The 144179-nt window shown below is 42.7% G+C and overlaps 1 protein-coding gene and 1 long non-coding RNA gene across 3 annotated transcripts; both read right to left on the bottom strand.

Moving 5' to 3' along the window:
• Positions 1-8263: 8263 nt before the first annotated feature.
• Positions 8264-72719, bottom strand: c1qtnf4 (C1q and TNF related 4). The gene is given in 6 exon segments (XM_047362380.1): positions 8264-10440; positions 10574-10611; positions 10614-10752; positions 13358-13718; positions 58739-58834; positions 72572-72719. Coding segments are annotated over 5 exon segments (1080 nt in total). The 5' UTR covers positions 58795-58834; positions 72572-72719; the 3' UTR covers positions 8264-9954.
• A 38725-nt stretch (positions 72720-111444) lies between these two features.
• On the bottom strand, positions 111445-137653 carry LOC124866679. Of its 2 annotated transcripts, XR_007037876.1 has the most exons (3): positions 136839-137653; positions 111588-112015; positions 111445-111513 (listed from the first exon to the last, which is right to left on the bottom strand). It is a non-coding gene; the product is annotated as an uncharacterized LOC124866679 (long non-coding RNA). The 2 variants fall into 2 exon arrangements; XR_007037877.1 differs by having other exon boundaries at positions 111445-112015.
• Between the last annotated feature and the right edge of the window lie 6526 nt (positions 137654-144179).

The raw sequence follows: 144179 nt of genomic DNA on the forward strand, positions 1-144179 counted from the left end.
TTGCACAAACCTGGCCTTGAGTGTGGTGAAGCAGAGAAATACTGAAGAACTGTAATGGTGGGAAAAGAATGTGAGAAGATTAACGGGCCAAGTACTCCCTTCTCATATCAGCAGAAAAGCAGAGTCCAGGTGCAGGACAATAGCTGTCCAAATATGGTAAGCCGGAAAAGTCTGTATGTAACTACATGTGTGAAAAATCTGTGAAACAGGGCGCTGCCGATTTTCATGTGTGTTTCAATAAAAGCAATGGCCCCAGTGAGAAGCTCTGAAGTCGTCTCGGTGTGTGGTCAGATCACATGACAGAGAGCTTCCCCTGGCCAGGTATTTGAATAACATACAGCTGTCTCCGTGTGATTTATTCTAATGTCTTGTGAATTCTTTCAGCTTACGGTGAATAAACGAACACGCAGAACACCCCTTGGAGGGGTGCTTCAACACCCCTTACATGAGGCATGAATACCAAGTTCAGGAATGGCAGGCAGTGGCAAGGATTCTTGTCATAGGTTGGACAACTGTCAGGTATTTTTCACTGCTCCTCCTTCTTCATTTTTTGGAAGTAGCTCTATATGGTACTAGTTACCGCAGTGTTACTGATACCTTCCTACATTATGTCTCAAGAGAAGAGAGAACGATTCTTAAGCTTAAGACACTGTAGACAAAGATGAGCTGATGGATGTCCTGGATGCAGATGACTGCCATCATCTTGCTTCTGGAGACACAACTGCTGAACTAGTATCAGAGTTGGCACACAAAACTTTTATCTAGGCTCCAATGTTTTTCATTAAATGCTGGAAGCCCATTTTGAAAACTCTGGCAGACACTCTGCATCCACAGGGGCTTGTTGAGATAATGAATGAACATGTACCAACACCAAAATGTGTTAAAGAGCTTCTGAAGTTTCCAGAACAAATGACTGCACTTGAGAACATTGTGGCAAGACATTTGAAGAGGTTTAAAGGGGAATCAGACAACACTACACTGAAATCATTTCTCGTATTCATTTCTCCAAAACTCTGACAACCCAGGGTTCAGACCAGGAAGCAGGGTCGTAGTTTAACACTTCTCTCTGCAGCTTCTGTACTGCTACCCACCCATTACCCTATTAAGACAGTGTCTCGCCCACGGCCAAAATTGAATAGATTAAAAAATAATCTAAAAGGAGGAAATCATGAAAATCTCATAAAAATAAACACAACTCAGACTAAAAAGAAAAATAAAACAATTAAATGTGGCTTACTGAACATAAGATCTCTCTCTTCAAAGACTTTGCTAGTTAGTGACCTGATTTGTGACAATCAGATTGATTTATTTTGCCTCACAGAAACCTGGCTGCAGCAAGAGGATTATGTTAATATAAATGAGTCAACTCCTACTAATTATTTAAATTTTCACATTCCTCGAAATACTGGGCGAGAAGGAGGAGTAGCAACCATCTTTCAGTCTGATTTATTGATTAGTCCCAGACCAATAAATAGCTACAACTCCTTTGAATATTTAATCCTAAGTTTTCCTCATCCAAATTGCAAAGCACTAAAACCTCTTCTGTTTGTTGTTTTGTACCGTCCACCAGGTCCTTACTCTAAATTTTTAGATCAGTTTTCAGACCTTTTATCTGATTTAGTGTTAAATACAGATAAAGTTATTATAGTGGGGGATTTTAACATTCATGTAGACGCTGAAAGTGATAGCCTAAATATAGCCTTTAATGCTATCTTAGACTCAATTGGCTTTGCTCAAAACATTAATAAACCTACCCACCTTTGTCTTCATTCTCTGGACCTTGTGCTGACATATGGCATTGAGTGTAAAGACATAACAATATTTTCTCATAACCCTGTCCTGTCTGACCATTTCTTAATAACCTTTGAGTTTAATTTAACCGAGTACTCCACACCTGAAAGAAAATTTCATTATAGTAGATCTTTATCAGACAATGCTGTAACAACCTTTAAAGAATCTGTTCCACTTTTAATTTCCTCATTATCACTGAAAAGCACAGTGGAGGGCAATAATTCTGTTTCTGCCCCTTCACAAATTAATTATCTTGTTCATAGTGTTTCTTCATCATTGCGTGGTGGATTAGACAATGCAGCCCCCTTGAAAAAGAAGGTAATCATTCATAGGAGGCTAGCTCCCTGGTTTAATTCAGAGCTGCGTACTTTAAAGCACAATGTTAGAAAATTGGAGAGAAAATGGCGCTCTACACACCTAGAGGATTCCTACTTAATCTGGAAACATAGCCTACTGTTGTATAAAAAGACACTTCACCAAGCTAGAACAGCTTATTTCTCATCATTAATAGAAGAGAACAAGAATAATCCTAGGTTTCTCTTTAGTACAGTTGCTAAACTTACACAGAGTCATAGCTCTGTTGAGCCATCCATTCCCTTAGCTCTCAGCAGTCATGACTTTATGGGATTCTTCTTAAATAAAATTGATTCTATTAAAAAGAAAATCTTTGACATACTCCCGAAGATGATTACTGTTGGAATAATTGAATATAGATGTATCTTATATTTTCTCCTATTCTTTAACTTGACTATTTGATTATATAACCTTTCATGATGTATGTGTGAGAAAGGATGTGATGAGTTTGTCTGCAGGATAATAAATGGAGCTGAACTAGCAGAGAAGGAAGCAGTCCAGTTGAGGAGCATAAAGATGAAGGAGGTCATAAAGATGAAGGCTGATTACACTCAACAACAAAAGTCACAGCTGACCCTACCAGTTGGAGGAGACTGTGGGAAATGTGTTGTTAATGTATAAAGCTGTTTATGACCTGTTTACGATGCAGCTGTTGTTTCCCCCCATCCTTTAGAGAACAATGTTTTTGTAAACTAGGGACCCCCGAAAGACAATAAAAAGAGGAGGCGGACAGATGCTGTTCAGAGCGGTGCGAGATCTGTAACTGAGCAAATCTTGACCGTTTCTCCTCGCAAAGCAAGTAAAAGGAACTAATACTTTGTCTCTCTTTTCTTTTTGTGTTGTTATAAATATTGTTAGGTTGGTTAAACCTGAGAATTACTTCATCCTCAGCAAGTGAGACAACATTGGAAATAACTGTAGAACCTGATTTGTGTTTGGACTGTTCTGATCCTGTGAAGCTTCCTGAGTTATCAGAAATATTAGCTTCATCTAAACCTTCAACTTGTATGTTAGACCCAATCCCAACCAAATTATTTAAGGAAGTGTTCCCTCTGATTACCAGCCCCATTTTAGATATGATTAATCTATCTTTAGTAAATGGATCAGAACCACAGGCTTTTAAGTTAGCTGTAATTAAACCTTTACTTAAGAAACCTTCGCTTGATCGAGATGACTTGAAAAATTACAGACCTATATCCAATCTTCCATTTTATCTAAAATTCTTGAGAAAATAGTTGCTAATCAAATGTGTGAACATTTATACAGCAATGACCTGTTTGAAGAGTTTCAGTCAGGTTTCAGAGCTCATCATAGCACTGAAACAGCTCTGCTGAAAGTCACTAATGATATTCTTGTCAGGTTTAACCAACCTAACAATACTTATAACAACACAAAAAGAAAAGAGACAAAGTATTAGTTCCTTTTACTTGCTTTGCGAGGAGAAACGGTCAAGATTTGCTCAGTTACAGATCTCGCACCGCTCTGAACAGCATCTGTCCGCCTCCTCTTTTTATTGTCTTTCGGGGGTCCCTAGTTTACAAAAACATTGTTCTCTAAAGGATGGGGGGAAACAACAGCTGCATCGTAAACAGGTCATAAACAGCTTTATCTTTTAACAACAAATTTCCCACAGTCTCCTCCAACTTGTAGGGTCAGTTGTGCCTTTTGTTGAGTGTAATCAGCCTTCATCTTTATGACCTCCTCAACTGGACTGCTTCCTTCTCTGCTAGTTCAGCTCCTATTTATGATCTTTGCCTGCAGACAAACTCACACATCCTTTACTCACACATACATTATGAAAGGTTATGAGATCAAATAGTCAAGTTAAAGAATAGGAGAAAATATAAGATAAATCTATATTCAATTATTCCAACAATTCTTATGGCCTCAGATAATGGACTTGTGTCTGTTCTGGTTCTGTTAGATCTCAGTGCTGCATTTGATCCAGTCGACCATAATATTCTCTTAGAAAGGTTGGAATATGCTGTAGGGATCAGGGGAACAGCACTAGGCTGGTTTAAATCTTATCTGTCTGACAGATTCCAGTTTGTTCATGTAAATGATAAATCATCTTTAAACTCCAGGGTTAATTGTGGAGTACCACAGGGTTCAGTACTTGGGCCAATTCTCTTTACTATATATATGCTTCCAATAGGTCAAATTATCAGGCAGCATAGGATAAATTTTCACTGTTACGCTGATGATACTCAGCTTTACTTATCCATAAATCCTGATGAGTCCAACCAGTTAGATAGACTACAAGCATGTCTTGAAGATATAAAAACTTGGATGACTTTAAATTTTTTGCTTCTAAATTCAGACAAGACAGAAGTTGTCGTCTTTAAAAAAGAAACTGCTTAGTCAATCACTTAACCTGGATGGCATTAAATTGACCTCTGATAATAAAGTAAAAAACCTTGGTGTTAACTTTGACTAGGACATGTCATTTAAATCCCATATTAAACAGGTTTCTAGGATTTCCTTCTTTCATCTCCGGAACATTGCCAAAATTAGAAATATCCTGTCCAGGAGTGACGCTGAAAAACTAGTCCATGCATTTGTTACTTCAAGGCTGGACTATTGTAATTCTTTACTATCAGGATGTCCACAAAATGCAGTTAAAAGCCTTCAGCTGATTCAAAATGCTGCAGCAAGAGTTCTGATGAAAATTAAAAAGAGAGATCATATTTCTCCTATTTTAGCTTCCCTTCATTGGCTCCCTGTTAAATCCAGAATAGAATTTAAAATTCTCCTCCTCACATATAAAGCTCTTAATGATCTAGCTCCATCATACATCAGAGATCTGATTGGTCCATATGTTCCTAACAGAGCACTTTGTTCTCAGACTGCAGGTTTACTGGTGGTTCCTAGAGTCTCTAGAAGTAGAATGGGAGGCAGATCCTTTAGTTATCAGGCTCCTCTCCTGTGGAACCAGCTCCCAGTTTTAGTCCGTGAGGCAGACACCCTGTCTACTTTTAAGGCTAGGCTTAAAACTTTCCTTTTTGATAAAGCTTATAGTTAGAGTGGCTTAGTTTATCCTGAGCTATCTCTGTAGTTATGCTGCTATAGGCTTAGGCTGCTGGAGGACTTAATGACCACTTTCACCCTCTTCGCTACATTCTCATACTACTCTCTAATTTTACATTATTCGCTGTTATTTCAGCTTTTAACTTTGTTCTCTCTCTTTTCTCTTCCTAGAAGCTACACCTGGCCTGGCTCTGTGTCTACCTGTGACACCTTTCTGGAGAGGGGCATCGTCCGAGCTTCTGCTGGCAACAACTTAATGCTCACCTTCTACAGATGATCCACATGACCCTGTCTTTCAGTGTTTAACCCTTTCTCTCTCCTAGACATGGCTACTGACTGAGCTTCTACTGTGACTAACTCTATGTTCTCTCTTTCAGACTCTAACCTTGAAAACTGGCTCAGAGTTTATCTGTTCTTTCTTTCTAGATGAAACGACTAAAGGAGCTACATCCATTAACATTAACATTTTCCTTCCCATAGAAAGTCCTCCTGGATCAGTGCTTCTTTGTTCTCTTTGTGTCTCTGCTCTGTTCTCTCTAACCTCCAGTTGGTCGTGGCAGATGGCCGCTCACACTGAGCCTGGTTCTGGTTCTGCTGGAGGTTTCTTCCTGTTAAAAGGGAGTTTTTCCTCTCCACTGTCGCTACATTCATGCTCAGTATGAGGGATTGCTGCAAAGTCAACACCAGTGACTGTCCACTGTCTCTACATGCTCATCCAGGAGGAGTGAATGCTGCAAGTCACTGACTGGATGCAATCTGCTGGGTTTCCTTAGATAGAAAAACTTTTTATCCAATTTGAATAAATAACTGAATCTGACTGAACTGTTCAATGGTTACGATTAATAGGAATGTATGAACCTGACTGTTGCGAAGAGCCTTGAGACGACATGTGTTGTAAATTGGCGCTATATAAATAAACTGAATTGAAATAAATGAGGTGTGTCCAAACTTTTGGTCTGTACTGTACTTCCCCGAGGTCAGTGTATTGTTTGCGTTGAAGCCCCTGCTTTTTGAGCAGCCAATTGAAGTGTCTGTTGTTTGGAATTACTCCATGCTGAACCGCAAGTGTCTGATGATTAAAATAAAACGAAATGAGGTCGGATTTGTCCTTGTTTGCAAATGGCTGTCACAACAACTGTCAGTCAATAAGATGCACTACTGAGTCGTCCTCACGAGTTATATTTTTTTCCTCTCACGCCACCTGACGGGCTCCGTACTAATCAGTATGAAAGTACTAAATATTAAGCTGCCCTTTGGTGGTGACGTCTAAAAACAAGTGGAAACAAAAGCAGAAATGTTTTTAATTTTAAATAAAAATACCTAAATAAAAAAGAAAGGAAACTGATTGCGTAAATGTTTATATTTAAAAAATTACATTTAAATGCAGACATTTTTTAATAACTATAATTATTTGATCCATTCTTCTGTATTTGTTGTTTACTTTCTGCTGCGTGCCATAAAACCTTTGTTCCTCATGTCTTATTTACTGTTTCCTCATGGATCTAACACTGCTTCAAAGGAGAAAACCCCCAGGTGGCGCTACCCTAGTGACAATAAAACCAGAATACTTTTGTTTCGCAAAAACAGCCCAGCATGTTTGTCATTTTTTATTTATTTCAACGAACAGTTTCCTTTTGTTGCATTCACTTTACATGTAAAAGTCAATTAAAACACATCAAATAGTTTGAGCCAGACTACAGTAAATAGCAAGAATCAAAATATCATCCAGGGTATTTTTTTCTGGCTTGGTTGAACAAATCTGTAGAAATTGGAAATGAAACACATTTTGACCCATATCTGAATATTACATATTTTTTGTTCTAGAGCATCAGAAACAGAAAAGCACATTTTTCAGGAACTGTACACATAATACACATAGAAATAAAAGAAATACATAACAGGCATCTACTGACGTTCCAAAGTTGCACAGCAAACGTGAGAAAGTATTTTTTCTTAAACTATTTTGTTTTCAGCTACATGCATGCATATCACAAATCTCCCTTAGCGCTGTACACACCAGGGGTTCTGGAGAGGTTCTGGCCAGAACAAACATGATTTTCTGAACGGCATCTGGCCGACTGAATCAAACACAGGTCTGTACATGTGGCCCGCTCAAACGCTGAGGCTGAGATGGAGAGAGGTTCGCACTGTGTCTGAATACATCATCTGCAATGAGACACACTCACACTATTTGCTCCTACTGGGAGAGAAAAATAACCAGGATTTAGTTTCTTTCTTAAAAGTCACTGCAGCCTAAAGCTTTGGAAATGAGAGATTAGTGAGACTTGAATTAAGGATTTATTGCCCCTGTAAATGCATCAAGAGGAAATTAGTTTTTATGGGTTTGCTGTGCTGAAGTGCACTTATCTTTGTGGTTTTTAACAGGAATCTAAATTCCCAGCATGCACTTTCTTCTAGCCTGATTTGGAAATGGTGTTTCATTTAAAACTGGGTGAGATTTGCATATCAAACATACGGGGGTTGGACAATGAAACTGAAACACCTGGTTTTAGACCACAATAATTTATTAGTATGGTGTAGGGCCTCCTTTTGCGGCCAATACAGCGTCCATTCGTCTTGGGAATGACATATACAAGTCCTGCACAGTGGTCTTTGGGGCTTCTCCACACCGTAACTCTCCCAGATGTGGGGAAAACAGTAAAGGTGGACTCATCAGAGAACAATACATGTTTCACATTGTCCACAGCCCAAGATTTGCGCTCCTTGCACCATTGAAACCGACGTTTGGCATTGGCATGAAATGACCAAAGGTTTGGCTATAGCAGCCCGGCCGTGTATATTGACCCTGTGGAGCTCCTGACGGACAGTTCTGGTGGAAACAGGAGAGTTGAGGTGCACATTTAATTCTGCCGTGATTTGGACAGCCGTGGTTTTATGTTTTTTGGATACAATCCGGGTTAGCACCCGGTCCAATTTAGCCATGAAATCTCCCACACTAAAATGACAGGTGTTTCACTGTCATTGTCCAACCCCTGTATGTCTAAGTTTCCTGCAGATCTGTGGACTGCTCTCCCAACATTCTTCCCTGTTGCTGATTCCTAACTCTAAATAATTTTTCTTTTGCCAAATAGTGGCTGATGGGATTATAGTCAGAGCTTTGTGTCTCCTAGATATTCCATCCTTTGCTTCTCATAAATTTTCAACAAATGTAATTAAAGCATCTAAATGTTCTTCAAAATTCAAGTTGAGCCTCCTGTAGTCCTCCAGAGGATAAGGTTGTTTGACAAAGGAAGGACTCACGACAGTTTGAACCGTATCATCTCATTCCCAGCACTGTGAAATTAGATATGCACATCACTGCTGCCTGGGAGAAGCAATTCAATTTTCCTCACAGTGGGCTGTGTCTGAAGACGTAAAATAAATATTGCTAGTATTAGAAATCAAATTAAGTCCCAGATCCCTGCAGGCTCGGAGGAGGCATGTGGTCAGCAGTTGTATGGATACGGAGTCCTACACATGTCCAAAACCTGTATCAGTTCAGTCGCAGTGGGAGACAAAGTCAAACTCCCAAATATTGGAAAAGAAGACTCATTTTGACACAAAAACCCCCCACACAGTTCACATTAATTTACATGCTGTTAATGACAACACAAATAAAGAGACGTCTTACTTACAAGCAGAAACATCAAGTCTTTAACAGGAAACCAACAGCACTTCAAGGAATTTTTCAGTGGAGAATGAAAACCCTGCTTATCTACCACCACGCAGATATTTTCACTGAATGCAGGTTAAACATGCACCGTCATCACCTCGAGTTAGAGCTGAAACTGTGCAGAAAACAACAGACCAAAGGGGCAGTTACTAATGCTTAACTCTTTGGTATATTTAACTTTACTTGCAGTGGTGTTTTTATTTCATACTATCCTTTATATTTGTTATATTTCAATCCAATCGTGGATAAAGTCTGATAAACTTTGATGCATACAGCAAAAATGAAGCTTATCAGATGGCTTTGTAGGGTAGTTATCAGTGATCAGTGTCCTAGTTACAGAAAACTGCAGCCAGACTGATTTGAGTTTGTATTGTATTATTATTGGAGTTGGACTGAATGTAATTGGATCTGAACCTGACTATATGACTGGATGTCACTGGAATTAACTGGGTTGATTTACAATGATTTTGAACCATACTGGATTCTAATTTCCCCTCGGGGATCAATAAAGTATCTTTGAATTGAATTGAATTCTGTACAACTGAAATGAATTGGACCTGTTTTTCTAGAAAGGTGCATTGAGATGATCTTTGTTGTAAAATGGAGCGATATAATTGGGTTGAACGGAGAATAAAGGAGGAATTCTCGTAGCAGATGTCAGCTGCCGTATCCTTGCTAACACTTTCCCCTGATCACATTGAAATTATGCTAGGAGGCCATTTTGTGTCAGGGCTCAATCTCATTGAATACCATCACAGCCTAAACACTAGTGGTGTGGACACTTCAGCCGTAACTCATTTTGGCTCTGACTGAAGTCTGAATTGACAAAGAGGTTTGTGGCTGATGGCGGATTTTTCATTTTAGAGTGAAATATTCACATTTAAGTGAGCTGGTGTCCTGACCTGGAATGCCGTTAGCTATAAAGTAAAGAGATTTGCTCTGAGGTGCTGCTCTGAGTCCAAAACTCCTGGGACATTGAGAAGAATTCATATGAAGCGAAAAGGAGCCAGGAAGTAGTAGTGACTCAAATACTTCCTGATACTCTGTAGACTTTGACACTTTATATAAATCCCTCCCAGAATGCTCAGTCATTTGCCACCCAGCTGTAGTTAGGGCCTCTTGGCAGCATATGACTGGCTGGTGGTGGCAGTGGTGGGGGAACTAGAGGTGATGTCTGAGTAAACCAGGAAACCAGTAAAGGTGATGTACTTGGCGTGATTGCTGTAGGCTCCAAATCCATCTCTCTGGTGGGAGTAGAGCCAGACTATGTCCCCTGGTTTCAGTGCCAGCATCAGGCTCTGACTTTGCAGGGCTTTCTCACCCTGGCTGTCATCATAGATCATTGCCTGCACCTCCAGATGGTTCTTCATCAGCTTCACGGACAGCGTCTTCTGGGGCAGCTTGCCCACATTAAAGGAGAAGTAGTACGCCCCCGGGACGCGGCAGGTGAACACACCCTCCGTCATGTTAAAGTCCTCTCCGATGTTGACAAAAGCTGTGTCAAAGCTAATTGCTTGGTGCTGCGGCATGCCCACCTGGTCGACTCCCAGAATGCTTTGGGTGCGGCCCACAGAGAAGGCGGATCTCCCATCGTCCTCTTCATCATCATAGTCCTGCCCTTCCTCCACCTCTTCTCCTCTGCGTGGCTCCTTCTTCTCTGTATCTCCAGCCCTGGACTTGACCGGCTGTGTGTCCTGCTGGCGAAGGTTATCCTGCTGAGGATTATACGTCGGATGGTGCTGGTGGTGGTGGGTCTGGTAGCTGTAGGTGTCAGGGTAGATGAGATAACCGTTAAAGGTGGTGTAGTGTCCAGTGTTGCTGTAGAGGGCGTAGCGAGGGTCGCCATGGAGACGCAGCCAGACGGTGTCATCAAACTCCAGCTGCAGCATGACGCTCTGACTCTGCACCTGAGGATTTAAGCAGATTGTATGATCCCTGCTGGGGAGGCAAATCCAGGCATGTTTTACATCAAGGATATTGACAACAAACATGATCCAATCACGGAGGGATAATCCCTTATGAATTATCAGTTCCCCCAAAAAACAGAAACACCCACAATAAAGCTTAATCTAAGCTTTGACATGAAAAAAGACCTTCAAAACCTTAATATAAAACCAGAGAGAAATATTCAAGAAACAAAATAGTGGTACATTTCAGGGATTCTGTAAATATCAATTCAATTCAGTTTATTTATATAGACTATATATCAACAAAATGGTAGACATGCTTAAGTGCAGGATTGTTATAGTTCTCTGTTTGTGCAACGTGTTCATCAGTTAAGTACGGCACTGTGAATAAGTATGTTCCCCCCCAAATATTTTTTCTGTGTTTGGTTTTTTTGTCTCACTTAAATGTTTCATATCATTAAACAGATTTTATTTCAATATCAATCTTCCCACCAACACACTCAAGTTCCTCATTGGGCATCCGAACGTTTTTCCAAACCAAAACTAATGAAGAGCGTATGATCTGGCTGGTAAAACTATCTCACACCCCTTGAACCTTTCACATTTTGTCAAGTTGCAACCATACATTTTAATGTTTTTAACTGGGAGTTGATACAACAAACCAACACAAGGTAGTACATAAGGCTACGCTCACACTGCAGCTCTTAATGCTCAAATCCGATTCTTTCAGAGATATTTTGTTGTGTGGTTGTTGCCGCATGCACATAAGAACAATACGAGCATCATCAAGCGCCGCACAAGAGTAAACATGGCGAAATAGGTGTTATGGTTTAAGTGTGCAACAGAAGCAATTTATTGTCAGCGGGGTCTGGGTGGGAAACGTGAATAAAAGGAGAGTGAAACTCCTTTTTAGGGAGATCTGACTGCCAATTAGCGCAGCAAACTGTTTGGGTGCAGAGACACAGCCAGCAATGGTGGGGCAGGGATGTTAACAACTTTACAGAGACCGCGTTTATTCAGAACTTTATCATGTCGAGGGCAACTTTTAATCATATTTGTCGGCACCTCTGCAGAAGCCTTGAAGCAATCCAGTGTCTCGGACTGCAGCAGGAGCAGATCATTACATGCTCGATAACCTCGATAGCATTTTAAAGTCCTCTGTTTGAACAGTTGTAAATCAATTTTACAATACAAATTACATCCCACATCCAGACGGTTCCTGTGAGCCTTGTAATTAGGCTTGAATTAAGTTTTATCTGTGAATATTAACGAGCTCTTACGTCTCGTTGTCTCTCCACTCTGCAGTCCTATTCTAGCCTCCCGTCTGATTTACTAACTGCTACCGTTTCCTGCTGGGCGGCGCAAAATTGTGATGAATGCAATGTAAAGTGACGTCAAAGTCACATCTAATGCACTTCGGTCGTTCCCACTGGAGTCACATTCCAAAAGATCAGAAATGAGTTGGATTCAGGACCACATATGAATGTGGCTCACATGTGACTTGAAAAGGTCAGATATGGGCCAAATCTGAGCGTTCACACCCGCTTTAAACAGCCTGACCTGATCACCTCAAAAAAAATCACATTTGGGCAACATTTGCCTGCAGTGTGAACGGGGCCTAACTGTGACGTAAAATAAATTTTTTTTCAACATGCAATCACAGCTGCAAGTCCTTTGGGAAATGTCTCTACAAGCTTCAAAGACTGAAATTTTTTTTTTTTCTTTTTCCTTTGCAAAATAGCTCAGGATCAGTCAGACTGTATGGAGAGTGTCTGTGAACATCAATTTTCACTTCTTGCCTCTGATTCTGAATTGGATTTACTTTGACTGGACCTTTCTAGGACATAATAATACTTCGATCAATTGTAACTCTGGCTGTGTGTTTAGGGTGGTTGTCCTGCTGGAAGATGAACTTCTGCTCCAGTCTCCGGTCTTCTGCATTCTTGAAAAGGTTTTCTTTTAGGATTGCAGTGTATTTAGCTCCATCCATCTCTGACCAGCTTCCCTGTCCCTGCTGCAGAGAAGCATCCCCACAGCATGATGATGCTATCAATATGTTTCATGGTTGGGTGTGGTGAGTGGAGGAAGACATGCAATGTTTGCTTTCTACCACAAGGGGGCCACAAACAACACCTTCTTCCCCATGTTGACTTAGGGGGGCAGAATATAAATGCACGTCACACTTCTCAGATTGGTGGTTGTGAAAAAATGCAATTATTCACCTCTTTGTGCTATTCTATAACATAAAATTCTAATAAAATACTTTAATGTTTGTGGTTGTGATGTGAGAAAATGTGAAAGGTTCAAGGGGTATAAATACTATTCCTATGCAGATCAGTGGGGCCACTCCCAGCTGTTGCCAGATGACGGAGCTCCTCACCATATCATTGATTTTATCTAACACTGATTTACAACTGCAATAAAAGCCAAGTGGGAAATATTATGTAAATGTTTCATTAACACATTTGATGACCAAACAATCCTGTCCTTTTTAAAAAGCCTTTCCTCTTCTCAACCCAGTCTCTTGCTCCCACATTTAACAGTTGCTACAATCAACACCTTGAAAGTGAATGCCTTAGCTGTGTTTTAAAGGTCTCCAACCTACCTTCCTCTCCTCTCCGGCATTCTCCTCATACACAATGGCCTGCACCTCGTTCCTGTTCTTCATCAGCATCACAGACAAGTCTTTGTGAGGAAACTTCCCCACTGTAAAGGAAAAGTAGTAGGCCCCAGGGATGCGGCAGCGAAACAACCCAGCCTTGGCATCAAAATCACCACCAATGTTGACGTAAACAGTGTCAAAGGTCACGATCATTTTCGGTCCACCTTCCATGCTGTTAGTGCGTGACACTGAGAAAGCTGAGCGGAGCTCTGCATCGTCCAGCAAACGGGCGACACCCCAGGCACCGCCGGCGTGGCCCAGGCACAACAGGCCAACCAGCACACCTGCATGCAGCAGCATTGTTCTGTAGAAATGCAGAACAGAGAAGAGTCGTTATTTACAGGGGAGACACATTTTAGTCCATTATGCCTATGGATTGTAAATACTGCTGATGTGACAGAAGTTTTTGTTTTAGCTTTTAGGGTCCCAGAAAGACCCCAATCTTGGGTCACCTGGTAAGTTGGAACAGGTAAACAGTTAGTGAAAAATAAGTTATTAGCAAAAATAATTCTTCTATTTTTTCTTCTCCACTTGGATCCACGATTTAACTGATAGAATATTTTACATCCTTTAATTCATCCATTAATTGCTCCTGAATTGCACAATATAAACAATGCTTTTTATCAGACAAAATAAGCTTAAACTTGGAGGATTACTGAACTCAAAAGCTACATAAAAACCTACAGATGTCATGAATTGTTGTGTTTCTGTCGGACCAGCGTGCAGAGCAACACTCGGGAGCAGCTTGGTGAGTAGTTGAGCTTCTTTTAATAATAATAATAATAATAATAATAATAATAATGACAGACTAGATAACGGACATGGAGCAGGTGTAGAGGTCAGGGTAGTGTACAGGAGGAACCAGTGGAGAACTTTGAGAGAATAGGTACTGAGGTAAGGTGGATAATGGACCAATGAACACTGGGAGCTAATCAGGAAGGAATCAGAAGCAGCTGGTGGAAAAGGGAACGTAGGCAACTGAAGGAGGATGGCTAATTAACACAGAAGAGCAGGGATCCAGGAAAACAACAAAACATCTAAGAGCACAGAATAGGTAAACAATGAAACTAACTATAAAGCATAAACAGGAAAGAAACAGATTTAACACAAGGATAAAATGATGAATCTGAACAAAATCAAATTACAGCAACTGAAGACCGTAGAAAAAACAGGAACTAGGAACTCAAACTCAAAACCGAACAGGCAGAAAATGTCAACAGATGTTCAAAATGACCACAATAAGATAAAAGCCTGAAATCAGACAAAAAAAAAAAAAAGAATGAAATCAGACGAGGTGTTGAAAAATGAACTAATCAATTAAAGGAATCCATAACAGATTAAAAGGAAGGAGACTGAGTAAAACAGAAAGTCAATGCACAATTATGAACAGGCATAACTTTAGGGTCGAAACGATTATACAATATTAATATTTTCAAACTGAGATGATAAACCTCAAATAGTTACCTTTACTGAGGTTTTCAAATGTTACAATTTTAAAACCTTTTAAAGTTTTCTATCATAATGTTGCTGTGACTGAATTGCCTTGTATTACAATGCCAGAGAAAGTTCTGGAGTGACCCTGATTTTCGTCCAGTTGTATGGAGCATAAAGTTAGGCAGGGCCGCCCCTCGTCAACCTGTAGCTGCAAACCACTGGTCAGCTGGCTCAAAGGAGGCTTCTACACTTTTACCACTAATTAAGGTAACTCTGTTTTAAAACTACCGTTTATAAGCTATGCCTGCATCTCTGAGCAGATAGCCTAATTGAATAATATAATCTCAGCAATGCTCTATAGAGAGGAAATGAGTCCAATTTTCTGTGCAAAAAAGACTAAAACTACTACTACGTTTAGCAGCTGTTTGTTCTAATTTTCAAAAATATCAATAAATAAGTGGTACAGATAAAGTGACTACAACTATCTAACCAGAAAAAACTCACTTATTTTGCTCAACGGCAGGAGGAGTCAGCATGGGACCTAATTTCACAAGCATAAAAATCACATAAGCAGTCTATCCATAATGACACAAATGTAACTGTACATTACTGTAGGATCTCAGCTTCTCTCCTCCTGGTTGGTTCTGGCAGCTCGTTATCAGCTGGTACAGGCCTTTGCTGGTACATAACCTCAGTTATGTGGACTGCCTATCTGCCTATCTGCCTACCTGCCTGCCTGCCTGCACCTGGTAACATTCCCTCCTAAGGACTGCACTTAAACATACTCACCATCAGCACTCTCTCCTTGGATTCCTGGATTCCGGCCTCCTCCCCTGGTTTCTGGACTACTCCAACTTAGTTTCCTAGGCAAGCCTACCCTAGAAATAAACCTCACTTACCGTCTATATCCTGTGTGTTGAGTCTGTTTTCATCCTCTGGTTTGTTCTACTTTGACTACCTAAGTGATTCATGATAATTACTAGACTTTAATATAAACAACGGAACAGGATGTGGAACACACCCGTACAAATCACTGAGCAGTATTTAACTCATTTAACCACGTTGCTCTCAGCTGAGGAGGAAATTATTCATCTTTATCAGTGAAGACAAACTCTCTCACCATTCTGCTCCTGTGATGAACCAACAGAAAACACACACAGACAGGCGGAGGTGTCACTGTTCTCAAAACACCCAAAACACAGAACCAGTGACCTAACTTATGTGCTTTGTGAAGCTCCAGCAGATTTCAGGATCAGTATTAATTAGCAGGTTGTGTCTTTTTGAAATCCCAGTATGACGTTTGAGCAGAGTGAGCTGCTTGTTAATCGACTCAATTAAAAGACAATAACATGTCAAAGAGCCATCCAACTGAGCATGTGGTTGAAAAATGCATCTACATGACATGAGGTTGTGCTTACATGTCAGTGTTGGCACTGACTGGGCTAAATCTGGTCCACAAATGACAGTGGAGATCTAAATAGGATTTGAGACATGTTTTGTATCAACTGTAGAGTCATAATGCTCAGTAATTTGAACGTTTGCATACATGTATCTTCACAGATGCACTCCTATCAACCACTGACCAAGACTTGGGGAACAGGCATTCATAACAACGTTTGATTCACCTAAAATAATCTGGAACACCACAGAGATTGTCCCAATGTAATGTTTACGATCACTTTTTATTTAGATTCTTGTCAATACATGACGCTCCTTTAAATGAATGATCTTATTGTGCTATTTTAGAACTCGGTAACCTTTTATAATGAACGCCCGCTTGCCCTAAAACATTTCCAATCAGGTGGGAAACCATGAATTGGACTTCTGCATCCAGCCAGTGATATCTTTTCTAGGTTTATTTTGAAACTCGGTCTGTCTGGAAGCATAAACAACAGGTAAAAATGTGTCTAGCCAATAGATAACACCTGTTTAATCAATGTGTGCAATCTTTTCAAATTTCCACTGGGGTCACACTTCTGTGGGCTCTAGTGCTGACTCAGAAGAAGAGAAAATGATGGTTGATAGAAGCAGGCCCAGAACTAGAACCTTCAAAGAAGAGACCCATTTGGACTTATTAAACCTGGATCAACAGGCCTTTTATTCTAACCTTTTGATTTTTGTTCTAATCTTTAAAGTTCCAACAAGCTTTTTTTTGTGTTTTTTTTTTTGGCTTTGTGCACCTGTTGCAGAAATGAGACACTTTGTCCATCATGATTGTTTCTTTTATTTTGTTTTACAATTTGGTTCCAAATGTTATGATTCTGGACTGTTTGTCTGCATGCATTTTCACCTGCTCCTTCTCAGCCAGCTCCCTAATAACACCTCACCTGCTCTCCCTGTACACCTGTCTTTATAGGCAGCATGCTAACAGACAAACTGCACCAGATTATCGAAAGCCTTTGTTTGAGTAAATGTCCAGTGTTTCTTCCTCGACTGCCTGATCCTGATACCTTTTTTGCCCCCGGATTTCTCTGCTCTGCCTTGCCCACATTGGATATCTCACTGGCTTCTGAATTCTGGACATCGACCTTGCTTCTGCCTCCTGACTACCACTCTCTGCCTAACCCTCGGATCCGCCTGCCCGAATCTGCCTTCCCTTTCATGACCTTGTTTCTGTGCCCCGTCCAACGATTCAAGCCTCTCCCTCGGATCCTGTTGCCTGATTCTGCTTCCCCGGCTCTGACCCAGTTTCTGTCCCCTGACTGCTGCAATCTGCCTAGTCACTGGGATTGCAAACCGGAGATCCCATGTGAAGTTGTCCTGCTGTCTGCAGTCCATCACTCTGAGGAGCCAAAATTCAGTGTCCTGATTTTCCCACAGATTCTGAAAAGAGGTTCCTGAGCCTACCGCTGGTGGTTGTCTGCCGAACGTCACTCAGAGCTTTCAATAAATCTTTTTAATCTGTTGTGTCAGGCTGAAATTTCGGGTCCTCTGTACAACCTGTTACAGTCTAAGAGAAGAATCCACCAAGTCATTTTCAGATCATCTCTAGGAAAGGAACCCCAAGCTGGTCTAAGGGTGACCCTGGTGGTTTAGCAAAAGGTGTGTGTCAACATATTCTCCATCAGCAGCGTCAGAGTTAGGGAACTGCACCTCCCACCTCTCTCTGATTCACAGAGAAAAGTGACTCCATAGTCTGATATTAGACCACAAGAGGAAGAGTGTTCAAATATCCTGCCAGGATTATGACTGAAGCTTGCTGGAGGCTTCACAAATGTGTAGCCACCAGCTGCTTGCTAACAGACAAATGTTGGTGGGGTTGTATGTATATATTTGAACCTGTATGTGTTCAAATTCATATTAAAACGTGTGCACCCATGCAGGTCTTGTGTTTAAAAATCACTGAAGTTTGATGTACAATCAAAATGAACAGTTAAAGTAAATCCCTAGAAGCCCAAACTTGAGATAAATGCTCAGGAGTGAATGGAAACCTCTTCCTGTAAATTCTACTTTATTCCCAATAATGTGTTGGAGAGTTTTGTCCCTGTAATGCAACCACGGAGCCCGCAAGTGTCAGCAGATAAGAAAAAATAAAGCCGGTGGAAATCCGTGCTCACGCTTTATTAAACGTTGCTGTCAATTTCTGCAATCCGTGTGCACAGATTACTCAGTGGCATCTGTCGAGAGTTTGGACGCATGGCACACACCTACAAAGTAAGTTCAGTGGATTTGTTGTCATAAATAAACTTAAAGCACTGTCATATTTTAATCAGCACACTTCACAGCTTGTAATATGACTTTATTATTGTTACACTAAGGCATTCGAACACGTTTAAACTTCCGACAGATGTCACCGAGCAATCTACGTGCACGGATTGCAGAAACCGAAAGCACAGTTTAGTAAAGCGTGAGCTTTGTTTTTTTTTTTTACCCGCTGACACCTGCCGGGCTCTGTACTTTTCCCACTTCAGATGAGTTAATTACAAAATACATCTGGAGCGAATATATTTCTAAGCCATTAGTGACAATGATATTTTTAATGCTCCACTGCAGAAGACAGTGGAATGATGCATTCCTCTAACAGATCCACACAAAGATAAAAAGCATTGCTTGAAGAGTGTGGGAGATTTGGAGATTATTATATTAGACTCCTATATGTTAATGTCTGTGAACCTTCCACGACTGGATTCATAAGATTTGTATTCTGAATAAAAACAGGAACATGTTTTTACTCATGTTTTTACCAATTTAGTCATGGATAATTCATGAAAAAATCAATATATCACACACTGAAAGGATGAATTATTCCTTCTGTTATGTCCAAACCCTCTATTTGTAAACCCAAAAAGGTGCTTTGTTCCCTCTTTCTTCTGAGAACACAGTAAATATTTTTACGCAATCTTTGTATCACAAATAACGCTGGCTGAAAAACGTGTCAGACAAAACCATCCAGTGAAAAGCTTTAGTGGTTATTATTTATTATAAATCAATTTCTGATTAACACTCTGGATGTCTAGCATTCTGGCACGTTCAAGTTAGGTAATATTTATTAATACTGTCTTTTTTTCCCTCTAATGTCTTTAATTCATTCATTCATTCATCTTCTATACCGCTTCTTTTTTTCATACCGTGGGTTATTTGCACCTAAAACTTGTTTGCTCAAAATAAATGTCTTTAAATTGAAGCTAATTATAGTGGTTAATTGTTCTTAAGGCACTGAGCCTCAGCTGATTGTTTTTGTCTGATAGCCTGTCTCACTGCAGCGGAGGGAGAAATACTGCAAGAGAAAGAAACGCTGCCTGTGTGTGAATGAGCCTGTTGCAGATTTTAAAACCCTCCACTGCCGATATAAAAGTTGCACTGATGAGAATGCAGCTTCTTTGCATAATGGCAGCTCACTCCAAGAAATGGTGTTTGTTTGTCTGTGTAATAGCAGCAGCTTTAAGTGGTCATGTTGATAGAGCACTCCCCAGAGAGCAGGGTGCTTCAGGTTCAAACTGAAATGAAAGAATAGATCAAACATATCTCTTGTATGAGCACCCAGGGGATGGAGGCACGGAGAACAGAGGAGAACAGAGGAGAACAGAGGAAAGCACAACTTCATGCAAAAAATAAAAAATATACTGCAGTGGATCTGTCCTGCCCAGTTCCATAGTCACCATCCATATGGCTGCAAATTGAGCAGCTTATAATGTTTAATGATTATATATTTTTAGAATATGTTGGATTTAAATGTGTATCTGGCAGTGAAGGGTGGCTCAGTTGGTGGAGCAGAGGCTCTAGGTGCGGAGGCTATAGTCCTCAACTTGTTCTGGGTTCAGTCCCCGGTCTTGGGCCATTTGCTATATGCCTTCCCCTTCTCTCTTGTTGGGGTCATCCATTTTGGTCGCACATTTTGACACACGCAGCTCTGACGTCACTGGGAACATAAACCGGCTGAGATGCAGAGTTTCGTTGCCATTTCCCGCCTGTCTCACAGGACAGCTCATAAGAGGCGCATATCTGGAGAGACAAAAGCTCTCAGGCGAACTTTTGCTCCACAACACCATTCCTGGAAGAGCTTGAAAGCTGTAAATCTGTCTGATCTGAGAAGATCAGAGGATTTATTCCCTGATTGAAGACCACGCCGACACTCGGCGCAGGTGGAAACCCACAGAGGTTCTATGTCCAAGGAGAAGAGTTTCCTCCTTGTGTAATGCAGTCGACTAAAGGTTAATCTTTTCCCCTCCTGGATGGATGAGAAATTACCGTTTAATTCGGTCACGGACGTGTGATCACCCCTCCATTTTTCTTCAGACTTGATCCATCCTCAATTGGTGGAGAGAAGAAATCAACGTCAAAGTAATTTCGTTCCTTTCATAGTAAATCAGATAGGTGCATTGAGAGGTCTGGGCAGGATGAGGCAGTTAAGGTGATGTAGGATCACCTGTAGTTAATCCAAGGTAGCAACTTGTTGCAATACTGATGGAAGTATTTTATGCTGAGCTGTGTTTTGATTTGCTGCTGCGTGGTTCATGTTTGTCCAGCAGATCTCAAATCAGCCAGAAGTTAGAAGTTGGACTTTTAAAAGTTTTTTATTCAAAGCAACTGCGGTCTGGGCCTCACCGACCACCCTTTGTTCCAGTTTTATTCCCGCCTCAGAGTTTATGACCCTTTGTTCAAGATTTGGAGCGATCAGCTGATAGTGGCTAAAGGGGCGTGGCCCCACTGTTTTATCAGCTGATCGCTGATCGAGACATCAGAACACCAGGAGGACTTTTCTTCCCATTTAACCCAAATTACACATTTTGTCCATAAAACTACTGGTTTGATCTTCATAGACACTAAATGCGCATATATTATTATTTTATTATTATTGTTAGGTAGTCATTTTTATTCCCTTTGTGTAGAACAGTGCTTGTTAGTTAGGTGAAGGTTTTTGGACCAGAATAATGGTATATCAGGATTATTTGGCTTCAATAAATCTTCATATATATAATTAAGAGAAACGTTTGTGTTTATTTCGTGCAAGAGTGATTTATCTGTCAAAACAAGGTTGAAGTTCCTCCACCTTCGGTGAAGAGGTTGAATAAACAGAGACAGTTGGTGGTTTTGGTTAATAATTTGTAATTATTAAAGAGCTTTGAGCCCATAATCACAACACCAGAGGATCTCTCTGATTTCTATTCGTAAGTCATGATTTTTGGTTAAGAAATTTATTATTTTTTTCTCAAATTAGGATTTTAATTTATAATTCTGGATAAATATTAATTAATCAATAATCATAATCCTTACACTCTCCACGCTCTTTCCTGTCAAATCACTGTTCAATAAAGGCCACTAGTGCCAAAAAATGTGTATCTGTTGGTTAAAATGATTTTATTACCTATTAGGACGATGACACCAGCTGGATCACAAGCACATGAAAACTGTTTGACATTTCACTTTTTATTAGCAGATGGAGTTAATCTGGAAATACATAATAAAAACAGTCGAGCAAAACTAATTTGTTTTTCTATTCAGTCATTTATTACACTTTAATTTCTTTGTGAATGAGTACAGCAGAAGCAGCTGCAGCAGAAAGCTTTGTTAAGACACAAACCAGTGCTGTTCCCGATGAAGCAGGATCCCAGGTGTGATACCTCCAGCATTTCATTTACAGTTGGTGAAATTGTTTTGTCTTAGGAGTGAAAATGATTATATTTGAGTTGGTGCACAAGCTTGTCTGAGGTCGGCCAGCTTTCCAAGTTAAAAATAGCTGTGTCCGCGCAACATGTGTAGAAATCCACAGCAGTGTTTAAACGTTAGTCCGGAGGTGTCAAACCTTAATGCTAGGGAATTGCAAAGCTGGTACTGCTGAAATTCTTGGAAAAACAAAAAAACTATGTTTAGATTTTTTTTTCAAGTGTTAATTGTTCCTAGACATGCATGATCTCTGCTTTTTATCATTTAAAATTAGAACAAACACAGAACACTGGTTCAACAGTAGATAAGAGCGCTTCCTTAAAACATTTATTGCACTTCCTTAAGATCAATTGGATTAATTTTAAATAATTTGGACTAAGTAGGATTCTAGATTTTATATACCTGAACATTAACATGGACCATTTTGTCTTTAAGATGTAAAATAAAAAAATGACAAAATCCCTTTATACTGGAAAAAAACCCAAATAACTTTGTATAGATAAGATCCATGATTACCCAAATAAATCTTTTCCATTTAATTACACCACTCAGTCCAAGATACATGCCTGCATAAAGCACACAATTAGCAACACTAACCCTAACCCCATGAAGGCTGATATTAATTTACCCCATCTACAATGCAAAAAGCAACGTATAAGCTAAAATTAGCTAAAAAGCTAATGCTTACTACAGCCTATATTCAAAAGTCTATGAAATTGCCATTTAAAATTATTCACTCTTCAGCATTTACACAATAATAATAATAAGCAAAAAACTTCTGAAGAAATTTAGACGGGTCCTGCCTCTTGGCGCTTGCTTCTCGGACCACAGCCAATGGTTGGGGGCTGAGGTACAGAACCAAAGCAAAAGAACGGTGTGCATCATGATTGAGGGAAGAAGGTTAAGATGTCTATCTAGACCTGTTCTTGTTTCACCAGTAATCATGTGTCCTTGCATTGCTTTGGCAGTCGCAAAATAAAAATAATAAATAATAAATAAAAAGTCCAATTTAGAGATGTGTAGTAACAGGTGCCACAAGGCAATGGCATGGGAGTCAGGCCACTCACTGTTCTCCCTTCATTGCTATGGTAGGCCCCAACTAAGGAATGTTGAGGCTTTTATTTTGTAATTATCAGTGAGTTTATTTTGAAAGGATAAAATAGATCAATTTCCATCACAGAGTCCCAGCAATAGTGTTAAGACCAATGCTGCAATTATCGCTGTGTGAAATATGAAGACGTTTATTTTGTAGGGTATATCTAGGTGTTGTTTTGAAACACCAGTATAGTTGTCCTTTTAGATTTGGTGTACTTCCACTAGATATAAAGAACCTGCTTGCTATTCTAATATCATTAAGTATGCTATTATCAGCTGAAATAACCCCTAGTAACTATTAAAGATTGAGGCTTTAATTTTGAAAGTTTCAGTAAGCTTTATTTTAAAAGGCCAACATGGTCCTATTTCCAACACTGAGTGAGCTCCAACAGTAGTGTGAAGCCCAGTCCTCCAATTATCTATAGTTTAAAATGTAAAAGCTTTTATTTTGTTAACCATGATTTGTCTTATTTTGAAAATCCTGCATGGTTCCATTAGCTATATAGAACCTGCTTGCTATTCTAAAATCATTGTGTATGCTATTATCAGCTTAAAAAATCAATACAAACCATGGAACCCTGAGGCTTTTATTTTGAAAGTTTCAGTAAGCCTTTTTTCAAAGGACCGGCATAGTCCCATTTCCAACACTGGGTGAACTCCAACAGTAGTGTAATGCCCAGTCCTGCAATGATATATAGTTTAAAATGTGAAGGCTTTTATTTTGTAGAGCATGTTTTGTCTTATTTTGAAAATCTAGCAGGGTTGTCCTTTCAAGTCTGGGTTATTTCCATTGGTCATATAGAACCTGCTTGCTTGGCTGAAATCATTGTTTATGCTATTAGCTTTAAAAAAAATCATTTGTACATATGGAAGGTTGATGTTCAGTGTGAAAAAAATGGCTTTTATTTTGTAGAGTATGTGTAAGTCTTATTTTGAAAGTGTGGTTGTCAGCTATGACAACTCATGGAAGTTTCTGGCCTGAGCTGAGCATGGTGGCACGTACTCCCGAACTACCGCCCATAACTCGGAAACCATAAGGGCTATCAATGTCATTCTTGGACCGGTTTTATCAGAACGGACAGAAAACGATAACATCAATTATTTTTTGTTGAAAATATAATATTAAAGGCACAACACTAGGTGAAAAGAAAGGGAAAAATGGAGAAAAACAAAAATGCCTGAACATGCTCTCGAACAACGTCTAATAACTCGGAAACTATAAGGGCTATCGATTTGATTCATGCACCGTATGAATCAGCAGGCCTTGCTGAACAATCATGGAGCTTCTCAAGTTTCTACAAAAATCTGTCTGGGAGGTGTGACCCTTGAAAAAATGGATCATTTTGACCTTTTTTAACCTGACTAAAGATGGATCTTTCACTCTCAAACAAATGTATTTCAGGAGAAAATGGTGAAAAGTATCCAAAAGATCTTTGGACCGTCAGTATCAGCAGGCATCGGTGAACAATCCTGGAGAATTTCATGTGTCAACAATAATCCGTGTAGGAGATGTGACAGTGTAAAAAAAGTGATGATTTGGAAATGTTTTAATTTTAAGCTTTCTTAGGAAGGGCAGATTTAGTACTCTGAAACAAACCTATTTCATGACACAATGGTAAAAGATGTCAAAATAATTCCTTCACTGTGAGCACCAGCAAGGTCTGGAGATTAATTGGTGCATCGCTCATGTCTCTACCTCGAACAGTTTACGAGAGGCGGCGATTCGAAAACATGTGAGTTTAAGAATTTTTTGCTCAGATTTTTTCTGAAATTCCTATAGGTTTTCAATTCAGGGTGTGTTGACTTTGCGTTGCTTTGGGGCGTGTTGCTGGAAAACTGTTTGTCCCACAAAAACGAGGGTGACATTTTCTTAATCACGAAAGAGCATCCTATGTTTTGATGTATAATTTGTATAGGTAGAATGAAAATTAAGCGAGTGAGGAGAGTTTGTTCATTCTTTGTCAGGTTAATCCAAAACCTAGAGTGTACACTCTAGAGACACGAACATCACTGGATTACATTATAAACTGTAAAAGATATCAAAAAGTTGAATTAAACAATAATAGCAGAAGGCTGTGAAAGCATTTTAAAAGTTGAATGGTGTTTCTAGCTGAAAATATGCAGAAGTAGTTAAATGGCAAAAACAGTGAAGTTTTAGTGGAATTTGTGTCGTTTTCCATTCATTTCAATGGGAATAAAAAAACCATAAAAAGCTGAATATTTTAAAAAGTATAAAAGGTATAACTACCAAAAGTCATAGCCGGAATGTCCTGAAATGGCTGAATATTGTGAAATTTGAACGGTTAAAATAGCACAAAGTATGCAGAAGGAGAAGCGAATAAAAAGTGTACAGAAGCAACCAGAATAAGAATAATAAGAAGAAGACTAATAATATTATACGAATAATAATAATAAAGAGAAACAGGATCTCAATAGTATGAATGCCTTCAGCATTCACACAATTATCTTCTAAACGGGTGCTGACTTGCCTACTACTTATTGGGTTTGCCGTAATTAGAACAATGCAATACTTCAGTCAGTCAGTTATTGTCCATACCGCTTTTTCCATAGTGGGTCGTGGGGGAGCTGGTGCCTATCTCCTGCAGTCTAAGGGCGGAAGGCGCGGTACAACCTGGACAGGTCGCCGGTCCATCATAGACCAACACACAAACAACCATGCACACACACATTCACACATCTAAGGGCAATTTAGAGAGACCAATTAACCTAACAGGCATGTCTTTGGACTGTGGGAGGAAGCCGTAGTACCCGGAGAAAACCCACACATGCAAGGGGAGAACATGCAGACTCCATGCAGGAAGAACCCAGGAACTCTATGTGTTTGTTGTGTATTGGAGTTTGGTCGCTAGGAATGCTCCAGGAGATCCACTGTGTCCATAAGGACTTTCTTTTATCTCAACCAGGTCCATTTCAAAATGACAGATATGTGCACTTATCTGGAGGAACTTTAATGAAGAAGAATCTGAAAATATGAACACAGCCTCTCTTTATAGGTGTCCAGATAGAACGGACACACAGTTTCCCATATTTGGCTTCGTTACCTTTTGTGGTCCTTCCTAGAATAAGGCCTTGGCTTAGAAATGTGCTCCAAGTCCAACCTAGGGCTTCCTGATTTAATGTATCAGACACTACATTTCTAAAATGGTATGGAGTATTTTCTTAGTATTGGTATATAGTCTATAAAACTGTAACATCTTTTTAAATACCTATTCTAATCCAAAATTGTGGGTATTTGCTCATTTCCTATGTTCTTATTCATCTACGTTTGTTTTGTGTTGAGAAAATATAGGACACCTTTGAGGAGTTTAGCTGAAACAGCGCCACCTACAGTCATTGCATATGGTTGTCCTATTAAATGTCTCTCCAGAAGTAACAGGTAAGGGGGGTCTTTTTCTGGGCCTATTTTAAACATGTAAAGAAAATGAAACCAAATATTAGTTTTTGCTCCTCTGTTTTTGACCACTAAATAGAAAAAAGTTGGTTTGGATTTTAAAATGAAAATCAAATATTCAACAAATCAAATGAAGTCAGCGCGTCTTATGTCAATGTTGACAGCTGCATATTTCAGTGGTAAGTGGATCATTTCACAACCCGTACTCGTATTCGTCTTCCTCTTTATCCGGGACCGTGTTGCGGGGACAGCAGACTCAGCAGAGACACCCGGACGTCCCTCTCCCCAGACTCCTCCTCCAGCACCTCCGGGGGAACCCCAAGGCGTTCCCAGGCCAGCCGAGAGACATAGTCCCTCCAGCGTGTCCTGTGCCATCCCCAGGGCCTCTTCCTAGTGGGACGTGCCTGGAACATCTCCAGAGGAAGGCGTCCAGGAGGCATCCGGTATAGATGCCCGAGCCACCTCAACTGGCTCCTCTCGATGTGGAGGAGCAGCAGCTCTACTCCGAGCCCCTCCCGGATGGTCGAGCTCCTCACCCTATCTCTAAGGGAGTGCCCAGCCACCCTACGGAGGAAGCTCATTTCAGCCGCTTGTATCCAAGATCTCGTTCTTTCAGTCATGACCCAAAGTTCATGGCCATAGGTGAGGGTAGGAACGTAGACCGAACGGTAAATCGAGAGCTTCGCTTTTCGGCTCAGCTCTCTCTTCACTACAACAGACCGACACAGTGCCCCCATTACTGTGGCAGCCGCACCGATCCGTCTGTCGATCTCCCGCTCCATTCTTCCCTCACTCGTGAACAAGACCCCGAGATACTTGAACTCCTCCGCTTGAGGCAGGAACTCCCCTCCAACCTGAAGAGGACAAGCCACCCTTTTTCGGTCGAGTACCATGGCCTCGGACTTGGAGGAGCTGATCTTCATCCCAGCCGCTTCACACTCGGCTGCGAACCGCCCCAGTGCATGCTGTAGGTCTTGGCTAGAGGGGGCCTGCAGGACCAAGTCATCTGCAAAAAGAAGAGATGAAATATTCTGGTCCCCAAACCAGATCCCCTCCAGCCCTTTGCTGCGCCTAGAAATCCTGTCCATAAAAGTTATAAACAGGACCGGTGACAAAGGGCAGCCCTGCCGGATGCACCGGGAACAGGTCTGACTTAGTGCCGGCAATGCGAACCAAACTCCTGCTCCGCTTCTACAGAGACCAGATGGCCCCTAATAAAGGGCCCCCGATTCCATACTCCTGGAGCACCCCCCACAGGGCATCACGAGGGACACAGTCGAATGCTTTCTCCAGGTCCACAAAACACGTGTGAACCGGTTGGACAAACTCCCATGTGCCCTCGAGTACCCTGTAGAGGGTATAGAGCTGGTCCAGTGTTCCACGGCCGGGACGAAAACCACACTGCTCCTCCTGAAGCCGAGGTTTGACTATCGGCCGGACTCTCCTCTCCAATACCCTGGCGTAGGCCTTACCAGGGAGGCTGAGGAGTGTGATCCCCCTGTAGTTGGAACACACCCTCCGGTCACCCTTCTTATGAAGGGGGACCACCACCCCAGTCTGCCAATCCAGAGGCACTGTCCCTGACCGCCATTTCACAACATTTCCTGTTTAACAGCCTTCTCTTATATTCACCTTCATTTTTACCAGATCATAAATAGGCAGAGCAGCTATAAGCATGATCATAGCCCACACACCATATTAAAGCATCCCAAATCAGCAAGACATCAAAGATTCTTATTTTTCTCCCTGAGATCTGTCCTGTATCTATAAATAAAGGGAAGGGAACGGTAGAGATGTCCTCCCTGTGGACAGATCAATAACTGAAGATTGAGACAATGTCAAAAAGAGAACAGCAGAAGGAAAGGAAACAAAAGACAGAGGACTGTTGATGAGACTTTCCTGTGGGAAGGGATTTAATACAAACCATGAAGCTGTGCTGATATCTGTGTATGGATGCATGCTTGGCCTATATACCTTTGTTGTGTGGATGGAAATGTGCGTTTTTGTTGATTTCTAACTGCGTAGGTTGCCTTTGGTATGTGTGTGTAAGGAAATGCATGTGTGTGTTTTGTACAAATACGTGTTTATATTTATCAGTTGCTCACCCTGAAATTTGAACATTACGTATAAATTATTTTATAGGTTTAGGGAAATGTACTTTTTAAACTACATATGCATGCAGCAAGTTTTCACATATCTGCAAATTACACAGCAAGAAATATTAGAACATTGAGTTTTAGATTGATTTTATTGTTTGAATGAATTAAACCACACTGAGACAACTGCTTTGTCAGCTATGATTGTCAAGAAACATGTTTGCAGCACAAGACTGCACCAGCCTGCCTTACTGCCTGTCGGATCTCCAAGAAAAATAGATCTGAAATAAAGTTAGGTTTTTTTTTTAACAACTTTTCTTTTTTATATAATTTTATAATTCTGTTTTTTATCAAACAAAACAAATAGAATTATATCCTGATGGCAGCCTCGGAGCTTTGCTCTCTCGTTTTTTGTGTGTTTTTGTGGTCTCTTTCCACAGAGGAACTTCTTTTTTTACCGTGTCCTGTCCGGCAGAGTATCGCTCAGAATTGTTGTCTGAGTGCCAAGAAGAAGCCCAACAGATTTACTTTCACAAGTAGAGCATCACAGCTAATGCTTTAAAGCTCTGCTTGATATTTAGCAAATAAACTTTATTATAAACTTCTTTGGGAATATTTCAATTGTTAAGGACACGGAGACTGAAATGAAAAGGAAAAATGAAGCTCAAAAAAGAGAGAGATGGGGAAAAAGGGGAGAAAAGGAGGAAAGAGTGGAGGAGAGAAAGAAGGATAAAGATAATACAAGATTACACCCTGCTTGTTTATACACCTACAGCTTTTTTTTTTTCTTTTTAACAAAATAGTACACGGTAATTCTGAATGTAAAATGTACTTAGTTAGAGGTGCAGCCCAAAATAGAACATCTGTGTATCTGTCAACACCTGAAGCTTAACACCTGTGAGTATGAGTGTGGACGTTCTTTTGTATACAAGGTTTCTCCACAAAAATATGCAATAGCGAGTGTGAGGACCCACAGACCTGCCCCATGGTCCCTGGACGGACACTGAGGAGAACTGAGTCACAGACATCTAAAGGCCCCCCAAAGCACAAGAACCCCAGGAGAACCACTGCCGGGACTACCACAACCCCCCCAGAGAAGAGCAGTGGAGAGTCCCAGGGGAACCACCCAGCAGCGACAGTGCAGAAGCCCCAGGGAGCCGCAGCAATGAGTCCACAGGCCCCGCCGGCAGCCGTCCACGCCCGAGCAGATCCAGCCATGGACCCAAAGGCCCAAGACCCGGGGACACACCTCCCCCCAAGCAGAGGCCTGACAGAGCCCAGGAGGCCAGGCCCTGGCAAGCAGCCACCGGGAGTGAGCCAGCCCACACCAAAGCACCCGGCCGCGGACACCGAGAACCACAAGTACACCAGTGGGCAGAAACTCCAACCACCAGCAGGCGGTGTGGCGGAGAGGAAGCTGATCCAGAAGAGGGAGCAGTTCAAGACCCAACCTGTCGCAAAAAAAAAAAACAGGCACACACATTCACAATCACCCACTCCCACCCTCATGCATTACACATAAAATCACTCACACCCAACATAAGGATAACAACAATGGATGTCATACACTCACTCACACTCCCCATGCATACTCTATGCTCCCAGGTCCAGGCGCCTGTACCCCCTCAGGGCAACCAGCCCCCAGACCCTGGGGCAGAGGCAGGCAGACAGCGCCGGTACTGCCCAGACCTGGGTGACCCCGGCCCGGGTCCTGCCCCCCTGCCCCGAACCCAGTCTCCAACAACCCCCATCCACCTCCGGAGAGGGGGCTATGTACAAAAGAGGCGTCCACATGGCCCAAAGCAACCCGCCAACTGAAGCCGCCCCAGGACGGAACAGTCCCGAACCCCCAACGAGCCCTGATCTCAACCCCATGAGTCTCCCAACCCCAACAAGAACAAGAACCTCCCCACAGGGCCACCCCCAACAAGACACCGATATCGAACACATCCCCCCGAACCCAAACGGCACGAATCCCCACGCCCACAGGGGCACACCCCCACAGGTGAACTTCGTGGCCGAGAAGCCAATGAAGCCACACCCACACAGCGCAAGCTCCACACACAGCCCCGCTCTAAGAACCCCCGCCGCACCCCGCTCCCCCACCACACAGCGTGCTGCAACGGCAAGGCAAGGGCCCTGCGCAGCGCCACCCCCGCCCACCGGCACAGGGGTTAGGGATTTAGGTTTGTGATGGAGCTGCCAGATGGAGGTGTCTGGGAATGTGGAGGGAAAGACTGGGGAGCAAACCGCTCTCCCAGGGAGCCAGCACCCCGGCTGACCCCAATAGGCACCCCCGTTTGCTGAGTCCCAACAAAGGAGGGAGGCATAGGCACATCTGCCGGGCAAAAAACTAGGGACTGGAAACAGGCCCCGAGAACCAACTGAAAAATGGGGACCAACGTCCCCAGCACCCCCCCCCCCCCCGGAACCACCCAGCCCCTCAGATCCCGAACCCCAGCCCCGTTACCCAGTCCGCCACCCGAAGTAGCCACCAACCCCCAACAAAAAGGACCCAGCCACAAGTGCCCAAGCGGCCAAGAATGCGGCCCCACTCCAAACAAAGGAGCAAATCAGCCAGCCCAGCACAACCAAAATACGCCACACAAAGGAGGGCACATGACCAGCACGCCCAGCCACCCCCGAACCCACGGGGCAGAACCAACAGAGCGCCCAGCCCCCGAAGCCCGGCACCAGGAGCAGCACGGGCACCAGGCCAGTGACCTATGTCTGTCGCTGCAGGCCCCCCAAAAGCATCGCATGCAGCTACCAGATGTCCCCCCCAAGAGCCACCAAAGCCCCACCCCGGCCGGGACCGCAGCCCCCAGCGCCAGACCCCCCAGCAATCCCAGCCCAGGGACACCCCAAATGCCCTATCCCAGACACCCCCCCGAATCTGCCACAACGCCCCACAGGATGAAGCCAAGGGCGCCCCACCCCCACTAGGTGATGTAGCCGATTAAAGGAGCCCAGAGAGATTGATCTGACGTGGAGGCAGAGGCTGTCTCAAGGCTTATATAATCCAACAGAAAATTTCTATACTGATTAATATTAAGAAGGTTTTTATTTTTCCAGTTCATGAGGGTAGTTTTCTTAGTGATGCATAAGGCAGTGAAAACCACGTTAACTGAATTTGTCTCTATGATGACATCATCAAAGTTGCCCAACAAGCAAAGTGAAGGGGAAGGTGAAATATTACACTTTGATAAGTCTTCACATATCAGGCACCAGAACCTCTGAACAGGTGTACATAACCATAGTGCATGGACATAATTATCTGGTATATTGCTTGTGCAGTGTAAGCAAATATTGGAAGGTACCAAGCCCATCCTGAACATCCGTTGACCTGTATAGTATACTCTATGAAGGATTTTATATTGTATTAATTGCAAACTGGGGTTAGAGAAGTGTTGACGTTGAAGCTTTTGAAGCATACATGCCGTTTTATATATGAGCAAATAAATGGTAAATCTGAAATCTTAATATTATTGCATAGTGTCTGTTCTACATCTAGCCAGGGTTCATCTAGAGGACTGTGTTTAAACCATTTTGAGATGTAATGTAGCCTGTTAGCTAAGAAGTAAAGATGAAAGTTAGGCAGATCTAGTCCTCCTTTATCTTTGGTCTTTTGTAGTGTTTTTAAGCTAATACTTTGCTGGCTTATCTTTCCAAAGAAATTTAGTGATGGAGGAGTCCAGAGATCTAAACCAGTCAGATGATGGTTTATTCGGAATCATTGAGAATAAGTAATTGATTTTTGGCAAGACCATCATTTTTATTGAAGCAACCCTGCCCATGAGTGATATGGGTAGAGATTTTCATCTAGCAAGATCATCTTGCACTTTTTTTAAGAGCGGGATGTGGTTTAGTTTTGTTAAATCTGCCAATCTAGGAGACACATTAATGCCCAAGTATGTAATATTCCCTGACTGTAGTTGTATATTAGAAAAATTGTTGAAAGAACAATTAATTGGAAGAACTGTCGATTCTAACCAATTTATAGAATAGTCTGAAATTCTTGAGAAAGAATTAATCAATCCAATCACCTGAGCGACAGAGGTTTGCGAATGCTGGAGAAAGAGTAATACGTCATCTGCATAAAGACATATTTTATGTTCAATATTCCTGCATTTTATGCCTTTAATATCTTTAGTTTGTCTGATTGCTGCTGCTAGTGGTTCAATAAAAATAGCAAATAATGAGGGTGAAAGTGGGCATCCCTGCCTGGTGCCCCTCTGAAGACAGAAGCGGGAAGATGTTTGGTTATTTGTTCTGATACATGCCGCTGGGGAACTGTATAATATTTTTATCCAGTTTATGAAAGAGCTTCCAAAACCAAATTTAGTCATGGTTGCAAACAAGAATTTCCAGTTAACAGAGGAACGTCTAAACATCAGACAGTCTTCTCTTGGCAATTTTTCACCATCATTCATTGAGGAAAGCTTTACGGAGATCTTGACCAGCGGAGAAGCGGCTCTCTATGGGCCATACTGCCAGAGAAGGCGGAGAGGGAAGAGAGTCATGAAGCTCCGACACCGGGGACTCCGCTCACCATTGCCTTTAATCCACCTGGCAAATGTGTGTTCCCTGACCAACAAGATGGATAAACTGCTACTTCTCACCTGTAAAAACTTGGACCTCCGCGGATCTGCCCCCCTCTGCTTCATGAAACATGGTTGAGTGAGACCACTCCGGACTGCACACTTCTGATACCGGACTTTCAGCTGTTCAGAGCGGACCGCAAATGCAGACTTATTGGGGGAAAAGCAAGGTGGCAGAATTTGCTTTTATATAAACGAAGGTTGGTACAGAGACGTCAAAGTGTTGAAGAAGACATGTAGTCCTGACCTGGAGTCATTTCTCCGTAACTGTAAACCATTTTATTCACCGAGGGAGTTCTCCTTGTCTGTAGCTACTGGTTGGTTCTTACATACCACCTCAAGGCTCCACTTCAGATGTTGAAAAACAATTGGGTGAGCTGATAACAGATGTGGAGAAAAAACATCCAGACTCTCCCATCATTGTTCCTGGGGATTTCAACAGTGAAATCTTTTCCAATGAACTTCCCAAAAATAAACAGCAAATTAAGTGACCCACCAGGGATAAAAACACTCTGTACCACTGCTACACAACCTTAAAGGATACATATCATACTGTCACCATGGCTGCTTTGGGACTTTCTGACCTCTCTCTGCTCCATCTTATACCAACCTACAGACAGAAATGAAAAGCTTCCAAACCTGTGGTTCAAACTGTTAAGAAGTGGACTGATGAGTCAGAGCAGGTGTTACAGACCTGCTTTGACCAGCACACATTGGACTGTTTTTGAAACTTCAGCCACTGATTTAAACCAACTTACTGAGGTGGTGACATCATACATCAGTTTCTGTGAGGACACGTGCAGACCACGACCTTCTGCACATACAGTAAAAATAAACCTTGGTTCACTTCTCATCTGAGGCAGCTGTGCAGGCCAGGAACAAACTGACCAAGGAGATCAAAGCAGCAAAGAGAAGCTACAGTGTTGATTATGAATATATTATTTAATATAATACTTTAATATTTTATTGAATAATATTTTGGTCTGTTAAGGGTCTGTTAAGGGTCTTCTTCCTCTACACTAAAGGCTGGACCTCAGTGGAGCTGTCTGTGAAACTCCTTAAGTTTGCAGATGAAAACACCATTATTGGACTGATTCAGGACAGTGATGAGAATGCATAAAGACAGGAGGTAGATCGGCTGGTACACTGGTGTGGTCAGAACCACCTGGAACTCAACCCACTCAAGACTGTGGAGATGATGGTGGACTTTCGGAGAACACCACTACCACATCCCTCCCTCACCATCCTCAACAACACTGTGTCTGCTGTGGACCACCATTTCTCTTTTTTCTGAGATGATCCTCACACATGGACAATGTTTGGAAGAAGCAACTCAAGAAGTCCAACCTTCCCCAGGAGCTGCTAGTCATCTTCTCCACTGTCATTTTTCAGTCTGTCCTGTCTTCTTCCATCTCAGTGTGGTTTGGTTCATCCACTAAACAGAACTGGTCCAGACTGCAACCAACACTCAGGTCTGCAGAGAGAAGCATCAGGGCTGACCTTCCCTCCGTCCAGGACTTATACAGGTTAAGGGTCAGGAGTAGGGCATCTAACCTCTCTGCAGACCCCACACACCCTGCACACAAACTGTTTATGCTTTTACCTTCAGGTGGCGCTACAGAGCGTTGTCTGTTTAAACCAGCTGCCACAGAGACAGTTTCTTCCGCCAAGATGTTTCTCTGATGAACATTTGACAGTCAGAGCTCCAGAACAACACCATGCATACTCGGACTGATCTCACATTATATTCTATTGTAAAGTCAATTGTGTATATATGTACATTTAAAAAGATATTCTTTATTATTGAGATTACCGGAGTCAAATTCCAGGTTTGTCTGTAAAACTTGCCAATAAAGCTGATTTTGATTTTTGCAATATGACTAGAATTACATCTTGATGTGGTGCAGCGTTTTAGGTATTTTTAAGTTTCTGGATAAACTTGTGTATTATTTTCAGTAATCTTAGGAACAGGACATATATCGACTAAAAACAATTGATGACCAGTCCAGGCTGTGAGCCCCACCTCTCACCCAATAACAGCTGGAGAAAGACACCATCACCCCAACTCTACTTCAAAGCTATAACAAATGCAGCTGTGAATGCAAACGAGGTTCCAAAACAACACAGACATTATCTCCCAAAAATATTTATTTTTCTTTTCTAATTTGGTTAAGCTACCTTTGCCTTTTCACACACATCCAACATGCGCATCTCCTTTTATTTTGAGTAACAAATCCCACAGATGAACAGATTTACTGTGCTCTGTTGTTTTTTTAAGTTTACAGTTGTGTCAGTGTACACATGTGGTATTTGTATGTGTGATCTTTTGTGATTATGTATGTAGAAATGTGTGTTTGTTCCTCTGTGTGTGTTTGTTGTAAAGTGAGGACATTTTCATGGTCCTCACTTAGGACTATGGTGTGAATTTTGGGGTAGGGTCAGGGTTAGGCCATAGAAAGGGTTAAAATGAATGGAAATCAATGGAAGTCAATCAGGCAATGCAAGGTCCTCACAACATATAGTAAGACAAGAGTGTGTGTGTGTGTCCTACATGCTGAGCCATCTGCTGCAGGTGATAAACACATTAGCTCTCAACCTGAAGCACAACAACCACTCTAAAGCTCTAACCTGCTCGGTAAGGATTCAGTTTATACTAACTTTAATTCTTTTCTTACAAATTATGCTGATTTTACATTTCCTTCTGCTGCAGTGCCCAAGCGGACGTTTCATCATTTAAATGTCAAAGGATTTCATTTACCTGCTGCTCAATTCAATTCAATTCAGTTTATTTATATAGTGCCAATTCACAACACATGTCGTCTCAAGGTTCTTCACAACAGTCAGGTTCATACATTCCAATTAATCGTAATCATTGAACAGTTCAGTCAAATTCAGTTATTTATTCAAATTGGATAAAACGTTTTTCTATCTAAGGAAACCCAGCAGATTGCATCCAGTCAGTGACTTGCAGCATTCACTCCTCCTGGATGAGCATGTAGAGACAGTGGACAGTCACTGGTGTTGACTTTGCAGCAATCCCTCATACTGAGCATGCATGTAGCGACAGTGGAGAGGAAAAACTCCCTTTTAACAGGAAGAAACCTCCAGCAGAACCAGAACCAGGCTCAGTGTGAGCGGCCATCTGCCACGACCGACTGGGGTTTGAGAGAACAGAGCAGAGACACAAAGAGAACAAAGAAGCACTGATCCAGGAGTACTTTCTATGGGAAGGAAAAGTAAATGTTAATGGATGTAGCTCCTTTAGTCGTTTCACCTAGAAAGAAAGAACAGATAAACTCTGAGCCAGTTTTCAAGGTTAGAGTCTGAAAGAGAGCACATAGAGTTAGTTACAGTAGAAGTTCAGTCAGTAGCCATGTCTAGGAGAGAGAAAGGGTTAAACACTGAAAGACAGGGCCATGTGGATCATCTGTAGAAGGTGGGCATTAAGTTGTTGCCAGCAGAAGCTCGGACGATTCCCCTCTCCAGAAAGGTGTCACAGATAGACACAGAGCCAGGCCAGGTGTAGCTTCTATGAAGAGAAAAGAGAGAACATAAAGTTAAAAACTGAAATAACAGCAAATAATGCAAAATTGGAGAGTAGTGTGAGAATGTAGCGAAGAGGGTGAAAGTGGTCATTATGTCCTCCAGCAGCCTAAGCCTATAGCTGTTAAGGTTTACTTGAGATATAGGAATCCCGATTGCAGAGGAGCAGGCAGAGTGATGGTAAGTGAAAAAAGGTTTAATAACAAAAACTCACTCACTACAGGAGGCAGGAACAAAACAAACGGGCAGGCGAGATTGGCATGGCATGATCAAAAAGACAAGACTTTGTTTGCGAACAAGACATGAGAAATGTTTCTGCGACATCTAACTGAACAGGTGTGTATAAATGTAGCATGGTACAGGTGGAAAACAAAACTGATTAACATGGTGCAGGTGAACCGAATAAACTTAATTGACAGTGCTCTGTTAGGAACATATGGACCAATCAGATCTCTGATGTATGATGGAGCTAGATCATTAAGGGCTTTATATGTGAGGAGGAGAATTTTAAATTCTATTCTGGATTTAACAGGGAGCCAATGAACGGAAGCTAAAATAGGAGAAATATGATCTCTCTTTTTAATTTTCATCAGAACTCTTGCTGCAGCATTTTGAATCAGCTGAAGGCTTTTAACTGCATTTTGTGGACATCCTGATAGTAAAGAATTACAATAGTCCAGCCTTGAAGTAACAAATGCATGGACTAGTTTTTCAGCATCACTCCTGGACAGGATATTTCTAATGTTCCGGAGATGAAAGAAGGAAATCCTAGAAATCTGTTAAATATGGGATTTAAATGACATGTCCTAGTCAAAAATAACACCAAGGTTTTTACTTTATTATCAGAGGTCAATTTAATGCCATCCAGGTTAAGTGATTGACTAAGCAGTTTCTTTTTTAAAGACTCTGGTCCAAAGACAACAACTTCTGTCTTGTCTGAATCTAGAAGCAAAAAAATTAAAGTCATCCAAGTTTTTGTCTTCAAGACATGCTTGTAGTCTAACTAACTGGTTGGGTTCATCAGGATTTATGGATAAGTAAAGCTGAGTATCATCAGTAAGTAAAGCTGAGTATCATCAGCGTAACAGTGAACATTTATCCTATGCTGCCTGATAATTTGACCTATTGGAAGCATATACACTGCTCTAAAAATTAAAGGGAACACTTAAACAACACAATATAACTCCAAATAAATCAAACTTCTGTGAAATCAAACTGTCAACTTAGGATGCAATACTGATTGAAAATCAATTTCACAGCAAGTATGTCAGTGCAAGTAAAGCAGGAGTCCAAGCTGAGCGTTAATGTAACGCATATAGTTACAGGTGTCCTGTCAGCAAAAAAAAGGGGGGGGGGGCAGATGGGAAAAAAACTGTTCTTGTGGCGTGAGGTTTTGGTCCGGATGGACCGCAGCCTCCTGCCAGAGGGAAGAGTCTCAAAGAGTCTGTGACCGGGGTGGGAGGGATCAGCTAGAATCTTCCCTGCCCGCTTCAGGGTCCTGGAGGTGTACAGTTCCTGGAGCGACAGTAGACTGCAGCCAATCACCTTCTCAGCAGACCGAATGACACGCTGCAGCCTGCCCTTATCCTTGGCTGTAGCAGCGGCGTACCAGATGGTGATGGAGGAGGTGAGGATGGACTCAATGATGGCTGTGTAGAAGTGCACCATCAGTCTTTGGCAGGTTGAATTTCTTCAGCTGCCGCAGGAAGAACATCCTCTGCTGGGCTTTCTTGATGAGGGAGCTGATGTTTGGCTCCCACTTGAGATCCTGGGAGATGATGGTTCCCAGGAAGCGGAAAGATTCCACAGTGTCAATTGTGGAGTCACAGAGGGTGATGGGGGCAGGTGGGGCTGGGTTCTGCCTGAAGTCCACAACCATCTCCACTGTCTTTAGAGCGTTGAGCTCAAGGTTGTTCTGGCTGCACCAGTCCAACAGATGGTCCAACCTCCCATCTGTACGCGGACTCGTCACCATCAGAGATGAGTCCGATCAGGGTGGTGTCATCCGCAAACTTCAGAAGCTTGACAGACTGGTGACTGGAGGTGCAGCTGTTGGTGTACAGGGAGAAGAGCAGAGGAGAGAGAACACAGCCTTGGGGGGAACCGGTGCTGATGGTCAGGGAGTCAGAGACGTGCTTCCCCAGCCTCACGCGCTGCTTCCTGTCAGACATGAAGTCAGTGATCCACCTGCAGGTGGAGTCGGGCACACTCAGCTGGGAGAGCTTCTCCTGTAGCAGAGCTGGGACGATGGTGTTGAAGGCAGAGCTGAAATCCACAAACAGGATCCTGGCATAGGTTCCTGTGGAGTCCAGGTGCCGGAGGATGAAGTGAAGGGCTAGGTTGACTGCATCGTCTACAGACTTGTTAGCTCTGTAGGCAAACTGCAGGGTGTCCAGGAGGGGGTCGGTGATGTCTTTTAGGTGTGAGAGCACAAGGCGCTCAAAGGACTTCATCACCACAGAGGTCAGGACGACGGGTCTGAAGTCATTAAGCCCTGTGGTCCTTGGCTTCTTGGGGACAGGGACGATGGTGGAGGACTTGAAGCAGGCTGGCACATGACATGTCTCCAGTGAGGTGTTAAAAATGTCTGTGAAGCCTGGAGACAGCTGATCAGCGCAGTGCTTCAGGCTGGCTGGTGAGACAGAATCCGGACCAGCAGCTTTCCAGGGGTTCTGTCTCCTGAAGAGTTTGTTGACGTCCCTCTCCTGGATGGAAAGAGCCGTCCTCGGCGTGGGTAGGGGGCTGGTGGGGGGGAACTTCAGGGTGGGGGTTGGAGGTGCCAAGGCCCCTCTTGAGGTTGGAGAGATGGGGGTGGTGGATTGTGGCTGCAGCTGTTGGGGGGTGTCGTGGGGGATGGTTGCAGGACTGTCCCTTTGTCTTTCAAAGCTGCAGTAGAACTCGTTCAGGTCGTTGGCGAGGCGTCGGTCGTTGATGGAGTGGGGGGCTTTCGGCTTGTAGTTGGTGATTTGCTTGAGCCCTTTCCAGACAGACGCAGAGTTGTTGGCTGAGAACTGGTTTTGGAGCTTCTCAGAGTACAGTCGTTTGGCCTCTTTCACTGCCTTGCCAAACTTGTACTTTGCCTCTCTGTAGGGCAACAACCCAGCAGTAGGACCGCTACCTCCACCTTTGTGCAAGGAGGAAAAGGAGGAGCACTGCCAGAGACCTGCAAAATGACCTCCAGCAGGCCACAAATGTGCATGTGTCTGCACAAACGGTTAGAAACTGACTCCATGAGGATGGTATGAGGGCCCGACGTCCACAAATGGGGGTTGTGTTCACAGCCCAACACCGTGCAGGACGCTTGGCATTTGCCAGAGAACACCAGGATTGACAAATTCACCACTGGTGCCCTGTGGTCTTCACAGATGAAAGCAGGTTCACACTGAGCGCATGTGACAGATGTGACAGAGTCTGGAGACACCGTGGAGAGCGATCTGCTGCCTGCAACATCCTTCAGCATGACCGGTTTGGCAATGGGTCAGTAATGGTGTGGGGTGGCATTTCTTTGGAGGGTCACACGGCCCTCCATGTGCTCACCAAAGGTAGCCTGACTGCCATTAGGTACCGAGATGAGACCCCTTGTGAGACCATATGCTGGTGCGGTTGGCCCTGGGTTCCTCCTAATGCAGGACAATGCTAGACCTCATGTGGCTGGAGTGTGTCAGCAGTTCCTGGAAGATGAAGACATTGAAGCTATGGACTGGCCCGCCCGTTCCCCAGGCCTGAATCCAATTGAGCACATCTGGGACATCATGTCTCGCTCCATCCACCAACATCACGTTGCACCACAGACTGTCCAGGACTTGGCGGATGCTTTAGTCCAGGTCTGGGAGGAGATCCCTCTGAAGACCATCCACCATCTCATCAGGAGCATGTCCAGGCGTTGTAGGGAGGTCATACAGGCACGTGGAGGTCACACACAATACTGAGCCTCATTTTGACTTGTTTTAAGGACATTACATCAAAGTTGGATCTGCCTGTAGTGTGTTTTTCCACTTTAATTTTGTGTGTGACTCCAAATCCAGGCCTCCATTGGTTAATAAATTTGATTTCCATTGATGATTTTTGTATGATTTTGTTGTCAGCACCTTCAGCTTTGTACAGAACAAAGTATTCAGTGAGAATATTTCATTCATTCAGATCTAGGATGTTATTTGAGTGTTCCCTTTATTTTTGTGAGCAGTGTGTATAGTAAAGAGAATTGGCCCAAGTACTGAACCCTGTGGTACTCCGCAATTAACCCTGGAGTTTAAAGATGATTTATCATTTACATGAACAAACTGGAATCTGTCAGACAGATAAGATTTAAACCAGCCTAGCGCTGTTCCCCTGATCCCTACAGCATATTCCAGCCTTTCTAAGAGAATATTATGGTCGACTGGATCAAATGCAGCACTGAGATCTAACAGAACCAGAACAGACACAAGTCCATTATCTGAGGCCATAAGAATATCATTAGTGACTTTCAGCAGAGCTGTTTCAGTGCTATGATGAGCTCTGAAACCTGACTGAAACTCTTCAAACAGGTCATTGCTGTATAAATGTTCACACATTTGATTAGCAACTATTTTCTCAAGAATTTTAGATAAGAATGGAAGATTGGATATAGGTCTGTAATTTTTCAAGTCATCTCGATCAAGCGAAGGTTTCTTAAGTAAAGGTTTAATTACAGCTAACTTAAAAGCCTGTGGTTCTGATCCATTTACTAAAGATAGATTAATCATATCTAAAATGGGGCTGGTAATCAGAGGGAACACTTCCTTAAATAATTTGGTTGGGATTGGGTCTAACATACAAGTTGAAGGTTTAGATGAAGCTAATATTTCTGATAACTCAGGAAGCTTCACAGGATCAGAACAGTCCAAACACAAATCAGGTTCTGCAGTTGCATCCAATGTTGTCTCACTTGCTGAAGATGAAGTAATCATCTTCGGGAGTATGTCAAAGATTTTCTTTTTAAGAGAATCGATTTTATTTAAGAAGAATCCCATAAAGTCATGGCTGCTGAGAGCTAAGGGAATGGATGGCTCAACAGAGCTATGACTCTGTGTAAGTTTAGCAACTGTACTAAAGAGAAACCTAGGATTATTCTTGTTCTCTTCTATTAATGATGAGAAATAAGCTGTTCTAGCTTGGTGAAGTGTCTTTTTATACAACAGTAGGCTATTTTTCCAGATTAAGTAGGAATCCTCTAGGTGTGTAGAGCGCCATTTTCTCTCCAATTTTCTAACATTGTGCTTTAAAGTATGCAGCTCTGAATTAAACCATGGAGGCAGCCTCCTATGAATAATTACCTTCTTTTTCAAGGGGGCTGCATTGTCTAATGCATCACGCAATGATGAAGAAACACTATGAACAAGATAATTAATTTGTGAAGGGGAAGAAACAAAATTATTGCCCTCCACTGGGCTTTTCAGTGATAATGAGGAAATTAAAAGTGGGATAGATTCTTTAAAGGTTGTTACAGCATTGTCTGATAATGATCTACTATAATGAAATTTTCTTTCAGGTGTGGAGTACTCGGTTAAATTAAACTCAAAGGTTATTAAGAAATGGTCAGACAGGACAGGGTTATGAGAGAATATTGTTATGTCTTTACACTCAATGCCATATGTCAGCACAAGGTCCAGAGAATGAAGACAAAGGTGGGTAGGTTTGTTAATGTTTTGAGCAAAGCCAATTGAGTCTAAGATAGCATTAAAGGCTATATTTAGGCTATCACTTTCAGTGTCAACATGAATGTTAAAATCCCCCACTATAATAACTTTATCTGTATTTAACACTAAATCAGATAAAAGGTCTGAAAACTGATCTAAACATTGAGAGTAAGGACCTGGTGGTCGGTACAAAACAACAAACAGAAGTGGTTTTAGTGCTTTGCAATTTGGATGAGGAAAACTTAGGATTAAATATTCAAAAGAGTTGTAGCTATTGATTGGTCTGGGACTAGTCAATAAATCAGACTGAAAGATGGTTGCTACTCCTCCTCCTCGCCCAGTATTTCGAGGAATGTAAAAATTTAAATAATTAGTAGGAGTTGACTCATTTATAGTAACATAATCCTCTTGCGGCAGCCGGGTTTCTGTGAGGCAAAATAAATCAATGATTCTCTGCTTAATTTATTCCATAGCTATGATTGAAAATTTTGTCTCTTGATTGAAACTTTAGTGAAATTTGTTGCGAACCATAGATGGAATTATAGCATTTAAGTGGTCTGGGAGACTGTGTCCTCAAAATAATATTTGACACCTGCATTACTGTAGTGAAGGTAAATCCTCATGAATAAAGGCCTGTAGGAACTCTACAAGAACCGAGAATGTTGTTCTCTTTCTGATTTGGAGGTTCTTGTGTGTATTTCTTGACTCATCATTTGTGTAGAAGATTTTTTAACATGTTCTCTCTGACATTATGTAACTGGTCAAAATCCACTCTCCAATCCCCCCCCCCCCCCCCCCGAAAAATTACCATCAAACAGAACGTATAAAACTCTCTATTCTACATGTGTGTGCACTTCATCTTTGTCCTGGACCACATCATGCTGCTATAGGCTGAGGCTGCTGGAGGAGATAATGACCACTTTCATTCTTTCTGCAAAATTCTCATACTACTCTCCAGTTGTGCGTTATTTGCTGTTATTTCAGCTTTTAACTTTATGTTCTCTATGTTTTTTCTCTTCCTAGAAGCTACACCTGGGCTGGCTCTGTGTTTAGCTTTGGCACCTTCCTGGAGGGGGCATCAGCTGAGCTGCTGCTGTCAACAACTTAATGCCCACCCTCTACTGATGATCCACATGGCCCTGTCTTTCAGTGTTTAACCCTTTCTCTCTCCTAGACATAACTACTGACTGAGCTTCTACTGTGACTAACTCTATGTGCACTCTTTCAGACTCTAACCGTGAAAACTGGCTCAGAGTTTATCTGTTCTTTCTTTCTAGGTGAAACGACTAAAGGAGCTACATCCATAAACATTTACTTTTCCTTCCCATAGAAAGTACTCCTGTTTACTTTGTGTCTCTGCTCTGTTCTCTCCGCCCTCCAGTCGGTCGTGGCAGATGGCCTGTCACACTGAGCCTGGTTCTGGTTCTGCTGGAGGTTTCTTCCTGTTAAAAGGGAGTTTTTCCTCTCCACTGTCGCTACATGCATGCTCAGTATGAGGGATTGCTGCAAAGTCAACGCCAGTGACTGTCCACTGTCTCTACAGGCTCATCCAGGAGGAGTGAATGCTGCAAGTCACTGACTGGATGCAATCTACTTTCCTTAGATAGAAAAACCTTTTAACCAATTTGAATAATAAACTGAATCTGACTGTTTGATAGTTAGGTTTAACTGGAATGTCTGTAACTGACTGAATCGACTTTGTCAAGTGCCTTGAGACAACATGTGTTGCTGTATTGAATTAAACTGAATCATACTGAGATTAAGTGACTTTACTTCCAAATCCAGAATGCACGGTGAGTTGAATTTAACCAACTCAAGGTTAAAGGGAAGTGGGACTCAAATCCTTTTTAATATTTATTTTTCCCTTGCTTGTTCTAAATATTAGAATGAGAATTAACAGAGACCTTATGAATATGTCTGACAGCATGGAGAGATCAGATTTTTTTGGGGTCTCAAAAAACAGGGATGCAAAATTGCATGTTTGCTTTTAAAAATTGTTTAAATTGAGCAATTGCTCCACTGGCTCTGTTCTCCAGTGTCCAATGTTGCCATTCCCACTGTGAGGACTTCCCAGAATGCAAACTCCAGAAGACCAAAGAAATGTGTTCTGTCTCCCAGGCCCGCAAGAACAAACTGACATCATGTTTTTCTTGCAGCCCTGATTTGGGAGTTCTTGCAGCTGGTTTATTACACACATTCTGGCCAGAACTCTTTTCTTGAGTGGCATCCAAGAACCAATGCATCAGTCAGAAAGTAAAAGTGGGCGTGTTAACTACAGTGACAAATGCTGATGTGGGAGGGACTGCCTAGGAAGGTTGTCATAAAGTATGAAATGTCGCGGCCAGAAGGAACATCGTTCTTGTTCTTGCCATCTCAAGAAAAAGAAAATTTCTTTCTGTTCTTGTGGAGATTTTCAGCTCCTTCCATTCACTGCTGTTATGTTTCACACAACCACTGCACAGCTTGTTAATATAAAGCACTGGTTACGAATTAGTTTAAGGAAAACATTGCTTTTCTGTACTTTTTGGCTGCCTTTTGCTTGATTTCTTTCATTTGCTCCATTTTACATCTTTCTCAAACACAGACAAATAAATAAATACCCCTATCATGCGCTACAAAGCCAGATAAAATCGAAAAAGATATGTAAAATTTATTAAAATATTAAGAATGTTTTATTTCTAACACAATTCTTCTAAGTAATAGAAGTTCTGGCAAAGTTGTTTTATTCAACAAAAAAGAGCGTTTAAATCTCTCTACATTGAGCTAAAATCAAATCTGCGCTTGGATGAGCTGTTTAAATTTTTTTTGTGCAGTTCTATCTCATTTTTTCTCCCTGAACAATCCCCCACTCTGCTCTGTCACCCCTTTCTCTCTCATTAGATCAAAGCGTCACACAGATCTATTGTTGCATTGTACAGGCAAGGACACCAGCCTGCACAGAATAACAAAGAGATATTCATCACACATACAGTATGCTCTGGTGCACACACACATACAAAGAAGGGAGTTATTGTTTTCCATGCACCCTCATTTACATGTATTATAAAATTCCAGCTGTTTGCATCCTGGATTCATTAGTAGATGGTACCTTACCTCCCAAAGAAGATTACAACTCTTTCAAAATCTCCTTCATTCAACTTTTACCTGTATAACAGGCAGCCTGTGGATGTCACTATAGCTAAGGATCTTACTCATGAAAATATCCTTGTTTTTAGGTCAGATTTAGTGGTTTTCCATAGCTGCACATTAAATAAAAATTGCTTTCAGTGCTTTGTTTGGATAACAATCCTACAGAGTGACTTGCTAATATCTTATTAGGACAGGTTCATACCTAGAAAAGGCCTAAAACCCTCTTTGTATACATGTGTACACTTTCACAATGTATAAAACACTGTTTTATTTATGAGTTCAGACAATTTTCTATTGTGAAGCTCCAGCTCAAGGATGACCATTGCCATTGGGATAAAGATCGTCTTTAAAAATGACTTGCAACGGAGCGACAGCATCCAGCCTTGAAAACAATGCAGGCTGAAAAGCAACAACAGCAAGTTGACATCATCTGAGAGCTGCTGAGAGGAGAGAGATTTGATGAAGATGAATTATCATCACAGTTTTTGAGACTTTGTTAAAGGTGGTGTGGATTGTCTTTGAATCATTTCAATGAACAGCTACAGTTATTCAATAAATTAGAATATGTGAACCAATGAGCCTTGTTGGTCAGATTAAACTTTCCTTATAAAAACAACTATTAAACAGGCATTAAACATACTTTTCATTAAACCCACATTTTATGTATTAAAATGTTATTTTCCTGGTCTGGTGTAATATTATAATTATTTCTAATAATTATAAATGTTTTCATTTACTGTAAGCAGAAAATCATCATAATTATGATAAATAAAGGCTTGAAAACATTGGTCGGTGTGCAATTAATCTATATAATGTGTTTCATTCAGAAACTGAGTTACTAAAATGAATTCACTTTTCAAAAACATTTTAAATTATTGAATATGACTGGGCTGGAGCCTATACAGAAACATAAATGATGAAGGATGAAATAAAGTCTGGGATTATTTATTTTACTATTGTTTGTTTTTAGTGCCTGTTTAAAATGTACAGTTGAAGTGTTTTGGTACAAATGTGGTAGGTTTACAACTGCTGCAGGCCTGATTATGTCCTGAACGACATCATTCTAGGAAAATATTTATACAACTTTTACTAAAACAGGTTGAAAGAATTCCTTCTTTCACCTTACAATTCAAAAAAGTCATTTGAAAACCGTAAAGTATATTACTTTATTATGCAGAAAGTTTGGGCTGGAAGAGAAATGATGAGATCGTAACAATGTGAAAATGGAGACCTTGTGAGCAAGTAGCTGATGGAGTGAGCTGGAACTGATGAGGTGTGGCAAAAAGACAGGAATGTGGCTGGGATTAAAAGTCATTTCAATGACTTTAAACTACTGGTTAAAAAGAAAAAGCCAGTAACAATGCCTGGCATTCTTCTCTGAAAAAACTAACTTCAATGTGATCTGTTTGGGATTTTATGTGACAGGCCAACTCATTGTAGTGTATAATTGGGCAATGTTTAATTCTTTTACAGATACAAAACTAAAAAGTGTGCCGTGTATTGCACTCTGATACACCTGAATTAAAATTGGGTGCAACCATCTAGTAGATCTAGTAAATAGTGTCGTCATGTGTGTAATTTAATCTCAGTATAAATCCAACTGTTTTGTGAAGGCCTCAGTGGTTTGTTAGAGAACAAACAGCATCATGGAGACCAAGGAACACAGTAGACAGGTAAGAAAAAAAATCTTCAAGAGAAGGTTAAAGCAGAGTTAGATTCTAAAACAGCATCTCAAGCTTTGAACATCTCCAAGAGCTCTGTTCAACAGCTACATCCAGGACAACTCTGGAAGAAAACCTGTTAGAGCCTTCAGAAGACTTGAGGCTGGGATAGAGCTTCACCTTCCAGCAGCAAAACAACCCTAAACATACAGCCAGAAATACAATGGACTGGTTTAGATCACAGCATATTCATATTTTAGCATGGCCGAGTCAAAGTCCAGACTGAACTCAAATTCAGAATTTATTTCAGAATTGCTCTTCACTGACACTTTCCATCTAATCTGGCTGATATTTTAAACAGACAAATGGACAAAAATGTCAGTCTCTACATGTTTCTATGTCCTTACACTTCACAATTGTGCATTACTTTGTGTTGGCCTGTCACATAAAAATCCCAGTAAAAACCGTTGAGGTCTGTGGTTCTTTTGCAACAAAATGTGAAAACATTACAGGACTACTTTGGCAATGGACTGTATCTGCATCTTCCAAAGAATATCCTAGAATAAACCTCAAGCAAAGTTCTTAATTGATTCAGATGCATTTTAATTCAAACTGCAAAGCAGCTCACTCTTATGCATACTGGAGATGCGGCTACTGTCTGTTTTATATTTTCTTCTACTGTTAGGAAAAATGAGTTTGTACAACATGCATCAGGATGCTGTTTTGATATTAACAGTTAAATAAATGCACAGTTGAAATCAATGTTTCTTTAGGTTCAAGACAGTTCTCAAAAACCTTTAGCCTTATATTTTCTTACATTACTTAATGTTGAACAGTTATAGTTTCACTGAAAAAAAGTTTCATAACAGTCCATCATCTGACAGCTCCCTGGAAAATGGGATGGCATGAAGCTGAGGAGCTCGTTCATTTGTTGACATTTTGTACGGTAAGATAAAATCTGCTCAGGTCTGCAGTTATTTTCAGTGTTCAGAGTGTAACACAGACAACAAAAGACAGCACACTGCGTTCCTGCAGCTTTGCTCCTCTCTGCCTCAGTGTGCGTTTTATGTGTTTTTTTTCCCAGGATGTATTTCAGCAATTTTTCATCTGACCCTGATTCTTTTTATACACTTACCGGATAGCAACAGAAACTAGAGAAAACAGTTAATGTAACTGTAGATAAAACTGGGTGATGCTGAGGATTTATCCTGGTATAGTAAATAGATTTACAGATTAATGTTGCTAATGTTTTTGTTTTGAACAATAGATATTAACATGCAGAGGTCCAACGTCAGCCTTGGGGAACCTGAACAATCAAAGCTCACAAGTTTCTGTTTTTACTTTACACAAGTTGTAAGAATTTAATGTTCTGCTGAGGAGGCTTTGGTTCCAGCTGTCTTGTATGCGTCTAACATTTTCAGACGAGCTCAGGAAAGACATTTTTGACTGACCACAGCCATTGCTCTGTTTTATGGCCCTGTTCCGGCTTTAGGTTTGAGTGTCTGGCAGATTGGAGCAAAGTATATGTCAGACAGGTTGTACACAAACCTTTAACGAGAAAAATCCAAAGAGAATAAGATCAGAGCATTATTAAGTGTTTGCTGCAAACAAAAATGTTAATAAATTCATGTTCTCAGTAGATAATTGGAGGTCTTGAGCCTCAGGAGAGTCTGTTGTTCTTTGACTGAGTTATGAAAGCACCTCAACACCTTTAGAAGACAATTTACGGCTTGTATTTTTCATGATCCAGTCCTTGTCATGCCATGGAGCAGAGCTCAGGTTTGTGTTGTTGTATGTGTGTGGTAGAATTTTTGCACGCTTGATTAGGTGAAGATTATTGAAGCAGAATAGCAAAGTGTGTCAGGGCTGTTGATTTAATAAATGTTCACGTAGATAAAGCGTTTGTGTTTATTTTTATTTTTTTTACCGTGTCCTGTCCGGCAGAGTAGCTCAGAATTGTTGTCTGAGGGCCAAGAAGAAGCCCAACAGATTTACTTTCACAAGTGGAGTATTACAGCTAATGCTTTAAAGCTCTGCTTAATATTTATAAAAGAAACTTTATTATAAACTTCTTTGGGAATATTTAAATTGTTACGGACAGACTGAAATGAAAAGGAAAAAGAAGTTCGAAAAAGAAAGGCAAAAGGGAAATAGGGGAGAAAAGGAGGAAAGAGTGGAGGAGAGAAAGAAGGATGAAGAGAATACAAGATTACGCCCTGCTTGCTTATACACCTGCAGCTGGTTTCTTTTGTTTAACAAAATAGTACACGGTACTTATGAATGTAAAATGTACTTAGTGAGAGGTGCAGCCCAATATACAACGTCTGTGTATCTGTCAACACCTGAAGCTTAACACCTGTGAGTATGAGTGTGGACGCGCTTTTGTATACAAGGTTTCTCCACAAAAATATGCAATAGCGAGTGTGAGGACCCACAGACCTGCCCCATGGTCCCTGGACGGACACAGAGGAGATCCGAGCCACAGACATCCAAAGGCCCCCCAAAGCACAGGAACCCTAGGAGAACCACCGCCGGGACTACCGCAACCCCCCCAGAGAAGAGCAGTGGAGAGTCCCAGGGGAACCACCCAGCAGTAATAATGCAGAAGCCCCAGGGAGCCGCATCGACAAGACCACAGGCCCCGCTGGCAGCCATCCACGCCCAAGCAGATCCAGTCATGGACCCAGAGACCCAAGACCCCGGGACACACCACCCCCCAAGCAGAGGCCCGACAGAGCCCAGGGGGGCCAGGCCCCAGCAAGCAGCCACCAGGAGTGAGCCAGCACACACCAAAGCACCCGGCCCCGGACACAGAGAACCCCAAGTACACCAGCGGGCAGAGACTCCAACCACCGGCAGGTAGTGTGGCGGGGAGGAAATAGGCCCCCCATAAGATGGAGGGCCCTAAGCTGATCCAGGAGAGGGAGCAGTCCAAGACCTGTCACAAAAAAAACAGGCACACACAATCACAATCACCCACTCCCACCCTCATGCATACACATAAAATCACTCACACCCAACGTAAAGACAAACAACAAAGTTTGTGTTTATTTTGAGCAAGAGTGATTTATCTGTCAAAATAAGGTCAAAGTTCCCCCACCTTCGGTGAAGCGGTTGATTAAACAGTGACATTTACTGTGGTTTTGGTTAATAATTATCAGTTATTACTGAAAAATTACTAATTGTAATTATTAAAGAGCTTTGAGCCCATAATCACAACACCAGAGGACATCTCTGATTTCCGTTTGTAAGCAATGATTTTTGGTTAAGAAATTATTTTCTGAATTATGATGTTTAATTACAATTTTTGATAAATATTAATTAATCAATAATCATAATCCTTACATGCTGATATTCTCATCTTCTCCTAGGACCCCAGAACCCACAAGAAACATGTCCGGATGGTCCTGCAACATCTCCTGGAAAACCAACTTTACTTCAAAGCGAAGAAGTGTGAGTTTCATGTCCCCTCCATAACATTTCTAGCTTTCATTGTGGAGGGTGGGCAGATGAAGGCAGACACCCAGCAAGATCCAGGTTGTGGTGGAGTGGCCCACACCAAACACCCGAAAACCACTCCAACGTTATCTGGATTTGCCAACTTCTACCACAGGTTCATACGTGATTTCAGCATTATTGTCTGACCCCTCACAGCTCTCACTTTGACAAAAATAATCTATTACTGGACTCCTGAGCTGGAAAAGGCTTTTCAGACCCCGAAGGAAAGATTCTCATCCGCACCCATATTAATTCACCTAGACCTGAAGACCCAATTCGTTCTAGAAATGGATGCATCTGATACTGGAGTAGGACCTGTACTGTCCCAGAAGTCGACCACTGATGATAAACTCAATCTCTGTGCCTTTTTCTCCAGACATTTCTCTCCTCCGGAGAAGAATTACAATGTCGGTGACCGTGAACTCGCTACAAAGATGGCTCTGGAAGAATGGTGTCACTGGCTTGAAGGCACCATCTCACCCATCATCATTTGGACTGACCACAAGAACCTAGCCTAACTTCAGTCAGCCAAACGCCTCAACCCATGTCAATCCCGCTGGTCACTATTCTGTTCCGGTTTCAACTTCTCAATCACCTATCGTCCTGGTTCTAAGAACACCAAACCTGACGCACTCTCCAGTCAGTTCTCCCCAGAAAACTGAAAAACCACATAACCTGAAACCATCATCTCGCAATCCTGCATCCTTGAGGCCCTTACCTGGGACCTGGAAGATTGTATTCGTCCAACCCAGCAACAGGAACCCGACCCAGGAGGGGGACCTCTGGGAGTATGGATATCATCAAGAAATGTTCCAATCATAGCCTACTCCTGTCATAGAATGGTTTCGGGTCGGACCAGCTTGCAGGGAGATACTCAGAAGTCGCGAGGTAAGATTGTGAGTCATATTTATTATGAGATTGAGCATTGCAGGAATCTAGACCAGGTGTACTGGAAACAGCGTAACAATACGCATTAAACTTACAGTAGCAGAACAGGAACTAGGTTGACAGGGACTCAGGAGAAAAGCAGGAGCTAGACAGGTGCATCACAGGAATCTGACAGGTAACTGGCAGGACGAGGCAATGGGGAACAAATGACACCGGTGAGCTTATATGCAGGGAAGGTGAATGGTGAAACAATGGGAACGAGAGGAGTAGGTAATCTGAAGTATGCTTACAGGTGTGCTGTAAGGGAATTGAGGTCATGGAGGTTTCTATGGTAACTGGAGCTAGGAAACACAGAGACAGGAGTGGAAACTAAACACTAAACTAAACTGGGAGGAACAGGGAAAACAAACCTAAACATAAGTTAACGTAAATAGTAAGTCGAGGAAGAACTAAATCTAAGGATGTGGAAGAAACTACGTAAATGAACAGAATTACAGAATAACAGAATATAACTGACTGACAGGAACTAAAACATGAGGGATTAATGAAGAGAACTATGACTATAAAAACTGACTGAGAGGGAACTATACTGTAAAGCAAGGCTGGGGAAAGAACAACTAATATTAAGGGGAACAACCAACTGGGTAAATCATAACAAAAAGAGGTCTAAGGCCAGGAGGAAGAAACTAACAAAACTAAGCACAACCCAGGAGTAAATAAACCTAAATAAACTGCTCAATCAAAACAAACACAAAACCAATACAAAGTCCAAAATGGCAGATCCTGACAACTCCAAGAAACTGGCTCCCAGATTCCTCGGTCTGTTCAAAATTGATACCATCATTACCTCCGTGTACATACCACAGTCCATGTTTCTCAAATTAAGCCTGTCCAAACCAGCTCTTTGTGCCTTTCAGCCAGACCCCCTCCACCTGCCCGGGATGTAGATGGCCATCCACCATTTGATGTTCATCGCATTGTCGACTCCCGTCGTAGGAGACGAGGTTTCCAATACCTGGTGGATTGGGAGGGGTACGGCCCTGTAGAGCGTTCCTAGGTCACATGCAACTTCATCCTTGACCCATCACTCATCTCCGACTATGAGACTTCCATTCCGTCTACCTCTGGACGGCTACCAGGAGGCCTACGTTACGGGTCTGTGTGGGGGTGATGTCATGTCATGGAGCAGAGCTCAGGTTTGTGTTGTGTGTGGGTGGTTGTCTCTTACTTCCACCAACAGGGTGCGACAGTCTTCTTAAGCTGCTGGAACCCTGAAGGAGGTGTCAGATTGTTAACTCCCATGAATGATAATCAGACCCGCAGACCTGTTCTGTGTGCTTACTTTCCATGACCTTGCATTGTACTTACCTTTCTCTCTTCTCCATAGAGTGGAAATGAACTCTGAGAACCCGGACCTGGTTCCCTTGCTGTCCATGTTCCTAGCTCGAGTTCTCCTGGGGCTGAAACATTTCACTGTGCCTCACCCGTCCTAAGTCTCCTTCCATTTTCCGGAGCCCACTCATGTACAGAAGGTACTCACCTCTTCCCCTTAGATCCTCACCACACAAAGACTCCTGCTTGTCCACCCTCCAACATCACACCAACCATCTGGAAGGATAACCAGAGAAACCATCACCGCCTCCCGGCAAGTCCACTTCCTCCTCTCAAGTAAGAGCTATCATCAGACATTCTAAGTTAAACACCATAGCCAGCCATTCGTACTCAACTACCTCTCTTCCATAGTGTTCCAACCAGCTGTGCCCAGATGTCCTGATGACTTCAGTATTTTTCCTTGTTTATCAATAAACCTGGTTAGCTCTGACCTTGCCTCCGTAATTGTTGCTTGCCCTACAGTCACGTGGTTCTCCATTACTATGAAAGGTCCGAACTGGAAGAATGTTTATATTTGATGTAAACTTTCCACCAAAAGTAAGGAAAGTTGTGTTTGGTTGATTATTTCTTTGTTGTAACAATCCTATTTGTCACATTTGTAAGGAAATTGGATTTGTGGGTTGAGCAGCTGACCATGATAAACTTGTGAAATCCTCTTTTCCAACTTAGCTTATTCTGCTATTGTCTCCTGTTTGGTGTGGTTAAATGGACTAGATGGACCCTCTCCACTCACAAATTCTTGGGGGAGTCTAAAATTAGTCCCCTCTAACCAAGCGCAGTCATTTTGGAGGATAGAGTTTGGTTTTAAAGAATAGAGATATGTGATTGCCACTGGTTGCAAAATCTCAGCATCTTTCTGCATTGAAATTGCCTCCCGTGATCAAAAGCTTTGTTTTCCCCATGAGGAAGATGTTTCCCCAAACCATGAAACTGCCTCCCCCAAAAACTGTTTTTCAGAGAAGATTTGACTAAAGTACTTATATTGACCAGTTTTATCTTGGCTGTTCAAAGTGGTGAAAACAGAATAGTAAATATTTGTTAAAATATTCACTGATTTACAATGGCAGGATTTGATTGAAGGAATATGGCTCACCACCCAGTGTAGCAAAGCTTGATGGTGAGTGCTAGAAAAAAACAAGAGGAAGAAGTATGTTAAAGCAGAGAGACATCTAAACCCGTAATACTGTCCCAGAGACTGGGGTTGCCCAATCTCTGTTAGATCTTCTAAAATGTAAAAAACACAACAGTGACTGTGAAGTTGTGGTTTCAAACGAGTTGATTAGTTCACTTATTCACAGCACCAAGTTTTGACATAGGGGCCCCCCAGGTCGTGCTCAATGGCCAGGTGACACAGCACTCAATAATATAATATCTCATCAGTCAGTTGCATCATGAACTAACTTCCTGTTGCTTATTTGTATGTCCATTCGAGTAAGTAGAGTGTGATTGCTTTATTATGTTATTTGATGTACACCACTTTGATTTAACTCTTGTATCCTTAGAAAACAGACACTGGCATTTAGAGCACTTTTCAGGTTCTGGCTCAAAAACTGAAAAAGAACCTGACTATAACTGCTTTGAAATAATCAAACCATTGAAATAAGCATGTTACACATTAAACATGTGTAACAATGAAAATGTCAGTTTAGGTTTGTTACTTCTTTTTTTTAAACTTATATTATTTAACAATGGGGAAAATGTGAAACTAACTAACTTTTTTAACTTCATATTAACTTTTTTTAATTTGCTCAAGACCTCACAGCTGGAGATAGACATTGGCAGACTGCAGCTCCCACCAGGATGAAGCTAAATGAATGCATGATGGGTGGATGAGGTCCTAAGCAGCAATTCTAGGATCATTGACACAGTTTACAAAGTTTTCAATTCCAGTTTGAACTTTACCCATCTTAGAAATGATTTATGGGATCTGATTGCCTTATTAGTCATGTTTTACTCGGATCATCCATTCTAGTGATTGGACTCACCTTTAAAATAAAGCAAATATCTTCAAAACACCATGGCTGCACACTGAATCCATTTTCATCTATCGTAGTCTGAATACTGAAGTCAGTCTTGTTCTGTCCTCTGCAGGATGTACATATAGAGAGCCTTGCCTCCCAGTGGACTTCAGTGACCTTTCAGATTTATCAAATACAACCTCTTTGCAAAAGAATGGAAAAAATCAATATGTTTTTTGAAGATCATTTAAAAGTGTTTACTGACTGATTCCACGAAAAAGAAATTCCCTCTAGGCTGACGAGAAAGAGTTAAATAAGGATGAGCTTTAAACTTTATTTATTTAATTTGTATTGCTCTCACATGCTTGGGCTTACATAGAAAAATCCCTGATAAAAATCTGAGTGCAGTGATCTGAAGGAGGGAGCATCTCTTTGCTGGTACTTTCTCTGAATTTGGTTTATCTAAACACTTTGAGGTCACCCCACTCTGGACTGAAAGTCAATATCAGAACGTGAACTTGGACTGAGGCTGATCATCAAAGGTTGCAGTGGAGGGTGAAACGTCATTATCAGGATGTGGAGCCTTAAAGACGATACAGAGATGTGAAGCTGGGGAATTGCAGGTTGAACAATTACACTCTATGTTGCTTATGGAATAAAGATTTCCATTACAAAGAATAATCCCCACTGACAGCCGGTTAGCATAAGCAGATCCCAACAAGAGCAGAAATCGCTTGTAGTCTGTTCTGAAATAAATGGTGCTCAAAGCAAATGTCCTGAAAAATAAGACAATACTAAGGCTTTAAAAAACCATGAAGTTTAGACTCCACGAACCAAACAATATGTGCATTGAATATTTTACACGTTGGTAGCATTGTTGCCTTATAGCAAGAAGGTCCCGGGTTTGACTCCCTGCCATGGGTCTTTCTGCATGGAGTGTGCATGTTCTTCCTGTGCATGCGTGGGTTCTCAGCAGGTACTCCAGCTGCCTCCCACAATCCAAAAACATGCCTGTTAGGTTAATTTGTCTCTCTAAATTGCCCTTAGATGTGTGAATGTGTGTGCGCATGGTTGTTTGTGTGTTGGTCTGTGGGTTCTCACCCGTTACTCTGGCTTCCTCCCACAGTCCAAAAAGGTCAACTAGTCTCTCTACATTGCCCTTAGGTGTGAATGAGTGTGTGCATAGTTGTTTGTCCTGTATGTCTCTGTGTTGCCCTGCGATGGACTGGTGACCTATCCACCTCTCGCCCATAGGGTGCTGGAGATACACACCAGCTCCCCCGTGACCCACTATGGAAGAAGCGGTATAGAAGATGGATGGATGAATGAATGAATGAATATTTTATGGGGAGTCCTAATTTTTTCATCTGACTGTATATTTTTTGTTTAACATTTTTCAATAAATAGAAACTGTGATATTTTTTCAGGGTTTTCAAGGTCTTACCCATCCCTACTTTTGTAAGGTAAGGTAAGGTAAGGGAAGTTTATTTATATAGCGCTTTTCAGTAACGAGACACTCAAAGCGCTGTACATACAATTACTATACAATCACAAAAAACACAGAAAAACAAATCAAATGCTGAGAAATCTAAAAATCTCTGGTCAATATTACAATGATACACATAACATTATTAATCCTTTGGGTTTTACTGGTAAGAGCTGGTTCTAAACCAATCTTTCTAAAGAGGTAATTATTGTTATGATTCTGGCACGTCTGCTCTACCCTGTCTCCCCGGCTGCAATCGGCAGATGAGATGCACCTGGTGGCTTCTGCAGTGTAGTGCAATCTATGACATGCCAAGCACCTGTGTCTTCCCTGATATATACTGACTCTGACAAGCAGACGGTGCCAGATTTTTGAAAGCCATCGTGTGAGTAGATATCCAGCGTTCCTTCCTGTCTGATCATTGTTTCTTGACCTTGTCTTGCCTCTTGGATTTTTGCCTCTCTGCCTGCTCCCTGTCGGACTGTTTGGATTTTGGTTGTCGACCCTGTTTCCTGCATCTGGTTTATGCCTCTGCCTGCCCCTTGCATGACGCCTCTTATTCTGATCATTGACCCTGTTTCTGTCCTCGGATTATTGAGCCAGCCTTGCCCTTGGATTATTCAGCCTGAAGTCACCTCTTACCTGCGCTGTGGAGATCACCGCCTGCCGCCCACTGAGATATCCCCTCTGGGTTTTGTTGGAAAATATTCATGCTATGCTTATAGGATTGTTATGGCTATGCTTAAGTATGTTTAATAATGTGTGAAATAAAATGTATTGTGTAACTTAGAAGCCTCCAAACAGGCTTATATTTGTGTGTGTTGGACTTAGATATCATCTGCCCAGTAACTGAAGATATTTTTGGATGTGTCTCTGTAAATCTTCTGCCTAACGACAAGAACATATTTTTATATGTAAGACTTACTTTTGCCCAGTGACAACAGATACTTTTATATTTCTACATATGTAAATAAAGGTCAAAAGTGTCGAAAAGTCAGCTGAATGGGTGTCAGACAGCTCCGGATATGAAATCAGACAGTCGATTAAAATGTATGTTTTTTCATGTACAAGTATACGCCTGGCTTTTGAATAAAGACTGCTGTTCTTGGGGAAGTAATCAGAAGTTTTGGAAGTTTCAGAAGGATTCGGACGATCTTCTCCCTGTACAGGCATCTAAAGACTGCAGTCTCCATGTTTCTTTTATTACTTTGTTTTTTATTAATAACAGTATAGGTGGTCTTAGCTTTACCAAACAAACGAGCATGCAGGAGTTTAGGGATAACTCCAACAGTTTCAAGTGCTACTCAAGACAAAAGCAGGTTAGTGACTTTTCTGATCCCTGCAATATCTGGAGAAACTACAAGTCACTAATCCTTCTTTCTGCCCCAGTGATTCCCGGAAGCTGTGTGGAGTTTTACCTGAGTGACGTTTTCCTGTGGCTGAATAAACCTTTTAAATTTTCAGTACTGTGTCTGGCTGAATCTTGGGTCCGCCTGTTTCTGATCCGTAATAATTATATCATTAAATCATTAAGTCCTCTATGTAGGGGAAAGCATCTTGTGCTAAGAAGTCTCATCATTCCACTGAATTCTAACTAGTGAAGCTGAGTCACTGGTACAAAACAGCTTTAATCCACATTTTCAGGTGCTAATAATATATTGCTTTTACTGGTGCTGAAGTTGAAGTAGGTAATCTAATTCAGAAAGCTGGGTCATTGGTGTAAGAGCAGCTAAAGTCCAAGTTACTAATAATGTTTGGTTTTCGCTGGTAAAATCTATGAAAAGTAATGAAATCACACATTTGGGTAACGTAAGATAGGAGGGGGAAAAAAAATTATATTTCAGACTCTATTCTTAGCAGAATGGACTCTGAAACAGTACAAAAAAACCTCAGCAGGGGTAAGCAACACACACATAAGTAGATTCAGCAAGGGTACGGTGGAAACTTGAGGGTGTGAATATATATAAGTCTGAGTGTGTTTGTACAATCAATGCTATTCGCCACACATCTCGCACTGTCTTCTTGCAGCTCTTTGTGTGCATAAGTCTTCCTCATACATGCAATGAGGGGATTTTGGGTGTTGAACCTGACAGCATAAAAAATCCTTCATAAACACCTCTCGTTCTCCAACTGCTTCTCTTTGCTGTTACTTTCTCTGAATTTGGTTTATCTAAACACTTTGAGGTCACATATCTCTGCTTCTTCCGTTTCCTCTCCAAATGCACAGAAGAAACACACAGAATATCTGGAGAGGCTAATGATCAACTGTACCTCAGCTGCACAGCCACAAGCTTATGTTGCAACCTGGTCACTTTGGACAGAAATCAAAGGCAGCTGGGGAAACTATTATCTGAAGGTGCACTGACAGACCCCTGCTGCTGCCACTGTCCGCTCCTCGTCCTTCCATCCTTAGCACTTGTCACCATGCTGTCAGCTGCCCGCTCAACTGTAGACACGAGGACCTGCCTGGGGACCGGATGCATGGCAGGAAGGCAGAGACAGAGATGCAAACAAAAAGAAACATGAAAGACAAGACACTGAGGTGTAAGCCAGGATTTGCAGTTGTAGCACACAATAGAGAGCGATTTCTATGAATGTATATTTGTTTTGTTAACTGTTCTTTTGCTGGCCTAAATTTAAAATACAAAGTGAACCTGGAGCCAAAAAGGAGCTCTCTAACAGCTCTCATTTCATTCAACGATGCTGCGAAGCCAGAAGGTGAAGAAAACTAGGACGAGAAAGCAGAGAAATGGTGCCCTGGTAGGAAACACAGCAGAGTTTGATCCATCCATAACAGACGGGAAACAAGCAAGGCAGCAGACTGGACTCCCTGACTGCTGCTTTGCCTCATTACGAGTGTGGTTACAACGACCCAATACATGCCAGTCATGTCAGAAGCAGTGGAGGATTGAAATGTAAATGTATAGATGAAGAAAAGGAGAATGAGACTAAAGCAAGCCTTTACACCATTTGTCCTTGTTTGTTTATATGTCCTCACATAAAAATAAAGAAATCCACCAAAAACTGTTAAAATTCTGTACTCAGTAAATTCTGATCTGCAGAAGTTTTTGGGTGTTTTTTATTTTATACAAGAGACAAAAGTTTAAATGGTTGAAGTGAAAATGAGTGCACTGAAGCAGCTCCCCCCTCTACAGATTGAAAGCAAACTGAAAGACCTTGTAAGGCAAAAAGAAACAAGTGAAAGCCTCGGAGCGATGCCAGCAGCTTTGCAAGGCTCTGCACAGCACCGCTCTGAATTACATGCATGCAGTGAAAATACCAACAACACTCACAATCAGATGACATATTCTTAGCTTTCCAGCAAATAACTCATCTTAGTTTGTTGTGCTGCATATTCACGTTTAATGGAGGTAATTTTGATACATACTGCATTTTATTTTGCATGAAGAATTAAACATTAAAACTATACTCACAGGCTCACATATTACACACTAATACACTAATATTTAGGTAAACCTCCCTTAGGAAGTTAAACCCCAAACACTTTGCAGCCATCAACAGGTCTTTGGTTTAGTTCTGGTTGCATATGTGACCACCCTTCCTGGCAGAGTTCATTTCAGTCATTTGGTTTCCACATCAGGCCTGCTGAAAGGTCAGTCCAAAAGATGGATTTTGGCCTGTTTCTAACTCCCACCCAGTTCCATACTGTAGTTATTCCACCCTAAAAAAAGATAATTATTTAATGCCCAAAGTAATCGGATGTTAAAGCTAATGAATGTTTACTGGCCTTCACATTTATTGGGGGAGTTGGGGGAACAACATTGGACTGCCCCATTTTCCAGCAGTGAGATTACTCACCGTCGTTTATAAAACTTGTGTGCAGCAGGCTTTGAGGCTGATTTTCTGTTATTAGGTGGTTATGTCAGGATTTTTGGTACTGAAGTGTAGCACTCCCTATGGGTTACAGAGAGAAGTAGAACCCAACAGGGTTATTTATACTGTGCTGTGACATGGTTGTTTTTTGCAGTTTGTGATTCCCTAATTCGTCCTTTTTTTGTCCCTGAGCAAAGTTTGTTGCTGTTGTCCTTCCCAACATTTGTTTGCATGTTAATCAACCTGAACCCAAACTCTGCCCTCACCCTTGCTCTACTTTACTGTACTCATTATTTTGCTTGTACAAACTTCAGGAATATGGGACTATGCTTTGTTGCATGTATTGTCAGAGTTATGAGTTATTTCTGAGCTATGATCAGAGTGAATAATAAAAGTCCCAATAGAATTCAATGACAATATTGTGTCAAGCTCTAAATCTCTCTTGGATGTTGACTTTTAACCTGTTGGTGACTTTCAATGTCAACAGTTACCTAAAGGAGCCAACAATCATCCACCATCTTTTCATTTAGTTTCACAGTACACATTCAACTCTGAGGTTGTCATGCCTAGCCTGTGCCTAGCCTGTGCTGTGTTTTTGTTTATTTCTCCTAGTCTGGTTCTTAGTTTACCCTTTGTTCTGTGTTCAACATGTTAATTGTTTTCACTCCCTTTCTTTCCCTGCAGTCTGGCTCACACCTGTTCCCTGTTTTCCTCGATCATCTAGTCTCTTTGTTCATTGGTTCACCCTGTATTTCAGTTTGTATTTAAGCCCCTTAGTTACTACTGTTGTTTGCTGGTTCCTACCGTGATGTCTGGTTCTGGCGTCATAGACGCCTGGTGTCCCGCTAGCCATTTGTTTTCCCAGCTTACCTGGTTTTGAGTTAGGAGTATTACAACTCGACTTACCTCCTGGAAATCCTTCTTGCACGTTGGTCCTACCTCCAAACTCTGTCATATGACAGAAGGAACCAGCCAAAATGGACCAAGCGAAGAGGATGCCGCAGGGGTTTGAGTCTGGGCAGGTGCTGTTCGGGCAACTTTCGAGCCTCCTGGCTGCCTGCAGTTCGCCTGGCTCGTAGCGGAGGGAGCAACAGAAGGCCGTGGACAAGATCAATCCCCTGTTTGACCTCATTCCGGGAAGTCCGGACTCCGTATGTCGTCTGCCTCCACTCCTGCTTTCTGATCCTGTTCCTGGGCGGTTTGAGGACGAGCCGCAACCTGTTCCTGTTCTGGAGGAGCTCGAAGCCGAGCAGCCTCAGTTCCTGAGCGGTTTGTGGACATACCACTGTCTGATCTGGTTCTTGGTCAGGAGGAGTTTGAGGAAGAGCTGCCTCTTCTCCCTGTTCCTGTCTGTGAGGGGTACGAGGAAGCACTACCCTCATCTGCTGTGCCTCGGCAGCCCTGCCGCAGGTCTCCAGAGCACCGCCGCAGACCTCCATTCCAGGCCGCGTTTTGGGTGGGGCACGGGGACGTGGCGCCACCAGTCGAGGCCCCTGACCCGGAGCATGTTCCTGTTGGGTTGAGGGCCCCCTCTGCTGGCGCTGTAGGAGCTTTGCCGCTGGCCTCCTGACTGGGACCTGAGAAGGGTCCCCGCTCTGCCGAGCTGGCCTCGGGTGCATCGGTCACCCCGACGAGGGCGCCAGGATGAGCTGCTGCAGGAGTACATCCAGTGTTTCCACCGGCCTCCTGCATTGCTGCTGGACGTCCGACGCTGATCTCTGTGTGGGCGGGTTCTTCATCACCGGCCTCCTGGACCTCGCCTCTGCCATTGCCACCAGCCTCCTGGACCTTGCCTGGACCTCAGTTGCGGGTCTCGGAATCATCGGAGTCCCCAGGGTCCTCCTGGCATTCCGTGCTGAACTCAGTGCCTGCACGGGACGACCCCTGGTCACCCGCATGAACTCTTTGTTTTTGCTGTTCTTAGTGACCTGTGACGCTGTTCGCCCGCTTGGGTCTGGTCGTTTTTTGTTCAGGCCTTGGTTGAGTAACACTTTTGTTTCTAGCCCTGTTTTGGGTACTTTTTTGTTTCTTGTGCTCCATCCGAGGCCCCCTCTGCCCATCCTGGTCAGGTTGTTTTTTGCTTCGTTTTGTGGACATTTAGGGTGTCCGGGATCTGCCCTTAGGGAGGAGCTATATCATGCCCAGCCTGTGCCTGTGCCTGTGCTGTGTTTTTGTTTATTTCTCCTAGTCTGGTTCTTAGCTTACCCTTTGTTCTATGTTCAACATGTTAATTGTTTTCAGTCCCTCTCTTTCCCTTCAGTCTGACCCACACCTGTTCCCCACTTTCCTCGATCATCTATTCTCTGTGTTCATTGGTTCACCCTGTATTTCAGTTTGTATTTAAGCCCTTTAGTTACTATTGTTGTCTGCTGGTTCCTACCGTGATGTCTGGATCTGGCTTCATAGATGCCAGGTGTCCTGCTAGCCATTTGTTTTCCCAGCTTGCCTGGTTTTGAGTTAGGAGTATTAAAACTCGACTTACCTTATCCCCCTGCCTCCTGGAAATCCTTCTTGCATGTTGGTCCTACCTCCAAACTCCGTCATATGACAGAGGTTAATTGTCCTTTTTGGACACATGAGCTATTTTTGGGTCAAGTCTCAACATTTGTAAAAGTCTTAGGTTTGTGAAGAAATAAACCAGGATCAAGAAAGGATGGTATCTTTAAAATATTTGGCTGTTTTTCCAGAAGAGATTGTGTCTTCTGGTGTTACTATTTAGGCAATATATCTTGTCACTGCCCCCACCCTTTTTTTTTTTTTTTTGGTCTACACATCAAAGTCACATGGTTTAGTGTAGAAAATAACATGCCTGTTTTAGGCTTTATCATAAAATACCTTGTTAGGTGTATGTATTAAACAATATGAACTGTAGTGAGCGCTGCGCATCTAAAGCATGAGTAGAAACTGAAGCTGTTTGTCTTGCAGGATTGTCCTTTATTCAGCTCCTTCCATCTTCCCAACAGCTTCTAAGTCCTAGCTGAAGAAAACCATCCCCACATCATGATGCTGCCACCTCCATGTTTACTTGTTGGCAAATACGTGGTGTGGTGGTGGACCCCAGAATACAGACGAGCAGGAAGCAGTGTGGTGTGAGCAAAACATTTAATAAATTAAACTTACTTCAGCAGGTGGTGGCAAAAACAGGCATGAGATAGGTTCAAAGGATTTAAAAGAAAAAATGTTATGGTTTTTGAGAAACCCGACTCAAAGTAACTAAAACCTCAACTGCTTCAATTTGACACATTTGGCACTTGTGACTGTAATTTACATTTGAAAAGTATCAGTCACTTTCAAATCAGTCAGGGGTCCAATATATTGTTTTGTTAATCTCTGACAAGTTACCTAAAGTAACAGGAGCAATTTCACGTTTTTCTGTTCTTATTTGCGTAATGGTAAGATAGAAAGGCAGCAGAACTACTCCAAGTCACCCTTAATGTATTGCTGTATCACAAGTTGATGATACAGCAAAACATTCAGTGTGTGTTATCTTCAGGATGTTGCAGGAGTGAGATTAGTGCAGCACAGGGGGATTACAAATGATGACACTGTGCAAAGGCATCCTCTGCTGAACACAATCATCTTCTCCTGCTCCGGGTTTATTCTGACGGGTTTATTGCAGACACTTTCAGTGATCCAAACCTCAAGCTGTGCAGTTTAAAATAATCCAACTTGTGTTTCCTTTATCCACTTCTCACATCACACTTTACACTCAAACTCTCTGTGTCTCCTGTTTAAATATGTGCTTTCCTGTGGCTGGTCAATAATCTTGTTCTGGTTTCAGTCTGTCTTTTGGTCCTGTGTGGAATCCACTTTGAGCTTTCAAGCTTGGAGAGCTCAGAATGAACTGCTTTGAGTGCTCTATTTGGTGTTTGCAGAGCTGTGCTTGACATCAGCAAAGCATATTTGCAAAAAACTCACATTCAGCTTTATTCGGAACATGTTGCCAGAGTTACTGTTGCAGCAGGAAACTGGTTAAACATGACTTGTTGTCTAAAACGTCTGCAGAAGCAGCTACACAGATGAGGCCCTCCATTACACCATCTGTTCAGATTATTGGATGGTCATGAAGAACCTCTTGACTTTGGTTGAATGTTATTTAGCAAAACCCTTCATGACACACAATTAGCTGCTCGTGCTGCACAGCACAGCACCGTTTTTGTGGTAAAACTGGAAACAGACATGAAAAATCATAAGCACATTCAAAACACTATCGATGTCTTTAAAGCACATTCAAAGGGAAAAAAAGCCGGCAAGCTAATATGATCTCTGCTCCTCGGCTGCTTTGCTACTTTAAATAATACAATATGCTTGGGAAATTCCACCAGTATGTGGAAAATATGTGTTTGAAGACCCTGCGACTTCTCCCACTTAGAAATCATGGAGGTGTCTGAAATTTTCATCTTAGGTGCATGTCCACTGTGAGAGACATAATTTACAAAAAATATCTGGAAATAACAAGGTATGATTTTTTTAATAATGTATTTGTGTTTTACTGCTGCAAATAAGTATTTGAACACCTGTTACAGAGGTCAAACGTTTCCTGGAGTTTTTCACCCGATATGTACAAATGGCAGCAGGGATTTTGGCCAATTCCTCCACACAGATCTTCTCCAGATCAGCCAGGTTTCTTGGCTATCGCTGAGAAAAACAGAGTTTGAGCTCCCTCCAAAGATTTTCTCTAGGTCTAGGTCTGGAGACTGGCTAGGCCACTCCAGAACCTTGAAATTCTTCTTACGGAGCCACTCCTTGGTTATCCTGGCTGTGTGCTTGGGGTCATTGTCATGTTGGAAGACCCAGCCACGACCCATCTTCAATGCTCTAACTGAGGGAAGGAGGTTTTTCCCCAAAATCTCGCAATACATGACCCCAATCATCCTCGCCTTAACACAGTGCAGTCGTCCTGTCCCATGTGCAGAAAAACACCCTCAAAGCATGATGCTTCCACCCCCTGCTTCACAGTAGGGATGGTGTTTTTGGGATGGTACTCATAATTCTTCATCCTCCAAACACGACGAGTGGAATTAAGACTAAAAAGTTCTATTTTGGTCTCATCTGACCACAGAACTTTCTCCCATGACTCCTCTGGGTCATCCAAATGGTCATAGGTAAACTTAAGACGGGCCTGGACGGGTGCTGATTTAAGCAGGGGAACCAGCCCCATTTTAGATATGATTAATCTATCCTTAGTAAATGGATCAGAACCACAGGCTTTTAAGGTAGCTGTAATTAAACCTTTACTTAAGAAACCTTCGCTTGATTGAGATGATTTAATAAATTACAGACCTATATCCAATCTTCCATTCTTATCTAAAAGTGCTAGGCTGGTTTAAATCTTATCTGTCTGACAGATTCCGGTTTGTTCATGTAAATGATAAATCATCTTTAAACTCCAGGGTTAATTGTGGAGTACCACAGGGTTCAGTACTTGGGCCAATTCTCTTTACTATATATATGCTTCCAATAGGTCAAATTATCAGGCAGCATGGGATAGATTTTCACTGTTACGCTGATGATACTCAACTTTACTCATCCATGAATCCTGATGAACCCAACCAGTTAGATAGACTACAAGCATGTCTTGAAGACATAAAAACTTGGATGACTTTAAATTTTTTGCTTCTAAATTCAGACAAGACAGAAGTTGTCGTCTTTGGACCGGAGTCTTTAAAAAAGAAACTGCTTAGTCAATCACTTAACCTGGATGGCATTAAATCGACCTCTGATAATAAAGTAAAAACCTTGGTGTTATTTTTGACTAGGACATGTCATTTAAATCCCATATTAAACAGGTTTCTAGGATTTCCATCTTTCACCTCCAGAACATTAGAAATATCCTGTCCAGGAGTGACGCTGAAAAACTAGTCCATGCATTTGTTACTTCAAGGCTGGACTATTGTAATTCTTTACTACCAGGATGTCCACAAAATGCAGTTAAAAGCTTTCAGCTGATTCAAAATGCTGCAGCAAGAGTTCTGATGAAAATTAAAAAGAGAGATCATATTTCTCCTATTTTAGCTTCCCTTCATTGGCTCCCTGTTAAATCCAGAATAGAATTTAAAATTCTCCTCCTCACATATAAAGCCCTTAATGATCTAGCTCCATCATACATCAGAGATCTGATTAGTCCATATGTTCCTAACAGAGCACTTCGTTCTCAGACTGCAGGTTTACTGGTGGTTCCTAGAGTCTCTAGAAGTAGAATGGGAGGCAGATCCTTTAGTTATCAGGCTCCTCTCCTGTGGAACCAGCTCCTAGTTTTAGTCCGTGAGGCAGACACCCTGTCTACTTTTAAGGCTAGGCTTAAAACTTTCCTTTTTGATAAAGCTTATAGTTAGAGTGGCTTAGGTTATCCTGAGCTATCTCTGTAGTTATGCTGCTATAGGCTTAGGCTGCTGGAGGACATAATGACCACTTTCACCCTCTTCGCTACATTCTCACACTACTCTCCAATTTTGCATTATTTGCTGTTATTTCAATTTTTAACTTTGTTCTCTCTCTTTTCTCTTCCTAGAAGAGAAGATCTCTCTTGCTGCAGCATTTTGAATCAGCTGAAGGCTTTTAACTGCATTTTGTGGACATCCTGATAGTGAAGAATTACAATAGTCCAGCCTTGAAGTAACAAATGCATGGACTAGTTTTTCAGCGTCACTCCTGGACAGGATATTTCTAAGTTTGGCAATGTTCTGGAGATGAAAGAAGGAAATCCTAGAAACCTGTTTAATATGGGATTTAAATTACATGTCCTGGTCAAAAATAACACCATGGTTTTTTACATTATTATCAGAGTTCAATTTAATGCCATCCAGGTTAAGTGATTGACTAAGCAGTTTCTTTTTTAAAGACTCCGGTCCGAAGACGACAACTTCTGTCTTGTCTGAATTTAGAAGCAGAAAATTTAGTCATCCAAACTGAGCCTGGAATATAAAGAAAGTGAACTGCGGCAGTGCTGACTGAAGAAGGAGGACCAGAAGGCATCAGAAAGTATAATTATTTTTTTCTTCCAGTGTCAGATTGATATGTTACAAATTGATTTTGTAATTTAAGAATAACTTGCTTCTGACAGTAGAACATTTTAACAGATAGTGTTCCACGGCAGGGAGGTTAATTAACAGAAGTTAATTAAAGTAAAGCCCTGTTCTTGTGCACCACCAAGAGTCTTTATTTGTCTTTGTTTTTGCAGTAAGGGTCAGAGAATATGCACATATCCAGCATCCCTCAATAAAAGTCAAAGTCTTGACTAAGAACAAGATATAATCACAGTAAGGAAAGCACAAATAATTCTTTTTAGTTTTGACAATCTATCACAAATCAGCAGAGAATTTGTAATGACAACATACATTTGAACAATCTATATCTGTATGCAACTGGCTGAATGCCCCTAATGTCTTGTACAATCTCCATAGGTGCATTAAAGTATCCTTTTTTCTAACTGATTTGGAAACAGGACCTCTAATATGATTTCTTCCCTGATGCAGTGAGATGAGGTTCTAACAGTTAGGATTATCAGGATCTTGGGCAGGCTGTGAAGAAAAGTTTTTCTTTTTCTCACTTCTGTGTCTGCCCTGGTTGGTCCAGAAAGTCATTATTAGATTGTATAATGAGGATAGTAAATCAGGTCTAAATACTCAAAGATGTAACACTTAATGGCCGTGTTTGCACTGCCGTGTAATTGGTGAAAATGCATCCTGAATGAAGTGAAAAGCTAGAGCAGACAATGAAACAAATAAGAGTAGAAAAAGAAACCAAGAGTGCAATTTTGCTAATATGCCCATGGATGGCAATAAATAAATAAACTGATTATAAATTCAGCATTTCTGAACACAGCTGCAGATTTCATCTACTTTAACAAGCTTCGATCCCAAATACTATCTTGAAATTTGCCACCAGCTTAAGTCTTTTTCCGCTCAGCTCCCTCTAATTGCGGGCTCCCTTTACAGCTGTTCCACATTCATGTAATCAGTCTCACCTGTTTCCCCTCCAATAATCACTCATCCCAGTGCAAATCCTTTCTTTCTTTCTTTCTTTCTTTCTTCCTAGATTCTCCTGTGACCATCTCGGTTCCCACTGGGCGCCTTGTGTTTGTCGTAGTTATCTTACATTTATTCTCTGTTGATATAGGTTTTTGGACTCAATTAAGTTTTTTAACTAATAAACTTCGCATGAAGTAGCCTGCCTGCCTGTCTTCTGAGTGTGATTGGACTCAAATGAAGAAACAAACTTAGGTAAGGTTGAGTATTTTAATAATAAACAAGGAGAACTGACATGAAACACAGGAAATGGAAACAGGCAGACAAACAGGAGAAACCAGCAGAGAACAATGAGTACCAGTTAGCTTAAATACGGAGGCAGGGGAGGATAAATCACAAGCAAACCAGGGAATCAATCAGAGGAAATGTGAAGCAGCTGTGGCAGAAGAAAAACAGGGAAGCTGAGGGAGACACACTAATGAACATCTGGGACACAAAGAAATATCAATCAAGGGATAAAGATAAACAGATGTAACAGAAATAATACTAAATGTAAAAAGAACACAAGAATAAACTAAGAAACTAAATACAAAGAAATGAACTAATAAGGCAATACCTTACTAGCATTAATGAACAAAGAGAAATGAACTGGATAAGGCAAGACTATGTCTTATCAACATAATAAACAAACACAACTGAAAAATAAAACCCAATCATTTGCAGGTTGTAACATATGCAGGGTTGTTTGCCCTAAAATAAATTTTACAACTTTCAGACCCAAAACATAAAACATAAAGAGCAAAGCATGATTTTAGACGAAATATCAGTGAAGGATATAGTGTCACTGGTTGCATTAAAAACATAATTTTGACAATTAGTTTTGGGTGTAATTGAAAAGTCCTTTTGATTTATTGCAATGTTTCAGTGAATTTTACATTAATTTCAATCACATATGACATTTTATGCAGTTCAAGTGATATTTTTACATCCCCTAAATCTGGGTTTCTTTTTCAACTTGGGCCTGTTTCACATTTTATTGTGGATTTACATGCCAAGTTAAAGCAACAATCTTGACTGAATGTATCTGAGGCTGATATCCAGTTTTATGCTTATGATGCAGTGATGTAATCTGGCGCATCAACACCTTAGCAGACCCTTTGGAGCCACATCAATCCGTTAATATTGTTCAGCATGTTTTGTGTTTCACCAGGGCGTCATAAGGAGCAGAAACCTGGAGGGAGACGAGGCGCTCGTTGTCTCTGACAGCGTGGTAATTCTGACTGTGTTCTGCAGTTCTCTGCATTTCTCTAACCTGGTCTAATTGAGTTTCTGGTTCTGCTTCGCAGATCTGATCACCCTGCGACAGAGCCCTGGATTTCCATGCTCCTGTTCTCCAAGTCATGCTCCCTTCCCCTCCTATATCTAGTTCTGCAGCTCTAAGATCACTTTGTGTAAACACCAAACCATGGTTCACCTGCCTGTCCACCCTCCATCACCGCATGCTCAATTGAAGCACAGTCGCCCAAGGATCACACAGAGAGAACGTCAGCACTGTGAATCTCCGTGCTGCTCCTCCTGCCAAACTCAGCCTCTGTGGGGAAGAGTTTCTTGCACACCTCTCCATAACTTCACCCAAACAATAACCTCTCTCCTCTCCTCCTCGGTGCCAGTCCAGATCCCTCTGGCAGCTCCAGTCCAGGCTCAGTCTAATTTTGCTTGTATTACAATTAAACTGTTAAACCTGCTGTTCAGTCTCCGTGATTGTTTCCACACTCAGAGTTGCTGAAGCCAACATTATAACAGAGTTATTCTAAATTTCCTGAACTAATTTAACACACAAACTGTATTATTTTCTCTAAAACAAAATATAATTCCCTGAAGAATTTTATGAAGATTCAGAATAAGACAGCTTTACTAATCCTTATAGGTAATTGATTTGTAACTTACCAGTCCATCCATTCATCTCTAACATGCATCCACTAACTAAAATCATTAATAACAACAACAAGACAGTCAAAGACTCCATTCCTCCTCCACCCAATGTAGGGTCACCAACACCATAGAAGAAAATCCTGCATCCGGATAGTGATCCGGATCACCACCAAAAACAATTTTTCCAAGAATATGTAACTTTTTCCTTAAAGCTGCTAACAAACACAGACAGAAATACTGGACACAATTACAAGTAGGTAATAAAATGTTTTCCTTCTTGTCAAAGGTAAAAAATATTTAGGCATTGTTCATATTCAACAGCCTAATTAAGAGTAGAGGAAATAAACGACCTGTAATGATAGAAGTTCTGGCCTTATTGTGGTCAGGCAGGCTGATCATTTTCTTTGCTTTTTCAGCCACCTGTTTCTTAGAAACCTCAAGTCTCTCTGCTGAAGTCCAATAATCTTGGAGCAAACATTCATAATACTGCTTAGGATGATTTTGCCTTTAACTGACAGCCAATTAAAATTAGATAAAGGAAAGGGTTAAAAAGAAGATGAAGTATCTACATACATTTACTTTTGATTTTTGACTGAGGAGCCCTTTCCTTTAAGGTCTCATGTCTACGCAGCCGGGTACTAAAATAAAGTTAAAGCCTTGTTTCTTGTTTTTAGAACCAAGTCTTGTCTTTCTTTTGATCAACTGTTTCTGTTACTTTTATGTTTGAGCTGTATTATGCTACATTTTTTCACAGTGCCTTTCATTTTAAGACTGACTATGAAGCAGAGGTTCATTTTATACTTCTAATATATGAATAAATGACTATATGTTACATTGTCCATTCAGTTTGGGTTGTTTGAATTGTCAGAGAAAACATGTTGAAATATCTAAGAAACAAATCATTTCAACAACCATCTGGACTAAAGTCTCTTGCATTGTTGTTGAAAAACATTGGCTGACTTTTATTTCCAAAGTGGTTTTGTTAGTTGAGGTTTGCTTACAGTTGTTTCTGCACATCTGTGTTAAAGTCACAGTACAGTGTTTCGTTCAGGTTGGGGCTGAACATTCACTGGATCAACACCTCGATTCTTTCCGTTTTAGCCCGTCTGTTGTAGATTTGCTGCTGTGTTTGGGATCATTTCCCAGGTGATGACCATGGTTTGACAAGTTGTCTTCACACCGTGAACTCTAGAATAAGTTGGTACACATAGGAGTTCGTGGTCGGCTCAGTGACTGCAAGGTGGCTACAAAACAAGCCAAAATCATCACTATGACACACAATACTCACAGTGGAAACAGTGGAGTATAACACGTAAATATTTTACAAATTGGGAGAAATCCACATAAGACATTTGTCTTTAAAAATGCATGCTTAGGACTATTCAGAACCACATTTTGTGCTCAGAGGTGTTGAAGATATGTGTATTACATCTATTCTGTGTATGTATCTGTGTGTGTGTCTGTGTGTGATGATATTTCTGTGTCTCATAAATCTTGGTCTCTTTGTTTGCTCTCATGGTGTGAACAGCTGCCAGTAGCCTTCAATAAGAAAGGGCTTCAGAAGCAGCCAGTTGCAGACAGACACTCTTTCTTACAGATGCTGTTAATAACACAAGCATATGTGGTTACAAATGTGTAATGGGCTCACACACTGAGCCAGATGATCAACGTGCACCCTGCACGGAGCCATGTATTAACACTGATGTGGATTCAGATACTGTATCTGCAGACAAAAGGAGTCAACCTCCTCTGTGTGGAACTCCCACCTAAAGATAAGGGAGGTCTTGGTACCTCAGGATCACTCACAGTCTCTTCCCTCCAGGGATTCTTTGATATCTCCACCATGCATAATAATATATAATCCATAGGGTTTCCATTCATACTGTTTCTGAGATTCTCACAAATGAGATGAGTATGGCTCAGATGAAAATGTAAAAGATGCAGGTTGTCCATCTGCTACCCACTCCCACAAGACTTCATCACTTTAATAATCACCTCTGATATTAACACTCTAAGGACATCACAGCGTATACATTGCTTCCTCTGTCCCTGTATAGGTATAGCTGCTGGTGGAGATTGGTGCAGATAAATAATGCATGGTGCTCAGACGCAGCACGACTGCTCAGTCCTCATAGCCAGTATTATGCTTTTGTGCCAGCACTTACAAAGGGTTAAAGAAAAGGATCCCTGAACACGACAGCAAGATTCACAACACCTTTTGCACGTTGAGTGTCTCTGAACAATATATTCTTGTTCTTGTTAAATCAAATAGGAAATTATTCAGAGCCGTTTCTGTGACCAGTTAAACGTCTGCTGATGCTCTGGCGTTTACACTGCATTCCTGCACACTCCCATCTTTAATCTGATCGAGAACTTCTGTACATCCGCACTCACACCTAAACAACATCTTTACCGTGCAATGCACATGATGAAGACACCACCTTACAGAGGAGGAGAAGAGATGCCTCACCTGTTAGTACGGTTTCTATCTTCCGACCAGGCTGTGTGTAGAGGTGAAACTTCTGCCTTACTGGATGGATCTCCCGTCCTTCTTTACTCTGCCTCTTTCTCTATACACCCTCCCCTCTCTGACTCTCTCTATTTGCTCTCCCACCCTCCATGCTGTGTTTTTTTTTTGATCCCCCCAGTCACCGTTTCTTCTCTGCCTCACTCTCCCTTCTTCAATGTCTTCACTCAGCCTACTGGTGATCCTGGCTTTGGAAATATATACAGAGATACCCAAAGGCTACCTAAACACACACAAAATGACCTCACAATTTATCCCTGTTTATGTATACATGTTCAATCAATGAAGGCTGGGATCTGATGAGGGGGTTTCAGAGGTGCAATGCGCACCACTGCAGTGGAAGCTGCAGGCTAGATGCACTTAGATATGATGCTCTGTTCAGCTAGATCCAAGTGTGTGTGTTCACCTGTGTTTGGTGTGTGTCTGTGTTCACAGTTAAATTGGCGGGGAGGAACACCAGTGCCGTAAGAACCATTCTGTAGAAGGGCTGGCAACTTCCTCCTTCTTGCTCATTGTTGGGACTCATTATCTCACCTCTGGGAGGCTGGTGGGTGAGACAAAGGAAGTGAGTGATGAAGACACACACACACACTAAAGAAAAAACATGCAATACTCTGAAACTGAAATTCATCCCACTCGGTCTTCTTTTTATAATCTCATTCAAATTCCACAGTCTGTTGCTCACTCATTTAAATGAGCACTTGACTAAATCCCTCCTGTGCTTTTGCTTTTCTTGGCCAACATTTGGCAGGCTGCCGTGCTCTGTTGCATCCCAGCTTACAGGACAATTTCTCAGCATGCTGCCATGCTCTTTGTGGTGCCGCCAACATGCAGATATAGAGTTAAAAGAGTGGGCAACATGACAAAGCTAAACAGAGCTAATGTCAGATGGGTGGCGTGCGTCAGCTGTGACCAGTACTAGACATGCTTTCTCTATCAGGAGCACATTATTTCAGCTATTAAGAAAACTTGTTCATCCCAAAAAACTGCAAAAGCATATCAGTCTTTACCCTGAGGAACTTTCATCTTTGTTTACTGTCATTATTAAAGCATCAACAATACTGAAAAGTACCAGATATACTCTTCAAAACCAAAGTCAATTGGCAGAAATCAGTCAGAAAACAGAGACAGTCTCAAAACATTTAAAGAAACAACTCAGGAATGTTTAAAATGGCAACTTTTCTAACTTCCTGTCGAAGTTAGCAGTACTGTAATTCTATGTAAAGGGGATGTATAATGAAAGTTACGTCTGTAACTACGGTTCTATGAATCCCGGATGACTGCCAGAGGCGGTGCTTCAAGCACTGAATGATTATTCTTGCGCATGCACAGGCCGAGAATTGATAACAACAGTCACCTGATCTACCACCGAACCCGACATGCCAACGGGAAATGGCTGCCACATACACCTTCAAGGTGGAAAGGGGATGGCCCCAGATCCAGGAACCCCTGAAGGAAGGTCAGCAAATGGGAAACAGGACAGTGTACAGGGTCCAGTCCCTTACCACTGCACCAGTAAGCAAAGACAGCCCACTTGGCACCATAGACGGCCTGTGTGGATGGCCTCATATGCCAGTCATGGTGTGGCCCACCCTGCCTCCATAATGGGAGAAGGCAGAGCCAGCCCCTGTAGAGGCCAAAGCCAGAGCTGCAGGCGGCTCAAATTGGGGTGGAGAATCTGGCCCCCCAGCTGGGAGTGGAGATTCCTCTTGGGGGAAGGCGCATCGGCGAGCCGGAGCAGAGCCAGAGCAGCAGAGGAAACCAGGACCTTGCAAGCCAAAACAAGGCTACCAATAGAAGCCTGTGCCCATCCTGGACCACCATCAGGAGCATCTGAAAGATCAGGGGGAATGGGGGAAAGGCATAGAGAAGGGTGCAATGCACTGGCACTTGTGTGGCAGTTCATCGCAGCCCAGAGGACTGGCACTGTCCATCTGGGAGAACCAGAGGAATCCGTCTCTGGAGGCAAACAGGTCCACCTCTGCCCTGCCGAAGGTCGCTCAGACGCGATCCACCACCTCTGGGTGGAGGCGCCATTCCCCTGGAAGTGGCACCTGCCGAGACAGAATGTCAGCAGGCATGTTCTGCGGACCTGGAATATATGCCACCCTGAGACTTGCAAGGCATGGTGCCACCCAGACCAGGAGCCTGCGGGTCAGGCACAGCAGTCTCAGAGACCTGGACCTCCCTTGCTGATTTATGTGAAAGACAACTGTGGTGTTGTCCGACAGAACCAAGATTTGCCTCCCCAGCAACCCTGGAATGAAAGCACACAGCACCAGGAACACAGCCATCAGCTCCAGAACATTTATATGTTCCCCGCACTGCCGTGGGGACCACAACCCCTGTGCCGCACGGGCTTGCCAGGTTGCTCCCCAATCCCTTGCAGGAAGCATCTGCATGGACGATCTCCCTTCGACACGGAAGGGGGACAAGTAGAACACCCGCTACGATGTAGGACCCGTTCTGCAATGGGAACAGAGACTGCAGGCACTGAGGCACAACCTGAAGCCGCTGGAACCTGTAAACACAGCGGCAGGGTCCAGACCGACCCCGTTCAGCCACATCTGTAGGGGTCGCAATGAAAGAAGCCCCAGGGGCACCAGACTGGATGCAGCAGTGAGCATGCCCAGAAGACGCAGGTACTCCACAAATCGTGGAGCCTGCCAAGACAGAAGCCTGGAAGCATGGCTAAAACATCGGTGACCTACTGAAGAGAAGGGGAGGCGGTCATGGAAACAGAGTCTAGAACCATGCCTTGGAAAATAGTCACAAGGGAGGGAGTCAGGCTGGTCTTTTCCAGGTTCACTCTCAAGCCCAGTTGACGCACGTGGGCAAGGACCATCTGAGTGTCCTGAACCACCTGGTCACGGGTTGCAGCACGAATGAGCTACTTGTACAAATAAGGCAGGATCCGCACTTCCCGTGCCTACAGGAGGGAAAGGGCCGCTGCCACACATCGAGTGAACACCCATGGAGAGAGGGAAAGACTAAAGGGAAGGACCCTGAACTAAAAGTGCCGCCCTCGAAACAACAAAGCGGAGGAACCGCTAATGATCCAGAGCAATAGGGACATGAAAATACACGTCTGTCAGGTCAATAGACAAGAACCAGTTGCCTAGGGAAATTGTCTACAGGACCTCCCTGGTGGTCAACATGTGAAAGGGCATGACCCTCAGGAAAGCGTTCAGACCCTGGAGGTCCAGTATTGGACGAAAACCGCCTGTCTTCTTGGGAACCAGAAAATAAACTAAATAAAAGTCACCTGGATCCTGCAGGGGGTCCAACCACTGGCTCCAATGAATCACCGGCGGGCCCTCCAGCCCTCAAGAGGCCTGGGGAAACAGCAACCAGATTGAGTGGCACAAACTGGGTGGGAAGTCTGGGTCCAACCATTGTCCCCGTGGGCCCGTGCTGGTCTCGGTCCAGGAGCCATGCTTGTGGACCCCAAGAAATGAACAGGAGGGGGGAAGGACTCCCGCAATGTGCTTGCCGCTGCCCCAGCAGCAAGAGGCCGGGGGGTAGGTCTATGGAGCCCACCAGCTGCTGCCTCGTTCGGGAGCCTAAGAGCTCCACCGGAACCACAGGAAAAGCTCTCAGTGTTCTCCTACAGGGCTCGGTCAAAGATGATTGCGCCAGCCACACCCGGTGCCGAGCATGGACCAGCGTCGAGAGCGTGCGCCCAAGCTCACGTGTCATCAGGGTGAAGGCCTGCAGAGACACATCCAACAAGCACTGGGTGGACTGGTCCAAGGGAACCGACTCCAAAGAGGACCAACATTAGATGGGAGAGTGAGTTCCCGATCCGGCCCATCTGGGCACCTGAGTCATAGGCCCTACAAAGTAGATCATCCGTGACACGGCATTGTGGTCATGGACAATGGGCATTAGGCCTCAATGCCTCATCAGGAGGAACAATAAGAGAGGCAATGGCAGATTTGACGCACAACAGAGATTGTCCATGATCAACAAACAGGCGGCAACAGAGGGGTCGAACGCTGTCAAGACCCTGTTGCGGCAATAATAGCAGCAAGCTACAGGACTCAGCACGAGCAGAAAAATGCCACTGATAAGTCAACAGACAAGGACTAAATTAAAGCGAACAGTAAACTACTGCCAAAAAAAGTAAATGGACTCAGCACGAGGTTAAACTTACTGTTCTGCAACAATCTAGATTTTGACCCAAGCTTAAAGAATAATCAAGTCTTATCAAATTTTCTGACAAGATGTAGCTATGTGTTTGAACCTAAATAACAAAGAGTGGCATCTGTTTGAATAAAATATATTAGTTTGAATTATTATAATTATTCCTATTATGATATTGTTTTTATTATTATAATTCTGTCATATAAATGTGACACAAAGCAGAGACATAGAAGAAAAGTGTATGGGGGTAACTGCTTTATTACAGCACTGTGTATGTTTCTGAACATTTTTACTCATTAAAGACCTGAACCAGCTTGTCTATTTTCCGTCATGATGTAGGGTTGTTTGGTGTTTGCTTTCAGGTTTCTTCTTGTTTTTCACAGTTGAGGTTTTGACTCATGCTTTTTGTTTTGCCATCTTGTTCGTGTTTTGTCAAGTTTGGTTTTCGGATCTGGTTATGCTTTTGCTTCATGTTTTTCTAGTTTGTGTTCAAGAGTCTGTTTTGCTCCAGTCACGTATTGTTCTGTTAATTAAGTTTATTCAGTTCACCTGCTTCAAGTTAATTTGTCTCCTGGCTCCACCTGGTTTTCACGCCATTTATTCACACCTGTTCTGTTTAGTCTTCGCGGAAACAGCTTTCACTCTCATGCTCATGTCAAGTTTGATGCTCAAGTCTTATTTTTTGATCATGCCATGCCTGTCTTACCTGCTCGTTTGTTTTGTTCCTGCCTCCTGTAGTGAGTGAGTTTTCGTTATTAAATCTTTTTCACTTACCATCACGCTGCCTGCTCGTCTGCATTGTGGAGTCCAATATCAAGACAGAACCGTGACAATTTTCTCTGAACATCTCATTTTTTCCCACTTTGAGGATTAAAAATACAATTCTGTCAGTGATGACACATTCCACATTACACTGTTTTTAAATGATTAATTAGAAAAATATAACAGGAGCTGTATCACCTACCATTCCTCTAATGACCATCTTCTTATTGGCTCTTTATTCTGTCATCTGCCACCTTCAGCAGGTGTTCCTCCATCCTGCACCATAAGAGCAGCTTACAGGACAGCCTCAGCTAATGACCCACCCCAGCTACCAGTTAATGATGGGCGAAGATGATAAATTGGTCCCAATGTCCCCCCTGTCTCCTGTCCAGTTAAACCTTATTTTTAGTCCTTTCCCTAGTCTCTCTCTGACTTTTCATCATCACAATCCCTCCATCCATATGGGGATCAGCCAGTTAACCTATGGCTTGTGTACTTGTGCCAGGCAGAGAGATGAGAAGCATCAGTAACTTGCTCCCTCCATGTGTAAGTGTGATAAAGCGAGAAGATGCATTTCTGTTGAATGTCAGAGTTGTCTTCACTGGCATTAATTAGTGAGAAAAGCATCTGCTTCAAATGCAGTAGCTGCCTGGAAGACCTTTGAAATGTTATGCATCAACAGGCTTTATTTATGAGCAGAATTCAAAGATAATTTAACATAAACACAAATAAAAAAGTTTCACTTTTTATTTTACAAGAATCAAAATTAAGACCTTTGCTATTGCTTAGATAAATAGATGGAAGAATGTACAATACAAAAATAGATGGAAGGAAAATGGATGGATCCTTAGATGACAAGAAGACAAGGTGTAAACTATTGAGGTGTAAAACGTAGAAAAGGAAGATAGCTAAGAAGGATCCTTGCAAAAAGTATTGCAGTGGTGATAACAGTTTTCTACATCTAATGTTGATAGGCTTCTTTAATTTAGACTGAAGAACTTAAACTAGAAGGTAAAGTAAATGTTCCAGCATTGTCATATTTCATCAATCTGTTTAATTTATCCTGCTTTATTCTGAGGGCTAGCTATGTTGATTTATTCTTTTTGGACCAGATCACCTCCCTCCTGTTGTCCTCGGGTCAAAATGACCCGCCACTGTGTTAAAACCCCCCAAAAATCCCCTATTTTTTTTTACTTGAAATTTTATGACTTTTCCTAGATTGGCACCAACAATAGAAAAAGTGAAATGTTGCTTTTATTCACATTTCCATATAAGCTGTACAAAAAAAGGTACAAAGGTGGTCTTTGGGTCAAAATGACCCGTGAGACAAATAGAGTTGAAATCAAGGTCACAGAGTTATTTACAAACAACAGAATGTTACAATGTTTTAGATGTGTCTCAGATCAATCAGGCAAATCAGGTGGTTTCTCGCAGGCTTCAGAAGACCGCCTGTTTATTTCCAGAGGTTATAAAGGTGCTGCAGATAACAGGACCCCGAATTCTGTCTGTGCTGAAGCCATGAGTGTGCGTTATACTGCTGAAGATGCTGTAGAGCTGATTTTCTCAGATGTCCAGCAAGACAACTCTGATTCAGTTTTGTTCAAGATTGCGCCGCAGATGGTCGCCTTGGCATGTTGGTGCGCATTGTTTTGTTTTGGATCGGATTGTATCGTCGTCATCCGCTTTATCCGGGACCGGGTCGCGGGGGCAGCAGACTCAGCAGAGACGCCCAGACGTCCCTCTCCCCAGACACCTCCTCCAGTTCCTCCAGGGGGAGCCCAAGGCGTTCCCAGGCCAGCCGAGAGACATAGTCCCTCCAGCGTGTCCTGGGCCGTCCCCTGGGCCTCCTCCCGGTGGGACGTGCCTGGAACATCCCCCGAGGAAGGCGTCCAGGAGGCATCCGGTATAGATGCCCGAGCCACCTCAACTGGCTCCTCTCGATGTGGAGGAGCAGCGGCTCTACTCCGAGCCCCTCCTGGATGTCCAAGCTCCTCACCCTATCTCTAAGGGAGTGCCCAGCCACCCTACGGAGGAAGCTCATTTCAGCCGCTTGTATCCGGGATCTCGTTCTTTCGGTCATGACCCAAAGTTCATGGCCATAGGTGATGGTAGGAACGTAGACCAACCGGTAAATCGAGAGCTTTGCTTTTCAGCTCAGCTCTCTCTTCACCATAACGGACCGGCACAGCACCCCCATTACTGTGGCAGCCGCACCGATCCGTCTGTTGATCTCCCGCTCCATTCTTCCCTCACTCGTGAACAAGACCCCGAGATAGTTGAACTCCTCCACTTGAGCCAGGAACTCCCCTCCAACCTGAAGAGGACAAGCCACCCTTTTCCGGTTGAGAACCATGGCCTCGGACTTGGAGGAGCTGATCTTCATCCCAGCCACTTCACACTCGGCTGCGAACCGCCCCAGTGCATGCTGTAGGTCTTGGCTAGAGGGGGTCAGCAGGACCACGTCATCTGCAAAAAGAAGACACGAAATCCTCTGGTCCCTAAACCAGACCCCCTCCGGCCCTTGGCTGCATCTAGAAATCCTGTCCATAAAAGTTATGAACAGGACCGGTGACAAAGGGCAGCCCTGCCGGAGTCCAACATGCACCGGGAACAAGTCCGACTTAGTGCCGGCAATGCGAACCAAACTCCTGCTCCGCTTGTACAGAGACCGGATGGCCCCTAGTAAAGGGCCCCCGATTCCATACTCCTGGTGCATCCCCCACAGGGCATCACGAGGGGCACAGTCAGGGGCTTTCTCCAGGTCCACAAAACACATGTGAACCGGTTGGGCAAACTCCCATGAACCCTTGAGTACCCTGTGTTGAAGCACCCTCCCAAGGGGTGTTCTGTGTGTTCGTTTATTCACCGTAAGCTGAAAGAATTCACAAGACATTATAATAAATCACACGGAGACAGCTGTATGTTATTCAAATACTTGGCCAGGGGAAGCTCTCGCATGTGGTAACACAACACACACCGAGACGACTTCAGAGCTTCTCACTGGGGCCATTGCTTTTATTGAAACACACATCAAAATAGGCAACGCCCTGTTTTACAGTTTTTTCACACATGTAGTCACGTTACACACATTTTCCTGCCTACCATATTAGGACATGTTCCGGTCTCACAGCTGCATTCTGTATCTACTGATATAAGCAGGGAGTAACTCTGTAGTTGCATTATCATTAATTTTCCCACACATGCAGTTCTTCAGTATTTTTCTGCTTCATCACACTCAAGGCCAAGTTTGTGCAACAACCGTTCTGCAGGCCACAATGTCTTATACTAACACAGGTTATACATTTCATTTCCCACACTGTTTATGAACATAATAATAATTAATGCACACACATAATATATCTCCACAATTTCCCCCTCACCACTACTTGGAGATGCTAAATAAAAGATTTTAACAATCATTACAACCTGTGGAGCAGAAGGAAATGTTTGTCATCATGCTTTTTGACCCTGCCTCCAATGCCACGCCATGTTCCCAGGGACTATTGCCTGTCGGGCCTTTGTAGTCCCAAGGATGCTTACAACCTTCTAAATCTTGACAGGGAGTATTGACCCCTCTATACTTTATTGTCTGGATGACTGGAGCATGCTTGGAAAGGCGGTTCACAGAACAATCCGAAAATCAATGTAACAATGAAGAATGCTAAAACACCTATACCTACCATGACCCAACCCTTAAGGGGCCTGGGTCCTAGATTTTCACCTCCCCTTCGTTTCGAAGGTACCTGCAAAGGAAGATGAGGATTAACAATATGGTGAAACACAAAAGACCTTTTTATTATTATTTTTTTTAAAGTTCAGAGTGTTCAGTTCAGTTCTCGGTGGGAGAGCAGCTACGACCACCAGTGAAAGAGAGGAAAACTCAGTCACATCCGCCTCTTCTGTGTGATGTCCTGGTCTTCACTCACAGGTGTAGACTGACCTGGAGTTAAGTGGTCTCACCAAGGGATTATTCTGCACCTATTTGGTGGGACCACTGATTTAACAGTGCACCTAAGGTGTAGACTAACCTTTAGGTGTAAATGAACGCTTTCTCACCCTAGGGGATTATTCTGCCCCTTGAATTGGGTGAGAAAGGTCTTCTGGTGTGCTGGTGTTGTCCCTAAGGTTCTGCTGGAACTCTGGCAGCGATCTCAGTGGTGCCTCTGCTGCTGCACACTGGCTCCAAAGATACCACGTGTCTCCTTTGCCCTTGACTCTCACCGCATGTGAGGTTCTCTCTGTGACCTGGAATGGACCCGTCCACCTGGGCTCTGACCACTTCCGTTTGATGACGTTCAGAAGGATCCACTCAGCTTCGGACATGGTTGGCTGAGGTCCCTCGGTTGGTTTCTCTGGAACCTGTTTTGAGAACTCTGTACCCAAAATTAAGTTGGTGACTGAGGTGTCCTGCCAGTCCCCAGCTGCCAGAGAGTGCTTTACCACTCCTCTCAATTCCTTCGCTTGATGCTCAGGATGCAAAGAAAGAGAATCATGAGGAACATTCTGCTTGGTCAGGTGTTAAATCAACTGTTGCAGCCACACCCTCAGGAGCGACATAAACATTTTTGGATGAAATAAACCATGTCCTACCTTCTACGGTTTCATTAAACAAATCTGGTACCATTCTGTGTGACAACGGTCGTAGAACAGAGTGACATGGGGCGGGTCAGGCGGAGAGGTGCAGGGGCAGAGGCTTTGAATCCAGGGTTTCCACAGCTGACACACCAAGAAGATGCTGCTTGGAGGTTTGGTCAACAGTGTCCAGTAGATGTCAGCATATGCCTCTGCAACTGGCTGTAAAAATATTGCCCATGCTGAAGCATTTGTCCACATGCCAAAGAGGAACCATCTGGAAAAGTTATCGTTAACCCATCAGTACCACACAACACTGATGCTCCCAGCTTCACTAATAAGTCTCTGCCCAGCAAATTAGCAGGTGTGCTGAGTGAACACACAAAAGGGTGAGTTACTCTCTGAGTCCCAATCTGAACAGGAAGAATTTATGCAGCCCCTGAGACGCCCATCACAGAAACAGTCTTAGTAGAGAGCAGTGGTTTAGGAGGTTGCTGTGTTATGGTGGAATAAGTAGCTCCAGTGTCCACTCAGAAATTCAGACAGTTCTCTCCCACCTTTGCAGACAACGTGGGATCTGCTGTGCCCACGCTGCACAGTTGTAGCACACATCTCCCAGTGCCCCACTGGCTCCACCCCTTCCTCTGGGTGCTCCACACCATCCACCACGACCAGCTGACCACCAACATGCCATCCGCCTCCACGACCGGGGACACTGTACCTGTAATTATTAAAATGTATAGGGTGCAAGAGGGAGTAACCCCCTTCTTGCCACTGATCAGTCATAGACATAGGGGTGTGTGCTGCTGGAGGAACAGGTTGAGCTGCAGCTAACATTACATTTTCAGTTAAATCATTTTTCTCTTATTTAATTTGTCTTTGGCCTCTTGCAGCTGCAATTTAAGATTATGTAGCTGCTCTTTCTCCTCTTTTCTTTTTCTGTGCCTCCTGAGCTGTTGTTTTCCTTAATGTCAACGCCAGTGACTGTCCACTGTCTCTACATGTTCATCCAGGAGGAGTGAATGCTGCAAGTCACTGACTGGATGCAACCTGCTGGATTTCCTTAGATAGAAAAACTTTTTATACAATTTGAATAAATAACTGAATCTGACTGAACTGTTCAATGGTTAGGATTAACTGGAATGTATGAACCTGACTGTTGTGAAGAACCTTGAGACGACACGTGTTGTAAATTGGCGCTATATAAATAAACTGAACTGAATTGAATTGAAAGAAATGACAAATATTCACATATTTTACTGGTGGATTATAAAACAGGCGGCATGTACAGAAAAAAGGTAAGTTGGTAAGTAGGTAAATTGTTAAAAGTGGTATTGTGAAATACTAAAAAGTTTGGAAAAAAAACCTCACCTTAACCACTCCCACTCCAGCCTCACACCTCAATATAAAAGCTTCTTATTCTAGAGCTTCAACTTGTTTTGGTGCTGTCTCGTTAAATGCTACTGAGGCACTTCACACCCCGCCCTCCGAGGTAGCGGTAGGTTCTGCTATCACAAGGGCCAGGACATCATATTAACACAATAAGTTCATATCTAAAATAAAGTTTGTTGTCATTTTGGCGTTATTTACCTAGCTTCAACAAACCCACTGTCATCTGGACAAAGCCAGCTGCACTGTGAGGATCATGATCTTTGATTTCTTCAGAACATTTAACACAATTCAACCTGATTTGCTTTGTCAGAAACTCCAGAAGACTCAGGTGGAGGCCTCAACAATCTCCTGGATTAATGACTACCTGACAAACAGACCAGTTTGTGAGACTGAAGGGTTGCGAGTCTAACCAGGTAGTCAGCAGCACAGTAGCACCACAATTCAATTCAATTCAGTTTTATTTATATAGCGCCAATTCACAACACATGTTGTCTCAAGGCACTTCACAACCGTCAGGTTCATACATTCCAATTAATCCTAACCATTGAACAGTGCAGTCGGAGTTAGCTTTTTATTCAAATTGGATAAAAAGTTTTTCTATCTAAGGAAACACAGCAGATTGCATCCAGTCAGTGACTTGAAGCATTCACTCCTCCTGGATGAGCATGTAGAGACAGTGGACAGTCACTGGCGTTGACTTTGCAGCAATCCCTCATACTGATCATGCATGTAGCGACAGTGGAGAGGAAAAACTCCCTTTTAACAGGAAGAAACCTCCAGCAGAACCAGAACCAGGCTCAGTGTGAGCAGCCATCTGCCACGACTGACTTGGGGTTTGAGAGAACAGAGCAGAGACACAAAGAGAACAAAGAAGCACTGATCCAGGAGTACTTTCTATGGGAAGGAAAAGTAAATGTTAATGGATGTAGCTCCTTTAGTCGTTTCACCTAGAAAGAAAGAACAGATACACTCTGAGCCAGTTTTCAAGGTTAGAGTCTGAAAGAGAGAACATAGAGTTAGTTACAGTAGAAGCTCAGTCAGTAGCCATGTCTAGGAGAGAGAAAGGGTTAAACACTAAAAGACAGGGCCATGTGGATCATCTGTAGAGGGTGAGCATTAAGTTGTTGCCAGCAGAAGCTCGGACGATACCCCTCTCCAGAAAGGTGTCACAGGTAGACACAGAGCCAGGCCAGGTGTAGCTTCTAGGAAGAGAAAATAGAGAACAAAGTTAAAAGCTGAAATAACAGCAAATAATGTAAAATTGGAGAGTAGTGTGAGAATGTAGCGAAGAGGGTGAAAGTGGTCATTATGTCCTCCAGCAGCCTAAGCCTATAGCAGCATTACTACACAGATAGTTTCAGTTCAGATTATTTAGTTAAACAGCGCTTATTTACAACAATGTCGTCTCAAGGAACCCCACAAAGGGTCCCACTGATGGTCATTGTTCTACTAAAAACCACAATGATTGGGATACCTCCCTCTGTCAGACTGATTATAACCATTGGAAAAGAGAAGGGGGTCATACAGGTAGCAGAAATGGAGGGTGTGTTTGCACCTCAACCGTAACTGAGCCGGTTTAGGCTAAACCTGACTCCCCCTTACTCCAACCAACAGGGAGGGAAGAAGGCGGAGGTAAAAAATAAGGAAGATAGCTCAGGATACACTAAGCCACTCTAACTATAAGCTTTATCAAAAAGGAAAGTTTTAAGCCTAGCCTTAAAAGTAGACAGGGTGTCTGCCTCACGGACTAAAACTGGGAGCTGGTTCCACAGGAGAGGAGCCTGATAACTAAAAGATCTGCCTCCCATTCTACTTCTAGAGACTCTAGGAACCACCAGTAAACCTGCAGTCTGAGAACAAAGTGCTCTGTTAGGAACATATGGACCAATCAGATCTCTGATGTATGATGGAGCTAGATCATTAAGTGCTTTATATGTGAGGAGGAGAATTTTAAATTCTATTCTGGATTTAACAGGGAGCCAATGAAGGGAAGCTAAAATAGGAGAAATATGATCTCTCTTTTTAATTTTCATCAGAACTCTTGCTGCAGCATTTTGAATCAGCTGAAGGCTTTTAACAGCATTTTGTGGACATCCTGATAGTAAAGAATTACAATAGTCCAGCCTTGAAGTAACAAATGCATGGACTAGTTTTTCAGCATCACTCCTGGACAGGATATTTCTAATTTTGGCAATGTTCTGGAGATGAAAGAAGGAAATCCTAGAAACCTGTTTAATATGGGATTTAAATGACATGTCCTGGTCAAAAATAACACCAATGTTTTTTACTTTATTATCAGAGGTCAATTTAGTGCCATCCAGGTTAAGTGATTGACTAAGCAGTTTCTTTTTTAAAGACTCCGGTCCAAAGACGACAACTTCTGTCTTGTCTGAATTTAGAAGCTAAAAATTTAAAGTCATCCAAGTTTTTATATCTTCAAGACATGCTTGTAGTCTATCTAACTGGTTGGGCTCATCAGGATTTATGGATAAGTAAAGCTGAGTATCATCAGTGCAACAGTGAACATTTATCCTATGCTGCCTGATAATTTGACCTATTGGAAGCATATATATATAGTAAAAAGAATTGGCCCAAGTACTGAACCCTGTGGTACTCCACAATTAACCCTGTAGTTTAAAGATGATTTATCATTTACATGAACAAACTGGAATCTGTCAGACAGATCACAGGGGACGGTACTCTCACCATTCCTTTTCACTCTGTACACCTCAGACCTCCAGGACCAGACAGACTCCTGTCATCTGCAGGAATACTCAGATGATTCTGCGGTCTTGGGGTGGATCAGAGATGGACAAGAAACTACAGGGAGAAAGTACAGGGAGCTGGTGGGCCACTTTGTGGCATGGTGTGGAAACAATCATCTCATCTTGAACGTGAATAAAACAAAGGAGATGGTTATAGATCTTAGATGAAATGGGAATATGTCAAAAACTATTTCCATCATGGAAGAAGAGGTGGAGGTGGTGGAGGAGTATAAATACCTCGATGTTCACCTGGACAACAGACTGGAGTTGAGATGCAACTGTGAAGCCATCTACAAGAAGGAACAGAGCAGACTGTACTTCTTAAGGAAGCTCAGGACCTTCAGTGTTTGCAGCACGATCTTCTATGAGTCTGTTGTGAAGTGTGATCTCTTCTCCATCATCTACTGGGGTAGCAGCATCAGAGCCAGGGACTTGAAAAAGCTCAACAAGCTGATAAAGAAGGCTGGTTCTGTTCTGGAGACTCCTCTGGAACCTCTGGATATCATTGTGCAAAGAAGGATGCCTCATAAAATGAGGAACATTATGAAGAACCCTGAGCATCCTGTTCATGAGACTGTCCTACAACAACAGTGTCTTCAGTCAGAGGCTTCTTCAGATCTGTTGCAAGACAGACCACTACAGGAGATCCTTCCTGCCCACAGCCAGCAGCATCTACAACAGCTCTTTGAAGAAACGTTCGTAATATGAGCTACAACCAGTATAGCCAGATCTTGCGCAAAAAACAAGCAACCAGCTCTGTGAAAATAAGCCCAAAACAAGCCCAATGGGCAACCACCACACTATGTAAAACAGAGGGCAATTATAAACATTATAAATATATATAATTATTATGGCATTATACATCAGCAACAGCAAAATTATGCTAAACACTTTAACCATGAAAATTTTGAATAACTTAAATTATTTGAATAACTCTTATTTTTAAATTCTGATATAAACAAAAGTGTGTTTTGCATACATAACACCAAAATGAAAGTAAACATAGTCAATAAAAAAACTGTCTTTAAACTGTTCAAAAGAAAAGACACACATGAGCCAATTCAAACAGGCTCAGTGTAAAACCATTTTTGTTCGTGGTCAGAAATCACGTATGCATGGCGCACCACTGCTTGTTGGGCCTGCAGGCTGGGGCTCCACCGGGGTTTGGGGGCGGAGTTGTCGGGGTGCCCGGTAACTGGTGCTGCCGTGGCCATCTTCCACTGCTTCCTTCTGTGGTTCTGGCCCATGGTCGGGCGCCGGGCTGCGGTTGGTGGTCGGGTGGGTGGAGGTGGCGGAGCATGTCTTGTGACTGCACCGGGGTGGCTGGCGGGTTATGCTTGGCCTGGAGCGGTTGGCCTGCATGGCCCAGGTACCCTGCCGGTGCATGTATCCCTCTTGTGGACTGGTGGGCTGGGGCTGCTGGTGCTGTCTGTAGGGTTGGGCGGGCTTGGCGGTGTGCTGCTCTACTGGCTGTCGGGTCCGGGGGGGATCGGGGCGGTGGGCTGGGGGATGGCGTGGAGGGGCTGCAGCCAGTGGTGTGGAAGGGTTGTGTCCACTTCTAGGATGTGGGGTCACCGGCATTTGGATTGGCTGGGCGGCGATGTTGGAGTTGAGCTGAATAGTGTTTCTCCCTGGGTGGTTGTTGCAGTGGCAGTGATGTAGTGTTTTTTGTGGTTGAGGGGGGCGTGGTGGGAGACACTGGCCCTGGGTGCCTGCCAGTGGCTGGGGACCTCTTGGTGGGTGAGTTTGTCCCATCATGGTGCAGGGTCGGGGGTCCTGTTGTGGGTGCGGTGCTCGGTGGGGTCTGCCCTGTTGCACTAGTGGGCGGGGGTGGCGTTGCACGCTGTGTGTGGAGCTTGCGCTTTGTGGATGGGGCCTCATTGGCTTCTCGGCTGTGGAGTTCACCTGTGGGGGTTTGCCCCTGTGGGGAGGGGATTCATGGTGTTTGGGTTCGGTGGCATGTGTTCGATATCGGTGTCCTTGTTGGGGGTGGCCCTGTGGGGAGGTTCATATTGGGGTTCACTGGGGGTGGGAGACTCATGGGGTTGGGATCGGAGCTCATTGGGGGGTCGGGACTGCCCTGTCCTGGGGCGGCTCTGGTTGGCGGGCTGGTTTGAGCCATGTGGACCCTTTTGTACCCTTTTGTACATAGCCCCCTCTCCAGAGGTAGATGCGGGTTGTTGGGGACTGGGTTCAGGGCGGGGGGGTGGGGGCCGGGTCGCCCGGGTCTTGGCGGTGCCGGCATTGTCTGCCTGTCTCTGTCCCAGGAGGGAAGGGGACTACCTCCTGGGTCCGGGGGCTGGTTGCCCCTAGGGGATTCCGGCGCATGGACCTGGGAGTATAGAGTATGCATGGGGAGTGTGAGTGAGTGTATGATGTCCATTGTTGTTTGTCTTTACGTTGGGTGCTAGTGATTTTATGTGTATGCATGAGGGTTGGAGTGGGTGATTGTGACTGTGTGTGCCTGTTTTTTTTTTTGTGACAGGTTGGGTCTTGGACTGCTCCCTCTCCTGGATCAGTTTAAGCCCCTCCATATTATGGGGAGCCTATTTCCTCCCCGCCACACTACCTGCCGGTGGTTGGAGTCTCTGCCCGCTGGTGTACTTTGGGTTCTCGGTGTCCAGGGCCGGGTGCTTTGGTGTGTGCTGGCTCACTCCTGGTGGCTGCTTGCCGGGGCCTGGCCCCCTGGGCTCTGTCGGGCCTCTGCTTGGGGGGTGGTGTGTCCCGGGGTCTTGGGTCTCTGGGTCCATGACTGGATCTGCTTGGGCGTGGACGGCTGCCGGCGGGGCCTGTGGTCTTGTCGATGCGGCTCCCTGGGGCTTCTGCATTATTACTGCTGGGTGGTTCCCCTGGGACTCTCCACTGCTCTTCTCTGGGGGGGTTGCGGTAGTCCCGGCGGTGGTTCTCCTAGGGTTCCTGTGCTTTGGGGGGCCTTTGGATGTCTGTGGCTCGGATCTCCTCTGTGTCCGTCCAGGGACCATGGGGCAGGTCTGTGGGTCCTCACACTCGCTATTGCATATTTTTGTGGAGAAATCTTGTATACAATAGCAAGTCCACACTCATACTCACAGGTGTTAAGTTTCAGGTGTTGACAGATACACAGATGTTCTATATTGGGCTGCACCTCTCACTAAGTACATTTTACATTCATAAATACCGTGTGCTATTTTGTTAAAAAAAACCAAAACAGCAGCAGCTGTATAAGCAAGCAGGGTGTAATCTTGTATTCTATTCATCTTTCTTTCTCTCCTCCACTCTTTCCTCCTTTTCTCCCCTTTTTCCCCCATCTCTCTTTTTCGAGCTTCTTTTTTCCTTTTAATTTCAGTCTCTGTGTCCATAACAATTGAAATATTCCCAAAGAAGTTTATAATAAAGTTTATTTTCTAAATATCAAGCTTGTGAGAGTAAACCTGTTGGGCAATTTCTTGGCACTCAGACAACAATTCTGAGCTACTCTGCCAGACAGGACATGGTTAAAAAGACACAAAAGAAATCACATATGTAAAAATCAGCATAAAAGCTGGCACAGATAAAAAGATGTGAAACGGCACCATTTACCTGGACTACAATACATTATTGCAATTTTCCCCACTCACTGCAACTCATTGTCACTCTGAGCTCCGGCGCGTGTGTTTGGGGTCTGTGGTCAACTCAGGCTGTATTGAATTATTTGCAACTTACTGCTTTGCTGCGTTTGACACTTTTTACAGCTATTTTTCTATTGTTTCTTATGATTTTTTTTCCTAATGCTGTTCAATTGCTTGTGTTTTTATGTGTTGTATTACATTTTACTCACTGAAAAGCACTTTGATTAACCTAGTGGTTATAAAAAAGGGCTATACAAATAAATTATTATTAATATTATTATTACCCCCCTCCTTGAACCGCCACCTTAACGTGGTGGAGGGGTTTGAGTGCTTGAAGGAATGGCCTCTCCAATCTATGGTAGTCACGGATTGTCCATAATGAACACCATGTTCAAGCATAAAGGTGTTCATCAGTGCACTTGGGCCCAGGACACCCTAGTCAGGAGGTTGATGATCGAATTTGTTGTTATGTCTTCAGACCTTCGGCCGCATGTTTTGGACACTCGGGGGAAGAGAGGTGCTGAGCTGTCCACTGATCACCACCTGGTGGTAAGTTGGTTCCACTAGAAGAGGAGAAAGCCAGAGAGACTTGGCAGGCCCAAGCATATAGTGAGGGTCTGGTGGAACCCTCGGCCAGGGATGTATTCAACTTCTGTCTCCGGGAGAGCTTTGACCGGGAGAGGTTGGAGACATAGAGTCAGAGTGGACCATGTTCTCTGCTTTTATTGTCAATGCTGCCGCCCGTAGCTGTGGCCATAAGGTCTGCAGTGCCTGTCGGTTTGCAATCCCCGAACCCGGTGGTGGATACCAGCAGTAAAGGATGCTGTCAACCTGAAGAAGGAGCCCTATCGACTGTGGTTGGCTTGTGGGACTCCTGAGGCGGCTGACGGATACAATGAGGCCAAGCATGCCACAGCCCGGGCTGTGGCAAAGGCAAAAATTCTGGCCTGGGAGGAGTTTGGTGAGGCCATGGAGAAAGACTGCTGGTTGGCCTCAAAGCGATTCTGGCACACCATCCGGAGATGGATCTCCTCAGTCCTCCTGTCACGCATTACCAGGTGGAAGCAGAGGCTAGGGACTTGGGGTTGGACTCTTTCATCACCCAGGCTGAAGTCACCGAGGTGCTTAAAAGCTCCACGGTGGCAGGCCTTAGGGCTGTCATGGTTGACATGCCTCTTCAACACCAAGAGACCGCAATGCCGTGTCATGGATGATCAGAGAATGGCGGTCCTAAACCATGCCTCTGGACTGGCAGACCGGCATGGTAGTCCCCCTCCATAAGAAGGGTGACCGGAGGGTGTGTTGCAATTATAGGGGATCACACTCCTCAGCCTCCCTGGTAAGGCCTACGCCAGGGTGTTGGAGAGGAGAATCCGGCCAATAGTGGAACCTCAGCTTCAGGAGGAGCAGTGTGATTTTTGTCCCGGCCGTGGAACACTGGACCAGCTCTATACCCTCTACAGGGTGCTCGAGGGTTCATGGGAGTTTTCCCAACCGGTCCACATGTGTTTTGTGGACCTGGAAAACACATTTGAATGTGTTCCTCGTGATGCCCTGTGGGGGGTGCTCCAGGAGTATGGAGTCAGGAGCCCTTTATTAGGGGCCATCCGGTCCCTGTATGAGCGGAACAGGAGTTTGGTCCACATTGCCGGCACTAAGTCGGACCTGTTCCCAGTGCATGTTGGACTCCGGCAGGGCTGACCTTTGTCACCGGTCCTGTTCATAACTTTTATGGACAGGATTTCTAGGCGCAGCCAAGGGCCGGATGGGGTCTGGCTTGGGGACCTGTGGATTTCGTCTCTTCTTTTTGCAAATGATGTGGTCCTACCGGCCCCCTCTAGCCAAGACCTACAGCATGCACTTAGACGCTTTGCAGCTGAGTGTGAAGCAGCTGAGATAAAGATCAGCTCCTCCAAGTCCGAAGGAATGGTTCTTGACTTGAAAAGGGTGGCTTGTCCTCTTCAGGTTGGAGGGGAGTTCCTGTCTAGAATGGAGGAGTTCAAGTATCTTGGGGTCTTGTTCACGAGTGAGGGGGGAATGGAGCTGGAGATCGACAGACGGATCGGTGCGGCTGCCGCAGTAATGGGGGCGCTGTGCCGGTCCGTTGCGGTGAAGAGAGAGCTGAGACGAAAGGTGAAGCTCTTGATTTTCTGGGTGTCTCTACTGAGTCTGCTTCCCCGGCGACCTGGTCCCTAATGAAGCGGAAGACGACGAGTATGAGCACGAGTATTATTATTAGAAGAAGCAATCTTCATCAAGCTTCCTTCAGCCCACTCCCACCTGGAGCATCTTTATCCCTCACAAATTGGTCAATAAACCCAACCGTATGCCCCTTTTCCACTGGCCAGCCCGGAACAGCTCCACACGGCTCCGCACAGCTCTGCATGTTGTGTATTGCATTTCCATAGACCCGCTTTTGCTCCGCTGAGGGGAACACCTCCTGGATGCGCGGCTTTAAAGCATCATGTGTCGTACTGCACAACCGCAAACGAGACACCCAACCGCCAATGTAAAGAAGAAAAGAACGAAACACGTTACAAAAACAAGGTAAGGTAATGTAAGGTAAGTTTATTTATATAGCGCTTTTCAGCAACAAGACACTCAAAGCGCTGTACATACAATTACAATACAATCACAAAGCAAATAAACACAGATACAGACACAGAAAAACAAATCAAATGATAAAATCAAGCAACAGAGGTAATTTAAAAAAGCAAAATAAAACAAAATAAAGAGAGTAGAATGATGGACAAGAAAATGAAAGGAAAATTGGACTGAAAACGCAACTAATCATGCCTAAATGGCACAGTCAAAGGCCACTCTGAACAAATAAGTTTTTAATCTTGATTTAAAACAACTTCGGGTTTCGGCGCTTTTACAGTTTTCTGGCAGTTTATTCCAGATTAGTGGTGCATAAGAACTATAAGCTGCTTCTCCATGTTTGGTTCTGGTTCTGCAGAATAGATTTGATCGAGATGACCTGAGAGGTCTAGGTGGTTGATACACTGACAATTCAATTCAATTCAGTTTATATATATAGCGCCAATTCACAACACATGTCGTCTCAAGGCACTTCACAAAAGTCAGGTTCATACATTCCACTTAATCCTAACAATTGAACAGTTCAGTCAGATTCAGTTATTTATTCAAATTGGATAAAAGGTTTTTCTATCTAAGGAAACCCAGCAGATTGCATCCAGTCAGTGACTTGCAGCATTCACTCCTCCTGGATGAGCATGTAGAGACAGTGGACAGTCACTGGTGTTGACTTTGCAGCAATCCCTCATACTGAGCATGCATGTAGCAACAGTGGAGAGGAAAAACTCCCTTTTAACAGGAAGAAACCTCCAGCAGAACCAGAACCAGGCTCAGTGTGAGCGGCCATCTGCCACGACCGACTTGGGGTTTGAGAGAACAGAGACACAAAGAGAACAAAGAAGCACTGATCCAGGAGTACTTTCTATGGGAAGGAAAAGTAAATGTTAATGGATGTAGCTCCTTTAGTCGTTTCACCTAGAAAGAAAGAACAGATAAACTCTGAGCCAGTTTTCAAGGTTAGAGTCTGAAAGAGAGCACATAGAGTTAGTTACAGTAGAAGCTCAGTCAGTAGCCATGTCTAGGAGAAAGAAAGGGTTAAACACTGAAAGACAGGGCCATGTGGATCATTGGTAGAGGGTGAGCATTAAGTTGTTGCCAGCAGAAGCTCGGACGATTCCCTTCTCCAGAAAGGTGTCACAGGTAGACACAGAGTCAGGCCAGGTGTAGCTTCTAAGAAGAGAAAAGAGAGAGAACATAAAGTTAAAAGCTGAAATAACAGCAAATAATGTAAAATTGGAGAGTAGTGTGAGAATGTAGCGAAGAGGGTGAAAGTGGTCATTATGTCCTCTAGCAGCCTAAGCCTATAGCAGCATAACTACACAGATAGCTCAGGATAAACTAAGCTACTCTAACTATAAGCTTTATCAAAAAGGAAAGTTTTAAGCGGTGTCTGCCTCACGGACTAAAACTGGGAGCTGGTTCCACAGGAGAGGAGCCTGGTAACTAAAGGATCTGCCTCTCATTCTACTTCTAGAGACTCTAGGAACCACCAGTAAACCTGCAGTCTGAGTACGAAGTGCTCAGACTGCAGGTTTACTGGTGGTTCTGGGTAACGTCACTTCCTGTTTTCGCTGTTGGTGAATTGTTTGGTGTGTGAAGCTCTCTCGTTTGATTTGATCTCTCTCTACTGTGATATCTCTTACTTGTTCTAATACATAAGCACGTTAAAACACTTACTTTCTGTTGCTGCATTTAACGTTTGGGGACTCTGTGTTTACACGGTTTTTCTAGTAGTGGTAAGGGGTCGCTAGCTTAGCTTTAGCTCCACCATGGCTACCTGTTTTACTGTTTCTCTCTCCTCCTCTCCTCCTCTCTCCTGCTCTCTGTGTCAGATTTTCAGTTACTCCTCTGCCTCCTTTAGTGATAATGGGACGTGTAATAAATGTAGCATTTTTGTATCTTTGGAGGCGAGGGTGTCGGAATTGGAGGCCCGGCTCCACGCTGTTGAAAAACCAGCAGATAACCGAGGCCCCTTAGCCAGCGCGGAGCCACCGAGGGTAGCTCCCCGTAGTAGTCCTCCAGCAGAGCCCGCGCAGCCGGGGCTTCAGGCCGGCTGGGTGACAGTACGTAGAAAGCATAGTCCTAGATCCCAGCCCACAGGTCACCACCAACCCGTCTGCGTTTCTAACAGATTTTCCCCGCTCAGTGACACACCTGCTGAGAAGCCAACTTTGGTAATTGGCAGCTCCATAGTGTTGTGGAATTTTCTTATCAAAGTGGGTAGAAGTTGACTCATAACAAGAGAAAATCCGGACTTTGTCTTTATAAGTTTTATTCAAAGGCATTCAACGTTTGAAGACCCTGACACTGAGGTTAGTCAGTGAAACAGAGCCCCGATCAACATTTACACACAGTATTTATACCAGAACATGACAGTGTTATCTCAACACTTCAAAGAGTCTGTGTTTTATGACCCCAGACCCTTCTCGGGTTCAGAGGTGACTAGGTTACCTAGGAACAACCATCTACTCTCCCTGAGGCATCACCCTAACAAATGCCCTTAACCATTAAACTTCTGACAATGGCTTTTACAGCTTCCTCCTCTAACACAGATGTTCACTGGAGTGAGGTAAACCAAAGGTCATACACTGTGGAAGGCTTACTGCAAGAATTTCCATCACAATAGTCAGAAACGTGGCACTAGAGACACCAGCGACCATAGTCAAATGTCTGCCAGGGGCCAGAACGGGCGACATCAAATCCTACCTGAAACTGCTGGCTAAGGATCAGCGTAAATACAGTAAGATTGTTATTCACGCTGGTGGTAATGACACCCGGTTACATCAATCGGAGGTCACCAAAGTTAGTGTTGCTTCGGTGTGTAAGTTTGCCAAAACAATGTCGGACTCTGTCATTTTCTCTGGTTCCATCACACTCCTTTCTTCTGATTACAAGATAATCACAACTAAAGGAAAATTCTTCAAAACCATCAGCTCTCTCAGCTAACAGATAATCCAAAGCCATTCTAGTTTGCAAACTCATCGTTCTAAGAGCTTGGGCTGATTGAAGTATAAGTTGTGACCGTAGGTAGTAAGTGAGCTAGATAACATACTCCAGACCAAGTAGCAGGCAGATACAGATATGATCTATTTCCACACATCCAATCCATGTTCTTAGGACACGAAAACCCATCTCTACTAGGAAAAGTAACAAGAACCCTGGTTAATTTACCTGCCATGCCATACAATTAACCTCCATCCGGTAAGGCTGTAAGATTAAGAGTTAACACAAAGGGATCTGGAGCCAAAGATTCTGAAATAGTATAAGGATCAGTCCTGACAGGACAAGGTCTAGATATATTAATGTGGGTCAAGGCACATGAAACTGGTATAATAGTTTTACAACCCTCCGTCTTCCCAAGGAAATAAGGTGTACTTTCCTCCTGTGTAATACAAATATCTGGATCTTTAATCGGATTTCTAATACCCCGAATTCTATAAAGAGTTCCTGTAGAAGCACACGTTAAATTAGTCTCACTAGAAAATTTACTAACATTTCTGCTTTTTCTTACAGTATAATTCCTCGCAGTTTTGATGCATCAGTTGCCACCAAACATTATCAGCATGATCATAGTAGTCAGAAAAGTGATGAATCTCTCTTCGAATCCGCTGATGAATATTATTAGTCAGATTAACCACACATTGTCTTTGCTGTACCTTTCCCAAAATGAACACAAGAGTTATAAAAATACTTGCAATACCAATCATTAGCATCAGAACAGACTATCTTCCATATAGCTGCCTCATGACCTTGAAGTGGAATGTCCTTTCTTCTGGTACTGAAAGCAAACAGTTTTTTCTCAAAGAAAACCAATTATAAACACAACTTAAAAAACAAAAATACAAAAAATCCTGCTGTCTCTCCTGAGTGGCTTCAAGCTGCCCTGTTACCAGTCTGGTACAGGTGGGCGGTTGTAGGAAGCTCCTCTAGAAATATATTTAGAAACAGGAACTCTAACCTGCTGGAAGTTAGGCTTCCATAGTCCAACTAAACAACCGTGGAAATGAACACATTCAAATTTGTAATAATACCATAATGATAAATATCAAGCAATAAACATAAAAGTTAGATAAAAGCATCCGAGATATCCTCCTCAGAGTCAGTCTCGCTGTCAAAGTGGGAGGAAAGAATCTCTCACTGTGGTGTGTGTGCAGTGAGGCAAATGACCTTATGATTTCTAACTTTCAGGCAATGCGATGGCCTTAAGTAGATTCTGAAATATCGTTGCACTGCCCAAGGGATTATTGTGCCCTTGTAAGAACAGTGTTCTTCAACCACCTCTTCAATCACTCGCCAGTGATCAGCTTACAGTTCTTTGTCTTGTGGTGGTCTGCTGTCCTCACACCTTTCAGCCGTGGATGATCCAGTTAGAAGATGACTTGTGTCCTGGAAGCCAGATGAAGCTGGAGGAGCTGGAGCTTTCCTGCAGCTTTCTTGCAGCTTTCCTGGGTGTCTAGTAGGATCTGATATGGGCCATTCCAGGCCTGGACTTCCTGTGTTTTCTCCTAAATTCTCTGAGCAGAATCCAGTCGCCAGGAATAAAAGACTGGAGGGTGGAAGTGGCTGTTTCTGGTAATGCAGCCTTCACCGTCTGTGAAACTTGAGAAAACACAGTGGACAGGTTTTGACAGTAAAACAACATCCTATCTTCACACAAAGATGTGGAAGAAAATTATCTTGGCAATATCCCCATGTCCAAATTAGGAGACCTGCCACACAGCACTTCAAAAGGACTGAGATTTACCTGTGTCCTTTGTCTCAATCTCATATAAGTGAGAACAATAGGTAGAACCTTCACAACACTTGGCTAATTTTCAATTCAAAGTCCCATTCTCAAACCTAAGTACTTAACTACATGAACTTCATCAAAACATCCAACAAAATCAAAAGAATTGATCTTCTGACTTCACCTGATATACTAGCAGTGACCATCAGCTAAATATTCTGAATATCAAAAATGCGACATGATGTTTGAGGAAGGTCTGATTACAGGTCAATATTTCATAGTTTCAGAAAACCCACAAAGAATTTCAAAAATGGTCTAATCTGTGGAGATGTAAAATTTCACAAAAGAATCAACACCAAAATTTCAGAGAGGTTTTCAGAATGTGGTCTTAGGGAGCTATGCACCATTTATATAAACAAAGTACAACGTCTCTCTCGCATTGTCACTAAGTCCTCACTGGAGGTATGAGCTACCCTTTTTCCCATGAGTGCAAAAACTTTTGGAACCCCATGTTGCTTTATTCTGACATTCCCCTCTTCTGGCGCAGGGTCCAACCCATGCGACAATCCAGCAAAAAGTTTGTACAAAAATGTTAGTAACCAAGATCACATTACATAGAACCAAAGAAATGAATTCTGACATAACTATGTGTCTCTGTGAATTTAACGAAAGCAACATAAAGAAATCCAGATGTTTTTAACTGCAATTCAGTTCCATTAACAACAAAACACAAACTTTAATTATTCAGTTCATCAATGTCTCACTTAGAAATTAGTCACATATCATCCTGATTTGTCTTGTACAAAGATGAGTATTAGATTAATGGACATCCAATGTAATTTGGATGAATAAACCCTTCAAATTTAATCTAATAAATAATTCCCACCAAGTATAAAGTCATAACTCAGATTCTTTATCAAAAATATATTCCTTACTTTTGGCATATCTTGAATTGTCAGCTAGCTTAATGGCACCAGGGAAACTTTCAATCTAATAAATCACCAATGATTCTGCATGTAAAACTAATTCTTCAAACTAGTTTAAACTATTTCATTAACCTTTTAATAATAAAACACATAAATCTAAAAGTCATCCTACATCCAAAAAAACATGTTTTTAAGGCAACAATCACTACAAGCATTTTGATTCTATTGTCTCTTAAACAGTGTTAAAACTCAGGAAGGGAGGTGCTGAGCGTTACCATGACAACAAAGGCATGAACCAACCTGGTAGGTGGGCGGAGTCAGGCAGAACTAACCTTTGATTGACAGCCTATGGGCGGACCCACAGTTTCTTCATCCCATCCCACATTAGTGTAACTTAAACTGCAAAACTGTTAACATGCACCTACCTGAGAAACAAGCTGCTTCTTAACTCTCCTGAAAACTTAAAGTTTAATCAATCTGGGATTTAGAAACTTTATTCTAAACATGGATTATTGTTTCATGCAACATATATAACAAACATTCATTCCAACAAACAAAGACAAAACATCAGAGACAAACAAATGGACAAATTTGAAGCTTCAAGAAATCAAAGAAATTTTTAACAATCTCTTTTCAGAATATGTTTTCTCAACCATATCTTTTAATGCTATAATTGATCAATGTTGTTATGACAATCTTCAGGATCCTTTTTTAAAAAATGAGTGCACATAGTCCAAAAAATCTCAAAGTATTTAGAAACACAGCAACAGTTTTCTCTTATATGAATCCAAATTTACTGATGCTGAAACCTTTTGCTAATTCTTTGTACTGTAACTCTGTAATAATAACTACAATCCTGAGAGTTATTGTTATAATTCTCTTTTTGTTTGGCTCAATTTAATCGCAGCTGTATTGCAGAATTTCAAGTTAAATGCAAAGAAGTATTTTTAATTTAATTCAATTCAAATTCAAAGATACTTTATTGATCCCCGAGGGGAAATTAGAAAAGTCGGCGTTGACATTTTTATGTTATACCCAAACTAAACAAAACTGCAGTGTTTGACTTAATCATAAATTAAGATAAGAAGCTTGTCTCCAAACTGGACTTTTTCTCATTTTCTTTAATTTGGGCTATTTAAATTTTGAGAGTTGGGGAAAACGTATTACTAGAACCCCTCTTTAATAATCCACATGCTGATAAATGTTCCAATATTTTATCTCTTAGTAATCTGAAATCACCTTGTGTACCTTTGTACTCCTAGGTATTCTTTTAATCTTTAAACCCTAAGAAATCAAACAAGGAGACTTGAGTTTGAGCCGACCATCCTCTTACTGTTAAGAGCCTTTATTTCTTTTCTTTTCCTAAAATGAAGGATTTTACTTGTCTTGATTCTGTTACAAAAATCCTAACCTTGGTTCCAAAACTAAACTCTTCAACCCCAATCTGTGTCCCCAGAGTAGAAATTTTTGAGTATTATTGCATTTCAAAGCCACCAAATGACTGGAACTCATCATTTGGCTTAGATCTATTTTAATAGGTAATCGGTCTACCTTTAATTAAGTATTATAATTTTATGGACCCAAAATCTATGGCTTACGAGCTTCAGGAGTCCAGGAACCACAAGTTGAGTACTACTGCATTAAACAATGATGTTAACTTTCTGCAGAGATTGAAGGATTGGCTAAATATATTGTTTCTGCTTGGACCATAATCAGATTTAAAATTATTAGTTCACAGCTCCTAATTTACCTCAGATCATATTTGCTTCTAACCCAGTTCATAAGAAGCTTCAGACAAACATTATGCTAAAAAACCAAAAACAGAACAAAAACCAGATCTGTTTTAAAATAAAGAAAAAGCATGCTTAAAAAAACTTGTTACTGTGGTGGAAAATAACTCCACGGTTCTGAAGGCCTTTTCATGCAGAGTCTTTTAGGAAACATGAGATTAGTTTAATTTTTGTGTGGTACCACTGTCCAATCAGATTCTTTTTAAATAACCCCATTTTTCATTCTCATTTTAAAGGTTTGTTTTACCAAGGAAAATGTGTTTAACAAAACCAATTACTCTCAAACGTTTTTAGCTGGTGATATCTTAGAAAACAACAAGTGTTTTAATATTTCTGTGCAACACAGAACTGATCAGGTGTCCTTTCCTTCTCCAAAGGGAGAAAAAAGAACCTGCAGAACCAAACCTTTCATAGTTTTTGTCAGGACCTGATATAAGGTACAGTATAAATCAACATGCTGCATGAATCAGAAGAGGGAAGAAAAATACCTAATATAACCTCTTCCCAGCAGCTACTGTGAAAAACAATGAATTTGTACTTTCCATAAGCGTCAGTTAGCACTTGCGGACAAAAAACTGCACCAAACTGGAAGTACTGTGTCAGAGACTGTATGAAGACCATCTGCAGTAAAACTAAGCCTGTTTTAATGAGGTCTCTACCCATTAGATTTATGGGATACGAAATCTGACAACAGAAAATTATACCTGAAGGAGAAACCCATCAGATTTTACGCATTCGCTGGGTTTTAAAAATACTCCTTCATGAGATCTGTCCTAAGAATAACATAGAAACACATGGTTACTGCTGAGTTTTGGAGATGTTGTAACTTCCTCTGCTTTTAATAACTTTTAATAACTAGAATAATTGACCCTGAATATTCCACGACGAAAGAGAACTTGTTTCTCTAAAAGAATTAACCGGAAAGTATCAAATGAGTTATCACCCTTTTAAAGATACTTTTCTAACCCTAAAATAATATTTTAACCCGCTATATCTGTCAACGTCAAGCAAGCGTGTCACATGAGCAGCGGTTAATAAGCGTTCTTCGTTGCAGAAAATATGAAAAGATTTATGCAAATGTGTGTGTGTTTGTACGTTACCTCCATCAGTTTCTAAATCGCTCCAGAGTCAGACTGTCAGGCACACAGTCCTCTATCAGTCCAAAATACAACCAGGCCCTTCCTAGGTCTGTTGGTGAGACATTCAATCATTCTTTGTCCACTTTAACTTCTCCAGGAGGGAGAAAGAAGAAACTTTGCTCCGGTTTCTCTTCTGCCCGCATAAGATGCTTTCAATATAAATCCAGTGTATCGCTCTTCTGGCTCTTGCAAACAGCATGGATCTTTGTCCATCTCAGTGGGTCCAGACTTCTTCTGAGTTTTTTTTTTTTTTTTTTTTCTTGTAGAAAGTCACACTGCGATTTTCAACAGGAAGGCAGATCTCTCTCTTTCAGGCCGTGCTGGAGAAGCGTCTCTGGCGGAGTAGCCATGGAGAAGGGCAGGTTTCTAAAATCCAGACTCAAAAACGCAGATGTTGAACTCAAATCCCATATATGTGAGTATTTGTGTGTGAGAGAGGCAGAAGAAAAGTTTAGTATAGGTTCAGATTTTGTACAAATAAATATTATCAGTCAGTCAGTCAGTCAGTTGTCCCCCTGCCTGTCACTTCCTTCCACAACATGCACGATACTCCTTTCTAAAACAACTTTCTTTTCGCATCTCTAATGTTCCTTTTCACTTTTACCTTCTTTTCCGACTGATCGCAATATTTAAGACAAACAAAACTTCCTTCAGGAAAGTTTTAACTCTTTAACCCCTTAATTGATGCACTCTGTGCTTTTTAATCTTTTCTTATGTTTTTTTATTTATTTTTCCATCAACTGTTTTACTTGAAACTTTTTAAACTATTTAACTTATTTACACTCAAACTTCCACGCTGTGAAAAACCAAACTTATCTTCCAAATTAAAGCACATTTAACACAATCATCCCCACTTTTTCCTTTCATTATTTTATAAATCAGAGTATGAAGAAGGAGACACCCCTGATGCCTCAAGGTTCCGGAACCATTTTCTTTTTTTTACCAGTTCAGCGGCACGTCTGCCGTCTGGCTTTTCTCCTTTATGAGGTGTAGAAAATTGCTAAAAACCACCTGCAAAACCCTGTGTTTTGCTTTATCCCATTGTTACCAATGAGAACCTCCCTGCCATTCCTTTTGCAGGGTAACCGGGCCCTCAGCTGATATCCTCCCTCTCGCAACTCTGGAACCTAATTAATTAGTTAGGAGATGATGGTTAATGTGTGATAAAAATAATAATATACATTATATAATACAGAGCAACTTCTCACCCAGATATATTTGAAGACAAATAGTTCGGATCTAATCGTCCAGAAGCCGCAGGCGAGGATGAGAACTCCCCTCCGTAAAATGGAAGTGGACTGAGAACAACTCTCAGGCTGGCCAGGCGTCCGTGTCCCCTCCTGCGGTCTCCTCTGGCACGTTAGATCCTGTTCGTGACGCTAAAATTGTTGTGGAATTTTCTTATCAAAGTGGGTAGAAGTTGACTCATAACAAGAGAAAATCCGGACTTTGTCTTTATAAGTTTTATTCAAAGGCATTCAGCGTTTGAAGACCCTGACACTGAGGTTAGTCAGTGAAACAGAGCCCCGATCAACATTTACACACAGTATTTATACCAGAACATGACAGTGTTATCTCAACACTTCAAAGAGTCTGTGTTTTATGACCCCAGACCCTTCTCGGGTTCAGAGGTGACTAGGTTACCTAGGAACAACCATCTACTCTCCCCGAGGCATCACCCTAACAAATGCCCTTAACCATTAAACTTCTGATAATGGCTTTTACAGCTTCCTCCTCTAACACAGATGTTCACTGGAGTGAGGTAAACCAAAGGTCATAGACTGTGGAATGCTTACTGCAAGAATTTCCATCACAATAGTCAGAAACGTGGCACTAGAGACACCAGCGACCATAGTCAAATGTCTGCCAGGGGCCAGAACGGGCGACATCAAATCCTACCTGAAACTGCTGGCTAAGGATCAGCGTAAATACAGTAAGATTGTTATTTACGCTGGCGGTAATGACACCCGGTTACATCAATCGGAGGTCACCAAAGTTAGTGTTGCTTTGGTGTGTAAGTTTGCCAAAACAATGTCGGACTCTGTCATTTTCTCTGGTCCCCTCCCTGATCTGACCAGTGACGACATGTTTAGCCGCATGCTGTCATTCAACCGCTGGCTGTCTAGGTGGTGTCCAGAAAACAATGTGGGTTACATTGATAACTGGTGAACATTTTGGGGAAAACCTGGTCTGATCCGGAGAGACGGCATCCATCCCACTTTGGATGGAGCAGCTCTTCTTTCTAGGAATCTGGCCGAATTTATTAGTTCTGTAATACTCTGACAACCCAGGGTTCAGACCAGGAAGCAGGGTCGTAGTTTAACACTCCTCTCTGCAGCTTCTGTACTGCTACCCACCCATTACTCTATTAAGACAGTGTCTCGCCCACGGCCAAAATTGAATAGATTAAAAAATAATCTAAAAGGAGGAAATCAGGAAAATCTAATAAAAATAAACACAACTCAGACCGAAAAGAAAAATAAAACAATTAAATGTGGCTTACTGAACATAAAATCTCTCTCTTCAAAGACTTTGCTAGTTAGTGACCTGATTTGTGAAAATCAGATTGATTTACTTTGCCTCACAGAAACCTGGCTGCCGCAAGAGGATTATGTTACTATAAATGAGTCAACTCCTACTAATTATTTAAATGTTCACATTCCTCGAATTACTGGGCGAGGAGGAGGAGTAGCAACCATCTTTCAGTCTGATTTATTCATTAGCCCCAGACCAATCAATAGCTACAACCCTTTTGAATATTTAATCCTTAGTTTTCCTCATCCAAATTGCAAAGCACTAAAACCACTTCTGTTTGTTGTTTTGTATCGACCACCAGGTCCTTACTCTCAATTTTTAGATCAGTTTTCAGACCTTTTATCTGATTTAGTGTTAAATACAGATAAAGTTATTATAGTGGGGGATTTTAACATTCATGTAGATGCTGAAAGTGATAGCCTAAATATAGTGTTTAATGCTATCTTAGACTCAATTGGCTTTGATCAAAACATTAACAAACCTACCCACCTTTGTCTTCATTCTCTGGACCTTGTGCTGACATATGGCATTGAGTGTAAAGACATAACAATATTTTCTCATAACCCTGTCCTGTCTGACCATTTCTTAATAACCTTTGAGTTTAATTTAACCGAGTACTCCACACCTGAAAGAAAATTTCATTATAGTAGATCATTATCAGGCGATGCTGTAACAACCTTTAAAGAATCTGTTCCACTTTTAATTTCCTCATTATCACTGAAAAGCACAGTGGAGGGCAATAATTTTGTTTCTGCCCCTTCACAAATTGATTATTTTGTTCATAGTGTTTCTTCATCATTGCGTGATGCATTAGACAATGCAGCCCCCTTGAAAAAGAAGGTAATCATTAATAGGAGGCTAGCTCCTTGGTTTAATTCAGAGCTGCGTACTTTAAAGCACAATGTTAGAAAATTGGAAAGAAAATGGCACTCTACACACCTAGAGGATTCCTACTTAATGAAAAATAGCCTACTGTTGTATAAAAAGACACTTCACCAAGCTAGAACAGCTTATTTCTCATCATTAATAGAAGAGAACAAGAATAATCCTAGGTTTCACTTTAGTACAGTTGCTAAACTTACACAGAGTCATAGCTCTGTTGAGCCATCCATTCTCTTAGCTCTCAGCAGTCATGACTTTATGGGATTCTTCTTAAATAAAATTGATTCTATTAAAAAAAAATCTTTGACATACTCCCGAAGATGATTACTTCATCCTCAGCAAGTGAGACAACATTGGAAGTAACTGTAGAACCTGATTTGTGTTTGGACTGTTTTGATCCTGTGGAGCTTCCTGAGTTATCAGAAATATTGGCTTCATCTAAACCTTCAACTTGTATGTTAGACCCAATCCCAACCAAATTATTTAAGGAAGTGTTCCCTCTGATTACCAGCCCCATTTTAGATATGATTAATCTATCTTTAGTAAATGGATATGTACCACAGGCTTTTAAGTTAGCTATAATTAAACCTTTACTTAAGAAACCTTTGCTTGATCGAGATGACTTGAAAAATTACAGACCTATATCCAATCTTCCATTCTTATCTAAAATTCTTGAGAAAATTGTTGCTAATCAAATGTGTGAACATTTATACAGCAATGACCTGTTTGAAGAGTTTCAGTCAGGATTCAGAGCTCATCATAGCACTGAAACAGCTCTGCTGAAAGTCACTAATGATATTCTTATGGCTTCAGTTAATGGACTTGTGTCTGTTCTGGTTCTGTTAGATCTCAGTGGTGCATTTGATCCAGTCGATCATAATATTCTCTTAAAAAGGCTGGAATATTCTGTAGGGATCAGGGGAACAGCGCTAGGCTGGTTTAAATCTTATCTGTCTGACAGATTCCAGTTTGTTCATGTAAATGATAAATCATCTTTAAACTCCAGGGTTAATTGTGGAGTACCACAGGGTTCAGTACTTGGGCCAATTCTCTTTACTATATATTTGCTTCCAATAGGTCAAATTATTAGGCAGCATGGGATAAATTTTCACTGTTGCGCTGATGATACTCAGCTTTACTTATCCATAAATCCTGACGAGCCCAACCAGTTAGATAGACTACAAGCATGTCTTGAAGATATAAAAACATGGATGACGTTAAATTTTTTGCTTCTAAATTCAGACAAGACAGAAGTTGTTGTCTTTGGACCGGAGTCTTTAAAAAAGAAACTGCTTAGTCAATCACTTAACCTGGATGGCACTAAATTGACCTCTGATAATAAAGTAAAAAACCTTGGTGTTATTTTTGACCAGGACATGTCATTTAAATCCCATATTAAACAGGTTTCTTGGATTTCCTTCTTTCATCTCCGGAACATTGCCAAAATTAGAAATATCCTGTCCAGGAGTGACGCTGAAAAACTAGTCCATGCATTTGTTACTTCAAGGCTGGACTATTGTCATTCTTTACTATCAGGATGTCCACAAAATGCAGTTAAAAACCTTCAGCTGATTCAAAATGCTGCAGCAAGAGTTCTGATGAAAATTAAAAAGAGAGATCATATTTCTCCTATTTTAGCTTCCCTTCATTGGCTCCCTGTTAAATCCAGAATAGAATTTAAAATTCTCCTCCTCACATATAAAGCCCTTAATGATCTAGCTCCATCATACATCAGAGATCTGATTGGTCCATATGTTCCTAACAGAGCACTTCGTTCTCAGACTGCAGGTTTACTGGTGGTTCCTAGAGTCTCTAGAAGTAGAATGGGAGGCAGATCCTTTAGTTATCAGGCTCCTCTCCTGTGGAACCAGCTCCCAGTTTTAGTCCGTGAGGCAGACACCCTGTCTACTTTTAAGGCTAGGCTTAAAACTTTCCTTTTTGATAAAGCTTATAGTTAGAGTGGCTTAGTGTATCCTGAGCTATCTTCCTTATTTTTTACCTCCGTCTTCTTCCCTCCCTGTTGGTTGGAGTAAGGGGGAGTCAGGTTTAGCCTAAACCGGCTCAGTTATGGTTGAGGTGCAAACACACCCTCCATTTCTGCTACCTGTATGACCCCTTCTCTTTTCCGATGGTTATAATCAGTCTGACAGAGGGAGGTATCCCAATCATTGTGGTTTTTAGTAGAACAATGACCATCAGTGGGACCCTTTGTGGGGTTCCTTGAGACGACATTGTTGTAAATAAGCGCTGTTTAACTAAATAATCTGAACTGAAACTATCTGTGTAGTTATGCTGCTATAGGCTTAGGCTGCTGGAGGACATAACGAACACTTTCACCCTCTTCGCTACATTCTCACACTACTCTCCAATTTTACATTATTTGCTGTTATTTCAGCTTTTAACTTTGTTCTCTTTTCTCTTCCTAGAAGCTACACCTGGCCTGGCTCTGTGTCTACCTGTGACACCTTTCTGGAGAGGGGAATCGTCCGAGCTTCTGCTGGCAACAACTTAATGCTCACCTTCTACAGATGATCCACATGGCCCTGTCTTTTAGTGTTTAACCCTTTCTCTCTCCTAGACATGGAAATTGACTGCACTTTTACCGTAACTAATTATATGTGCTCTCTTTCAGACTCTAACCTTGAAAACTGGCTCAGAGTTTATCTGTTCTTTCTTTCTAGGTGAAACGACTAAAGGAGCTACATCCATTAACATTTACTTTTCATTCCCATAGAAAGTACTCCTGGATCAGTGCTTCTGTGTTATTTTTGTGTCTCTGCTCTGTTCTCTCAAACCCCCAGTTGGTCGTGGCAGATGGCCGCTCACACTGAGCCTGGTTCTGGTTCTGCTGGAGGTTTCTTCCTGTTAAAAGGGAGTTTTTCCTCTCCACTGTCGCTACATGCATGCTCAGTATGAGGGATATCTGCAAAGGCAACGCCAGTGACTGTCCACTGTCTCTACATGCTCATCCAGGAGGAGGGAATGCTGCAAGTCACTGACTGGATGCAATCTGCTGGGTTTCCTTAGATAGAAAAACGTTTTGTCCAATTTGAATAAAAAGCTAACTCCGACTGCACTGTTCAATTGTTAGGATTAATTGGAATGTATGAACCTGACTGTTGTGAAGAACCTTGAGACAACATGTGTTGTGAATTGGCGCTATATAAATAAAACTGAATTGAATTGAACTCTGTTAGGAACATATGGACCAATCAGATCTCTGATGTATGATGGAGCTAGATCATTAAGGGCTTTATATGTGAGGAAGAGAATTTTAAATTTTATTCTGGATTTAACAGGGAGCCAATGAAGGGAAGCTAAAATAGGAGAAATATGATCTCTCTTATCAACAAGTCTGTAATGTATTTTGTTGCTAAGCCATTCAGTGATTTATAGACTAACAGAAGTATTTTAAAGTCTATTATCTGAGCTACAGGGAGCCAGTGTAGGGACTTTAGAACCAGGGTGATGTGCTCCACTTTCTTAGTTCTAGTGAGGACGCGGGCAGCAGTGTTCTGGATCAGTGTTCTGACTTTTTAGATCAGTGTCTGCCTAAAAAGTCTGATCGACTTTTTAGGCAGACCTGTGAAGACGCCGTTGCAGTAATCAATTCTACTAAACAAGACGTAACACTGGTGGTAGCATGAGACGGACTCTACAACCCACACAAGTGGCTCAGGTAGTGCAGCTCATCCAGGATGGAACATCAATGCGAGCTGTGGCAAGAAGGTTTGCTGTGTCTGTCAGCGTAGTGTCCAGAACCTGGAGGTGCTACCAGGAGACAGGCCAGTACACCAGGAGACGTGGAGGAGGCCGTAGGAGGCCAACAACCCAGCAGCAGGACCGCTACCTCCACCTTTGTGCAAGGAGGAACAGGAGGAGCACTGCCAGAGCCCTGCAGAATGACCTCCAGCAGGCCACAAATGTGCATGTGTCTGCACCAACGGTTAGAAACCGACTCCATGAGGATGGTATGAGGGCCCGACGTCCACAAATGGGGGTTGTGCTCACAGCCCAACACCGTGCAGGACGCTTGGCATTTGCCAGAGAACACCAGGATTGGCAAATTCACCTCTGAGGCCCTGTGGTCTTCACAGATGAAAGCAGGTTCACACTGAGCACATGTGACAGACGTGATAGAGTCTGGAGACACCGTGGAGAGAGATCTGCTGCCTGCAACATCCTTCAGCAAGACCAGTTTGGTAGTGGGTCAGTAATGGTGTGGGGTGGCATTTCTTCCCATGTGCTCGCCAGAGGTAGCCTGACTGCCATCAGGTACCGAGATGAGATCCTCAGATCCCTTGTGAGACCATATGCTGGTGCGGTTGGCCCTGGGTTCCTCCTAATGCAGGACAATGCTAGACCTCATGTGGCTGGAGTGTGTCAGCAGTTCCTGGAAGATGAAGACATTGAAGCTATGGACTGGCCAGCCCGTTCTCCAGACCTGAATCTGATTGAGCACATCTGGGACATCATGTCTTGCTCCATCCACCAACGTCACATTGCACCACAGACTGTCCAGGAGTTGGTGGATGCTTTAGTCCAGGTCTGGGAGGAGATCCCTCAGGAGACCATCCACCGTCTCATCAGGAGCATGTCCAGGCGTTGTAGGGAGGTCATACAGACACGTGGAGGTCACACACAACACTGAGCCTCATTTTGACTTGTTTTAAGGACATTACATCAAAGTTGGATCAGCCTCTAGTGTGTTTTTCTACTTTAATTTTGTGTGTGACTCCAAATCCAGGCCTCCATTGGTTAATAAATTTGATTTCCATTGATGATTTTTGTGAGATTTTGTTGTCAGCACATTTAACTTTGTACAGAACAAAGTATTCAATGAGAATATTTCATTCATTCAGATCTAGGATGTTATTTGAGTGTTCCCTTGATTTTTTTGAGCAGTGTAGATATATTTATATATTTATTCAACCGCCACTGAATATTGCAGTCTCCTATGATCGCCATAAAAGCTTGCACCTCGTCGTTGCTCCAGGGGTTACTTGTCCGTATAACTGTCTGGATTCCATATGTTTCTCTCACTCGCTTGAATGCATGTTTGACAATTGCAGTTGTTTTTTTATGCTGGTGTAACCGATTCTTGCTGCACTCCAAAGTCTCAGAGCAGAACAAATAACCCCTCGACTCTGCGTTGTGTGATTTTTTATGAAGGAAGACAAGGAGTTTCTGGTCGATCAAACATTTTATTTCCTGCCTGAGAACATAACGGGTTCATATCAGTGCAATCGGCTTCAGCTTCGTACAGCACACTACAACAGGGCTTCATGTTAGCATTTTGCTTTAGCATGCAGAGTGTCTTTCTATATTAAACAAACTGAAAGTGCAAAAAACTGGTGTCAAGTACACATCTAGTATGCACCCACCACACTCAATGTGTATAAATTCATAAAGACATGTTTTATGGATTGCTAATGTTTTTCTATGCTCTGTGCTGAAAAATGCAACTCACCTCTGGTGCAGCTTTCACAGACTGGCACCGAATACCATAGCCAGTAGCATATAACCAGCCACACCAAGAGCGGGGCGCTATTTCCCCATTGCACTTATACATAAAGCAAGTGGAACTGTACAACTTAACTGCTGTTACACTGGTTGACTTATGGCTGGCCGTGCCCACGGCTAGTTAGTGAACAGCCGTTTGTTCACGTCACATACAGTACCGACTCGGCCTTGCTTAGCCCAGCTAAGAAGAAGGTACCAAAAAAGTAGGTACCGGTACCGAAATAACAGTAATGCAAATGCTCGCTATGCGAGCTGAGTGGAAAAGGGGCATTAGATTGCCCAGCACACTCTGTGCATGGATTGTGGACTTTCCCACTAACAGACCACAAAATGTCAGTATGGGAAACCATCCCATCTTGAGATTAGCAACCATAATTCTTTTTTTTTTTTTTTACAAAATAGTACACGGTATTTATGAATGTAAAATGTACTTAGTGAGAAGTGCAGCCCAATATAAAACATCTGTGTATCTGTCAACACCTGAAGCTTAACACCTGTGAGTATGAGTGTGGACGTGCTTTTGTATTCAAGCTTTCTCCACAAAAATATGCAATAGCGAGTGTGAGGACCCACAGACCTGCCCCGTGGTCCCTGGACGGACACTGAGGAGATCCGAGCCACAGACATCTAAAGACCCCCCAAAGCACAGGAACCCCAGGAGAACCACCACCGGGACTACCGCAACCCCCCCCCCCACACACACATGCTCAAGATAAACATATGCACCCCCCTCACACCACCTTCACCGTTCCCGGCATGATGTTGTTTTGTAAACTTGTTGCTTCTTTGTTCTGAGGTTTTTTGCAATCTCAAACTGTATCCTGCTAAGGATAAAGTGTGAAATATGATTTTTTTTTCCCTCTACTTACCTAATGTGGCCTCTTTTCTCATCTAGCAAGGGCAGCGCCTGTGAGTGGGCAGCTAAGCCTCGGTGAACCACCACCGGGACCACCACCCGTCCCCCCTTGTCATGTGTCATGATGTATGTTTGGATGGGTTGTACTGGAATTCTAATTTCCCCTCGGGGATCAATAAAGTATCTTTGAATTGAATTGAATTGAAGAGCAGTAGAGAGTCCCAGGGGAACCACCCAGCAGCGACAGTGCAGAAGCCCCAAGGAGCCGCAGTGACGAGCCCATAGGCCCTGCCGGCAGCCGTCCACGCCCGAGCAGATCCAGCCATGTATCCAACCATAATTCTGAATACAGGTGTGACCCAGGGGTGCGTGCTGAGTCCAGCCCTCTTTAACCCTCTTCACACACAACTGTACCCCCCTACAATTTTCCAACAGCATAAACAAATTTGCCAATGACACCACCATCATCATCAGACTTATCTCAAATAACAATGAGTCCTACTACATGCAGGAGGTCCAACACTTTGTTGCATGGTGTACAGACAATAACCATTCTCTGTCATGGTTTTAGGTACAAATCTGACCCACATGCAGAATCACACTCAGAAGAACCTGCAGAGATTTTAAGATGTTTTTATTTTTACACAGAGGAATAGTTCTAGGATCTGGAATCGGGAACCCGCCAGCTGCACAGAGGAGGGAAACAGGTGAGTATAGAATAATGAGGTACTTAAATATTGTTTGCTAATATCTTTCTTACAGGGGAGAGGAATAGAACCGCCAGGGGGAATGGAAATGTGGAGTCTGGGAGCTCAACACAGGAGTAGCCTTGGTGAGATAAGTTCATCCAAGAGGAGTGGTCTTTGAGGCACGAAGACGTTTCTGGGAGCTTGGTTTCTTTACCATCCATGAAGGGCAGGATGATGGAGAGGAGAACTGGTGAAAAAGCTTGCCTGAGAGCACGTTTAAGAGTGAACAAGGTTTGCTGATGACTTGGGCCAGTTCGTCATTGAGCCTGGAAGCTGCCAGCCAGAAGGTAGTTTCAAGAAGGGAACTTAAAACTTGAATCTTGAAATTTCAGAGGACCCAGCCAGAAATCACCAGAGAATACTTTGATCCAGAGGTGTGGAGTATATTTAATCCAGACGTAACTGAGGACTGGAGGCTGGATGGAAACTGGTCAGGAACCTGAGGAGGAGGACATGAGAAGGTAAGTCAAGCACTAGAGAAACCTGAGACAAGATTAGGTCTGGGCTAGAGTCTGTTATCACTGTTGGCTAAAGCTCAGCCGATGAGGTGCTGGCAGCTTCAGGCTTAAGTACACCCAGTCAGCAATCAGGAGATGTACAACACCTGTTCACTCACACCAGGAGCATTAGTGCCCTCTACGGACCAAGCACAGTTAATAGCAGGCAAAAAGAGCACAAACAAAAAACTCCCAGACCCCAACATTCTCTGCCACTGCTGCACTGAAGTATTGCACCTCCACATAGAAAATTAGGAGGGTGTCATGATATATAGGTAGTTGATTTTTGTTTTGGATCTTGCTCATGGTTGTTTATGTTTTCCAGGTGATGATTTAGTTCCTTTTTGGTTTAGTTTCCTATTTATTCTGTTTATGGTTAAATAGCTGAAATTGTACCAGAAGCTTGACAATGGGGTTAAGCTGCAACTTACTAACCAAATATTTGTTGGAGTGTATGTGCATATTTGAGCAAGTATGTGTAATGTTCACCCTATAAGGAACTCGGTGTAATCATTCTACTCTAAAAAAATAAATGCTTCATATTAATAATTAAAAGACCAAATTTAAAATGTAATTCATACTCATGATGCGTTTCTACAAAGCTCTCTATATAAATCTATATAAATATATAATGTCCTGTTTTACATAAAAACATAAGATTTCTTATTTTTGTGCAATGTATGACAAAACAGAACCTGCAGTAATAAACTTCTCTGTTGAGGGGAATACTTTAATAATAAGGCAGTCAATATAACTGAGGTGAGTGACTTAGACTTTCTCATCCTTAGTGTTGACTGAAGTCTATGTGGAAGTGTGCAAATAAGAATGTAACTATATGAGTAAATGATTGCGTATTCCACCGCTGCACTGCTGAAACAGTTCAGTTTCATTAAAAGGTTGCTGATTTCCCTCTGGTTAATTATTCATCACAGCGATACATGAACACTGAGCCTTCAGACACGACCTCTAAAGAGAGAAGTCACGTTTTCCACTACCCTGAATATTACATATTTACATTTTTTAAAGATAGACTAAATGAGTTTGTGTTTGCTTTTGTGATTTGTTGCATTTTGTATTTTATTATATAAATATTTGAAAGATTATTAAAACTGTGAAATGCTTTTTTAGGAATCCTGGATCTGTACCTGTTTTCCACCACTGTTTTCTCACTGACATTCTGTTTGAAAAATAAAAAAACAATTTAGGTTAACTTCCTCAGAATAAAATGCTGATCAGAAACAATTTTTACTGTTTTGTGCAGTTATTAATATCAAGGGCTTTAGAGCACATAGCTTTAGGTTGTGCATAGCTCTGTAGCTGTGGGCTGCCCTAGTTTCACCATTAGGTCTGTTTTTCAAAGAACAAGCTGGAAGTAAATGTAGCTGCAATGAGTTGAGTTTCCTTGCAGAAATTAGAAAACTGGGATTTCATTGTTGCTCTTTATAAATGCAAGGATCACTTGCAAATGTATAACACGTGTTGTGACTATGAATATGAATATATTATTTAATATTAATACTTTAATATTTGATCAAATAATATTTGGGTCTGTTAAGGGTTGTCCTGTGAATACCAGCCCAGTAAGGCGATGGTATTAGGACAAAATAGAAAGGTGTGAGACGAGCTCTGACATTATTATACTAACCCTAACCCTAACAGCATAAACTCTGCACATATATGGAATGAATTCACACAATTTCTTAAAATACAAGAATTTATTAACAAAAATAAGTCAACTCAAAGTCAAACATGTTTCAATCAACAAACTCTTTACTATGCTAAAATCATCCAACTAAACTACCAAGCAGAATTAAAGAAAATACTGTTAATAAAAGGGTTAAAATACGCCGCGTTATGGCCGATCTTCTGTGTTTAAAATCACCCTTTAAAGAAAGCTTGTCTTAACTTTAAAAAAACACAAACACAGAACACAAAACTAACCTCGTGTGTTGAGTAGATAATCTGCTAACACACAAACAAAACCAAACTTCATAAAACCAAAAAAAAGTTTTAGATTATTTCATCCTAAATTATTTATATCACGACGACGAAGTTTGAAGAAAGCATCCACAGAGAACAAAGGATTAACTTCAGCTAACTTCTGTAGGTGTTGGGTGGGGCGGCTCGCTCTGTCCGCCAACCAAACTGCACACACTGAAAAAACTGACTTTTTGGTATAGTAAAATATATTAAATTAATGAATTTGTTTTTACACTGTAATATTGTGTTTCAGAGATAACAGGAATTTATAACGTAAAACATTGTGTTTCATTCATGTAATAAATGAACTATGAAGAAAGAGTAATTTTTAATATTGAATTGCTCATAGTATTTACATGTTTAACGCTCTCGTCACATAAACCTGAAAATACTAAGTAACTTTTAATTTGAAAGTGTAGTTTGTGTTTGAAACCACACATGCGCATTTGGACAGAAAAGCCCGCGATGGTTAACGTTGACGGTAGCTAAAGAAGACTGTGGGTTAGTGTGTCACGGAGGTGGTGCTCATCTGGGCTGTATGAGCTTGGGTGAAATGTAAGTAAATGCATTTTTGTTTAAAGTTTGTGATAACATATTGATCCTTGAGATAGTTTCAATCTCGTGTGCATTCATTTTAGTTTTAATCATGTTGGCTAAGGCGACCAGATTAAAGATAACATCCACACCTAGTGCTACATGTGCAGGAGAGCTATGCTAACGTTAGCTGTTCCACTTTATTTGGTGAAGCTAATATTTCAGTGTATGTAAGTGCTACTAGTGCAGGACAGCTCTGCTAATGTTAGTTGTTTTACTCTTTTAGGGACGTTTGCTTTTAACTTGTGCTTAGTTAATTAGTGGAGCTAATATAACACACTACATTAAATATTTTATTTAATGTAGTGAGCAGTAACTGAGCAGTAACTCAGTTAATGTTAGTAATTTCATGCCACACACCACTAACGGATTTAAAGTTAGCAAAGAGATGGAGATTAATGTTTGTCAAAGGCAGAAAGCTCCCTCGGAAACAAGTTATTTTGAGTAACTTAATGTAGCTGGTAATGATTAGCTTTATTTCAATGACTAAGTTAAGTTATTTAAATGCACCAGATGCTAACTGATGCTAAAAGATCCCCTTAAATCAAATTATGTAACTTGATTGACCATTTAACCAAGTAATGGCTCTCATGTGAGTCCAGCAAATTCAGTTGTATAATTTTTGTTACTCAGAGTGTAAGTTCATTTGTAATTTGTTAGTTAAACACAAATTCTCATAAATGTGTTTTGCTTTTTATCAACAGGAAAGCAGAAGGGTATTACAGTGAGTTGTGTTAGACCCAGGAGCCAGTTGAGTAGAAACGGAGAGCTTGGCAGGAGGAGTCATTTGTCTCAGGCTGCAACATTAGTCTTGTTCAGTTATGTGGAAATCTAGGTATGCATGTTTTAAGATTCTTGTTGTTTTTTTCACTATTCTCTATTGTGTTATGTAATTTTAAAAATGTAGCTTAATGTTTCGATCATTGTTTTAACATTACAAATTTTATCTGTTCTTTTACAGGGTGACGCTATTCTTAGGACGAGCCAATACAGTAGACAATTGAGGTCTAGGGAGGAGGACATTGACAGGTTTCCACGATTGTGTCATCATGGAAAAACAGTAGGTCTCCTATGTGATGAGATGGTCATGCAAAAATTGCAAGTTTAGGACATCAAAACATTTAGACCTCTTAAAGCATTATAGATTGAAACATCTACACATCGGTCAGGCACTCCCCTGTTTGTACTCAGATTGTCCTTGTTTGTATAAACAAATGCTGTTTAGAAATTGTTAATATTACCTTACTTTGTCTGGTTTAGACCTAACCTCATCTTTTTTTAGTCATGTGATATGTCCTATTTTGTGACTTCTGTGTTAAATGGATTAAATCTCCATTCACCCAAACTTATATGTATATATTTAGTTAAAAATATATATGTTGGAGATTAAATTGTTTAACAGAACAGACAGTTAAATTTAGTCATACTTGTTCAGTAGACCATATCGATGAGGTTCTTGATGTGTTGATTAATGACGGTAATGCCACTGTTACAGAGATTTCGTTTGTTGAAGAATTTGAAGTGAACATTCATGTGTGTTCATAAATAAACAGTATATTTGAACTGTATTTTAATTTTGTGATTTGTGATATACCTATATTAAATGCATTAAAAAATTCATATGAGAACATTTATCAAAAATAAATTGGAAACATTTACATAATTATAGTGAGTAAATCAACTTAATACAAATGAGTAATGAAATGTTAAACACAAATAAAAACTACTCAATTACTTCATAACATGAAATACTACAGATTTATAATATTTACTTAATATTTTGATGTTCCCAATTGAAAGAAATTAATAGACTTTACCTAATTATTTCAAATAAATGTAATTTCTAACTTTATTATAATGAAGTAACATTTACTTAATATCTTCACAACTGTTAAGTGTAATGGTACGTATACTTTACTAGATGCTGGGAAGTAAGTTATACTTGATTTTGTAGCAGTAAAAGTTATTAAAAAAGTGTTAGTGCAAATTGTGACGAGAATTTTATTAAGTAAATCTTACAAGTTATTTTTTTCAGTGCAGTTACTGCCACAACCACGGTGATGCGTCCCGTTGTCTCTCCTTTGGGAAACTGCTTCACTTGGCTTGCTGGGAACTCTCTGGAAACAGTTTACTTCTGCAGATCTCAGAGAGAATGTCAAGCAACGCTTGTACCTTAATTACCCCTTTTCATGAATGAATACCGGATACACAAACAGCAATTCATTCGTACTTAACTTAGTGCATATGATCACGTGATCTTATGACACTCTTGGATCCAGTTTGAAGAGTTATGTCTGTTTGCCTGCAAAGAGACATTGGCGCGCTGTCCCTCTCCTGTCCCAATCCTGTCCCAATCCTCTAGAGACGTGGAAGAGATTGATTCATTGGAAAGGCAGGGGTTTTATTCAAAACAGCGATGTCACGGGGAGTCCACCATTACCCTTTTCCTGGCTGTGCAGGAAGTAGGTTAACGTGATTTATTTTGAAAGTTCCAGAAAAGTTCGTACCGGATGTTATAATCCATGGCTGTGGGACCCAACACACAAATCACACTAATGCCTTCCACAAAAGCCAACTAATTCAAAATAATCAGTCTCATGTAATAATAAGATTTTTGGAGGCCTTTTTGGGGGCTAACTGTGTGTGCCAGTATGTTTCCTGCAGAGCGCAGCAGTAAGAGCAACTTCAGTTGGTAAGGGCGGTATATGGGGAGACCTGTCTGCCTGTACTGTACCTAATGCTTTATTAGGATCAAAGCAGAAGCATCAAACTGGTTTCAATCATGTTTTACTGACTAAATTAGGCTTCCTTATGCACCAAATGGATTTTCTTCCTCACACTAGAGACTCTTGGGGAGCTCCACAGGTTCTTGTGCTTGGCCCAAGACTTTCCCCTTAGATTTGCTTTCATATGGAATTATTACAAGCTATTTCATGTTAAGAGTGGAAAAGATACGTTTCTGTTGCAGAGCTGATGACACTTGAAAGCCAGATGACTAAAGTCAACCATTTAAATTACAAGTCTTAATAGCATTTGAATTTTCTGCTTCTAAATTCAGACAAAACACATTTTTTGTGACTTTAGGAACAGACTGTTAATCAATTTACTTACTGACCTTAACTACACAACTTCTGGGAGTCAGATTTAATAAAAGCAGTTGGCTTCTAAGACATGTTTGTACAAATTCAATTCCAGCTGGAATGTGAAGTACCTGGAGAAAACATATGCATGGGGAAACCTCCAAGATAGACCCAGGCTGAGATGCAATGGTGCTAACCTTCTCACGAGCATGCAGCCTTTTGAACAAACATGGAAACAAATACCTTCTAATCCACTGTCAGTAAGATTGTACAGGTCTTAAGATAGCTCCTAGCTTGTACTGCGACTGTCCATTGGATAAAACACAGCAGCAAGTCTCTAAGAGGTCTCCATTAATTTTAATTTTGCCAACATAAAAGGCCAGTGCTTGATAGAAAAAAAACATAAACTGTCTGAAGTGCAGCGATCAATGTTGTTTAATTGTGTTTTTGCACTGCTTTGAAGGTATGCTAATATACAGGGGTTGGGCAATGAAACTGAAACACCTGGTTTTAGACCACAATAATTTATTACTATGGTGTAGGGCCTCCTTTTGCCACCAATACAGCATCAATTCATCTTGGGAATGACATATACAAGTCCTGCACAGTGGTCAGAGGGATTTTAAACCATTCTTCTTGCAGGATACTTGCCAGGTCACTACGTGATACTGGTGGAGGAAAACGTTTCCTGACTCGCTCCTCCAAAACACCCCAAAGTGACTCAATAATATTTAGATCTGGTGACTGTGCAGGCCATGGGAGATGTTCAACTTCACTTTCATGTTTATCAAACCAATCTTTCACCAGTCTTGCTGTGTGTATTGGTGCATTGTCATCCTGATACACGGCACCGCCTTCAGGATACAATGTTTGAACCATTGGATGCACATGGTCCTCAAGAATGGTTCAGTAGTCCTTTTGTCAGTGACCCGCCCATCTAGCACAAGTATTGGGCCAAGGGAATGCCATGATAGGCAGCCCAAACCATCACTGATCCACCCCCATGCTTCACTCTGGGCATGCAACAGTCTGGGTGGTACGCTTCTTTGGGGCTTCTCCACACCGTAACTCTCATGGATGTGGGGAAAACAGTAAAGGTGGACTCATCCGAGAACAATACATGTTTCACATTGTCCACAGCCCAAGATTTGCACTCCTTGCACCATTGAAACCGACGTTTGGCATTGGCATGAGTGACCAAAGGTTTGGCTATAGCAGCCCGGCCGTGTATATTGACCCTGTGGAGCTCCTGACGGACAGTTCTGGTGGAAACAGGAGAGTTGAGGTGCACATTTAATTCTGCCGTGATTTGGGCAGCCGTGGTTTTATGTTTTTTGGATACAATCCAGGTTAGCACCCGAACATCCCTTTCAGACAGCTTCCTCTTGCGTCCACAGTTAATCCTGTTGGATGTGGTTCGTCCTTCTTGGTGGTATGCTGACATTACCCTGGATACCGTGGCTCTTGATACATCACAAAGACTTGCTGTCTTGGTCACAGATGTGCCAGCAAGACGTGCATCAACAATTTGTCCTCTTTTGAACTCTGGTATGTCACCCATAATGTTGTGTGCATTTCAATATTTTGAGCAAAACTGTGCTCTTACCCTGCTAATTGAACCTTCACACTCTGCTCTTACTGGTGCAATGTGCAATCAATGAAGACTGGCTACCAGGCTGGTCCAATTTAGCCATGAAACCTCCCACACTAAAATGACAGGTGTTTCAGTTTCATTGTCCAACCCCTGTATGTTAATGTTTGCAAATAATCGTGATAATCGTCTTGTTTGCCTGTCATGTTTCAACACACCTGCAGGGTTCCAATGCAGTATCGAAAATACACACAGAATATGATTAAAACATTTCTCAAGTCTGGATAATTATATCGAAAGACAAATAGAATCTGAAATTCTTTCTGAATTTCCAGACTTTATACCTTGTCACATTAGTTTAAAGGTCATGTCCATCTCTGCCCACCCATCAGTTCACTCATTTGTCCATCTTGATTGCTAATTATTTATCTGTCTGTCCATCTCCTCATTTCTCCATCCGATTGTCTAATTTTCTGTTTGCTTGTCTTTCCAGCTATTTATTTGTCCATCCGTTGGTTTGTTTGTTCATCCACCTGTTTATCTTTTCATTTATTCGTTTATTTATACTTCATTTATTTTCATCTATCTTTTTATTTGTTCATTTGACCAGCTGACCGTTTGTCTGTTTGTCTAAATTGTTTTTGGTTTGTTTGACTGTTTGTTCATTCATCTATTAGATTATGTCTAACCATTTGTTTGTTTATCTGTTTATTTGTTTCTTTCTTTGTTTGTTTGTTTGTCCATTTGAGCATCCATCTGCTCTGAACAGACATTTATCAATTTGTCTATTGCTTTGTCCATTCCTTCATCGCTTTGTCGTCTCATTCATTTTAATTTTTGTATTCAAAGCCTGACACTGTAGAAATTATTAGGAAGTTATGTATTTTTATTTTAAAAATTGCTTGTAAAAGACTGAGGACTCTGGAGATCTAAGTCTGGAAAGGTCTTAAATTTTGACATAAAAATATGTAATTGTAACACCTCTGTAACAGTGACTAATCTTATGACTAAAATTTAAATGTGTTTTTTCTTTAAAGTCCAGCAGTTCTACTATTTTTTTTTTTTTAGCTCTACTGCATTTATGTCTAAAAAACCTTACTAGTGATTGTTTTTTGCTCAACGACTAAATGTGACTTTAAATCAGTGACCTAAAAAACAAGCTCCCTGGGCCTGCAGCTGAGCTGACTCGTGACTGTGAGCTGTGAGTGACAATAAAAAGCTGACAGAAATGGAAGTTGTTCCCGTGCAACATGCAATCTGCTGCTTGTCATACATCATGCATTTTAAAAACTGGATGTGTCAATTAAAAGCAGATAATATGGGCTCATCCAGGGAGGTGCGTTTCCTCTGTCACAAGGTCTCTGGTGGGTAACAAATTCGTGTGCATGCTGAGAGATATTTCCCAAATGTCTTCAATGTGACTTTCAGGTTTTCCCCCACTTTTTATTAATAGAGCTGTGTGATATGTGTTGGTTTTATTTTTTGTCTTGAGACCATAATCCCATTAGTGCAGGCTGATACAGGTTCAGTTGAGAATCCTGACAATTTGATATACCTGTCCTTGACAGACTCTATTCTGAAGTTTCATCCTGTCCTCTGTCATAATTTCTGCATGTTCATTCAACCTGACAATAGGCGGAGTTACTGTCACAGTGTGAGCAGAAAATATCCCTGTGCTGCATCTGAAGATGGTGACGGCAGGCAATCATCACACAGGTGGCAATAATCTCTCTGTGCTGACATGACTGCCTCAATCTGCCTGTATGTCCCGAGGCCTCCATCACAGACGTGATTCAATATGCCTCCATCAAAATGCAATTTCTCTGCTTCTCCATCAGTGCTTACCACTCCTCCTCTGCACCCTCTTTCTCTTCTTCTTCTTCTTCTTCACCCCTTCATTTTCTTCTTGAATAACTTACTCATCCTCTTATTTCACACCTTTCTGTTTCACTGCCATTTACTGTCTTTCACCTCATCTCTCTCCTTCTCCGTTGACAGGTCTCAGGTTGGATCCTTATATTTCCCCTGGGCTTCTTCTACCAGCTTGCTCTTTTGTGTTGTCTCTCTGAGTGATCTCAACACATGGTCTTAGACATTTTGGAGTTAAGTGATGATGAGGGTATTAAAGAAGATGAGGGTGGCTTACAGTCTCTACAGGGCTTCTGGTATACTAAATGGATGAAGGAAGATTTGGACCGGCCAACTGATGGACTTTATTACAGAGGGTGATGCCCATGATTTCTGCCTGCAGGAAGACAGGAAGATGGCATGAAAACTGAGAATAGATTAAAAGAGGTATTTACTGCCCTGCATAAATGAGTCTGTCAAGAGGCTTTCCTTGAGGTGTTTTAGGAGAGAAGCACACTTAGAACATCTCAGTTATCTTCAAAGTATTGAAGCTGAGGCTTGCTGACTGGCAACTATTAATATTAATGTGATTTTCAAAAGATTATGAGCTGACTCTTCCAGTTTTATGCCATAAAGTTGATAAAACAGGTTTTATCCTGAACTATGAGAAAAAAAAACTTTCATTTGTGACTTTGAATAACTCTTTATCATAAATAAAATAAAGTTTGAAATAACTAGGTAGGTAAAAATAGACAGAAACAAAAGGGATCTTTGTTTACATGATAACATCATTAAATGAAACTTTAAACCACTTTTCTTTGAGCTTCTGTACCAGAACACAGTTGTTTGTTTTCTTCTCAAACTTTTAAGGGTCAAATAAAAAATAATAATAATACAATGAGCAAATCAACATCAGCTTCCTATTGTGTGACTGTCCTTATATGAAGCTCACTGAGATATGAACAACACATCAAGATTCATGCCTTATCATTAGTAGCTAAAGCTAAGATATATTTGGGATTTGCTGCTTATATATTGATTATTATTAGGAGTTTTTAGTTATGCTTTTGGGAGTTAGAAAAACCCTTAAACAGTAGCTTCTAATGTGGTCACACAATGAGTGTTTATTATTCAAGGTTAAAGCTTGCAGGTGTTTTCTGTCTGTATCGTGAGAAGCTGGCAGTGTATTAGGGAGGCATGGTACTCCTCTCACTGAAGATTCCTGAAGATGTGTGGGAAACAATTCTTTAATTAAATGATGAAATGTATCTCTGTTTCTTTGATACTGTTGCTGGGGAGACATCTACAGACAAAATGATTGTGTACCGGTCCTTCTCAAAATATTAGCATATTGTGATAAAGTTCATTATTTTCCATAATGTCATGATGAAAATTTAACATTCATATATTTTAGATTCATTGCACACTAACTGAAATATTTCAGGTCTTTTATTGTCTTAATACGGATGATTTTGGCATACAGCTCATGAAAACCCAAAATTCCTATCTCACAAAATTAGCATATCATTAAAAGGGTCTCTAAACGAGCTATGAACCTAATCATCTGAATCAACGAGTTAACTCTAAACACCTGCAAAAGATTCCTGAGGCCTTTCAAACTCCCAGCCTGGTTCATCACTCAAAACCCCAATCATGGGTAAGACTGCCGACCTGACTGCTGTCCAGAAGGCCACTATTGACACCCTCAAGCAAGAGGGTAAGACACAGAAAGACATTTCTGAACGAATAGGCTGTTCCCAGAGTGCTGTATCAAGGCACCTCAGTGGGAAGTCTGTGGGAAGGAAAAAGTGTGGCAGAAAACGCTGCACAACGAGAAGAGGTGACCGGACCCTGAGGAAGATTGTGGAGAAGGGCCGATTCCAGACCTTGGGGGATCTGCGGAAGCAGTGGACTGAGTCTGGAGTAGAAACATCCAGAGCCACCGTGCACAGGCGTGTGCAGGAAATGGGCTACAGGTGCCGCATTCCCCAGGTCAAGCCACTTTTGAACCAGAAACAGCGGCAGAAGCGCCTGACCTGGGCTACAGAGAAGCAGCACTGGACTGTTGCTCAGTGGTCCAAAGTACTTTTTTCAGATGAAAGCAAATTCTGCATGTCATTCGGAAATCAAGGTGCCAGAGTCTGGAGGAAGACTGGGGAGAAGGAAATGCCAAAATGCCAGAAGTCCAGTGTCAAGTACCCACAGTCAGTGATGGTCTGGGGTGCAGTGTCAGCTGCTGGTGTTGGTCCACTGTGTTTTATCAAGGGCAGGGTCAATGCAGCTAGCTATCAGGAGATTTTGGAGCACTTCATGCTTCCATCTGCTGAAAAGCTTTATGGAGATGAAGATTTCATTTTTCAGCACGACCTGTCACCTGCTCACAGTGCCAAAACCACTGGTAAATGGTTTACTGACCATGGTATCACTGTGCTCAATTGGCCTGCCTACTCTCCTGACCTGAACCCCATAGAGAATCTGTGGGATATTGTGAAGAGAACGTTGAGAGACTCAAGACCCAACACTCTGGATGAGCTAAAGGCCGCTATCGAAGCATCCTGTGCCTCCATAAGACCTCAGCAGTGCCACAGGCTGATTGCCTCCATGCCACGCCGCATTGAAGCAGTCATTTCTGCAAAAGGATTCCCGACCACGTATTGAGTGCATAACTGTACATGATTATTTGAAGGTTGACGTTTTTTGTATTAAAAACACTTTTCTTTTATTGGTCGGATGAAATATGCTAATTTTGTGAGATAGGAGTTTTGGGTTTTCATGAGCTGTATGCCAAAATCATCCGTATTAAGACAATAAAAGACCTGAAATATTTCAGTTAGTGTGCAATGAATCTAAAATATATGAATGTTAAATTTTCATCATGACATTATGGAAAATAATGAACTTTATCACAATATGCTAATATTTTGAGAAGGACCTGTATGTGTACTGCATAGCAGCGTGGGGTATAAAATGTAATGTGGCGCACCTCCAACACACAGACATTTCCAGGTACCAGTGTAAGTGTGATGTCTCCTCTCTGAATTCAGATTGGTTTTAATAAACTTGTGGAAACGTACAACTGATCTCTGACTGGGGATTGTCCTTTGAGGTGTCAAATTAAAAGAGTCGGGTAGAGGTGAGCAGTAATGTACGGCCAGTAAAGTTTTCCTACCTCAACAATTGGTGCCGTGACACGGATTTGGCTCTAACTAAAGGATAATTAATTGACTCCGAGGCGGACGTCGTTCTACAACACCACAGGGTCGACACAAAACAAAAGGTAAGGAGATCTATATTTATTCTCCTTTTGCCTGCTAATAGTGTAGGTGGTGTTGTGGAATAGATATCTGTTTTCTCTTAAATTTACAGTCTTGATCAGTTTTGGGTAAAATATTTGTTGGTTGAAATAATGGATTACGGTAAAGAAATGATATATTGCGTAAAAATATTTGTTGATTGACACAAGACAAATTTTAGTCGAGATACTTGAATGTTGAGGCTGTAACATACTTTTCACTGAAGATACTTAAATGGTGACGGTGTTGAAGTAAATAAGTTCCGGATTTGGCAATCCAAACTCAGTCCTGACGAGGACTGGGGTATTTAGGCTGGGGTTAGTAAGAGCCTCCCCGAGGGACTGAGGACGCCTCAAAGTGGCCAGGGATAGGACCCCGAGACCCTGAACTGGCAGGTGAGGGAATACAGTTGAGATACTTAAATGGTGAAACTGTAATAATAAGATTAAGTAAAAGGAATTCCAGGGAGTCAACGGAGAGTTGATTCCTAGGTGTCAAACCGGGTTTGGCATCACAGCGGTCGGACCAGGAGAGATTGAAAAAGTCCTGCTGAGTGGAAGGGTTTAAGGCCCTCTGCGCGATTGTGTTAAATAAAAATTTGGGAAGATAAGTTTGGTTTTTCACAGAGTGGAAGTTTTAGGGTACTCGTACTCGTCGTCATCCGCTTATCCGGGACCGGGTCGCGGGGGCAGCAGACTCAACAGAGACGCCCAGACGTCCCTCTCTCCAGACACCTCCTCCAGTTCCTCCAGGGGGAGCCCAAGGCGTTCCCAGGCCAGCCAAGAGACATAGTCCGTCCAGCGTGTCCTGGGCCGTCCCCTGGGCCTCCTCCCGGTGGGACGTGCCTGGAACACCTCCCGAGGAAGGCATCCAGGAGGCATCCGGTATAGATGCCCGAGCCACCTCAACTAGCTCCTCTCGATGTGGAGGAGCAGCGGCTCTACTCCGAGCCCCTCCCGGATGGCCGAGCTCCTCACCCTATCTCTAAGGGAGTGCCCGGCCACCCTACGGAGGAAGCTCATTTCAGCCGCTTGTATCCAGGATCTCGTTCTTTCGGTCATGACCCAAAGATCACCACAACGGACCGGCACAGCGCCCCCATTACTGTGGCAGCCGCACCGATCCGTCTGTCGATCTCCCGCTCCATTCTTCCCTCACTCGTGAACAAGACCCCGATACTTAAACTCCTCCACTTGAGGCAGGAACTCCCCTCCAACCTGAAGAGGACAAGCCACCCTTTTCCGGTCGAGTACCATGGCCTCGGACTTGGAGGAGCTGATCCTCATCCCAGTCGCTTCACACTCGGCTGCGAACCACCACAGCGCATGCTGTAGGTCTTGGCTAGAGGGGGCCAGCAGGACCACGTCATCTGCAAAAAGAAGAGACGAAATCCACTGGTCCCCAAACCCGACCCCCTCCGGCCCTTGGCTGCGTCTAGAAATCCTGTCCATAAAAGTTATGAACAGGACCGGTGACAAAGGGCAGCCCTGCCGGAGTCCAACATGCACTGGGAACAGGTCCGACTTAGTGCCGGCAATGCGGACCAAACTCCTGCTCCGCTTGTACAGAGACCGGATGGCCCCTAGTAAAGGGCCCCCGATTCCATACTCCTGGAGCACCCCCCACAGGGCATCATGAGGGACACAGTCGAATGCCTTCTCCAGGTCCACAAAACACATGTGAACCAGTTGGGCAAACTCCCATGAACCCTCGAGCACCCTGTAGAGGGTATAGAGCTGGTCCAGTGTTCCACGGCCGGGACGAAAACCACACTGCTCCTCCTGAAGCCGAGGTTCGACTATTGGTCGGACTCTCCTCTCCAATACCCTGGCGTAGGCCTTACCAGGGAGGCTGAGGAGTGTGATCCCCCTGTAGTTGGAACACATCCTCCGGTCCCCCCAGTCTGCCAGTCCAGAGGCACTGTCCCCGACCGCCACGCAATGTTGAAGAGACGTGTCAACGATGACAGCCCTACAACATCCAGAGACTTAAGGTACTCAGGGCGGATCTCATCCACCCCCGAAGCCCTGCCACTGCGGAGCTTTTTAACCACCTTGGTGACTTCAGCCTGGGTGATGAAAGAGACCAACCCCGAGTCCCCAGCCTCTGTTTCCACCACGGAATGCGTGATGGCAGGATTGAGGAGATCCTCGAAGTACTCCTTCCACTGCCCGATAATGTCCTCAGTCGAGGTCAGCAGTCCCCCGCCCCCACTATAAACAGTGTTGGCGAAGCACTGCTTCCCCCTCCTGAGGCGACGGACGGTTTGCCAGAATCGCTTCGAGGCCAACCGGTAGTCCTTCTCCATGGCCTCACCGAACTCCTCCCAGGCCCGAGTTTTTGCCTCTGCCACAGCCCGGGCCGCAGCACGCTTGGCCTCACGGTACTCGTCAGCCGCCTCAGGAGTCCCACAAGCCAACCACAGCCGATAGGACTCCTTCTTCAGCTTAACAGCATCCCTTACTGCCGGTGTCCACCACCGGGTTCTGGGATTGCCGCCGCGACAGGCACCGCAGACCTTACTGCCACAGCTACGGGCAGCAGCATAGACAATAGATGCGGAGAACATGGTCCACTCGGACTCTATGTCTCCAACATCCCCCGGGATCTGGTCGAAGCTCTCCCGGAGGTGGGAGTTGAATACATCCCTGGCCGAGGGCTTTGCCAGGCGTTCCCAGCAGACCCTCACTATGCGTTTGGGCCCGCCAAGTCTGTCCGGCTTTCTCCTCCTCCATCGGATCCAACTAACCACCAGGTGGTGATCAGTGGACAGCTCAGCCCCTCTCTTCACCCGAGTGTCCAAAACATGCGGCCGAAGGTCTGATGATACGACAACAAAGTTGATCATCGACCTCCTGCCTAGGGTGTCCTGGTGCCAAGTGCACTGATAGACACCCTTATGTTTGAACATGGTGTTCGTTATGGACAATCCATGACTAGCACAGAAGTCCAATAACAAAACACCACTCGGATTCAGATCGGGGAGGCCATTCCTCCTGATCACGCCTCTCCAAGTGTCACTGTCGTTCCCCACGTGGGCGTTGAAGTCCCCCAGCAGAATAATGGAGTCCCCGGGAGGGGCACTGTCCAGCACCCCCGACAGGGACGCCAAGAAGGCCGGGTACTCTGCACTACCACTCGGCCCGTAGGCTGAAATGATAGTCAGAGACCTCTCCCCAACCCGAAGGCGCAGGGATACGACCCTCTCATCCACTGGGGTAAACCCCAACACGAGAAGGCTGAGCTGGGGGGCACAAACCCACACCAGCCCGCCGCCTCTCCCCGTGGGCCACTCCAGAGTAGAAGAGAGTCCAACCCCTCTCAAGGAGATGGGTTCCAGAGCCCACGCTGTGCGTGGAGGCGAGCCCGACTATTTCTAGTCGATATCTCTCGACCTCCCGCACAAGCTCAGGCTCCTTCCCCCCCAGCGAGGTGACATTCCACGTCCCTAGAGCCAGCCTAAGCATCCGGGGATCGGGCCGCTGAGGTCTCCACCTTCGTCCGCCACCCAATCCTCTTTGCACTGGTCCCTCATGGTTCCCCCTGCAGGTGGTGGGCCCACTGGGGGATGGCCTCGCGTCTCTCGTTCGGGCTTGGCCCGGCCGGGTCCCGCGAGGAGCAACCCAAGTTTTAGGGTAAATAAGTTAAATAGTTTAGATAGTTTCAAGTAAAACAGTTGATGGATGGAGATGAGAAAAATAAAAAACATAAGAAAAAGATTAAAAAGCACAGAGTGCATCAGTTAAGGTGTTAAAGAGTTAAAACCTTCCTGCAGGAAGTTTCGTTTGTCTTAAATATTGCGATCAGTTGGAAAAGAAAGGAGTATAGTGCATGTTATGGTGGACTACTGACTGACTGACAATATTTCTGTGTGCAAAATCTGAACCTATACTAAACTTTTTCATCTGCCTCTCTCACACACACACACACATACACACACACATACACACATATATGGGATTTGAGTGTAACATCTGCGTTTTTGAGTCTGGACTTTAGAAACCTGCCCTTCTCATGGCTACTCCATCAGAGATGCTTCTTCAGCACGGCCTGAAAGAGAGAGAGCCTGCCTGTCTGCCTGCCTGCTTGCTGCAAATCACAGTGTGAGTTTCCACCAGAAAGAAACTCAGAAGAAGTCTGGCGCCAAACCCACTGAGATGGACAATGATCCATGCTGCTGCAGAGCCAGAAGAGTGATACACTGGATTTATATTGGAAGCACATCTTATGCGGGCAGAAGAGAAACAAGCCGGAGCAAAGTTCTTTCTCCCTCCTCGAAAAGTTAAAGAGGACAAGGAGTGAATGTCTCACCAACAGACCTGAAAGGCCTGGTTGTTTTTGGACTGATAGAGGACTGTGTGCCATGACAGTCTGACTTTGGAGCGATTTAGAAACTGATGGAGGTAACGTACAAACACACACACATTTACATAAATCTTTTCCTATTTTCTGCAATGAAGAACGCTTATTAACCGCTGCTCATGTGACATGCTTGCTTGAAGTGGACAGATATAGCGGGTTAAAATATTATTTTAGGGTTAGAAAAGTATCTTTAAAAGGGTGATAACTTAACTCATTTGATACTTTCCGGTTAATTCTTTTAGAGAAACAAGTTTTCTTTTGTCGTGGAATATTCAGGGTCAATTATTCTAGTTATTAAAGTTATTAAAAGCAGAGGAAGTTACAACATCTCCAAAACTCAGCAGTAACCAAGTGTTTCTATGTTATTCTCAGGACAGATCTCATGAAGGAGCATTTTTATAAAACCCAGCGCATGCGTAAAACCTGATGGGTTTCTCCTTCAGGTATAATTTTCTGTTGTCAGAGTTTGTATCCCATAAATCTAATGGGTAGAGACCTCATTAAAACAGGCTTAGTTCTACTGCAGATGGTCTTCATACAGTTTCTGACACAGTATTTACAGTTTGGTGCAGTTTTCGTCCGCAAGTGCTAACTGACGCTTGTGGAAAGTACAAATTCATTGTTTTTCACAACAGCTGCTGGTAAGAGGTTAAATTAAATTATTTCCTTCCCTCTTCTGATTCATGCAGCGTGTTGATTTGTACTGAACCTTATATCAGGTCCTGACAAAAACTATGAAAGGCTTGGTTCTGCAGGTACTTTTTTCTCCCTTTGGGGAAGGAAAGGAAAACTAATCAGTTCTGTGTTGCACAGAAATATTAAAACACTTGTTGTTTTCTAAGATATCACTGGCTAAAACATTTTAAACTTTTGAGAGTAATTGGTTTTGTTAAACACATTTCCCTTGGTAAAACAAACCTTTAAAATGAGAATGAAAAAATTGGGTTATTTTTGAAGGTAAGAAATATTCTGATTGGACAGTGGTACCACACACAAATGAAACTAATCTTATGTTCCATAAAAGACTCTGCATAGAAAAGGCTCTCAGAACCGTGGAGTTATTTTCCACCACAGTACCAAATTTTTTAAGCATCCTTTTTCCTTTACAGGTCCTTCTCAAAATATTAGCATATTGTGATAAAGTTAATTATTTTCCATAATGTCATGATGAAAATTTAACATTCATATATTTTAGATTCATTGCACACTAACTGAAATATTTCAAGTCTTTTATTGTCTTAATACGGATTATTTTGGCATACAGCTCATGAAAACCCAAAATTCCTATCTCACAAAATTAGCATATTTCATCCGACCAATAAAAGAAAAGTGTTTTTAATACAAAAAACGTCAACCTTCAAATAATCATGTACAGTTATGCACTCAATACTTGGTCGGGAATCCTTTGGCAGAAATGACTGCTTCAATGCGGCGTGGCATGGAGGCAATCAGCCTGTGGCACTGCTGAGGTCTTATGGAGGCCCAGGATGCTTCGATAGCGGCCTTTAGCTCATCCAGAGTGTTGGGTCTTGAGTCTCTCAACGTTCTCTTCACAATATCCCACAGATTCTCTATGGGGTTCAGGTCAGGAGAGTTGGCAGGCCAATTGAGCACAGTGATACCATGGTCAGTAAACCATTTACCAGTGGTTTTGGCACTGTGAGCAGGTGCCAGGTCGTGCTGAAAAATGAAATCTTCATCTCCATAAAGCTTTTCAGCAGATGGAAGCATGAAGTGCTCCAAAATCTCCTGATAGCTAGCTGCATTGACCCTGCCCTTGATAAAACACAGTGGACCAACACCAGCAGCTGACACGGCACCCCAGACCATCACTGACTGTGGATACTTGACACTGGACTTCTGGCATTTTGGCATTTCCTTCTCCCCAGTCTTCCTCCAGACTCTGGCACGTTGATTTCCGAATGACATGCAGAATTTGCTTTCATCCGAAAAAGTACTTTGGACCACTGAGCAACAGTCCAGTGCTGCTTCTCTGTAGCCCAGGTCAGGCGCTTCTGCCGCTGTTTCTGGTTCAAAAGTGGCTTGACCTGGGGAATGCGGCACCTGTAGCCCATTTCCTGCACACGCCTGTGCACGGTGGCTCTGGATGTTTCTACTCCAGACTCAGTCCACTGCTTCCGCAGGTCCCCCAAGGTCTGGAATCGGCCCTTCTCCACAATCTTCCTCAGGGTCCGGTCACCTCTTCTCGTTGTGCAGCGTTTTCTGCCACACTTTTTCCTTCCCACAGACTTCCCACTGAGGTGCCTTGATACAGCACTCTGGGAACAGCCTATTCGTTCAGAAATGTCTTTCTGTGTCTTACCCTCTTGCTTGAGGGTGTCAATAGTGGTCTTCTGGACAGCAGTCAGGTCGGCAGTCTTACCCATGATTGGGGTTTTGAGTGATGAACCAGGCTGGGAGTTTTAAAGGCCTCAGGAATCTTTTGCAGGTGTTTAGAGTTAACTCGTTGATTCAGATGATTAGGTTCATAGCTCGTTTAGAGACCCTTTTAATGATATGCTAATTTTGTGAGATAGGAATTTGGGGTTTTCATGAGCTGTATGCCAAAATCATCCGTATTAAGACAATAAAAGACCTGAAATATTTCAGTTAGTGTGCAATGAATCTAAAATATATGAATGTTAAATTTTCATCATGACATTATGGAAAATAATGAACTTTATCACAATATGCTAATATTTTGAGAAGGACCTGTATTTTAAAACAGATCTGTATTTTTTGTTTTTGGCTTTTTAGCATAATGTTTGTCTGAAGCTTCTTATGAACTGGGTTAGGAGCAAATATGATCTGAGGTAAATTAGGAGCTGTGAACTAGTGATTTTTAAATCTGATTATTGTGCAAGCAGAAATCATACACTAACAGGTCTGGGGATATTTAGCCAATCCTTTAAGAGAGCTAACATCATTGTTCAATGCAGCAATACTCAACCTGTGGTTCCTGGACTCCTGAAGCTCGTAAGCCATAGATTTTGGGTCCATAAAATTATAATATTTAATTAAAGGTAGACCAATTACTTATTAAAATAGATCTAAGCCAATGATGAGTTCCAGTCATTTGGAGGCTTTGAAATGCAATAATATTAAAAATTTCTACTCTGGGTGACAGAGATTGGGGTTGAAGAGTTTAGTTTTGGAACCAAGGTTAGGATTTTTATAACGAAATAAAGATAAAGAAAATCCTTCATTTTAGGAAAAGAAAAGAAATAAAGGCTCTCTCAACACTAAAGAGGATGGTCGTCTCAAACTCCAGTCTCCTTGTTTGATTTCTTAGGGTTTAAAGATTAAAAGAATAACTAGGAGTACAAAGGTACACAAGGTAATTTCAAATTACTAAGAGATAAAATATTGGAACATTTATCAGCATTTGGATTATTAAAGAGGGGTTCTAGTAATAATTTTCTCCCCAACTCTCAAAATTTAAATAGCCAAATTAAGGAAAATTATGTGTGTCTTCCCTTTGAAACACTATGTGGAAAAAAGTCCAGTTTGGAGTCAAGTTTCTTATCTTAATTTCTGATTAAATCAAACACTGCAGTTTTTGTTTTGTTTGGGTATAACATGAAAATGTCAACGCTGACTTAAAATACTTCTTTGCATTTAACCTGAGCAGAGAAATTCTTGAATGCAGCTGCTATTAAATTGAGCCAAACAAAAAGAGAACTATAACAATAACTCTCAGGATTGTAGTTATTATTACAGAGTTACAGTACAAAGAATTAGCAAAAGGTTTCAGCATCACTATGTGCACTCATTTTTAAAAAGGATCCTGACAATTGTCATAACAAAATTGATCAATTATAGCATTAAAAGATATGGTTGAGAAAGCATATTCTGAAAAGAGATTGTTAAAAATTTCTTTGAATTCTTGAAGCTTCAAATTTGGCCATTTGTTTGTCTCTGATGTTTTGTCTTTGTTTTGTTGGAATGAATGTTTGTTTATATGTTGCATGAAACAATAATCCATGTTTAGAATAATGTTTCTAAATCCCAGATTGATTAAACTTTGAGTTTTCAGGAGAGTTAAGAAGCAGCTTGTTTCTGAGGTAGGTGCATGTTAACAGTTTTGCAGTTTAAGTTACACTAATGTGGGATGGGATGAAGAAACTGTGAGTCCCGCCCATAGGCTGCCAATCAGAGGTTAGTTCTGCCTGACTCCGCCCACCTACCAGGTTGGTTCACACCTTTGCTGTCATGGTAACGCTCAGCACCTCCCTTCCTGAGTTTTAACACTGTTTAAGAGACAATAGAATCAAAATGCTTGTAGTGATTGTTGCCTTAAAAACATGTTTTTTTGGATGTAGCATGACTTTTAGATTTATGTGTTTTATTATTAAAAGGTTAATGAAATAGTTAAAACTAGTTTGAAGAATTAGTTTTGCATACAGAATCATTGGTGATTTATTAGATTGAAAGTTTCCCTGGTACCATTAAACTAACTGATAGTTCAAGATATGCAAAAGTAAGGAATATATTTTGATAAAGAATCAGAGTTATGATTTCATACTTGACAGGAATTATTTATTCGATTAAATTTGTAGAGTGTATGCGTCAATATTACATTAGATTTCCATTAGTCTAATATTTATCTTCATACAAGACAAATCAGGATATGTGACTAATTTCTAAGTGAAATATTGATGAACTGTACAACGACTGAAGTTTGTGTTTTGTTGTTAATGGAACTGAGTTACAGTTAAAAACATCTGGATTTTATTTATGTGGCTTTCATTACATTCATAGAGACACATAGTTATGTCAGAAATCATTTCTTTGGTTCTATGTAATGTGATCTTGGTTACTAGAACATTCATGTTTAAACCTTTTGCTGGATTGTCGCAGGGGTTGGATCCTGCGCCAGAAGGGGGGAATGTCAGAATAAAGTAACATGGGGATATTGCCAAGATCAATTTAAAGTAACATGGGGATATTGCCAAGATCAATTTTTTCCACATCTTTGTGTGAAGGTAGGATGGTGTTCCCTCCTGGACTTAAACAGGAACCTTTTTCTGAGGCACATGGAGTAGGATACGTTGGAATTAAACAGATGCTGGAGAATCTGAAGGAGTGGAGGCATCCTTTTATGACAGACATGGTGAAACACTTTGTGAAATGCTGTACAGTGTGTGGGCAATTCAACCCAAAGAAAACTTTGACACCATTGCAGGAAAATTTCCTTTAATCACAAGGCCAGGAAAGGAAATAATTATTGACTATACAGACATGGTGCAGTCAGTAAGAGGTTTCTGATATCTGCTCGTGTGCTCATCCTTTCACAGGATGGCCAGAAGCATGGCCAGCAAAAAGGAAGATAGCAAAACTGTGGTTAAATGTCTCATTAACCATTACATTCCCAGACACGGGTTTCCTGAAAAGATAAGGACTGACAATGGAACCCATTTTAAGAACCAGGAGCTGCAACAGGTGGAGTCCAGTTTGGGGCTGAAACACAGGTGTTCAGTGAACTCAACCACAGGATACACTCCATACGAGCTGGAAACCGGAAGGAGTTTTCGGGGACAACGAGGAGCAGTTCTGACATCTACAGGTGATATACAGAATCTGTCACACAAAGTCTATTTTTCTCAGCTACAGACGGTGGTGGAAACCTACAACAAGGTTCTGGGATCTGAGAGATCTACAGGAGAGCCAACAACACCACAGGTCGAGTGGGTGTGGTTGAAGATCATTATGCAAAAGTGGGTGGAGCCAAGGTTCACAGGACCGTACCAGGTGACAGAAAGGACATCCCACGCAGTGAGGCTTAAGGGCAAAGGAGACACGTGGTTTCATTGGAGCCAGTGCGCCGAGGCACCGGAACCAGGGAGACCCCTGGAGGAGATTGGAGAAAACACAGCTTCATCACAAGGGGCAGAATAATCCCCTCAGCTGTGTCAGACAACTAGGCAGTCTACCTTAGTTGTTGAAGAAAGAAGACCAACAGACACCCGCGCACAAGATGTCACCTGTATAAGGGACCAACGAACAGCGACACTGCACCACCCGGAGGACAAAAGGACGAGAGAAAACAAAAAAAATAAAATAACATTTTCAATTTATGGTTTTTACTTAACAAAAATTATATTTTATATGTTTTTGCATTTTTACTCTTTTATTATATTCATCTATTGTTGTGCTTACTGTTCAGGGGCCATAAGGATTGTAGTGATCGAACCCAGGCAGTGTTTGTTTTTAATGAAGAAACGCAATTAATTAATAGGACTGAGAAGACATCCTCCACTTAGAAGGGGTCAAGACATCCCTGCTGAGGATCAGAAGGTTTTAAGCACCCTGAGACTACAGAAGCAGGAAATGCAATAGTCCTCAGGCAAAAGGTGAGGCAGAGGCAGCAGGGCCTAAAGCACAGTTAATGTAAAATAATCCTTCTGTCCACTCTGGAGTAAGAGGTGTATATTGATATTGGTTTAATTTATTTTTATCTTCTCTCTGAAAGTATTAATTAAAGTTCATAGGATGATTCAATTTCAGCGAGTTCCATTGCATTGTTGGTTCCAGGCATGCTTAATTACAGCACTAGCGGCCGCACTAATAACCAAAACGGAGGGGACCGGTGGGAGCACCAAAACTAAACAGCCCCCTTCTATAGTTATGCACAGCCCGTCTGACCCTTATGGCGCCAAATTGACCATTCATGCTAATACTAAAGGAATCACGGTAGCACAACTTGACTTATGTAACATTATTAATAGTGGAACCAACCAGGTGGGTTGGCATGGTTATGACATCTATATGTGTGTGTTGAAAGGCCACCCCAGTAAATTGTCTCGGAATCCGTGTGGAAGTTGGGATCAGGTAGTTACACTCATTGTTATGACCGCAGGAACAACTTAGGACAGCTGCAAAAGAATATATCCTTGATTAGAGCCACACCAACACCTGGTGGACCTGTGAACCCCCTCATATTCACCACTCGATATCTGACATATGTCCAACTCACCCCATGATCTCTTAAGACAAGTAATGGGTATTATTTTGTCATAGGTGTCGACAAATCAGGAAAAGACCCTAAAGGCATTATTAAGGTACAACTAGTGAAACCTTCAGCCTCCCCTCAGCAAACAGTATTTAAGGACACAACATCACCTACTCCCGGTCCTGGGCCGTCCCTTGTCCATTATGTAGATGTACATACCGTGAAGGACCTTATAACATTGGAAACAGGATTTACTGATGCTAACATATGGCTACAATGGATGGCTGACACTGCTCAAGAAAATCATATGTCTGACTGTGTAGCCTGTGCAGCTGCAAGACCCTCCCTTTACACTGAACCTGCTCCTCTGTACCCCTCTGATACTTGGGGCTATAACTGTATGCTAAATCTAACCAAGGCAGCTACACCCACTAACTGTACCACACTAGCTACTATTTTTCCGCCCATTAACAATAAAACTCTCGCTGGACCATTTACCCCTTATAAAGGCAATGGAAGCTACAGATGTTTCAATTTTACATCTCCAAATGCTATAGTGCTTCTAGGTGAAATCCCACAGGATTGGTGTAACAGAATTGAACCTGGTTCAAACATTGGAAGGTGGGCTAGAGCTGGTTTATACTATTATTGTGGTGACAGGAGATTTTTGATTGCCTGGGGAGTGTGTGCTATGGTCAGATTACAGGCACCACTGATGTTAATTGGTGAAGCCATAAAATAACTAATAACACTCATCTACCCTCTGTCCTAACAGCTCAGAGGCGCAGACACGTGTTAAGGAAGCGTGCAACTAACCCCTTCAATCTCACGTAGAACTCTTCCACCTATATTGATGCAATCGGAGTGCCTAGAGGAGTCCCAGATGAGTATAAATTAGCGAATCAAGTAGTAGCCGGCTTTGAAAATATTCCCGTAATCTCAGCGTTTATTCCAATAACTCCTAATGTTACACGTCTCAACAGGATGAGGCTAAATGCAACAAATGAAGATTGGTTTGAGTGAGCCTCCGTCCCAGCTTCCTTCTGGGTGAGAGTTCATGCAAACCTGAAACATGGATTAATAATGTCCGTGAGTGAAGAAGCGAACATCCATTTCCTCTCTCAAACTTTGACTTTTATTACAAATCTTCACATTCATGAATTATTACAATAACATTTTTCTCATTCACTGTAATCATGTCCAGGTTTTTATATGACCTTTGTAACTCTCCGTTTCAGATACAGGATGTGTTCTCATCAAGCATAACGGCAACATGTAAACTTAAACGCCTCACTCACAGGTGTCTTTAAATATCCCTCATTCACATAGAAAAATACAATCTTCGTCTGTCTTACACATCCTCATTGCAGTATTTCTGAGGGGAATAAACCATGTTAACATGTGTGATTACATTTAGACGTATTTGGATAACCATGCTCACTACAAGCACTCGCCTGTAGAATAGCTGTATGTCTGCCGGCAAAACCCTATAGTGAAACTGATTACATCGTGAAGAACATAGTGAATAAACTCACTCAAACAATGCTGGTTAAATGTGGGGTTTAACAGTAACATTAAAGCTCCCCTTGCATTCAGCATTACTCTCCCAACAATAACAATAAAACACAAAACACATGTCAGAATACCACACCAACCTTATTAAAGTTAAATCGAGGGCTGTACTTTAGTTTACTGATACACGCGGCGGTCACCGCTAAGTAGCTGTGGTGGCTAGCGGCTACTTCCGCTAGTAGCTTATCAGGTACGATTCCGATAAAAATCGCTCCGTGTCCGCTTAAATATATACACACCAACTCACTAATGATCTTATTCGCCTCTTTACACTTAAAGGGGAAAGGCCAGTTTACAAGTGTTCCACATTACTAACCTGAAACATGGATTAATAATGTCCGTGAGTGAAGAAGCGAACCTCCATTTCCTCTCTCAAACTTTGACTGAGGGGAGGAGGGGAGAAGGACGCCTTTCACTACCGCGCCCGGAGAAACGGTGTCTATTTTTTTAGTTCCGCCCCCCCTTTTTGTTCCCTTTAAACTTAAACACAATTTCAGTCCCCAAAAGTAGAGTCGTTGTCCCTCACTGGTAACCCGTGAGTTCTGTATTGGTTTCTTCTCTTTCTTTTAATAAATAAACAATGGATGGACTCTCACTATAGAATGTATCACACACTCCCCGACAAACAAAAGGTGGCTCCTGACACATAACATCCCACAATCATCTGTATCCCTGTGTTGTTGTTTTTTGTTTTTTTTCCTTAATAGTACACTCCAATAAGTCAAAAGAAGTATGGAAACATAGTCTGTGTGCTCAGATGTATGCAACTGTCCAAGGCACTCCACTCCCTATGCCGGAATACATAACTGGTAAATAAGGGTATGGAATGATGGGTGGAGGCTGGATGGGGTGTAGGTACGGGGAGGGAAAGCCCTGGTACATGCTTAGTGTCGGTTGTACCCCAACTGCATTCACTGAGGAACGTGGTTGGTATACTGGTTGACCCAGAGATGGGTAAGTAAACACAGACCCCGGCCGTCTTTCCCTTGCAGATCTCCTAAGGGGGACCGGATGTTCAGCCTGCTGGACTGTGGTTTTGTTCTCTCGAGAGGCAGGGTGTCGTTCCTCCTCGCTACACTGTTTACACCGTTCACCGTCACCGGCCACCCACTGTGGTCCACTTCTATTACTCTCCCCTTCCCGTTCAGATTCCATAGGAGTTGTTTCGTTCAGATTAGTCTCCTCCTCTTCAGCCATGTCTTGGAAGTCCCAGGGAGTATTTTGATCGGGTGACTGGTTATTAAGTGGAGGTTTCTCCACTGGTACTCGAAGCCAGTAACGAGGTTCTTCCTCATCCTCCTGATCGTCCGATTCACTCGTGGCTGGTTGTGGTATGTCATGCCTCGACCGAAGGCCTTTGGGGCTCCTTCTGACTCTCCTTTGAGTCTCTGCTGTACTTGCGGTCGGATTCTGGACTGATTCTATCGCTAGGTCATTTACTTGTAACAACAGGTTCCTGTGCAGCGTGCGAACTGGACGACTGCCAACCTCAGGGCTGACTTTGTAAACGGGGTTGTCGCCCACTTGTTCTTTCACAATGTAGATCTGTTGCTCCCAATATGGTTTAAGCTTTCCAGGCCCCCCTCGTTCACTGAGGTTCCGTACTAAGACCCTATCCCCAAGTTGGAGAACGACGCCTCTACACCTCTTATCATAATGTGCCTTGCCTCTACTGCTGGACTGTTGGCTGTTCGCATTAGCTATCCGATATGCCTCCGTCATCTTTCTAGCCCACTTTTCAGCATACCCCCTTGGTTCGCTGGCTTCGGCCCCTTGCTCTGTTAGGAGGCCAAAAAGAATGTCAACGGGGAGACGGGGGTGTCGACCATACAGCAAACAATACGGGAAGAATCCTGTGGCCTCATGTTTCGTACAGTTGTATGCGTGCAGCACATGAGGTTGGTGATCTTTCCAATTTTCTTTCTCTTTCTCTCCTAGAGTCCGGAGCATTTGCAGTAATGTTCGATTCAGGCGTTCCGCTGGATTACCCTGGGGATGATATGGAGAGGTTCTTGAGTGAGCCACACCAACTAATCGTCTAAGACTTCTAAAAAGCTCATTCTCAAACTCTCGGCCCTGATCATGGTGGAGTTTTGCTGGGTACCCAAATCGTGGGATGAAATCATGGAAGAGTCTGTCAGCTGCTGTCTTACCAGCCTTGTTCTTGGTGGGATAGGCTTGGGCGAACCTGGTGAAACGGTCTATGACAACCAGGATATACTCATATCCCCCTTTACTGGTCTCTAGGTGGAGAAAATCAATACACACCAGCTCAAGAGGTGTGGTAGACGTGATACTGCCCATTGGTGCTCTCTCATGCATCACTGGCTTCTTCTGTTTGATGCACGAGCACCTCCTAGTAATGTATTCCTCTATTTCCCTCTTCATGAAGGCCCAGTAAAATCGCTCCCTGGCCAAGTTCAGCACTTTTTCCACCCCGACATGACTCATCTTGTTGTGTAACTGGGTTAGGACCATTTGTTTATATACACTGGGTAGAACTAACTGTTTTCGGCTCACAGTCTTCTGGTAAAGGAGATCATTCTCCATATACAATTTGCCCCACTCTCGCAGCAGCCTCCTAATATGTGCGTTCTCATTACTCCTGTCGGTCTCTGTTGGCGGTTTGTTTTGTAGTTTCCATTCCACGACCTTTCCAATGACTGGGTCCTTCCTCTGTTCCCTCACCAGCTCTTTATGGTTGATTGCCTGTAGACCCTCAAGCCCGGGTTGACTAGGGAGTGATAGGTTGAGGGCTGTCACCCAAGCCACATCTCCCTGCTGGGCCCTTCGACCTCCTTCCCAGGCGGCACATACTGCCTCCTCTGATAGTTCCTCAGAACACTCAGCCATAAAGGTGTCTATGTTCAGGGGCCAGCGTGACAAGGTGTCTGCGTCAATGGCGGTTTTCCCTGGCCGGTACTTGATGTCGAAATGGAAATCGGCCAGTTGTCCCACCCACCGATGACCCACGGCATTAAGCTTGGCAGTGCTCAGTACGTATGTGAGAGGGTTGTTGTTCGTAAAGACAGTGAAGTGTGGGGCATAGTATAGATAATCACGGAACTTGTCACAGATTGCCCATTTTAATGCTAAGAATTCAAGTTTCCCAATGTGCAGATGATAATTCTATTCCGCTGGTGTCAGTGTGCGAGACCCATACCCAATCACTCTTCTCTTCTCATTCTGATCCTGATACAGGACCGCGCCCAGACCCTTTTGGGAAGCGTCTGTGTGTAGGATGAATGGACGGTCAAAATCAGGGTAGGCGAGCACCGGGGGTGTGATCAGCCGATCCACAAGCTGTTCCCGAATCGGCTGATGTTCCTTGGTCCACTCTACTGGGGTTCGGGAGGACTGCTGGTGCCCCTTTGTTTTTCCCCTTGATGGTTTGGACTGAGGGGTGTCGGCTTTTGACTGTAGTAGATCATACAGGGGTTTAGCAATACGTGAGAAATCCTGCACGTATGTCCTGTAATAACTCAGGAATCCTAATAGTTGCCTAATATCTCCCACGGTTCGTGGCGTCTTGTGTTTCAGTGCTTGTACTGCTTCGAGATCTTTAGGGTCCATCATCACTCCGTCTGCTGACACCAACCTGCCTACGTATCCAACTTCCTGACGAAAGAGCTCGCATTTCTCCGGTTTCAACTTCACCCCATGGCGTTTCAATGCTTGTAGTACTTTGCGTAACACTTGTATGTGACCGTTGAATGATCTAGAGAAGCACAGGACATCATCGAGGTAGGGAATACAACACTCATCCCTCAGCTCGTCAAGCATCCCCTCCATGCTTCTTTGAAAAGCTGCCGGTGCATTTGACAACCCGAATGGTATTCGGACCCACTCGTACAGCCCCCATGGGGTCGTGAATGCGGTGAGGTATCTTGACCCCTCGGCGATGAAGCCCTGGTGGTACGCTTTTCCTTGGTCGAGAATCGAAAACCAGGCGAATCCCCCCAGGGAGTAGGTGAGGTCTTGGATCCTAGGTAGAGGGTGACGGTCCGGTACAGTCTTATTGTTGAGAAGACGGTAGTCCACACAGAGTCGTAGGGACCCGTCCTTCTTCCTCACACATATGACTGGAGCTGCATACGGTGACTGGGACTTCACGATCCACCCTTTAACCAGAAGCTCCTGAATATACTCCTTCACCTCTTTATAAAGGGGTTTTGGGATGGATGCGTAGGCCCTCTGAACAGGGATGTCATCCTTAGTCCTGATCTCCATCTGTAGGGAAGGGATGCATCCAATGTCATCACTGTTGCGGGAAAAAGCTCCGCACTCCTCGTAGAGTACTTCTTCTACCACCCGTCGTTGTTCAGGGTCTAGATGACTAAGGTCAACAGGAGGGAGCCAGGAGTCAAGTGAAGGGGTGGTCGGGGATGTGACACCGTTAACCTCAACCACTTCCTTTTGGTGTGATCTGGGGATATCGGTTTCCAGGATCTTTACGATAGGCTGGATCGTCCCCAAGAGAGTTCTCTTGGGTAGCGTGATCTCATGTTTAGTTTGGTTAGAGACGGGCATTTTAACGCGCGGCTGCTTGGCATCGTTAATCTTTAAGAGGCCTTCCCCAACACCCAGGTGTTCTAAGATGGTATCCCCTCCTGCTGGTTCATATAGGACGAGGGGGTCAGTTGTGTTAAAATGTGGGGGTACCCTGCACCACACCTGAACTGTCTCACCCGGGGGAATAACAGTATGGTCCCTACCCACTCTTACTATAACTGGCTCGCCATATATCTTTGGCGGCACCTGGATGAAACTCACAATCACCTCTACTTGTTCCTGTTCTACCCCAAAGGCTCTGCGGAGGAGACTAACTACTGTAGAAACTGCCTCACCTGATAGCTCCTTCCGTCTAATGACCTCCCCCAGTACATTGGCCCCGAGGAGGGGTTGAGGAAGTGGCAACTGACTAACTAGGAACGGAGCCTGGATGGTTAGATTGGGATCTTCATTCCCTGTGAGGTTAACCGTGAGCTCCACCCACCCACTGTATGGTACTGCATGGCCGGTAATCGCATAGACACCCAGTTCCTCCTCTAATAGTTCCGACAGGTGTCTCACGGTACCGTTCGGGATGTGGGTGGCCACCCATTCTTTGTCGATAATACTCACTTGCGATCCTGAGTCAAATAGGGCTGTAATTGGATAACCACCAAGCAGGCACTTCAGCAGACTTTTCTCCCCCACTAAAGGGGCCTTATTGGTGACTGAGTTCTGCTTGATACTTGTATTCGTTTCTTGTTGTTGTCTTTGCTTGGGATGTTTTGGTCTTCGACCTAGGATGTGGTTTACTGCTTGGGACTGGAACTGTTCGCCGGTCTCTGGGTGTCCCTCAACAGAGACCGGGTCCCGTTTCCCGATACCTGAGTTCGTTTCAAGCACCCCACCGCTCTGTGTCCTGCTTCTCCACATGCAAAGCAGTGGTAACATTCCAAGGCGTTCCGCTCGAGACACCTGGGACAGCGAGCCGCCCTGCCCCTCACCTGAGTTGTGGGTGGCCTCAGCAGAGGTTGCGGTGGCCGGTTTGAAGATGACTGATAGGCGAAGTGTTGGTGCGTACAAGCTGGCCCACTTAAGGGTTGAGTCCTTGAGGTATTAGTAGCCTTCTGCTCCCTCAGAGACGCTACCATCTGCATCAGGGCCTCCACTTGAACACTGAGCTGTTCTATGGTTTGAAGATTCTTGTTGTCTTTTATACTGACATTTGTGATTGTTTGTTGTGCTCACCCCTTGTTTCGACCTTGGTGTTGTGGATTTGTGTTGGCTTTTGCTTAAGAGGTTGACCCCATCGGCGTTGATGCTCATTTTCATCGCTCATGATTTTCATGACTTGGCTGAGGATTTCCTCGTCTGTGATCTGGCTGTCCGTCAGTAGCGGCCTCACTCTTTGACGAAGGTCCCCATGTTTTGCCCCCAACCCCTGATATATGGTATAGAGGAAAACCTTCTGTATAGTTACAGGGTCATATGCGATATCTGTGCTAGTGTGTCGTGTTCGGGAAAGGAGCTTCTGTTTCAGCCCGATCATGCGGTACAGAAACTGCTGAGGCGATTCTTGATCTGATTGCTTGGCACACATTAATTCCTGAAACATCTCAGTTGATGCTCTCTCACCTAGGTGGGACCTGAGGAAGCCTTTGAGCTCTGCTATTGTGACTGAATCTTTGTTTATGAGCATCTCTTTAAAGACTCCTGGTTTTATAATCCTCAACACCCCTCTGACCACTTCTGTCTCTGTAAAGCCCTCTTTCACTCCCTCATTGATTTGCTTACTGATGTTGCTGTAGTTGAGGTCAGAGTTCTGATCTCCAATCTGGCCACCATGTAATTTGAAGTCTCTACGCTGTAGGTAAGCGAGGTCCTTTAGACACACGGTTTGATCTTGAATCATATGTGGTAGACTGTAAGACTCTGACTCACCTTGACGGGGGAGAGTTGTGGTTGGTGGGGTAGCACTATATTCATACTGCCGAGGTTTCTCACCGAATTCCTCATACGCCTCTTTCAGCTCTTCTACAGACTGTAGTTTGGCGCGAGGCTGGGTCACGGAGTGCCGTTGAGGCTGAGTGACTGTACTGTGTGGGTAGAAATGAGGCTGTGTTGTGTCGTGTGTAATGGTAGTGGACTGGCTGGGAGCAGCCGCTGTGTGTGTGTTTACCTCATGCAGCTCTATTGTCTCGGAAACACTGGTAACATGAACACTTAATAACCTATGTATCCGATCATTTAAGTCCAACAAATGTCCCACCCCCTCATCTTCCAGCCTGAGTAAGGCATCAGACTGCAGATATGAGGTTACGAAGTTCATGGCGCTTTCTTCAT

Source organism: Girardinichthys multiradiatus, chromosome 4, assembly GCF_021462225.1.
Source record: "Girardinichthys multiradiatus isolate DD_20200921_A chromosome 4, DD_fGirMul_XY1, whole genome shotgun sequence".
Taxonomy (NCBI): Eukaryota; Metazoa; Chordata; class Actinopteri; order Cyprinodontiformes; family Goodeidae; genus Girardinichthys; species Girardinichthys multiradiatus.